We start from the raw sequence: 129,713 nt of genomic DNA, 5'->3' as shown, positions 1-129,713 counted from the left end.
TTCGGCGGCAGTCCAAAATTTATTGTTCACGTGGGAAAAAAAAAATTCACTTTGATTGAATTTTTTTTTTTGCCACATGAACAGTAATTTTTAATTCAAAAATTTTGTAATCTCATTCCTATTCCTATTCCACTCCGTCCGCCGAACATGCTCTAATAGGTCTGAAGTTCGTCGGCGAAACAGGTACTTCAATTTTAGGTACCAAGATAATGCTTGCTTGGTTGTAAGGTTTGAGACAAATTTTACCTTCATAGAAGTCACCCGTTATCGTCAGAATTTGCACCTTTAGGTCGTTCCAATACAATTTAATGAACTCATTTGAAAGACCATCGGATCCAAAGACTTTGTTGTTTGCTAGCTAATGAATTGCCACTTCTAATTCCTGTAAGGTGAAGGGCTGTTGCAGGTCATTGAGATTTGAATTGTCTGGATATAGCACCTCTGCCTCGAATTTGGTGACTGGAACCGTTGTGCCAAGCACATTATTCAAGCTAGCTGTTAGTATTTCCTTAATGGTATTAGGATCCGTTATCTCAGACCCGTTATCCACCAAGGACAACACAAGGGATCTCAGACCGTACGGGCACAAGGGATCATGTTATAATTCACCGACTTACGGGCCCATCGATCATCTAATTAAAAATCTATTTCTTATTTTCATTGAGTAATAGAGCCTAGAGGACAGTGGGGCCGTATTCTTGTGACTCGTTACATGGCTTATTACATGATTTTTTTTTGATAAAATATATCAGGACATTAATATGTAACATAAAATCTTATCCGGAGGCTTCCCAACATGGCGGCTCTGTTAATTTAAGAGCAAATTTCGAATGTATACTAATTTTAAGAGAATGATTCAAATATCAAATACATTTAATTTTAGTTTTTTTTGTCTTAATTATGTATTTATTTTTATATCTTAATAATTAAAATTTAAACAATTTAAATGTTAAAATAAAATGATTAAATATTATCTATATCATTTTCTCTATCCACATAAAATATTATTATGACATTTCAATTTTATTATGATTGATATCAAGAACTTGAAAAAATAAATATAAAATTCAACATACTAAATATAAAACATTATACATTAACGATGTGTGCATTGTGCAAATTATCTGTTGTGCATTATGCAAATGGCATATGTTAAAATGGATTTTGATAAAAATACATGACAAGTGTTTATTCGACAATAGGTCATTATATATACATCATAACATATACAACAGTAACTCAACTATTGTTCGAATACATAAGACCAAAAGTATACAGATCACATTATTTTTGTTGAAAGAATGACTTCCAACAAACATGGAGCAACTACACATTTCCACTGCAGACTTCCTGTAATTATAACTGGAGAAGAAATATTTCAGATAAATGTTTGCGGAATTTATTTTTGTTAAAAGAATTAAAATTACATTATACATCTGTAAAATAACAATAATATAATAAAAACGAAATGATTTAGTTTATCACTTTATCACGCGAGTTAACTCATATTTTTTAGTGTCTAGAATTCATATAACGTGAGTTAAAATATTTTTTATGTAGTCTAGATACTATTACAAAAAACACAATTACTATCGTTCCTGTACTATCGGATCTCCACACATATGGTGTATGTAACGAATGGCAGCGATGTAATTACTTTGAACTTTTTACCGACGGTTTGGTCTAACCAACCGATGGCGCTGATGACCCCCCCCCCCCCCCCCCCCCCTCCTTTGTCATCAGTTAAATTTTAAGAACAGTTAGTATTGATTGACTCTTCAACATTGGTTTGGCTAAACGGATGATGACATTGAGGGGGTGACTTTTACCATCTATTGTGTTACATAATTTGTTGGTGTTGGATGGATCAACATTGACTGATATCCTTACTAAACCGATGAAGATATTTTTGAGTGACATCGGTGGTAAATAATTTGAACCTAAGTCATGCATATACATCAATTTAATGCCAGTAAAAGCCACAAAAATATTTATAAAAAAAAAAGCAATTGTGCAGAAAATCCATAACAAGAATCATAAAATATATATATATATAGGGTCTGTCTAAATTGCTGCTGGCAGCATTTCAGCAGAGGTGCTGCCGGGGCTATATTTAGCCGTGTGATGTCCAAACAACAAATCCAAACCGTTAGATGTTTAATCTATATTATAATCTACCTGGAGACCAAATTTTACATTTTTTGAAATTTTTTTACTATATATTAAGCTGGTTTGAAAACCGCTAATTTCAGTAAATTTCTGCAGCATTGAAATCAGCGGTTTTCAAACCAGCTTAATATATAGTAAAAAAATTCCAAAAAATGTAAAATTTGGTCTCCAAGTAGATTATAATATAGATTAAACATCTAACGGTTTGGATTTGTTGTTTGGACATCAAAAAACAGAAAAATGGGCGGCAGCACCGTCGGCAGAAATGCTGCCGGCAGCAAATTAGCCACAGCCTATATATATATATATATATATAGAGTTAGGCTGGGGTGCTATGGATAGCATAGTGGCCTCTATGCTACGGCTCAATATTCGAGTTTTCAAAATCCAAACGGCCGATCTGAACCGTTCATCTTATTCTCCATATTAATATCTGCTTGGAGACCAAATTTTATAATTTTTTGAATTTTTTTACTATTTATTAAGCCACTTTGAAAATCGCTAATCCAATGGTTTTACTGTTTTGTACAGCCACCGTTGGATCAACAATTTTGTAAAATACTTAATAAATAGTCAAAAATTCAGAAAAATGTAAAATTTGGTCTCCAAGCAGATATTAATATGGAGAATAAGATGAACGGTTCGGATCGACCGTTTGGATTTTGAAAACTCGAATATTGAGCCGTAGCATAGAGGCCACTATGCTATCCATAGCACCCCAGCCTAACTCTATATATATATATATAGGGTCTGTTTAAATTGTTGCTGGCAGCATTTCGGCAGAGGTGCTGCCGGGGCTATATTTAGCCGTGTGATGTCCAAACAACAAATCCAAACCGTTAGATGTTTAATCTATATTATAATCTACTTGGAGACCAAATTTTACATTTTTTGGAATTTTTTTACTATATATTAAGCTGGTTTGAAAACCGCTGATTTTAGTAAATTTCTGCAGCATTGAAATCAGCGGTTTTCAAACCAGCTTAATATATAGTAAAAAAATTCAAAAAAATGTAAAATTTGGTCTCCAAGTAGATTATAATATAGATTAAACATCTAACGGTTTAGATTTATCGTTTGAACATTAAAAAATAGAAAAAACAGTGGCAGCACCGCCGGCAGAAATGCTGCCGGCAGCAAATTAGCCACAGCCTATATATATATATATATAGAGTAAGGCTTGGGTGCTATGGATAGCATAGAGGCCTCTATGCTACGGCTCAATATTCGAGTTTTCAAAATCCAAACGGTCGATCCGAACCGTTCATCTTATTCTCCATATTAATATCTGCTTGGAGACCAAATTTTACATTTTTCTGAATGTTTTTACTATTTATTAAGTATTTTACAAAATTGTTGATCCAACGGTGGCTGCACAAAACAGTAAAACCGTTGGATTAGCGATTTTCAAAGTGGCTTAATAAATAGTAAAAAAATTCAGAAAATTATAAAATTTGGTCTCCAAGCAGATATTAATATGGAGAATAAGATGAACGGTTCGGATCGACCGTTTGAATTTTGAAAACTTGAATATTGAGCCGTAGCATAGAGACCTCTATGCTATCCATAGCACCCAAGCCTTACTCTATATATATATATATATATATAATTAATATTAATTAGTACAAGACACATTCACATATAAAATACGCTGACAAACATAACAGGAATTATATATAACATTTCACTTGTACAAAAAATCCAGAAATAACTAACTTTTGTAAATAAAGTCTTGAATTATTGTATACCGGGTCCATCATTATTATAAATCTTTTGTCCTTTTGAACTAGCAGCCTCATGCCATTGCTTCCAGCCTGAAGAAAATTAGAAAAAAGAAATTAAAATGAGATGTTAAAGGAAGCATGAAGTCCTTTCATAATTCATTCCTAGAGAAAATGAAGAGCATGCCAAACACAAATGACTCTCCAGTGAGTCCAATCTGGACAATTTATACAAGAGTGTCAAAAAAAAAAAATAGAATTAACTACTTAGAGATGTATTTTGTACTGCTTTTCTTCTCCTTGTTTCACCATCTTTGTACACTGCACAATACAAATGTACCAGTAATAAGTGCATACGTACATATAGATTTTTAAAACACAGTTAATATCAATTTAAAACCATTTCAAGTCCATACATGAACTAGTAATCAGTTCATAAGTACATATGATAACATCATACAAAGCTGATACTATCACAAAAAATAATGCAAAAAGAAAACTTAACTCCACATCAAGCAACAAGAAGCAATGCAAAAAGGGCAAAGACCATAACCTTTGTTCTGTCAGATGGCTTAATATTCTTTGTCCCAATTTTTTTTCATATATGAAACTCAAATGCATGCTTCAATCGGCATGTAAGTAAGATCTCTCCGCAATCCCATCAAAATCATCTCCTCTAATTTAGCCCTAAATTCATCGCCATTTAGAATTTAGACTAATCAATCAGCATAGAAAACCACACTTACTGAACTAATGCCAGTTATCAAAGGTTGAAAAACAAGTACCTCTTAATCTTCATAGTCTTTATCGTCTTGATAGTTAGTCATCATCATCACTGGACGAAACTTAATATTTATTCATTGCCACATTTAAAAAAATGAGATGGTCAATATTACAAATAAGCCTAACATTTTAAAATAAAATTGTATTAAGTTTTTTATCTTTATGGCTTTAAATGTACCATCAGCATCAATTATAATTAAATGATGAGCCTAAAATTAATTTAATTTAGGCTCAATTGCAAGAATATCTATACTTGATTATCAAATTAGAGACATATCTGAAGAAATGTAATGGTATAAGCTACACATTATATCATCATATGTCAGACTAAATATGTACATTTTGTAGGCATTCTAAAGCTTTTGGAAACCTCTTGAGTCCAGTATATACCATTCCTGTGTAGACAACATTAATGCCACCTCCTAATTTCTGCATTGGCCCTCACTATTAGTGATTGTAACCAGCATCTCGGATAATTTTATATTTTTAATATTTTTGTTTCTATTATTGACACATATAAGAGGGTAGGCATATTGACACCACACACATTTATATTAACATAACATCTTTAATAAAATTTAATGTATGAACAATTTTAACCTTCTTTAAATGTTTTGCTGATTACCATATTTTTTCATAATATAATTAATGTAGTGATCATTAATCAAATTATTTATTTTTCATATTTGTTAGATATTTTTTTCTTTTTTAATTTATTTTATATTGAGGTAATCTTTTTCTGCTTCATGTTTTCTCATAAAAAATATATATAACTACAAATTTTACAATAAAACTATTAATTCAATTGAACTTTCTAAGCACCGAGTCGTCCATTAATTTCCACTCAAACCATATTAATTCAAGATATGTATTTATTTTTTTTGTAATTTTTTTATATTATGATAAACTTACTTTAATTTTGATACTTTTTATCGACGAAAAAGAAGACGGCTACTGGATTGTATTACATATTTCGCTTTAAATTTGCTTTAATTTTTAAACTTTATAATTTTTTTCTTAACTTTGATATTTATTATCTGTAGTCTACTTTGATTAAAATTGCTTATTGATGTGTTGTAATTAATTTATATTTGCACAAAGAATGGATAAAACGTTAAGTGACAAAACAATTTTTTTTTTAATAGTAGATCGTTAAAAAATTGTGAAGTTATAAAAAAAATTCGATATATACAATATGATAGATTTTAATAATATAATACAACCATTCACTGGAGTAGTTTTCTTAAAAAAATCTTAAAGATTCAATTAATGAACATGAATATAGAATATTTTGTTGTTCTTAGGGGCACCACTAATTAGCTCGAAAACTGAAATTAAATTGCAATTAAAAGTAAAAGAGATGAGTTTAGAGAAATTGACACGCGGAATGATAACGGAGTTCGGCAAAACAAAGGCCTACGTCTCCGGGGCGTCGCAACCTCTTTCTAGGTGCGCCTTTCTATTACCCAATATGAAAGGATTACAATTGTGAACCGTGAGCCCTTACAAAACGGGAAGTCACGGCCAACGAGAGATGAGCGCCGGCGAGCCCTTACAACCAAGGGAAGTCACACGAGCAACTCGAGGTTTGAGCCGGCGAGCCCTTACAAACAAGGGAAGTCACACAAGCTACTCAAGAACAAGAGAAATACTCAATAGATCACTCTAACCTAATCTAATTAGAGATTAGTGAAGTGGGTTTGAGGTTGTTTGAGATTGATTGAGAGATATTGAAGTTTTAAGCTCAATCAACAATGGTGGAACCAAGCTCTCAGAAAATCGCCTCTTTTGAAGTTTAGGGACGGCTAGGTTCTGTGGGGAAGAGACCCCACTGCTCTATTTATAGAGACAGCTCCAGAAAGAGCAAATTGAGCTAAAACGTTACAACGTTTTATCTTATAATGCGATTTTAGGTTTTCAATTTTCTGACAGCTCAACTAATCGATCCAAAACGTTACAACGGTTGTAAAACGTTACATAACGTTTTGTTCTGTAAAATCTTGATCAAAAACATGAATTGTTTGAAGGCTGAATTTAATTAAAACGTTACAACGTTTTATGAAAACGTTACAACATTTTATATTTGACTTTAATATTGATACAGACAATCCTAAAACGTTATAACGTTTTCTAAAAATGTTGTAACGTTTTAGGTCGTCCAGAAAGCCTGTGCTTTAGCATTTTTATTATTCCTAAAACGTTACAACGTTTTATGAAAACGTTATAACGTTTTAGGTTATTTCTGAGTTTGATCCACCTTTTACTTCAGCGTTTTTGACAGGTTTAAAACGTTGCAATGTTTTATAAACGTTACCAACGTTTTCCCTCTGTAAAAACAGCCTCAAACTTACTTTACCAAGCTTTTGATTTTACAATTTATATTCTTGATAAAGGTCTTCATGATTTCTTCTGTCCAAATATATTACATTGCAATTCCAACTCTTCTTGAACCTACATAATATTAAAATAGAAGAAATCGTAAAATTCAATAATTGTATGTTTTTGCAAATTAGTTAAATAGACGAAAATGATTATTGTACGAACAACACGAACAACATATTTATTATGTTAATCTGACTTCTAAGGAAATAAATTATATAATAACATATGACAGAGATATAGATTTTGAACAAAATAACTTACTTTATAAAATATAACTTTTAAGGAAAAAGTTATATGGTAATAGAGAGAGAATCAGTTTTTAATTAATGGAAATACTTAATGAAGGGTAAAAATGTCTATATCGTAATATATTTTGATTATGTTGTATTAATAAAAATTTTTGTTGTTTTAATATCATCACCCCATACAAGAGTATTTGGAAAGGATGTTGGTACAAGGCAAGTGTATGAAGAGAATTCCTGATTTTTGTATTCATATCTTTAGAAAAATAAAAAATTCTGGATCTCCCTCCATATTTTTTTTATTCATATCCTAAAATACGGGATGAATTTAAGAGGTTATAAGTCCATATGAACATAAGCTTATTAAGATGGTTGTTGAGCTTAACTAAAAACATAGTTAATCAATTACAAATGATGAATCTAATATGTTAAAACCGATCTATTTTACGAGTAATGTGTTTATATCTTAAATTTGCTAATATATAATTTTATCCAGAGTAAAGTTAATGGGGTAAAAAAAAATGCAAAAAGGAATATATTGAAATAACTTATAATTTTTATTTTTTTAATGCTTGACTTAGTATAAAATTTATTTCAAAATTTATAAATCTAAAATATAAATATATATTGAGATTGCAAGTTCGAAATCCAAACAAAAAAGTTCCCTGTGAATATTAAATAATTTAATAACCTGACTTCCAATCTTTACTAAAAAAAATATACAAATTTATATCACTCGGTTTTTCTTTTCTTTTTTTTGAAAAACCCTGACAGAGGTGGCAGGTTGTATATCACTTTCAGTAAGCTAGATAGACTGATTTAAAATTGCAGTTCAACGTTTGAAACTAATACAATAAAGGTTTCAAACAATAAATTTTTAAGTTAAACTCACCGACCAGTTCAATAATTTGTAATGTATTGGCTTAATTTTTTATTATGTCTATAAAATTAATGTAGATGATGTAACCCTAACCCACTCGTAGAACCAAAAGTCAACCATCTCTTCTAAGCGGAATTCACATCCACTAAGATATCTCAAACTTTTGAGTTGATATTTTTAAAATTCGGACTGATCAAATGCTTTTTGTACGAATCTCAAAGCACACTAATATTAACCCGTTCATTTTGAATAATAGACACCGAAAAAAGTTTGACCTAATTTTAAATTAACTAAAAATTCGAAACATCTCATCAAGGATGTATACTCCACAGCAGGTAAAAGTATTTTTTACTGTCAATATCGTTCATTCTAAATAGATATCGAAAAAAAATTGACTTGATTTTAAATCAACTGAAAATTTGAAATATCTCAAGATTATAGACTCCACAACATATTAAAGTATCTTTAACCGATATCAATACCTTCAAAAATAACAATTTCCGTCGGACTATCCATAATCACTTTTATTCTCACAGATAGTGGTGAATTCTTACAGCGGTTCTAGCGGTTCTAACAAGAACATTTTAATTTCTCTATAACCTAAAATATTCCCATCAAAAGATATTAATTAGTATATCTGAAAACATGGACCTAAAATTGAGGTCAAATGACACAAGTAATTAAACTAAATAACAAAGTCGTGCTCTTGTCACTCCACCTGTTTGTGCTGTTGGCGTGCATCATAAATTATACCAATTTTGTGCACGTTCGATTTTCTATTACATAAACAAATGGTCTTTGTTCTAGTTACATTTTTGTTTATTATTTTAGGATGACTTCTATCAATGACCTCTTTTTATTTTATTATATTGCTTTCTGGGAAGAGGTGAGGTACCAGCCAGACATAGATCTACTATCTCATCACTGATTAAAAATTTAACAGCTGTTCGTTTTTTTTTTTTTTTTTTTTTTTTTTAACAAATATACTCGTGCTGGAATAATTATAAGTCTATCCCATCCAATTGATCACCTTGGCGTACTTTATTTATTTATTTTTGAGGAAAACCTCCTTGGGGTACTGAACAAGGAAATAAATCTGCTGTTATTTCAAAGGGATCACAAACTCTGTTATTCCTATCCCAACCGTTCAAATTTTTTCATACGTGAATCTCAAAAAGAAAAGTTTTTCGGGTCCGAATCTTGACAAAGATCAACAGCTGAGATCAGAATAACAGAATCCTGTTATCCCTTTGAAATAACAGCAGATTTATTTCCTACTGAACAATATTTCAAGTCGGTCCATTGCTTCATCATGTGTTTCCTTCATCAAATTACAGTGCTCTTCCTAATTTGATGCATCAATTTCATTACTGTATGTAGATTAATTACAATCATATCAAGGGGGGAAAAAAAATCTGAAAATTGTAAACTCAACTTTAAACCATAATTAATAATTTATAAATTTAGAAATTAATTAGAAGAGAAACAGACCAAGCCAGGAGCATCAACTTAATACAATATTTTGAGACAAATAATTTATTATAATTAGTTGTATGGAATCGCTTGGGGTCCTTTGAATTAAATATCTTCAGGACTGATGACTGCATCAAACTAATATTAGAAAGGAAAAAAAAAAGAAGAAGAGGAAGACGCCCTCTTAACACATTCTCATTCTCAATGTGCACCTCTGAGAAATAAAATCAAAACTCTAGATGCTACCTCTCTCCAAAGGGAGATCAAATATAAAAAAATTATAACTGATTAATGTATCCTAAAATCCTAATTAAACTAATTAATATTGAATTATGCTCATAGTTAAGCCCGTTCATGGATGATCAATCTTGGCCTTTAAACGCCTCGATTGTAAAAATGGAACTACGACTCATTGCCCCGTCTTCAACCTGCCACAACCATTCGTCCAATGAACTCCTTGCCCGGAACATGAACCAGGCGCATCTTGTGCCCGGTGCACCATCTTCTCCATACAACCATCCTTGAAGGTTCCACATGATGTCTACCATCATCTTTTCAAAAAATATCGTCTGATTACCCCGGAAATTCCACTTCAAATTCGTCACCTGCACCGCTAGTTTATCATCGACATAAACCAATAAAACCTGCTTATCTGCTTCGAAGTTTATGCAAATCTTGTGATTGTTGTCGGCTGGATGAAACCGGGCCTTGGTGGTGTAGCATGTAAGGCCATGCACTGTCTCCTTTCGGCTAATCATACAAGTCTGCGCATGAGGTTTTGTGCCGTGTAGATCCACCGGGTTCAAATGATCTTTTCCGACTTCACCTAGTAGAAGCACAAATTCTGAGTTTACATGCATGACGACATGGAAGCAGCTGATTGGTTCGGGGGAGCCGGTGCTGTATACTGCAAGCGTCACATCCCAGTAAAGATTGACTGTACATGATCCCCAGGTAGATATCCAGCTGCCTTTCTTTTCCTGTGACAGTTGAATAGAAATGGCACGGCCAGAACTTGAACTCGTCTTTTTACCGGAATTATTGAAAAACTGATCATCCATTTGTACGGTCAGGATCGGCCTGTCGTTGTTCCTCGACCACGTAAACTGTATTAAGATCTCTTTCTGAGAAGTAAGCCGAGAGATGTAAGTGGAAGTGACGGCACGCCTGTTTGATTGGTTGTTTGGTGCAACAAATGAATATCTGTTGATAACGGATGAGCTGCTGCTCCGAGAGCACGCCACATCAGCGACCCGCACGGCGTGATTACTGAAGCAGGAAGTGAGGTCTTTCATGGGTTTCTTTGTTGAGGCGGCTTGTTTGTTTCTCTGACTATGATGATGATTTGGAAGGGAATGAAACTTTGTTTGAGAAATCATAAATAAGAAAAAGATAGAGAGAAGAGAATGAAAAAGGAAGGAGATCTCAGGGGTTAAAGAAACAACTAACAAGGTGAGAAAGAGGAATGTCTTTTAATGTTAGCGTAAAGGAGGAAGGCTGACAGACAGGGTTAAGGGAGAGGAATAATTTTATTTTTAGGTTTCCTATTGCCTTTGATGCAATCAATCAATCAATAAATAAATAAATTAATTGATTAACCTTTTAAAGTAAACACTAATAGCTGCCTTTTTGCTGTTGGGTACATTTTTTAACAGAGTAGTTTTGGCTTCATGCAGCGCATAAACTATATAATCAAAACAGCAATGCGAATGGTTTGTGCGCTGCATGAAGTTAAAGCTACTCTGTTAAACTCTTTACCCTTGTTGTTGGAAATGACACGTAATGTATATTAAATGATTCGGGTTGGAGAAGGGTCGAATTAAGACAGTACTAGCTCGTGACACGTTAGTGTTTATGCGCGTTATGGATTCTCAAAGCAAGGAATAATTACTTGAGTCTGTAAAGTAACAATGTGTGCGTTTCTAATTAGTCGTTTTTGATCCTCCATCTTTTTGCCAAAAGGTTTGCAAATCGTAATGCACACTTCGCCAAAAGATTACTCCTCTCGAGACACTTCATAGTTGTCCACTTCTTTAATTCCATCAAGGAAAAGATGAAAGAAACCGTCATTTAATTGGGTAATATTTTAACGGGGTGATTTTGCCTTCATGCAGCGCATAGACCATATATAGTGCTATTATGATTCTATAGTAAATGCGCTGCATGAAGATAAAACTGCTCGGTTAAAATATTTACCATTTTAATTGGCATTTGGGTAATAATGATAATAAATAAAGATGTGGGAATCAGTGTATGAGGGGGGTCACACCAGGCGTGATGGTAAGTTATTCAATATTATGCTGCTTTTCATGACTAGACATAAAGAACTATAGAAGACGTTATAAATTATGAAATTAATTTAAATCTAGATAGTCTAATTAATTAGGCCGATTGTCCAAATTGATTTTGATGAATGATCAAATACGCATTACTTGAAAATCTTCTGATCCAATATGTATAGAGGTGCGATTAGAAGCAGATTTCAACCACTTTTACTAACAAGATTTTAAAACAATTCATATATGATTCATTCACAACCCATTATTCAGGAACTTTATCAGAATAAACGTCTTTTCAAATTTTTTATGGATTTTACGAACTTTATAATTTATTCATGAATTTTTTCTGAACTCTTAATTAACAGAGCTATCTTCTTCTTCTTTTTTAACTAAAAGAACTTTAATATATTATATGCATCATAAAAATGAATAATCATTTTAGATCTCATCAAAATTATTTTCAAATCCCAAAGTTGGTCAATGACTTCCACATATATTTTGTAAAATTAATTTGATATTTTGTATTATTTTTTCTTCTGTAATTTGAGAAAAAAAATGCTATGTTTATATCCAATTTAATGTTCATATTTTTGTGTAAAAAATCTTCATTTTGACCTCCATACTTATAATATGATAAAATATATATATATATATATATATATATATATATATATATATATGTTTATTACTATACAATCCTCAACTAGTAAATAGTTGTCCTTATTAATTATTTAATGCAGGTCATATTTACACTGTACAAGTTTTAGGAGCGAAGATTATAGCTGTAACTAACTTTTGAGCTAGGAATCAAAAATCTAATCTTACATCTCAACTTAATATAATCTTACCTTCTGATTTGAAAGACCTGATAGGTTCCACTATGGTTCCCATGGAGGTTATCCAGGATTCAACCCATATGCATGGACCAGGGACAACTTTGGTAGCTGATGCGACCAACTTCAATTTATAGGCGTACAGGGTCTTTTGTGACTATTGGCATGTTCGTGGTTTTTTTTGGTGTTATAATATGTTCTGTTTTCTTGTTGATTACTTGTTTTGGTTATGCTATGTTGTAATAGGTTTTTATATATTGTCTTGTTTTATTGATATATTGGCACCAGCCGATTGATACTAGTTGGATATTGTATGATTTTCTGTTATATAAAAATTGGTGACTAAGCCACTTCTTCTTCAAAAAAAAAAAGTTGTCCTTATTAATTTTTTATTAATATATTTTTGCATCCGCTCTTGTACTATGGAATAGACTAGTGTAAGTGGATGGGCTACCAAAACTATAATTAACTGAAGTTCTGATTTGAATAAAGAAAAAAAAGAAAAGAAAAAATATGCTTGAATTTGCCAGCTCACACTTAACTAATCCCAAACCAAAATTAAAGAAAGAAAAGAAACACAAAACAAAAGAGAATAAAGGCAGTGGAGTGAACGCTGAAAGGAATATATATTGGAGTAAAATTAGTATGTGTCATGTTCATTCATTGGGATTGATGAGCATACTTATCGAATTAATTTCAAACGATGAATTCTAATTGTTAAAACCGATATATTAATTTAACGAGTGATACAGATACGTACAAATATTTGAATTTTTAAAATTTGTTTAGTATAAAGTTAAATGGTAAAAAATAAAAATAATAAATGCATTAAACTTAAATTTTTTTTGTACCGCTTAACAATATACTAAATAAATTCAAAATGCTAAAAATTTGAAAATTTGAAAATTTTGTATCTACTCACATGTGAGTTCTAACAGTTTAAATTCATTATCTTAAGTCAATCTAATAAATTTTTAAATTATATATGCTCACCAACTAAGGATAACCCACACTGACTTTACTGACTTTACATGCATGACACCTACGCGGCTACGCCAACAAAAGCATATTTGCGGTTGAACAGCATCAGCCGCACAAAACACACTTAGCTGGGTTCAATTTCGTAGGTTGACTCACGCAACTTTTGTTGCTTTCTAAAAGCAAGTTATTATCAAATGGCAGAAAATAGTAATGATGGATGCACAAAGTTGTGTTATTCGTCTGTGTCGTCGTTGAAAGTTCAACAGTGAATACGGAATAACATAAAATTTTGTCATATATTGATACCAGATCAAATAGTTCAAAGGTCCATATATACGACTTGCTCTTTCAACTATTTGATCTGGTACACATAATGTATGGTCCATATAATATGGACATATGGTACACAAATACTAAAGCAGCTCATGTTATGTGGCTTGTCCTTTTGTTGTTGTATTAAAATTTGTGTCGCTGTTGAATGAAAAGTTTACTTGTATCATCAGAAAATTAATAATATATTGCTTAATGGCTTAAAAAAAGAAATCCTACAAGAAAATTGAAATGAAGTTTGCGGATTAATTTTTATGCATGCTTATGTGCCTTGAAATGCATGAGTCATAAATAAAAAAAGTGATTAGAAATCAATGTTTACCTAGAGTTAGTTTCTGTAACAAAAGAAATCACTTCTAAGTACTGAAATGCAATTTTTAAGAGTTGAACAAGAAATAAAAAAATATTTATTATGTTAGCGTGCAATTCCAGAAAATTTTTAAGAGTTGAACAAGAAATAAAAAAATATTTATTATGTTAGCGTGCAATTCCAGAATATCCATATATAGTAATTCAACTTTAGTTATTAGAATTTTAGGAAATGTCTTATTTTCTTACATAATAATATATTTCATTAAGATTTGCCAAAAAATTAGTAGTAAAATAAAAATAAAGATGATCAAATATTTGCATGTTCATGTGTAAAATTTGAAAACACAATATATATCGGAACTATATAGTATATTTGAGGAGCCATTAACTAATTATTATAGTATATTTGCTAATTTTGAATTTTGGTATGATTATATGTATTATACATAAACGATTATTTTAAAATTATACATATATTATAACCAAAATCACTAATTTTAAACCTCGCTGAATTATTTTCAAGTTTATATTTCATCACTACGATGTTAATTAAGATTGAACTAGGTGATATCACTAGATAGTGTGGGAAAAATGACACGGCGGAGCCGGCTCTGTCACGGAACGGCACGGCACGTGTTATTGTTCAGTGCCGTGATCACCCCTTGACATTTTGGTCACGGCACGAGAGTCACGGGTCACTATTCACTTGGTCACGGCACAGCACAGCACGAGACCAAAGTTATGGCGAGTTAATCACGGCACGGCATGGCACATGGTGTTTTTTCCACTCTATCACTAGACAAACCAATGAACTTTCAACCTCGATGAACCCTCACTGTTGCTTGTTTGTCAGATAGTCATGAAGTTTATTTTTTTTTGTAATAAGAATACACCGAATATTTTGAGGGGCAGTTCTTAAATTCATTTTCATAAAAAAAATCAAGTATATTTTTTAAAATTTGAGAGCTAAAATAATACTACATTTTTGAGGTTTTATATTAACACAATAATATCGAAAAAATTATAGTTTGTAGATAATATTTACCTTATTAATTGTTAGGTGATGATATTAAAACAACTCAATTTTATATTAACACAACATCATCAAAATATTTTACTATATAGACAATTTTATCCTTCATTAAATGTTTCCTTTAAAAACTGATTCTCTCTCATATATTAATACATAATTGTTTTTCCTTAAAAGTTATGTTTTATAAAGTATGTTATTTTGTTTAAAATATATTTTTTCTGTCATATATTATTTAAAAATCTGTTCCTTAAAAGTTACTATAAAATATGTTTATAAACTTTATGTTATCGTATAATAAGTATTCATTATTTATTTTAATCAAATCTTTATGGGAATTACAAAAGTGAATTGATTTTATTATATTATTAAAATCTATCAACATTGTATATATCGATTTATTTTATAAAATTTCACAACTTTTTTTTTAACAATCTACTATAAAAAAAATATTTTGTCTATTAACATTTTACCATCCTTTTTTACACAATAACACTAACAAAATGACATGATTACTTATCTAAAAAAATATTGAATGCAAATTATCATGAATAATTTGACATTCAACTTATGATTAAAATAATAAATTAAAAGTACAACAAAACACTACAAAATAACAAATTTATTTGATTGCAAGCTGGAGTTGTTAGAATACATAGCCTTTAGCACCATATAAATCATGAACAGCAAGAAGCATATCATGACAATTTTCAAATTTCAAATTAAGAAGTTGATTGCTTTCATTTGCATAATTCAAAACTTGATTTTCAAGGTTTCCTTCTGACGGATTAGGGGATTGATCCATCTATTCAATTAACAAAAATAAATTAATTGCAAAACATCAATAAAAAAATTTCTAACAATTTTAATTAAATAGACTAATAGATTATAAGTATCAAAATTAAGAGAGAAAAATATAAAAATTAAAAAAAATATTTGAGTTGGAATATATCACATATTAAAGTGAGTGTATCTTAATATAAACAAAAATTACAAAAAAAATTAAATATGTATTTTGACTTGACTGCTTAAAACCTTAATTGAACTGAATGTTCTCTTGTGTAAATTATACAACTATATTTCCATAAGAAAAAGTTAAGATCAATGAAATTATGTAGCTTTTGATTTAACATAATGCAAAATATAAAAAAAAAGGAAAAAAAAAATCTAGCAATTATGGAAACCAAATAATTTAATGATCACTATATTAATTATATTATGAAAAAATATGATAGTTAGGAAGACATTCATTGAGGGTTAAAATTGTCCATACATTATTTTTTTGTAAAAATTTTGTGTTAATATAAATATGTGTGGTGTCAATATGTCTTTATGTTCTTCAAAAGTTGGTTTAAAATTAGGCAAATGATTCCTTTATTTATATCATCATCATATCTTTTGATAATTTTCCTAAATAGAACTTTTGATGGTCCACAGACCACAATTACCTCAGCTATTGATTTTTCAATTTTACAAAAACAATTTATAAATCATGGTATGCAAATCAGTTAATTGTATGTATTGAGGTACGCGACACCAATTAATTAAATCAAGAACAAGACTTGATTAAGACGGAAAGCATCGTAGATACCATAAAATCAGTGCCTTATTATTATTATTATTATTATTTTTTATTGAGTAAAGATTGGAGGTCAAGCCACCCAATTGTTTAATACCTTTGTAATACAACAAAGAATTTCCTCCATCTGAGTTTCGAACCAACGTGTTTTTTGTTCTTTCTTATTATCTCTACTTTTTAGAAATGAAGTTATTGATAGCAATGTTTTAATTATGAAAATTAAATATGAATAATAGACGATCATTAATAGAAAGAAAGTAAATAATCAAAAGGATGTGGCTAGAGAGATACTTAAGTTGGGAATATCGTTCTTACAATTAAAATATTTAAAGTTGTGTTAATGAATATATAATTAATTGTTAAAGGCCCATATATATGCAATATTCAAGAGTTTTCTAGAAGCAACCAGATAAAATTTATTGTAAATGGAGGTTGTAGAATTATTTAAAGATGACAAGAAATATCTCAAACTCTAAATGTTTCACTAATCTTACTAGATGTTTTCTTAGTCTTCCTAGAACAAGTATAAATAGGCTAGTGTGGTAGTCATTAGACATCAAGCAAATCAAGTAATTTTTCTTCTAACTAAAAGTGATAATAGATTAGAGGTGTAAGAAATATTTAGTGGAGGTGTAGTTGTAAGAATAGTTTGGAGTGAGTAATAAAATTAGTTCAAATATAGTGTTTTTACTCAACATTAATTATATTAAGAGTGAGGCTATGGTAATATGCATATTACACAACGAGGTGTGCTATAGATTTATATTTTTATTTTTAAAGTTCAAATAGTCAATTTGAACTGGTCAACGTGATTTTTATATAAAAATGTACTTCAAAACTAATTTTTTCATTTTTAAAATTTTATTATATTTTATATAGGTAAAAAATCACTTAATTTGAAAATTGTGAACTATCCAAAATTTTCTACTAATCTTTTTTTGAAATCCTTGACAGGTACTGTCAATTAAATTAGATTTTCTATCAATAGTCAAAATAGAAAATTTACTCTCTAAGTACATTTTCACATGAAAATCATTTTAGACATTAAGATTGATTAATTAAACTTTGAAAATAAAAATGTGGTTTCATAGTACGTGGCAGATCCATAATATGCATATTGCCATAGCCTTACTCTTATATATATCAATACCTTTTATTTTTAGAATTTAACGGAAATATAAAAAAAAAAAAAAAGTATATATCTTGGGTTCAGCAATTTAAGCAATAACAAGAATGGAAATTAAGGTAATGAAGGAGCAAAAGTGCAAAAGTGCAAAACTATTGTGCTAACATATATCCTCTATATCATTTTTCACTTAGTGTTAATTTACATGTTTTTTCATACTAAACACAGGATATATATTGATTAAGCTCATAAGTTTAAACTCAAGTTTCTGTACAATTTCGAAAAAAAAATATATAAATAAGAATGACTCCAATGTAGTTGTTATCATGTTGACATGTTCTAAAGGCCAGCAATTAACATGTCAATTCTGGGTACTTGGGACACTATAGCAATAAATTATTAGTTACTAATGGCAACAAGGAGCTTGAATCACATCAGGCGAAGTTGACATCACAATTAATTTACAAATCCTTGTCAACTAAAATATATGGCACACCAACATTAATTATGTATTAACCACTTTGATGTTTTGTTCTCCACAATATATGTAGCTTGACTAATAAATATATTTAAAATAGAATATTGATAGGTTTACCGTTTGAAAAATATACACCAAGGACATGACGATTTTGACAGAGAAAGGTACTTTCTACCAATATTATTATTCACAGGGGCGGATGCAGGATTTTTGTCAGGGCGGGGCAATAATCGGATGCAAATAGCTTATCGGGTTCAAACCCAATAGCTTATCGGGTACAATTCAACATAACAAAAAAAATACCAATCAATATAATAAAAATCCTAAATTACTTGAAAAAAATCAACAATTCAACATTTATAGAGAATTTGAAATTAACATTTTGGTTCAACTTGGCAGCCTCTGCCTTTGAATTCAAAAAAAAATAAAAAATAAAAACATTTTGGTTCAACTAATTTTCGCTATTTGGGATCAACGCCTATTTGGGCTCCACTAATTTGTTTCGCTCAGAGTTTATATGGGCTCCGTTCCGTCTATTAAAATTCCAAAATGGGCTACAGGGGGGCAATTTGAATTCCAGGGAGGGGCAGAGGTCCGAAAAGCAGATTTTTAGCACTATTTTTGAAAATCCAGCGGGGGGCAGCTGACCCCCCCTGTGCTACAGTAGATCCGCCCCTGATTATTCATGACATGGCAAGTAGATCGAAGGTAATTAATTGTTATTTAAATGTTAAACCCAAACAGTGCAATGCATGTCATTTGTTCAAAGGTACGTACGGATCAGATTTGGATCATCAGTTTGATTTTGGCGTTATTAATTTGTTTTGTTTTCTATGTCATATTTTCTGGAACAACTAATTAGTTGTAAAATAAATATTTGAGTTGTACTAATCTTGCTTTTTAGTATTAAAATGTAATAATTAGCTTGATTAGCATTTATACGATTGTCTATATTCCCTTTGTCTCACTCCTTTTGCATTAATAACAAATCAATTAGGGTTTGTTTAATAGCTAAATATACGCACCATAGTTTAAATCGTATATATTTCTCTTCTTTTTTTTTTCTATATTTTAACATTTTTTGTTTTTTTTTTCCGAAATTATTACTTATTCAGATATATAACACATAGCCGTCGAAGTTCCTTAACATGTTAGGTTTTATATGTTTTCGGTCCATTTAGCAAATCTAATATATATTGCATACTTTAGTTAAGTTTGCTTAATTATCCTTTTATTTCGATTATGTCATAAATTAAGACAATTTTGACCTTGCCTCTCAAATAAGAAATTAATGGGAAGAATACGAAGATACCACTTGATTAATTAAATAAATTTGTAATGAAGAAAGAAGCTCTAATGATTATGATAGTGATGACAAAATGAGAAATTATTAGATTACCTTTATAAAATATATAAACAGTACTGGCATATTAATTGATCGAAAATAATGTGTCCAACAAAAGGTGTATAGTTCATCAGGTCATCAATCTAACAGATATATCAGTTGAAGAAGATGACCTAATTATTTTGTACTACATAAGATCCTTTATAAATCAAAATTGTTGAAGGTATCGATCAGAGCAATTAAGTGGTTGTTAGATAGCAGTTACTCCTATCATTGTTGATGGCGAATTAAGATGTTCATATATATTTACATTCGTTTAATTAGTAACTCTAATTAATTAAACAAACTATTTTAGTATTAACTTGATGATAAAATAAGTTTATGGTAATATTGTTTTTATATAATTTATCACCTTCGACTCAACTTCTGACTTGAACTAATGATTTAATTGATTTTCTTATGTGCGTTATGATTTTCTTATATATTTTTTTAGATGTCTTTCTTTCTCAGCCACCTCTTACTCTTTTTTTTCAAAATATTATTAATATAAAAATGTTAAATTTTAAAAGACATAAAATAAGACTATATACCTAACAAATTAAGTCTTTGTACCTACTAAATAATCTATCAATTGAAAGTGTTCTCAGAGACGAAGGACTCTTCATAATAGCGATATACCTAAAACAAATGTTCAACACTGGAACTATATACCTAAAACAAAAGGTATATAGTCTTATTAAGACAGAAAATAAGACTATCTACCTAACAGAAAATAAGATTGCCAACACTGGGAGAATAAAACAAATGTTCTCAGATCCCCAAAGTTATCTATTCCCTCCCGCTTACGACCAACCCTGAGGCAACCACTACTACTACCCCAAAAAAGGAAGACATCACTATTACCTACACTCAGAAAGCCACAAAAGAACCCAACCAACCATATCACATCACGCAATTCACATCATAAGCAGTACCCTCTCTCCAATGGTACTCATGCCACATGTCCTATCCCAATTCATCCACCACACTATCCGAACCTTTCAAAACTTGTTCACTTTGAATAAAACCAAACTTCCAAAACAACAAATCACACCTGATAACACCCCAAAACTAAAAACCTGTTATTCTCCAGCTTACGACAAAAGGAAAATCCCTAGCCCTTCTATTTTAGGTCCCCACCCCCACTCATATAACTCCACCTTCCACACCACACACCCAAAAACACCCTCCCTTCTGAGCAAAGCACAAACTGCACTATCAACCCAACACCTTCTCCCACCTCATAAGCTTCTGACTATAAGCCAACCACCCATCATGGACCCATCGGATGAGGAACTAATTAAGAAGTTTTTAGGGCTGCAGGCAGTAGGTGCATCTTCCTCAACAGCCTTGATTATTCCCAATGGAGCGACGGTCTCGACGAACTGGGACCTATGTGTGATGGTCAAAGTCTGCGCTGACCGAATGGTCTTTGATGGGAAATTTGAAAACACTATGAGGAGGGCATGGAATGCTCGACCGGCCACGGTCTTCAGGAAGATTGGTAAAGGTTCTTACCGGGTTGAATTTAGTGCAAAGGAGGAAGTGGATAGAGTGCTCAATGAGGGGCTATGGACGTACCGGCAGGACCTGATAGCGGTGGCCCCATGTCATTCAGAGGAGCAAATAAGGGAACCAGTTCTAAGGTCAGAGCTATGGATGCAATTTCACAATGCCCATGAAGAATCCCTCAAAGACGAAGGGCTCTGCATAATAGCAGCCCAAGTGGGAATACCGGTCTCAGACCCGATAAGGGGCAATGTCAATGGTAAAAGCTTTTTAAAAATTAGGCTTTCAATTCTAATTACAGAGAGAATGAAGGACAAGATCCATATTACTCATCCGAGCCAGGGGGAAATTTGGGTCTATTTGGTCTATGAAAAACTGGGTTGCATATGTACATTATGTGCTATGCTAGGCCATGAATTAAATTCATGTGCAGACAGACTGCGTTTAACAAGGCTTAAGAACTCCCCAACAGGCTAAACAAGGCCCGATATGAAGAATATTCTCAACCCAAGTTTTGGGCCTTGGATGATGAGTTATGCGTTAATTCCATTGGAGGGGGAATCGATTGAGAGAGGCCCAGACAAGAATTCGGGCACTAAAAGAAATATTCACAACCTCTCTAATACAACCAGATCTGATATCCCCTTCTTCCCCAACCGCACCTCTGTTTCTGCCCCTTTCTCATATGAGAACTCAGTCCTTGATCTCTACTCAGAAAGCCATGATGACACAACCAACACTCCTAAACGAGACAAGGCGGCAAGGCCTCAATCGCCGCCGGGTTATCAATGAGTCTACTATCTTGGAACTGTTGCGGTAGTGGAGGTACCGCGACAGTGCCAACAATCCGGCGATACCTCCAATGTACAGGGGCAGAATTGGCCTTCATTTCAGAAACTAAGTGTTCTAAGGTGAGGTCAGAACAACGATTCGCCAAATTGCCTCTTAATAATGCTGAGATAGTCCCCTCCGTTTGCCGGGGAGGGGGTTTATAGCTCCTTTGGAGCGATAATATCTCAGTATCAATACTAGAAACATCCTTATATTTCATTGTAGCAGAAATAAAGTTGCAGCAGAACCAGGAACCTTGGATCTTATTTGCCACCTACGGGGATTGTGATGATCTGATGAATACACATATTTGGGATCGGGCTAAACACTACATCCAATCAGGGGGCATGCCTATATGTGCAATTGGAGATTTTAATTACATAATAGATCAATCCGAGAAGAATGGAGGCTCTGCAAGTTTTAAAGCAAAAAACAAAAAGTTCCGATCTTTTGTTCAACAGGCATGTCTAATTGACCTTGGTCACAACGGACTTGCCTACACCTGGGCTAACAATCAGCAAGGACGAAGGCTGATATTGGAGAGGCTCGATCGAGGGCTCACAACATCAGATTGGGTTGCCTTATTCCCCAATTCTAAAAATTTTCACCTTCCGAATTACAACAGTGATCATCTCCCTATTCTCCTCCGAATTGAGCGGCAACCGAGAATAGCTCCCAAGAAATTCAGAATTGAACAATGGTGGGTGCAGCACCCTGAGTTCAAAGGCATTTGCTCAAAGGCGACGCAGATAAGAATGGAGTCATGGGATGCTACCTGCGCAAATCTGAGGAAGGAGATAAAATGTTGGGATTATGGTAATAGGGACACAAATGCTGACCTAAAAAGAATTGAAAGGGAAATGGAAGGTTTACTGAACCAACAACAAACTAATGAAGCTAGAGATCGCATTCAGCAGCTGTAGAAGGAGCACCAAACATTCATAGTAGCATAGGAAACTTACTAGCTACAGCAATCTAGACTCAATTGGAATCTGTTGGGGGATCGAAATACATTCTTTTTCCACTCTACAACAATGGTGAGAAGAAGAAGAAACCGAATTGGAGCAATCCAAAGAGAAGATGGTGAATGGGCGGTTACAGAGAAGGAAATCAGAGGTGAATTTGTGCGACACTTTCGCCAAATCTACACTTAGGATCAAGCAATTCGACACCTACTAAGGTGAAGGATTTCATGATGCGACAAGGCAATAAATTCAAAAAATTTAACCTTCTTACAAGCATCTACCGATCTACTTTATTATGCTAATTCTATTAAAGCAATTCAAATGTATGCAAATGAATATCTACTCATTCATTAATCACAAATCTATTTACTAAATGTGATTTGGATATAACTCTATCAATTCTCTTCTAGATCTCTTGGATACCTTCGTTTGTCGAAACGGCCTCCTAGTGTTCACCTTGAACTAAACAATGATTAGAAAGACCTTGTTAGAGATCTTAATCTAATCTAAGCTTAGAACCTAGTTAATAACCCTTCTTGTTCTTCTAATAATTTCTCACTAGAGAAACCAATAATATGAGAGGAAGAGGGATAGCGGCTAGGAGGGAGAGGAAGAAAAAGAAATAAATTTTCAGAAAATTTCTTGCTTCTCACTTATTGAATACCTTCTCTACCTCTCCTTATATACAAATATACTAGGGTTTCCATTGTGTGACCTTCCTAGTATAATTCTCTTTATTAAAAGAGATAACCTTAGCCGCTGCTACAGTGCGCGCTACAGTAACTGCTACAGTGCGCGTTACAGTACCAGCCTCAACTCATATTCATTTTGGGTTTTAATAAACTTATGTTATAATAATGTTTTGCACATTATTAATTATGTGTCATGTATATTATACTATATAATATGTACCATATTATACCAAATAATATACATGCATAATTCTCATAAATTTATCTTCGTTCTAAGCAGTCATGATATTTATTTATCACATATATATTATTTCATGTCATATGAAACAATATACATCATATAAATAAAATATCCTTCTTGTTTCTCGTTTAGTTGGTGTGACCTATATGGAGGATCTGTGTTATGTTGGCAATGGCATAAAATATTTTATTACCATAAACTATAAGCGGTATTCTAGCTATACATTATAGTTACCCAAATAACATAGATGTAAAGTATACTTTTTACAATACATGATCATTTAAAGTAACGTTACAAATAACATTACTTGTGTCAATTCCTTGCCACATGATATTATGAATAATATACAAAGTCGGACTGTGTCATCTTTGTATTATATTCGTTTCTTGGTCTCTTAAGTAAATTATAAATATATAACTGCACTTCAGTTATATTGCATGCATTATAATTCTACTTTACCAAGGGGCCCATAAAATATTATCACTCATTATAAATGAGGGGCAATGATACTATTGACATATAACTTTCTCCCGCACAAGTTATATACAAGGAACTAATATTTTTATCACCACTTATGATAAGCAGCTTTTAATACTAATTACATTATATATTTCTCATGTGAAAAAGAAATACATCTCATATCTTAGAATTATGAGACACAATAAAAATATTAATGACACTAACATAACCCATATAATATTTTCATTCGTTAGGTCTGTTCAATATATGAAACCTTTCATATACTCATGTTATTAAACGATAAGCCTTTATCAACATTTATAGAACTACAATGTAATTTAATCAATATGACAAACTTATCATGGTATATTAGTGTTCCATGCTAATAACCAAGTTTGTGAACATTTTAGAGATTTATGTTTGTCATCATATAGAGTTCTATGGTTCAAGACCAAGAGCATCTTCTTGAACACTTCTATAGATAAACATAAATTTCATGGAACAAAATGCATGTAACATCCAATTCATAAACAGAACATGTAAAAGTGATCAACATAAGATAACTTTTAGAACACATATCTAACATAAGGTTGCCACCAGAAGTAGAAGGCTGCATACCCCAAATTCCACAGGCCGCAACTTCTAATTTGGACTCTTGCCCAACAGAGGGGGGAAATCAAATGGGCTGTTATGGCACTCGGGCCCACTAAAGCCCCTGAGCCGGATGGGTGAGTGCGGCGTTAATACAGCAAAACTGGGAATTGTTTGGGCCCATTGTAATGAAGGAGGTTAATCAATTCTTTGGTTCAGGGCAAATGAAAGACTCAGTAGGGAAGTCGAATTTGGTTTTGATTCCAAAAGTGCAGACACCAAAACTGGTTTCAGAATACCGCCCTATCAGCGTCTGCAACTTTCTGTATAAAGTCATATCGAAACTCATAGCCAAGAAGATGCAGCTTGGATGGATGTCATTATATCACAAGCTCAAACAGCATTTATACCAGGACGCAAAATTTCGGAGAACATTGTACTTCTCCGAGAAATTACCCATAGCTTCCAACATAAGAAAGGTGGACCTGAACAATTTGTGCTCAAGGCAGATCTAGCAAAAGCTTTCGATATGATTCGATGGGATTATATGTTCTATTTGCTTCCACTTTATGGGTTCCTCCCGAGGTTATGCAGTTGGATTGAGGCTTGTGTCCGTTCAGCAAAGTTCACAATTCAAATCAACGGTAATGGGGGTGGATTCCTTACCCCGATAAGGGGCTTGAGACAAGGTTGTTCAATGTCTCTGTATCTATTCATTATTGCGATGGACCCCTTTTCAAGGTGGCTGGATCACAAAATGAGAAGTAGAGACATAAGAGGTCTGAAAGTCACAAGATCTGCCCCTGCGATGGCATGCTCAATGTTTGCGGATGATTTAATTCTCATGGGAACCCTGACATCCAATGAAGTAGAAGCTGTGCACACCACACTAACAAATTTTTCTAAGTTGTCAGGTTTGAAGATTAATCAAAGCAAATCTAAAGTATGGTTCTCGGCAGGTGCAGCAACTTCGAGTAAGAGGCAATTTATGAGTTATTTTGGTGTACTATAGGCGAAAGGAGAGGAACGCTACCTAGGATGTCCTGTGGCAGTGACAAGCGATAGCTCCTTCGATTATATAATTGAGAAGTTTGAGACCAAATTGAACATCTGAAAGGCAAAATTGTTAACCCATGCAGGCCGTTTAATACTACTCAAGGCGATTCTCGAGAGTTTACTAGTCTATGCCATGGGCACGGTAATATTGCCACCAAAGGTAATAGCCAAATTAACATTTATCATGAGAAATTTCTTTTGGGGAGGGACTAATGAGAAAAAGAGAATGGCGTATGTTGCCTGGAAAGAAGTCACTACCCCGAAGGGGATGGGGGGGGGGGTTAGGGCTAAGGACTTTGAAGGAGCTGAATTTGGCTCTGGTAATGAAGATGGTGTGGAAAATTGCTCAAGGGAGCAATTCACCTAGGGCACAAGTTTTGAGAGCCAAATACTACCCGAGATCTGAATTTTGGCCCTCAACAAGAACTTATCACTGTACAAAGCTGTGGAGAAACATCATCCAAATTAAAGCTGCTCTAAGGAACCATATTATGTGGGAATTAGGCTCTGGGCAAGGGGTAACAGTATTCTCTGAACCATGGTTCCCTCAATGGCAGGAGTTTGAGGCCCTAAATGCACTGCAAAGGAGAACAACAGTTTCCTCTCTGATCTGTCAGGAATCTGGCACTTGGGATTTTCAGAAATTAGAGCAGCTTTTCGGGTTTACACAAGCCCTGAATATCGCCACCTCAATACCAGAATGTTGCCCCTCAAGTGAGGTACCTGATACCTTGTTTTTCATCTTTGCTAAGAATGGAAAATTCTTAGTCAAAAAAGCTTACCAATTGATAAAGGGAGATGTGGGGGTAGAGGCAGACAAATGGTTCTGGGAAGAAATCTGGAAGAACAATGATATCATCCCAAAGCTGAAACTTTTCCTATGGAGGTGTGTGCACAGAGCATTACCAGTAAGAGGGGTGATTGGAGTAAGAATCCAAGATGTACCAGTTACATGCCAGCTATGCAATTGTGAAGCAGAGACAGTGGAACATGCCATCTTCAGGTGTGGATTTGCCAAGTCAGTATGGTTGAGCTCACCACTCAACTTGAATACAGACACAGTCCATGGCAGCTATAAGGAGATCTTGGAACAAGCAATTCAAATGCCAAGTCACCTATTTGAAAGCTTTGTATGCATTGCATGGGCTATTTGAAGGGGGAGAAATGATGTAGTCATGGGAGGGAAAGTGCAGGACATGGCAGCATGTGCAAGGTACTATCAGGAAGCACTACTTGCTTGTCAGGTTACTGCAATTTCCAGTACAACTGGTAAGTCTTCCTTAGGAATGCCTCAATATCAGGATACATCGAGTCAAAACCAAATAGTCTGTGTATGCTATGTAGACGGTTCCTGGTCTAAGAATGGAGCAGCTGGAATAGGGGCTATACTGATCCAAATGGGAAGGATAATTCACTGGGCATCAAGAAGAGTGAATGCGATAAGCCCATCTCAGGTGGAAGCCATTGTTGTGCTGCATGGATACAAACTGATGCAAGACTACGGATGTAGAGAGGGGGTGATATTCTCTGACTCCTTGGAAGTGGTGGATTCAATTAATCATGGTCAGCCGGTTATCCATGACTAGAGATCCTATCACGAGGTGTGAAATGCTTGGCTACTGAAGGGACAACTAGGAGGGAAAATCATCACTAAGCACTGTAGTAGAGAAGAAGGAATGCTGAAAATTGCACATGATTTAGCAAATGGTGTCAGAAGACAACTCAGAGACAGAACTGGCAATGACTTAGAGGGATTAGGGAATGAGAATTGGAGTTTGTAGGCCTACAGGTCATGTAAGAAACCAAAAAACAAAAAAAAAACAAAAGGTAAAAAAAAAAAAGTTACGGAAGTAGTTAGCAACTTGACTTAGCTTGGAGAATTTGACAGAGAATTGAGGGTCTCTATCATCTCAGATACTACATAAGTGGAACACACAACTTACAGTCCATATTTACTCTAAGCCGGACCAAACACAATCGGTTGCCTATTGAGAAATAGGGGGTACGCTTTAAGATTCGTACCTGGTTAAAAAATAGTCTAGATTTAGTAATTGAATGTGTGGTACCGGGGAGGCGGGGGGAGGGGGGGGGGGGGGGGGGGGGGTTGGGGCGAATAATTTCTTTTTTAATATTATTAGGAGAATTAATTAAACAGAAAATAATTCTGTCCAAGAAGTACATGTAAATGAGTTGGAAGTCTGTCCCAAATAATTTTCTGTCCATTAGTCCTAACCAACAGGCCTAATTTAGTGTAGTTAGGCGGTTTAACCAACAGGCCTAGTCAACCCTGCATGAGAAATTGCACTTTGATATTAGTTATTAGGGGCCTTCTTCCAGGATTCCACCATATATTATTTTTTTCCAACGATTTATTTAATAAAATTGTGCTACTTTTAATATAAAAAAATCGTATTAAATGTGGCCGTTGATCTAGTTTACTAGTTAGCTAGGAATTTTACTGATTACACTTGGCCCAGGTTCAGATTACCAATAGACAGCCTATGAGTCATTCATTCTCTGTTAAAAGCGCCAGAAATCAAAGACACCTGAACAAACTTTTGTATGGTTATTGACTTATAATTAGTAGAATTGAAAGAATGTGTTGCAATTGGAAGCTAGGCAGGACGAAAATCTCAATGAAAATGAGATTATACTTTCTACAAGGTCAGATATTATTGACAGAATCATATGCAGACAGTAAACAGAAATAGGCCCATCAATTTACAAATGCGGCCTCTTTAAAGTTAGGCCTTCTCTGATAAAACCTAATAATTCCCATTTTTCCAGTAAGGCCTGCTCAAAATAATTTGTGAACACATGCGTTCAGATAGTAGACACAATGTTGTCAAACTTTATTGTCATATTTAAAAAAGAAAAATACTTCCCATTTTTCCAGTAAAGTACACAAAGTCTATATTTGATTCACTACAAACGACGAACACAAGTACAAAAAGAATAGCTATTCCTAGCCCAGGCCCAGAGACGCTAGGCCTAGAAATGGTCTTTCTATTTCCCTTCCTAATAGGCCCCATATTTTTGTCCCCTTCTAAAACGCTAAAATCCATCTCTTTCTCTTTTTAAAATTGTTCAGTTCCCAATTTATCACGGTTTCCTGAATGAATCGGAGAGTTCGATGGATTTAAAAGAAGCAGCCGCCAGATCTTTATAAGGACCTGGTGCAAGACCGTCCTCCATAGACCTACTCCTACCCCTCCTCTCCCAAATCCGGTACGCAACGAACCCACCTGCCGCCGCCAAAATACCACAACCAATCACCAACAGTGCCACTTTCACCTTATCATCTTTGCTCTCCTTCTTCTCATCTCCATCCTCTACTGATCTCAATTTGAAATATCCAAACTTGCTCTCATCTCCTTTTATTACCATCTCGATTGGGTAATCCATCATGTAACAGTTCCCTGTTATGTTGCTGTAAATCGCGCCCCAGCATGTGCAGTTCTTCTCACACGTGCTATGACACTCCTCCAACGAACCCATTTTTGTAAAATCCACAAAGTCTTTGTTCGCCAAGTCGACTCCTTGCCGGGTCAACACCCCGTACCCGGCTCCGTTTGCATTCACTTTGTCTCCACTGGCCATACAGAAATTTCCATTGCCCGTCGGGAGGCACCCGTTTGTACCATTGGCCAGACACGTGCACTGTGGCGGCTCTTGCAACATACAAATGCTGTATGAGCCACACGTGCTAGGGAGATTGCACGGCTCGCTGATAGCCGTATAATCTAAAATCCAGGCAGAGTTATTCCAATGGTAAGCTTTAAGGTTGCCATCATCTTCTAATGTCATTCGGTAGAAAACTTCGTAACGGCGGTTAAATGTGTTGAATGATAAAACATCAGCTGGTGGGCCCTCTTTCTGATACATACCAAGAAAGCCATCCGAGCTGATGCGCGCATATATCGGGCCTTTATTTTCGACAATCTGTGCCTTGGCTTGTAAAGCTGTATACTTGTAGTATATAGCAGAGTTACTGCCCTTTCCAAATTCTATGTATAACGCAAAATAGTTGGCACCGAGTGACATCGAAAATTGCTGATTGCTGGAGAGAAGCTTGGCATAGGAGGTGAAGTTTTGGTTTTCTACAATGGTGTTAGAAGGAAAATCGAAGCTTTGCCATAGAACAAAGTTAGGGTTTCCTGTCTTTTGAATTTGGAGATTAGAAGAGTTGAGTAACAGAACATGGTCACCGGTACCGTCTGATGGTGCAGACCAAAAGACTGTACCTTTTTTCTGGTCAGAGAGAACCAGGGTTCCATCAAAGGAGAGCGAGATGGAACCAGTCCACGGAGCTGGGTTTGCCGGTATGGCTCGCCAGAGAGGAAATGAAGAAGGGAGATGAAGAATGGCGAGATCAAGGAAATTAGAGTCAATACGAAGGAAGCCAAGAGAGAAGACACCGGTTGGATCGGCGAGAAGGGGTTGGAACTGAGAGTATGAATCGTCATGTTTGGCTGAGAAACCTCTTTGTATCTCTTTAGTTACTGGATCTGCCGCTAGAGTTATTGCTACATGAGTTAAGCAAATCCAAAATAAAAATAGAATTGCCTTCATCATACTTGAAATATCTCTCATTTTTGGCAAGCTTGGTACTAGTAAGGGAGAACTAGAGAAGGAATGTTCCTTTTAGTATAGCTCCGTACATTTGCTAATATTAAAGAAAAGATCTTCTTTAAGTGGAAACGGCCAACAGGAGTTGTATCTATGGATAGTTGCATGAAAGAAAAGAGAATAAAAGAACAAAAAAGAGAACAGGAAATAGGGAAAATGAAGGCAGGTGGGGAAGCCGCTGATCAGGCCTGGAAAAAGAGAGGTTATAGTAATTAGAATATTTTGAGTTCTGTGACATACATCGCAACTCAAACAGTCAAACACTTCAATAAAAATACAATGCTGATTACTTTATAGAGACGGTGGTCCCTCCATGGATTTGATGAATATCCTTGTTGTTCTTTGCGAAAATAGCCAAATTTCAACTCTCTTTAGTCAACATTTAGCTAGTAATTAATGAGCCAATATGACATATTTAAGTGCTACATGCTGTGTGTGGTTTTATCAGTGGCTGCTTTCTGTTTTTAGTGGTGGATATCAAGCTACAAAAGCTAAAGATAAGATGCGTGATTAGTTTGCTTGCTTCTATTGGCAATTTGACATGAATGGACAAGTCAAAAGGAAAAGAAAATTGGAAAAGGATTAGATAAAATCCATGGTTTTATCACAGTACATTTTTTTTTCATTAAAATGCAAATACATAATAAATTAATAATCTTTGACTCAACGAATGGTTTCTTCAATTATAATAAATGATGTTAGGTTTTGGGGTTGTGGTCAACGGTAGCTGCATATGCTATAATTGATCACCTACAATGAGATGTGGCCTTGCAGTGTGCATATATGTCAACTTGTCTAGTGGGTGCAACTGTTACCTATATATTATAAAAATGCAAAATCTGTCCGAATTCATTGAAGGGATTGGCTTCTAAATTATGTTTCAATTGACTCTATACATGAGATTTGCTCATCTACAACTAGAAGCGGGTTGAAGCAAAAAAAAAAAAAAACCAACTAGAAGCGGGTAGAAGAGTATGTATGGGTTTATTGACTGATTGACTTACCCATGTTTCTCAAAAAGTGAAATAGTCATGTATGGTACTTGTAATACTTTTTAATTTTCTATGCAAATTATGGACAAGAATTGTCTTCTTTCGACAGAAATTTATGTCGGGGACTTTGTTTTTCTGAAAATAATAAATTTCAAAAACAAGTACAACGTATAATGTATAATATATACACGTTAATTACTGACTTTATTTGATGGATATAAATCTGCTGCGATTCTAAAGAATCACAGCATCCTGCGATTCTACATCCATCTCTTCATTTGCTTTGAGATTCGTGCAGAAAAAATAATTGCTCTTAAGATTCGTACATTCCAAAAAATAAATTTCATGCCGAGAAATTATTGTTAAGAAATAAATAGAAACATGAAGAGTACTTTCAATTTTTGATGCTATAGATGAATCACAAAAATAAATTCGGATCTAAAATTTGGAACTGAATTTTTTTCGCGGATCTAAAGTATTTTGTTATGTTTAAAAAAATATTTAAATATTCCTTTTGTTTCAGATAAAAATTAACTATTATTTTTGTTTCAAAAAACAAAACTCAGCCACCATCTTAGGAAAAAAAAAATTGATTCCAAAGATTAAATTTGAAAAAAAAAATTGGTTTCAAAGTTTGAATCCGAAATATTTTTACCATTTATTGCATCTAAAAGTAAAGGTACTCATTCTATTTTCATTTATTATTTAATAATTAGTTCAATAAATAAAATTTTTATTTTCCTACCTCCTTTGTCTGTCGTAATTATAAAGTACATAATTAAGTCTTAACGGTCATATTTGATTGTGGAGTAAAATTAATGAGGATTAAATTACTTACTCCATGATGCTACTTATATTTTACATCTTGTTTGGTAATTGGAATTATGACTTAAATTAATTTACTTGGTGGAGTAAGATGTTGAAAAACATATATATTGTTTTTATGACAGTGAACTATACGAGTGAATTAAATGTGGAGTAAGTTAATCCACCTAAATAGGTGGAGTAAATTACTTCAAATTAATTTATCTTTTATTTCATCTTATTTCTATTTTTTTATTTAAATGTGAAGTAAAAAATCTACTCAACCTTCTGTTGCTCTACAACCGAACATGGCCAACGGATCGAATTAATTGTGAATAACATATATAATTGATTTGGTTTAATTATTTGCATTATGTTTATACGTTAATACAAAAGGTAAAGGCGCAATATCTGGTTTGGGCAATAATAAATCATCGATTTCTTTCACACGTGTTGAGAAACTGTCCTACGAAAAAGAAAACAAAGTCAAAATTAACACCTGACAATTGAAATTAAAATATATAGAGCAAAAGAGATCTAACTTTCAAAGTTCACCTTTCTCAAACTATATTTAAAAGATTTTTTTTTCTAAAACCGTGATTAAGAAAAAATTTATTGAACCAATGTAATTGATTGATTTTTTTTTTTATCAAAATTATAAGTACCGAGTAGCCTATTCGGTAAATAGGAGTATCCAATTTATCTATTCGGTACATTCCAATGTCGCCATTTTATTCCGAAGAATACTATAGAAAAATTGTGACATAGAGAGTGTACCAAATAGGCTATTACCGGTACCTCTTTTCATGTATCGAATAAGCTACTCGGTACTTATAGTTTTTTTTATAATAATAATAAAAAAAAAACTAAGTTCAGTAAATTTTATTTTTGTAATTATGGCAATTAAAAGATGAACTCATATCAAATTGGGTATTTTTCTTAAGGTTATATGATCAGGTATTCACTTTAAAAATTTATCTAAGACGTTCAAAATCTGACTTTTTTTTTCCAATTTCCAATTTATGTTTTTAATTCTCTTATACGAACTTTAAATTTATTTTATTTTTTCAAAACAAAAAATCCCCATGTGGTGGGTGAATGGTAATGAATATCCATCTTGTAACCGATAGAGATCTTTGCAGACTGATGCAGACTTTTTTAATGTCAAAGCGAATAATGTCAATTGATGCGAAGCGCAGAGGCTCCACCACTCCACTAGATTTATTTTATTGCTTAAACTTTTATCCTGATATGTCCAGGGGCGGACGCACGATTTTTGTTAGGGCGGAATAATAATCGGATGTAAATAGTTTATTGGATACAATTCAACATATCAAAAAAAATACCAATCAATATAATAAAAATCCTAAATTACTTGAAAAAAATCAATAATTCAACATTTATAGGGAATTTGAAATCAACATTTTTGGTTCAACTTGGAATCAGCGCCTTTGAATTAAAAATAAATAAAAAAAAATAAAAACATTTTGGTTCAACTAATTTTTGCTATTTGGGATCAGCGCCTATTTGGGCTCCGCTAATTTTTTTCGCTCAGAGTTTATATGGGCTCCGTTCCGTCTATTAGAATTCTAGAATGGGCTACAGGGGGACAATTTGAATTCCAGAGAGGAGCAAAGGTCCAAAAAGTAGATTTTTAGCACTATTTTTGGAAATCCAGCAGGGGGCAGCTGACCCCCCATGTGCTACAGTGGATCCGCCCTGGTCATGTCGACGATGTTGACTTCCATTATTTCTTTTTCTTCTTAAAGTGTTTTATAAATTATCAACGTAGTAATGTAAATCTCGGAGATCACATCATAAAACAGTGATTCTAACTTGGATAATTTCCCTTCAATTAAATTCGAATTAAACTTTTACTGGGATTTAGTTCCATATATAGGAGACAATCACAATATTTATCTTTTAGAAGATGTTTTTATTTATTGACATCTATCATAATAAAACATGCATTTTTTTTTTTAAAAAAGATAGAGATCTAGTCTACTAATATTTTTTTAATTATTTATAAAGAACCTTCTATTCAGATTCTAAACTTACTATTTCTCAAAGAATATTACTTTTTATCGCTGGATTAAATATTAGTTCTTAAAATTAAGTTATTATAAGAGAAAAGAGAAAAAAGAAATTAACATTTGTGAGGAAAAAAAAGTTATCCGAAGCATGAAGTAGCAGTCTGGAATCTTTGGATTGTTCAGGGGTGATTAAAATAAAATCTTAATTCAATCCTCGAAGAAACCACTTAGAAATTTTGAAGCACAGATCTTCCAAAAATTAACGAATCTACACTCTACAGAACCTACTCTACAGAACCTCCTCTCAGTAGACGTCACTGGTGACCTCAATTGCACAATAGCCACAAAATTCCAGCACGGGTTTCAAACAGATACAGAAGTAGGTATGCTTAAAAAAATGCAATAAAATGCTGATCATCATGTGATTGCGGCAAAGATTAATAGTGTGCTTAGCGTTAACCGCACGGCGGCAAACTTTTATATATATCGTCACACAATTATAGAGTTTCGCAAATAACCGTGGCTTGTTCGTTAAAAATTTACTAATAATTTACAGATTACTAACTTGAATTGAAACTGATTGGAAGGATTGACTCTGTAACTTTATAGACTGAACACAAGCAAACTTTAACTTACTCATTACCAACTTGAGTTACATAGAATTATATCACATCCAATTCTAACTGAACTCAAGTCATCTAACTCATAAATTTATTTCCAAATCGCAAATTGCAATTGGACCAAACCCATATATATCCAAATCACTGTAACATTGCAGTCTTAAAAGATTCAAATATATTTTGTTTATGATTTTGATTATATTTGTTAAATTTCTTTTCTATCATATCCTGTTTAGGTCTAAGAAATTTAAATTGCTTAAAATTATTTATTTAATTTAACGAGTTATGAATCAAGTTAAGTTGATAACGAGTTGACCACAAATTGAGTTTTCAATTTGATCCTGTCTTTCTAACTCTGAGTTGAGCATATCAATATGCAATCAAATCACTCGCTCACTTTGTATATGTTGAGTATTTTGTGTACGTATTTTAGAGGTTGATTTAATACTCTTTTGCTTTTAAATTTATATACTTAATACTCAATTTCGATTGGTTTACAAACATACAACCTCTTGTTGCGGTATCGGGGTTGAACACAAGGACAATGGGAAGCAATACTAATTACTAATTTAATTTTAATTCTAGGAGGTGTGAAATAGTGAATTAAAGTTTGGTTTGCAAGCCGAGACAGCATTGAGGGCTCAATGCCGAGATGAGTTGGTTGTAAGTAATAAACTTAAAATGGTTGTTTGAAACAATATTGGGAAGGTCTAGGGGCTGTGGTTCACTATCCGAATTGACCAATCTACTTATTAGTTTGCTAATTGCATTCATGTTTGTGTAATTGTGGTTTTACAAATGTCAAGTCAAGAGGTTTCATGTTTAGTTTGTCACCAATTGACAATTTGTCTTAACTGGATTGGACTTCATGTTTAGTTTATCGTCACAAGTTGGTCAAGATATTGGTTGACTAGTCAAGCTACTCTCGACTACTGACACTTCGTGTTTAGCTTATCGTGACCGGTACTGATTATAGCTTGATACACCTAATCAATCGTCTAGACTTCGCATCTAGCTTAACGCCATAGACGCTTGTGATCTGAGTTGGCATGGAACTAGGATGAAACTAATACTAATTCCTAAGATCAATTTCTTGCTACTATACTTGATATCAAGTACTAATAGAACCCCATTCAACTAAAATAAGATAATCTCATGTACACAAATTATGTATTCATAAGAATAATAAAAAGCTAAAACAATCATAACACAATTTATAACTAACCTAGTAAGGTAGATTTAAACCATTATGTTTCTGATCCATCACCCCTAGAAGGGACGACTAGCTTCTCATAGTAATGTTATCAACAACTATGAAAAATAGAGAATACATCTCAATAAAATAAATAGAGAGAAATAGAAAGATTAAACTAATTCTAGTTAATCTTCTTGCTGCTCTTGAGAGTTCTCCATGATCTGTCGGCAATCTGTGCCTTGTTTCCTTGAGAGGGAAGAGAAGAGATGGAGCAAGAATAATAGTAGAGAGAGGTGTAGAATGGTCTAGGGCCAAACTTAGATCGGTTGGATGCTCTCCTGGATGTTTTATGGGAGATTATGAGTATTTAGGAGGGAGCCAAGCAAATCGGGAAACAAATCTCCTCATTAATGTGCAGAGTTGGCAGTCATTTAAGCTGACGTCCGTCTTTCAAAGTCTGTGGTGACTCACAACTTCATAATTTGAATAAAGTTACAACATGAAAGTTGCACATCTCTGTTTTCTGGATTTTTCAAGATTTGGTTCACTCAAATCGGAGTTCGTATGACCAAACTGCTTCTGAAATACGAACAGTGTGTAAAGTTGGCATATGCAGTGGCGGGCCGTGAGAAGGGACTTCGCGGGGCGCGAATCTCTTAGCCATGAGCGTTTTTTCAACAGTTTTTGTCTTTAAAGGGGTGGTGAGCTACCATGATGAGGTGGCGGCCCGTCAGGTACCTAATTTATTGTCTTTTTATAAATTTGAATTTCTAGTAGCTGGCAAGTGGCGGACCGCCATGAGGAGGTAGTGACCTGCCAAGAAATGTAGTGACCCGTCAGGAAAGGTTGTCAATATCTCTGTCAGTTTTTTTTTTTTTCTATGATTAAGTCTTAGATGGTTGGCGACTTGTTATGTGTGTCTCGCGGTTCGTCAGCATACAATTTAACTTATTTTCTTAGTATTTTTGCATAAAAACATATTTCTAACAATAACTTGATCGTTAAAACATAATTAAGTGAATCTGAAATAAAATAGGAGTAAACCAAAATAAATACTTGATACTTGATATTGTTTCGTATTAAAATCTTAATCAAATATAGATATATTTGCGATCTATCAGTATCCTCAGTGAATAAAGCGAAAGAAGTCTCTGGAAAATTTTCCTTTTACACTTTGTATCGCTGAAGAAGTAATGATTGCTAAAAATTAAAGAAAAACAACTTCTTCTTCTTGTAATAGTTACTAGAGAAATTTTATATAATCGAAATTATGTACATATGATTCTTGCGTACTATCGATCCAAGTAAAATTTTAAGTTGCTGAGTTAATTAGTATTTACAAGAGAATTTTTTATTCGAGTTTCAATCTACGAATTTCCATACAATTTCTCACACAGAAAACATTATTTTTATCACTAAATAAAAAAACTAATACTCTCTAATTGTATTTTTAAAATATAAGTAAAATATAACCAAACTATAAGTAGTCAAATTATATACATATGACTGTTTTCTAAACCATCACTAATTACTAGATAAAATCCTTATATAAAAAGCCATTGCAATTCTTTAATTAATCATCGTTTCGAGCGTCCATTTATCAGTAGAAAAGACGGAATACTTTCCCAATTATATAAAAAATAAGAACTGATGTATGCACATATAGCGTTAATTGCTGACTTTCCTTATAAGATCACGAAACCCCACACAAAATTTGGTCAAACATCATCATCCCAATTTTAACAACTCGAATCCACGGTTGGCCTATTGTCGACTTTGTTTTTCTATTATTAATTTCTCCTCGCTCAACGTCCACTTCTTTTATTCCCAACTCGGATGGGAGTTGACCTGTTGATTAATTTCAAAGCACTGTCCCCATCTGGATTTATGTGTTTGATTCTCCAATTCACTTTAATTTTTTAAGCGTCCAGTCTAGGGGTGGAAAAAAAAAAAAGCTCATGGCTTGATCGACCTGACTTGTTCGCTAATAGTTCACTCGTTACTGGGCTGAACTTGTTAATTCTGAACCGAGCGAGCTGTTACTAGCTCGATTCAGAATTAACAAGTTCAAGTTGAGACCTAACTTAATTACTCGTCAACTCGACTACGTATCAATTTGTGAATTTGTATGAATTTGTGTACATTTAATCAGGACTCCTATAATAGCACGTTGAACTAAAGGGACTGAATGGTGTATCTGTCCAGAGACAATCTGAGCCTTCCATTCAGCAAATCCAACTGTTGTAAACTATGGTATTAAATATAAGATATTATATATGCATTTTATGCATTTTATGCATTTTATGCATCCGTTTGTATATAAGTCTGAAATTAATTATAAAGCAACTCGCCACATACTAAACTACATCAAAATTTTCTCTCTATTTTCTACCTTTTTCTTTTCCCGATGCACTGAAAACGCGTCTTTTCTTTTGCTTTCTTCTCTTCGGTTCCAATGATCCCCTCCCTCTTTTCTCTCTTCGGCATCTCCTCCAAGAAAAACACTAACCCTAACTCGATCGGCGCGCGGCCTGACAACAGCGATGCTGCCGCTGCTCCCTTACGAGTACGACGCGCTGGAGCTGGTGATCACTGGCGAGATCATGAGGCTCCACCACCAGAAGCACCATCAGACGTACGTGACCAACTATAACACGGCGTTTGAGCTTCTTGATCGGCCATGGAGAAGGGAGATGCATCAGTTGTCGTAGGTCTCAAATCGGCCATGAAATTCAACGGCAGAGGTTTACTATAGCTCACTCTTTTTTTTCCCTTGTTAAATTATTTTAATTAGATCATTCTGTTTTGAGCTTTAATGAGGAATAAATTTAATTCATGTGTTTTTTACTGTTAGTTAGTTTTAATGAGAAATATAATAGTTGCAATAATAAATTTAATTCTGTACCAATCACTTGCAAATTTGTCTTTACTTCATATTTCGTGTCTGCCTATATCAACTTAGATGGTAACGGCATCTCAAACCTATAACGCAGTTCATTTTATTGATTGAAATTGATTATTTTTGTATTGGGTTTTGATGTCTGAATTAGAGAGATGAGCAGAAATTTAGAATGTTATTGCTGGTTCAGTTTCCATTTTTTATGTTGAACTAGGTTGTACGATAAGTAGAGCCAGCTATAGTGTGTAGAAAATGAGATTCGACCTCTGATTATTTCATAGTTCGCTCTTACAAACTCATATTATATTATTTTTATTATTCAAAATAAGCAAGTTGTCTGTTAAAATGAACTTAGTGTCTTATACTAAGATAATAGTTGAATGCAAACATTAGGAATTTTTTGAAGCAAATTATATATTTTGGAATTTAGGTCATCAAACAATTTTTGCACCAAGATGCTCTCTTCATTGACATCCTAATTGCCCGTCTCTTCTCAAGTCTTCTAAGCTCTCTTTCCCTGGTTTCAATTTTAGCACAATCAAGTAAGTGCTAGCGCTTCTCCATTCTTACTTCGATTAATTGGAGGGGCTGATTTGGTAATCCGGTGATGGCTTGGCAGTATGCTTATGAAATTAGAACTAAATGAGTACACAAGCCTTGTGAACCCTTTGTATTTTGTAATCTCTTTTGTCTAGGCAAATCTCACAATAATGATACATTAGTGAACTTGTTCTTAAAAGCAGGTGGGCTGATATCAGCAAATATGTCAGAAATTAACTCGAGACCCCACTTCAACTATCTTTTTTTTTTCATAGTTGTATATAGCGATTGCATAGCTGTGAATTCACTACCTTGCTTTTCTTTTATTTTTTACCGAATATGTAGTATGGACCATGTAGTCGGACGAACTTGTGCAATTAGAGGCAAGAAGGGTAAGAACCGAGCAAACAATATATTTGACCAATTTGTATGGAAAATGATGTTTGCAATTGTGAATGCTTTCAAGGTCTAATTTGTAAAATTTGCTGCTATCAACATTTGAGCCTTAAATTTCTAAAAAATGAGGTGCATGTCATACCAGGAACAGTACCATAACAGATAACAATTTCATTCACATCTGATTTTCAACAATTTTTTCTTTTTTTGTAAAATTTTTAAAAAGGAAGATTATGAATTAGCTTTTAGGTGTGATGAATGTAAAATTTGGTACAGTACCAGTCATTGCCTGAACTTGCTTTTCATGTGATGAATGTGATTTTACTTGCTTTGTAATAAGATTTGAGTCTAAGGTGGGTTGTGTGTTTTAGTGGATACATATACTACCCTGACAAGAGAAGAAAGAGAAATAATTAGTGGGGTTGAATGGCAGGTTTAAGGGAAGGTGATTTTGTTTCTTAGTATAAGATGTTTTAGGTAATATGAAGTGCTACTGTTTTTTATCAATGTTCTGTTTAAATTTACTTTTTTGGAGGTTTAAATGACAACATCTGTCATTGGTATTTTGTTATTTTGTTTTATTAGTCTAAGCTATGTAACCATCCCTCTATTATGAAAGAATTTATGCTGGCAGTTTTGTCATAATATTAGATCATTTAATCATGTTTAATTTTTTTTACTTGCATCATCTTATCATTTTCAATTCTTTAACCCCATAGTAATGCCAATCAGTGAGGATTGGAGGGCATATTTGGAAGTTATGAATATATGGTGGTTGCTGGCACTAAACCCTGGTTTCAAATGTGTCTATGTATTACTCGTCTTGTTAACTGTGAAGCGGATGCATTGGCTAGGGCAACGTGAATAAATCATAACTCATGTAAAGGATGTACTTACTCACCAGTGTTAACAATTTACATTTTTAAATAGGTAAAATGAAACTTTCACTGGTAATTTTCATCTGATTTTAAATAGGTAAAAATGAAACTTTTAAATATGAGGAATCTAGCAGTAGTGATGCAGAAGAGAAGATATCCAAGAGAAGAAGGGGAAGAGATAAGAGGGATAAGAGGAGGAAAATGAAACATTCTTCTGATAATTCTGGTATGATTTTTGGAACTTGTAAATTTTTTTTTTAGATAGTACCCTGTGGATTTCATCTAAGAAATAGAATCTAATTGAGGAATCCGTAATTTCACTAACAATGTGTCTAATTCGTTGATTGGCCAAGATGAAGAAGAAGGGACAAAAGAAGGGAAGGATTTGTCGGAGAAGACTAGCAATGTAGTGAGAAAAGAGATGGGTTTGGAATGGATGCTCAAGGCAGCAAGCAAAAGAGAGAATAATCCACTTCAAGTGGAGAAGAAAGAAGAGATTCTAAGGGTGAAGAGGTAATTTTTCATGATAAATTTTGTAATTTTGATATGTAAGTTTAAATAGGTAATTTTCAAGAAATATAAATGAGGTGCTGGTATGTAGAAATACAAATCTAAGTATTATAAATAGGTAATTTACAGTTTTACACAGTTTGTGCATGGTTAGTTCAGTAATTGAAACTTTTATTCATTTTTCTGTTGAAGATTTTGAAAGGTGCTTTTATTTTATGTAGGTTGTCGGAGAGAGGTGGGTCTCTATAGGTGACCTAGCGGCATCTGTTGCCACCTCCCAGGCTGCTCCTCATGCACACTTACGCGTAATCAGATGGTGGAGAACGGGTCAATCTGAAAATCCTGATGAAGTGTCCAAGAAGCACGAAAGGCAAGACTACTTGCAAGATGTTTCCTCTAGGCAGTCTCAAATAAGATGACCCCCGACAGGAGAGCAACTTGAGCTGGAGGAAGGGATAAGGGGCATAACAGTAAACAAATAGTTGCATATAACACCTAACGTTTCTTATGCAAGGATAACCATATCTTAGTTGCTAAATGATCCATAAAAATGTTGTCCTTTTGTTTTAAGTGTGAGAAATGTTGGTGTTATCTCCAGATGCAGTTTTTGTAAAAACAACAAAGAGAAAATTAAAAATAAATAAATAAGATGATGTATAAATTTGTTTCAGCTAATTAATTATTGGCCCTGTCTATTGATTCTTTTGCAGAGTATATTCTTCTTTGATTAATTATTGTACCAGTATGGTATGATTCTTGCCTTTTTTCATTTTAAATTTGATAGGAACTGAGAAATTTGTAGAACTAAATAAGTTAGTCTCCTTTTTTCCATCTTCAGATTTTAATTGTAAAATTACAACTCAATTTAACTCAATTTGTTTACCTGTTTTCACAACTTTTAAGCAGTATGGTATGGTGTTCGTCCTAATGTACCAGATCACATTCTTTATTTTTAATATAATCCTCATTCAAACTTTGAAATATTACTTGGGTTTGCAAATTTCTGGATGAGAAATGGAAGTCCAAGTTCACTCTTATTGTTGTGCAGAAGAAATATGTTGGAGTTCAAGGGATTATTTCTCTTTGATACTAAAGTGGAAAAACATGTGCGCTTCCAGAAAACATTGAAGCTCATATTACACCCTTTGAAAAAAAAAAAAAAATATATATATATATATATATATGGGTCTGTCTAAATTGCTGCTGGCAGCATTTCGGCAGAGGTGCTGCCGGGGCTATATTTAGCCGTGTGATATCCAAACAACAAATCCAAACCGTTAGATGTTTAATCTATATTATAATCTACTTGGAGACCAAATTTTACATTTTTTGGAATTTTTTTACTATATATTAAGCTGGTTTGAAAACCGCTGATTTCAGTAAATTTCTGCAGCATTGAAATCAGCGGTTTTCAAACCAGCTTAATATATAGTAAAAAAATTCCAAAAAATGTAAAATTTGGTCTCCAAGTAGATTATAATATAGATTAAACATCTAACGGTTTAGATTTGTCGTTTGAACATCAAAAAATAGAAAAAACAGTGGCAGCACCGCTGGCAGAAATGCTGCCGGCAGCAAATTAGCCACAGCCTATATATATATATATAGTTATACTATGAAACAAGTAAATTTATGAAATTTTGAATTATCCCGGTCTACTCTAATGCCTAGATTGTACACAATATTTCAATCTCCGTTGCAACGCACGGGCACTTGACTAGTACTATCTAGATTGGTCCAGCTCCGTTCAGCTTGATCCAAAAAATTTATAAAATTTGTTTTGTTCTTCAAACAAGATCCAGCCAGATGCAAGGAACGAGGTTGTCAGCTTGAGAGCTAGCTTAGGCTGACTTGTCATGATTTCAAGCAGAGCTTTAGTTCGGATGCCCTAAGTTCAACTCTCTCAGCTGTAACTCGGTTCATAATTAACAAGCCGAGCTAGAATCTAACTCGGAACTTGTTGCGACCCCTAATCCAGTCACGGACAGAGCCAAAATTACGATATAGGAGGGACCTAAAAAAGTAAGTATCGCACAAAGGAAGTTACCTCATCCATTCTAAATCTATTATATAAAAAAATATATATCACGAGTATATCAATAAAATAATGGTTCTAGTTCTCTTTGATAATTTTGTTTATATTGATTATAAGATTAAAATATAAATATGTATTTATTATTAATTCACTTCGAAGAAGCAGCTAGTTCAATGAAATCAACAAAAGTAAGGCTCTCGCTCTCGACCCTTTTTTTTTCCATTAAATGAATCAAGAGAAATTACAAAACAAGGTGATTCAAAGGCAGCAAAAAATAAAGGAAACAATTAAAGGCTCAAATGTGCATCAAGTTATCAATAGTCAGAATTTTGGTGTGTATTACAAGCCATGCGAAGAAGTGCATCCGTGCCGGTACCTTTAAGTTTCCGAATACATCTGTATTATATATTTTTGAAGTTCTCGTTGAAAAAGTTTGGTGAACATAAACACCGTTCCCTCTAACCATATAAATATGATGAGGAGTGTTCAAATGTATCATGATTTTGTGTTATAATGTGCTCCACATTATTTATTTCTGTTTTTAAAATTCGAACATTTAATTCGAACTGCTCAACGTGATCTTTATAATAAAATATACTTGGGAACCAAATTTTATATTTTTTAGAATTCTTTTACTATTTTTTTTTATAGATACAAAATCACTGATTTAAGGAGATTATGAACCATTCGAAAAAATGACATTGTACTTGTGTAGAAAAGTAGTAAAACAATTCTAAAAAAATATAAAATTTGATTTCTAAAAATATTTTATTATAAAAATCACGTTGAACAGTTCAAATTGACTGTTCAGATTTTAAAAAACAGAAATAAAAACTGTAAATTACATTGAAACACAAAATTATGATGCACTTAAACCAATCCTCCATTATGGCATAACATGAATTTTGAAAAACCCAAAGTAGCAATTCACTATAGGGAGCTGAAATAGCCCATTTAGCAATTCAGAAATATATATTGGCCCAATGGAACCTTCACAAGTTGGAATTCATATCCTCCGCATTAACTCAAAGAGGAATATTTTAAGTTAATGTATCTGGACCATCCGATTAGCTTTAAGATTCGTGTGATTTAAATATACACTAATATTAAAGACTCTTATGTTTTAGTCGGAAGTCGGATGGACTCCGTTTATAATCGGACGGTCGATATGTATTAACTCAAAAGATGCTCTTTTGAGTTAATGCAGACGATGTGTACTCCACAAGTTGCACCAGAGAAACAACACGCACGTGGTGAAATATTGTTCGTTCTCCTCGTTCTCCTCATCAAGTCATCATATCCCCGACCCCACCACCCCATCTCACTTTTTGGCGCCCGTACTAAATGGCAAGATCCCACCAGGTTCGCATTGTTATTCACCCAAAACCTGATATACATGCACCTGCATAGGCAAATAATATTGTTGTTTCTTATGGTGTTCAAGGAATCCATATAGACCGAGAGTTGTCGAATGTTAGTCTCTATCTTTTTTGTGACTTGAAGCCACTTGGAGAGTAACCGAGTAAGACCTTTTTCTCCCCTTGTGCCTGTCCTGCCAATTGCCAAGAGACAACAAGCGCGCATTCCCGCTACACCTCCACCACCTGCGGCCCCGTAACCGATTCGTTTTTCAGTCAAAGATCTCTTACAACGAATTGGATAAAACGAAAAAGATTTGACTTACTTCTTAGTTCTTACCCCAAATTCGAAGAAACAATTTTATTAAGTAGTTAACAATCTTCTTTCCGATCAATCAATCAGGGCACCAGTTACTAACGGCGTAAAGGAAGAAATATGAAATCTTTTTTTTTTTGAAAAGTAGTGGTAAAATAAAGGAAGAAATATGAAATCGATTTAGAAAAACTTGTAATTGTAGCGCGGATGGAGATGGTCGGGAGGAGATTGGGGGGTTACAACCGATTGAGTGGAAGCAGCTACGAGGAGAGCTCTACTCTCTCCGGCGATTGCTATCCACACGCCACTGTATCCACAGTCGCGCTCGATCCTCTTACTGATGTAAAGCCCAATGAAGGGGACGGTGGCTGTGCTGCTTCAATTTCTGGGTCTGGATCCGCATCCAGGAGCTGGGCCCAGCAGGCAGAGGAAGCGTATCAGCTGCAACTTGCTTTTGCACTCCGCCTCTGCTCTCAGGCTGCTTGCATTACTGAATCCAATTTCCTAGATACTGCCGATCAGTTGCTACACTTGCAACCCCTCACCTCTGCTGAGTCTGTTTCTCACCAATTTTGGGTATATATTTGATATAATTGTTACTAGTCTTTGCAGTAATAAATTGATTCAGAGTGTTTGCAATTTTCTCCTTTTGTTTTTGTTTCAATTGCAGGTGAATGGGTGTTTGTCTTACCATGACAAGATTCCGGACGGATTCTACCTGATACAAGGAATGGACCCATTTGTTTGGGCATTATGCAATGATATGCAGGACTCGAATAGGATTCCTTCTATTGATTCCCTCAAACTGGTTGAGCCTAGTGACTCTTCGTTTGAGGTGGTTGTGATAGATAAAATGGTGGATTATGATCTTAGACGCCTTCACAGCATGGTAATGGATGTCTCATCTAATTCTGCTTATTCGCCCAAAGATTTAGTAGAACAGCTTGCTAAAATTGTGTGCACTCATATGGGGTAAAGTGAATTTTTTTTATCTCTCTGTCTCTCTATAAATTGATAACTGGTAAATGTTAAATTCCACTGGGAATCTGGATTTTAACTTTGAAATTGTTAAGTTTGAATGAAATGAGTGCTAATCCTTGTTGATCAACAGTCTAATAGTGGAATCTGGCTGTTTAAAAGGGGTGTAGATTCAAGTGAAGAACATGAGTTGGTCCCTTGCTGGAAGGAGGCAAGTGATTTTGTCAAGATTACTACAGGGTCTGTGGTGTTCCCCATTGGCAAATTATCTATTGGCCTCTGCAGGCATCGTTCCTTGCTCTTTAAGGCAAGCCCTATTGTTGTTTTGTCGATATGTTAGTTAGGTACTGAGTATTGTCCATCTGATCAGGATTTTTTTTTTTTTTTTTGCAAATTTTACTTGAAATATTTTTGTGTTTGGAAAAATTACACAAAAAAATTCTTTCATATTTGCATCTGCCAACCATTGTTTGTTGGGTATTATACAAATAGCAAATGGCCTTTAGGTAACTGTGATGAAAGTTGTATTCAACTAATAAGGAGAATAATTTGCCCTAGTTTAGTGAGTCATTTTTTACTCAGTCAAAACATTGGAATGATGATGATTTACATGATAGATTTACAGTTTATATCTGTTGTTTCGAAAGTGATATAGTTCATGATGACGAAAAGTTAGGGGCAATATATACATTATATTTGATTCAATTAATTTTAATAGATGGGTTCTGTTTCTGAAACTCTGAAGTGTTGTTTGATATTGTTGCACAAGTGAGAATAGCTAGGAGGTTTCTTTTGTGATTTTGTTACACATCAGTTGTAATTTACCTAAAGCCTGCAATACAACAAATAAGAAAATCTTTTTTATTTAAAGTTCTGCAGTTCTATTCCTTTTGATTTTCTTTGTTTAATTTTTTAATTGTTGTGACTAAAAGACTCTGGCAGATTTGATCAATGTGCCATGTCGGGTTGCAAGAGGCTGTATGTATTGCAAAAATGATGCTGGTGCATCTTGCCTTGTGCGCCTTGGACCTGAAAGGTTTTTTTTTTTTTTCCCATTTCAATATACCTCAATCATCACTTATTTAATATAACAAATAAGGAAATTTCCCTTGGTGCATAGTTTTTTTCATTAACAAGCTTTTGGCAGGGAGTACATGGTAGATTTGATTGAGAATCCAGGTTGGCTGCATGAACCCAACTCTTTATTGAATGGTCTCTCCATATCCATTTCTTCGCCTATGCAATTGCCAAACTACAAATCTATTTGCTTTGCCAAGAATTTTAAGTCTCTGGCCAAACATTTTTTTCTCGACTGTCAATCCCTTAATCTTATGTTCAATGATGCCTCTCCTGGTAAATCGAAGCTCTTTTCTCTCAATTTCCTACATTTAATGTTTATTTAGCTTCACTTGAGAGAGTTGTTTGTACTGGCAGGAGTGCCTGGCGAAGTTCAAGATGCCATTGGTTCAATTGTCGAACCAAAGTCATCAAATGTAACAGACAATGATACTCAAGCTACACTTAAAAAATATGATGATAATAATCTCCCAAATCATGTCAACCAATCATGTAATGCTGATATCAAGCTTGATAAGCATATAGTCGATTTCAATAACCCTCATGAAATCCAATTTGGGCAAGGGTCAAATCCTTTCAATGATATATCCATTGCTGTCCATGATTTGACCATCCCTTGGTGTGAGCTTGTTTTAAAGGAGAAAATCGGGGCAGGTATATCTATCCCTCTGTTTATATTTCCGTATATATGTGAAAGGGATATTGACAACCTTGTTCTTCAAAAACCATGAAAACCAACATCAAAGTTCATTGAATTAAAAAACTAAAATTGTAGAGGAGAGGTGTTCATTCTATAAAATATGGGGCAATTTCGAAGTGTTTGGCCATTGATCGAATATCGATAAAATTAAGATGTTGACCTTTGAAATCACTCACTGGATGATCAATTGGCTTTCAAATTGCACCATGTTTGGTAAACGGCCTATCTAAATCATAGAGAGCATATCTACAAGGTCAGTTTTCTTATTTTGATAACCATTGAGTCAGTTGTGACAGTTGTCAAACAATTTATTGTCAGTATGACCTCAATCCTTATATTTCATAAAATTATCACAATTAACTTATTTGCATACTTTAAGATATCTCTTTTAATATATGTTTCAAGTAATTGGTCATTTACCTTGCTGTTTCTAAAGAAAAACAATTATTAAATCATATGCAGGGTCATTTGGCATTGTGCATCATGCCGATTGGAATGGCTCTGTAAGTATTCAAACTTCTTTTAACTTTTTTAGGTACATTTTCGAGATGTTGTTTCTCTAACTGCTTATGTTGTGATTTAGGATGTTGCTGTGAAGATTTTAATGGAGCAAGATTTTCACTCAGAGCAACTTAAGGAGTTCTTGAGAGAGGTATTGCTGCCACTTGTCAATTTTCTAGATTTTTAAAATATTTTTTTTGGTCTGTTTATCCCATATGATTTTTTTAGGTGGCAATAATGAAAAGTCTGAGGCATCCAAACATAGTTCTTCTGATGGGTGCTGTTACACAGCCACCTCACCTCTCCATTGTCACTGAGTATCTTTCCAGGTCATCTCTTCTTTTTTATTTTATTTTATTTGACCTTATGATTATTGTTTGTAATACAGATGAAATTGATTTTTTGGTTATAACTAAATATTTTTACTGTTTTGGTATATAGAGGGAGCTTGTATAGGCTTTTATATAAACCTAATGCTAGAGAAACTCTAGATGTAAAACGCCGCTTGAGTATGGCTTTTGATGTGGTATTTCTCTTCCCTTTTTAAAGCCTTTTCTCCAATGACGGTGCATGCTTAAGTCAAGTTGAAAATCACATTTGATTTTTGACATTTCATATAGGCACAGGGAATGAATTATCTTCACAAACGCAACCCTCCTATAGTTCATCGGGATCTCAAATCACCAAATCTATTAGTCGACAAGAAATACACAGTTAAAGTAATGTTTGAACTGATACTTTTTCTATCCTGGTGTATACATATCTATTCCTCTCAATTAAGCCATCCTTTGATTGTTCATATGTCAGGTTTGTGACTTTGGCCTATCCCGAATGAAGGCGAAGACATTTTTGTCTTGTAAGACTGCAGCAGGGACTGTAAGTTTGTTCGAGCTTTTATTAAGAGTGAGGCTATGGTACTTTGCAAAGCGCAGAACAATCCGTGCTATGGATCAATATCTCTGTTCGCAAAGTTCAAACAATCGATCCGAACCGTTCAACATGATCTTCATTATAAAAATGTACTTGAAGAGCAAATTTTATATTTTTTATATTTTTTATTATTTTTTTAGATAGGCAGAAAAGTAGTGATTTTCTACCTATCTAAATAATAGTAAAAAATTCTAGAAAATGTAAAATTTGCTCTGCAAGTACATTTATTTTCATATGATCTAAAAAATAATAGTAAAAAATTCTAGAAAATGTAAAATTTGCTCTGCAAGTACATTTATTTTCATACGGAGATCATATTGAGCAGTTCGGATTGTTTGGACTTTGAAAATGGAGATATGTATCTATAGAATGGACCAATCCGCGCTTTGCAAAGTACCATAGCCTCACTCTTTTATCAAACTACTATTTTTAATTTAGTAAAGCTTTATTTTGTGCTTCGTCCTTTCTCTTTGTTTAAATAAAATGTCAGTAATAAATTTCCCTAACAACTTTTTTCTGATAGCCTGAGTGGATGGCACCAGAAGTTTTAAGAGATGAACCATCAAATGAAAAATCAGATGTATATAGCTTTGGTGTTATTTTGTGGGAACTCATGACCTTGCAACAGCCATGGAGTAATTTAAACCCTGCACAGGTTCTGAGTATTTTCTTATTAATTGACAACATTTCAATGTTGATTTGCATAATTTAATTTTTTTGACCTGTAAATTGATATGGTCAGGTGGTGGCTGCGGTTGGATTTAAGGGGAGAAGACTTGACATTCCAAGTGATGTAAATGCAAGTGTGGCCTCTATCATTCAATCTTGTTGGGCTGAGTATGCTATTCTAATTATATATTGTATTTATTGCAAATTTTCTTGCTTGCCATTTTCTTTGGTTTGGTTTGGCGATGATTAATATGCGGATTATTATTTCTTTCAGTGAGCCGTGGAAACGACCATCTTTTTCTAGTATCATGGAGTCGCTCAAGCCACTAGTCAAAACACTAACTCCTTGCGCTTCTCTCGACTAGACCTAGGTTAGCTACAGGCCTTTTTTTTATTTGGCTCGTGTGCATGATCTTACATTTGCAGGCTTGTGGCCATAGTTGTGAACGTAAGCCGTCCGATTAAAATTCGACACTACCTTATGACGCTGTAAACTTTTAGCAGGTTTCTTTGAGATTTGATCTAAACTGTCTCATTTTATATTTTAATCATACGAGTGCTATAGTTACCATGGCACAGAGACGATGAGTGCAAATGCGAATTCTGTTAACATCAGTATTTGAGCTTAGGACCTCGGAATAGTTATCAGCCTTGGTGCAGCAACTTGATCCAACTGCTGGGTACTTGCTTTGGGATGGCTTAATGGCTAGTTATTTTCTGAAGTTTTGTACTCAAATTGTATCTATTTAATTATTGCTTGAAACTATGTGCAATGTGCCTCATTGAATATACACAGATGCAATAGATCATTCTCGAAGGCCCTATATAAGATTAACTTTTCAAGATACAGTTACTCTTGTAGCAATTATCAAAAGTTGATATTATCTTACTATAGTATTGATGTGACTTTTTTTTTCTCTGGCTAGTTGCCCATTGCCATGGGCTGATGGACCCATGGCAATTGTATTGGACCCAGTGCCCTTTGCTTCTGCTCAGTTATTTGTTGGAAAAAAAAATGTTTATCTATATAGCACAACAGTAAATGGCACTTTGAGGTGTTTCTTTGTGCTCATCGGGCACTTCCTTCGGAAAGATATTGCTCTCATTGTCATGAATCCGTATCACTCTAGATATTCTCGTGAATTGAGTTGAGCGGCTTAATATTTCATAATGAATCAGATTCAAAATTGAAAAAAGTCTGAGCTCGACTTAGCTCGCTTTTGAAAGAAAAAAGTTCAGCTCGTGAGCCGGCTCATATTTTGAAACTCAGTATCTCATACACGGTCATGTTTTCTTAAAACGATCAGAAACTACATAGTTGTTTCATCTTTTATGTGTTACAAATTAAAGGAACAAATCTCTCAAATAATCTCTCAAAGGCAGATTTCACCCTTTTGCACCACCTCTGCACGCAAGCTCTATGCACATACTGTACAATTTTTTTTTTAAAAAAAAAAAAAACTCAATCAAGAAGTTTTAATTACAGACTTAATTTATTGTTATTATTGTAGACGTTATTGACCAACGTATAATTTAAAATTATATTCCAGTTAATTAACTCAAATGTTTAAATCAGTTTTTTATCAAATTTAAATGAAAGAACGTAACTTTGGTCCGGAAAAAAAAATGAACTTTCAAAGAAAATATAAATGCATAAATTCTGTCCGAGAGTAGCGCGCGCGCATATATATATATATAGAGTAAGGCTTGGGTGCTATGGATAGCATAGAGAGCTACGGTGCTACGGTTCAATATTCGAGTTTTCAAAATCCTAACGGTCAATCCGAACCGTTCATCTTGTTCTCCATATTAATATGTATTTGGAGACTAAATTTTACATTTTTTGGAATTTGTTTACTATTTTTTTAGCTAGGTAGAAAATCACTTGATCTAAAAAATTCTGCACCATTCAGATATTTGATTTTCTACCTATCTAAAAAAATAGTAAAAGTTTTCCAAAAAAATGTAAAATTTGGTCTCCAAACACATATTAATATGGAGAACAAGATGAACGGTTCAGATCGACCGTTAGGATTTTGAAAACTCGAATATTGAGCCGTAGCACCGTAGCCCTCTATGCTATCCATAGCACCCAAGCCTTACTCTATATATATATATATATATATATATATTGATTTTCTGAAAATCAATGATTATAAGAAAAAAAATCCAAAAAAATAGTAAAAAAATTCTAAAATCTGTAAAATTTGATCTCCAAATATAATTTAATATGAAGATCAACTTGAATGGTTCGGATCGATGTTTTAAACTTTGAAATTGAAGATATAAACATAAAGTAAATTAAAACACTCACTTTATTTCGCGAAGTACCATAGCCCAACTTTCTCTCTATATATATAGAATATTAAATCCATAAAAAGTTACTCACGTACAATGTGTTTTTGGAAATAAACAGTATTGAAATTAACAAAAAAAAATACTCAAATACCTTATCAATTAAATGAATTGTTGGGATAATTAAATGGATAATTGTTGGAATCATTGTTGTAAAAAAAAAGGTTGTTTAGGCTGATTAGTCATTGGCGGCGACTAAACCGTTACGGATTTTCTTGATTAATCAACTGATTATTTTCAAATTTCAATTTTTTTTTCAAATTTCAAACTTTTTGAAATTTCAAATTTTTTTCAGATTTCAAAGTTTGTTCAAAATTTAAATTTCAGTTCGAGCATGGGGGCTGCCACGAAAAAATATTAATTTGAAATTTGGAAAAAAAATTGAAATTTGAAAAAAAAATAAAACTTTTTGATTGAGTTTTTTTTAAAAAAAAAAATTGTACAATAAGTGTATAGAGCTTGCGTGCAGAGGTGGTGCAATGAAAAGGGTTCAAATCTGCCTTTGAGAGATTATTTGAGAATGGAATTTGATTATTTGAGATATTTGTTCCTTTAATTTACAACACAGAAAAAAACGAAACAACTATGTAGTTTCCGACCGTTTTAAGAAAACGTGACCGTGTAGAATGAGATATGAGTTTCAAAATATGAGCCGGCTCGACTAGCTCGTGAGCCGAGTCGAGTCAAACTCTTTTTTTTCAAAAGCGAGCTGAGTTAGAGCCGAATCATTTTTTTTTTCTCATTGAGTCGACTCTTAATTATTAGCAGCCCTACCTGAGATGCAAATTATAAATCTGAACCGTTCATTTAATGTTGCATGAATCTCAAAGCATACCCCTACAGTCTTAGTAGGCTCTGGATTGAGTTTGGGCTGGCTAGATAATATGGGCCGTACGTTTTTTTTTTTCATTTGTACCACAGGTGCCTGGGGTAGAGTGGGAAAAATGGCATGGCAAAGCCGGCTTCGTCATGGAACAGCACAACACGTGTGACTGTTCTGTGCCGTGACTCGCGTGTCCCGTGCCCTGATCATTTGTGTGCCGTGATCAGCTTTTGAAAATTTTGCACGGCATGGCACCTCACGTGAAAGATCTGATCACGGCACGGCAAGACACGTAATCACGTGAGTCACATGTAATTAGGATCATTATGTTTTAATTAAATGGTGAATCTTAAATAAACTAACTTAAATTATAAAAAAAAATAGTTAAACATGAAAAACGTAACCAGTTACGTTTGAACACAGCATGTGAGTCACAGCTATGACCACCTCTCAATATTTTAATCACGGTAGGACACAGCACGTGTCACTGTTGACTTACGTTTTTTCCACTCTACCTGGGGAACACGGACTCTGATCTCATCTCATGTATGACGTGATGATTCGCTCTTCATTCGATCTTTCTACAATAGCACCTTTTTCCCTTATTTCATTTCTTTATGCTTAGAGCATCTATATTGATAATTTCATTTCAATTTTAAATTCTCGATGACAAGTTTACAAGTTTATTTGTAATTTCAGAAATATATCATAATTTTATAAATAAATAAAAATTATAATGAAATTGTTTTCAAAACATAATATCGACACAGATACTTAATTCCTAATTGTTCATCTATCTTAATAATTAAGTCTTAGAATGTATGGATTTTTGCTTCCAATTTTTTATCGCTAAAAAATCAAAATTAATTGCATAGGTGAAATATTTTCAATTTTAATTTTAGCGTATAGCGTATGGTTTAGTTGAACGTTACATTTCGTCGCTAATTTCTCTGATTTCATATGTGACTTCGCAATGTTTCTTTTTTATGGGCTGTAAATCAGGGACTGTCCAGATCATTCTAGATAAGCCGAATGAATTATTTTCGTCTATGCAATCTGATTTGAATCGTTCGGTTAATATCAGACGGCTAAAACTGAGTTGAATAAACCAGGTCCGCAGCTGATTAGGCATTTGCTAAACCCGGAACGGGTAGAACCCGTTTTGCCCGGCCCGTACCCGTTACCCGTGGTACCCGTACCCGTTGCCCGGGTACAAACGGGTAGACGGGTAGACGGGTACGGGTAATAAACGGACCGGACAACCTAATTTGAAAAAAAACCCGTTATACCCGTACCCGTCTACCCGTCTACCCGTACCCGCCTACCCGTACCCATCTACCCGCATACCCGTACCCGTTACCCGTACCCATCTACCCGCATACCCGTACCCGTTACCCGTACCCGACCCGTTTCACTTCAAAAAAATTTGAATTTTTTTGAAAAAAACAGAAAAAAAAAGGGAAAAACAGAAAAAAAAAAAAAAAAAAAAAAACGGGCGGACCGGACCCGTACCCGGATACCCGGATCCGTACCCGGGATACCCGTACCCGTCAACCCGCAACGGGTACGGGTAATAAACGGGTAGGGTAGTGGTTTTGGGAAAACTACCCGTCTACCCGTTGCGGGTTGTACCCGTACCCGTCCTACCCGTCTACCCGCCCTACCCGTTACCCCTAACGGGTTACCCGGAACGGGTCACGGGTAACCCGTTAGCAAACCACTACAGCTGATATCAAATTTTGTCGTTTCTGGTCTCAGATTGGACAGTATCTGATCTGACCTGTACGATAGCGATGTAAATTTTTGTACGACAGCGATGTATTATATAGCAGCTCTACACGGTCCAGGTGAAATCGAGCCAGGAAAGATTCAGCCCAGATTAGTCCAAGTCGGACCGCACCGCCATGCGTAAAAATATCTCAGATTTTCTTCGCGTAGAAGGAAAAGGGGTCCACTCGACGGACTGACCGTTTCCCGTCGCCCAATACAAAATTTCAATATCCGACGTGGGACGAGGCGATTGGTTCATCCAACGACACAAACCGAGTCGGTTGCAACTGGATAGTTACTGTTACCGACCAGTGACTGTTATGATTTAGGCGCCCGAACCCTATAAATAATCGGGCACTTGTGGGTTATTTCATTTCGCCGACCTTTTCTCTCCCATTACACCTTCCCCAATCGGCCATGGAAAGAGATTCAAGTCATTCAACCAATCCTATCCCACCTCCTCGTCCTTCCTCCTCTTCGTTTCCACTTCCGATCAAGATTGAATTCCCCTCTACAACTTTTCTCGAAACAGAGGAAGAGGAATCAGAATCAGAGTGTGCAAAACAGGGAGCAATGGAGAGCCCCCGGCCACTGGAGTATCTCCATGAAACACCAATCCCTCCTTTCTTATCAAAGACGTACGACATTGTCGACGACCATTCGGTGGATACGGTAATCGCGTGGGGTCCTGCAGGGAACAGCTTTGTTGTCTGGGATCCGCATCTCTTCGAGAGAGCCGTTCTACCGAGGAATTTCAAGCACAGAAATTTCTCCAGTTTTGTTCGCCAGCTCAATACCTATGTCAGTATCTCCATTCCTCCTTTCCTCTTTTTTTTTTTTAAATTTCTTGTAAACTGTTAATTGTAAATATATTTTCCCTCTTTTTTGTAATCTGTAAATTATTACTAGTTTAAAAAAGATCTGTAAATCAGTACATATGTAAATTTGTACCCTTTTTTTTTTTTTTTTTAATTTCGGTCTGGACTGAGAAATGTTGTATAAAAGTCATTGGGAGCGCCTTGATATAAACTGAGTTTGTTGAATGAGAATCATGAGATCACCTGATAGTCATAATCTATGTGGAGAGTGAACCTCTCTTAGTTCTAATCTTGCCCCCCTTGAGATCGCATCGGCTTGGAGCAAACGCTTGTCAGCTTAAGGTAAGCATACACTACCAGTACTCTGCTTGTCTTATGAATTATGATAGATAGACTATATTTTAGGTTAATTTTTTGTGTACACCAATCAAATCTCAACAGTAACTTCACAGGGTAATCTTTTAGAGGTAGTGTATTAGGGGATATTAAGTAGGCTGTCTATTTTGAGTATTGCTTTTTTCACTTAAAAGTGCAAAAGAACAAAATTTTGTCAAAGATAGAATCAAATAACTATATTCAGCACACTTAGATTTGGTGGTTAAAGTAGAAGCACTAATTTGAAAGACAGATCCTTGAGATGGACCCCAGGATAGCACTAATTGCAGGAAACAAATCTGCTGTGATTCTTGAGAATCACAGGAGCCTGCTTTTCCAAATCTATCCATTCATTTGTTTTGAGATTTGTGCATATAAAACAACATATTTTGAGATTTGTGCATTGAAAAAAAATAGAGGGGTGGATTTGGAAAAGCAGGTCCTGTGATTCTTTTGAGAATCACAGCAGATTTATTTCCCTATGGACGGTTCTGATTTCCCATGCAATCCCAACCCCAAATTCAAGTGTCTTTGTGGTCTATATCTCTATTTCAAGTCCTTTCTTCTCCTATCTTTTCCAATTAGTCCTTGTCATCATCAGCTCAGCACATATCTGCAAGCACTGGAGATCGGTTTATTCGTAATAGAGGGGGATTTGATGGATGCACGGCACATCTAGGGAATTGTCAAATTAGGGAGAAATAATAAAAGGGAGGTCTTGTTAGTTGATACTCATGATTTCAGTGTTTCAGTGCTTATATTCAAGTCGTTCCTGATTGCCTTTTATACCTGACTGATTTAAAAAATTTATCCTCTCTGTGAGTAATAAATTTGAATGATGTATGCAATTCTTGAATAACATATTTTTTGAAAATTTACCTCTCTTTCTGGTTAAAAATAATTGTAGTGTTTAACAAATATCTGTTGTACTTATTTTTCCAACAGGGCTTTCGTAAGATCAGTGCGGATAGATGGGAGTTTGCAAATGAATGTTTCCTACGAGGAAATAAGCAGTTGCTAAAGAGTATAAATAGACGGCGATCTCATTCTGGTGCTCAGACTAGTTCTTCCCTTGCAATCGTAAAGCCCGGTCTGGAATCTGAATTAGAGAATCTGAGAAGAGATAAGAACACTTTATTACAAGAAGTGTTCAAATTGCAACAAGACCATATGACAACTATCCAACAGATGAGCTCGCTAAATCAGAAATTACAAACGGCCGAAGAACGGCAAAAACAGATGGTTTCTTTCATGGCAAAGATCCTTCGAAATCCTAATATGTTGGCGCAATTTAGGATTCACCAAGAACAGAGGCATAGAAGAAAATTTCTGAAGCATCCGAAGCAAGGCCAATCCAGCTCACTTCTCTCGCCACCTGATGGTGTTTGGAATGATGCAATTATGCAATCGGAGCAAGGTAACGGGCTGGTGAGAAACCTGCCATATCTGGAAGCTGCCCCTTTACCAGAAGATGACTTTCCGGAAATGGAACTTATGCAAGTGGATTTGCATGGCGGTTCAAGTGCCGACGGACCTGGCAGAAAAGGAAAAGGTATCATGGGAGAACAGCAGCATAGTGAACCTGACAAGGAGCAGAACATCAATCTGTTTCCTGATATTGATCCAATTTGTGATCCAAATTTGATGGAGTTACCTGATGCCTTTTATGATCTGGATTTGGATTTCGATTTGGATTTGGGACCAGTGGACAAAATTGTCGATGACCATGTTCCACCTCCGGCGAATCCATACTAAATAGGGTATTGCTAGATCCATACTAAATAGGGTATTGCTAGATAATACATGATGATAGTAGAAACTAGAAACTCACTTTATTTTTTCTTACTGTGGGGATCCTATGACTGATTAAATTTTGATGGTGGTGATTGAATTTTATTAATTTTTGTATACAATTACTATTAATTTAATGGTCGATTTTTGTACTGAAGCAGGTAAAGATCTTGCTGAGTTATTTTTGTTTTCAATTTGGCCCTGTGTATACACATACAGTGAAGAAAAATATTTTGTAATGAGAACAAACTTGTAAATATGAAGAACCAACCATTGGATTGTTTAGTTAAAATATTATGAGCATCTTTGGATAATTCGACTCTGTGCTGTGGTGCAAGTTAATATATTGAGTTGCTTGTTCATGTTTTGAAGGCACTCCTTCCTCAGATACTTTATTTTTTACTCCAATTTATCATGGGCAGTTTTGGGGGTTGAGTGTTATTTTTGTTGCTTGATGTTGCCAATAAGAAAGTTTATTATCCTTTCAGGCTCACATCAATTTCCCATATATCAGAGAAAATAACTTAAGGGGACTAGTTAAATTTTCATATTGTATAATATGATAAATCGAAATTTTATTAAGGAGGTTAAATTAGAAACTTTGGCTACTTGGCGGTCACTGGTTTAAAAAAAAAAAAAAAAAAAAAAGAAAGAAAGAAAGAAAGAAAAAATTAGAAACTTTGGCACTCGATAGTAAATTTAAATAATTTGCAGCATCTAGTTATATATTAATCGGAAGTAAGACTTGTATCCCCGCTTTGAGATGCATCCGTTGTTCTTCGTAGACGTACCTTAATTTGAAAAATATGATAAAAATATAAAGATACTGGTTACACTCATACACAACTAATCTTCTATTTTACAAAAGAAATAAAAAAGAAACTAATTTACAAACGAACACTGAGAAGATAGACAACAATGAAAATTTTGTTGAGTCTCCGCCAAGTTTTTTTAAAAAAAGAAAAGAAAAATGTGTTGAATCTTTAATTTTAAAATTTAAAAAAAAAATCATTTTAGTTTTTGCTTAAAACTCCATTTGTAGTATTTACAAACTTGGAGATAAAATTGAAAATATCCAATTTGTTAAACATTAAATTCAATTATCTTTCTATATACTTATCTATTATAATTTAATTAAAAAAGTTAATTAGCCCAAAGGACGCTTGTTTGAATATCGTTTAATCCTTCATTATTTATTAATATATTTTAATTACTGTATTCCCATGCGTTTTCTTTTTTTATATATTTTTGTAAATATTGACCGCAACTATCAATTATAATTCTCATTAAATAAAATAAAATTACATCTGTCATTCTATATTTAAGTAACACTTAACCACGATTAGACTGTCAGTAAACTTTTAACTCTTAAGGGTGCGTTTGGATGGAGCAAGAATAACACTATTCTTTTGAGCTATTTGATGTTTGGTTGAAACAAAAATAGCAGTAACTCACTATTTTTTGTTTGTCTTATATTAATTAGCTCACTATTCTACTAATTCAATTAAAAATTAAATTAAAAATTAAATTAGCTACTTTTCTCAAACTTTTAAGTGTTTGAGAATTTTTTCCTTTCACGTACAATCATCATCGAAATACAAGCAGCATAATTTTCTTAATTTTCCGAAGTCGATTTAGTATAAAACAAGAAAGTCACAGTTCTTTTCTTCTTCTTTTCATATCAAAGATTTCATATTGTTTATTTTCGAATTGACGAAACATACAGACATGAAAATTGTGTATAAATTGCACTTTTTAGGCAATAAAGCCAACAATAAATGAGTCGTGCCACATAGATCTACTTTATTGATTCGAGGTCGGAAATAAGAGGAGGGTTTTAATATTTTATATTTTCATAGCTTATCATATTTTATATTTTTATTTCTAAAGTCTAAATTATTGATCTGAATTATTTAATATAATATCAGTATTAAAATATACTTGAATATAAAATTTTATAATTTTTAGATATTGTTTGCTATTTTTTAAGATAGATACAAAATTATTGTTTTTGAAATGTAAAAAAAAAAGTGATTTTCTATCCATCTGAAAAAAATAGTAAAAAAAATTAAAAAATATATAAAATTTCATCCTCAAACATATTTTAGTATGAATATCATGTTGAGCGGTTTTAATCGACGATTTAGATTTTAAAAATAAAGATATAAAATATGAGATATAATGAAATATAAAATGAATGATATATTAGAACCTCTTCCGGAAATAAATATTATTAAAAGGGGGAATTACATATATACTACTCAAAAATATTGAAATTACATATTTACTGTTCTAAATTCTATAATTACGTATTTATCATTCTAAATTCAAAGAACTCACATATTTATCCAATATAATTTTAGCATATATGAAATATACCCAAAACTCAAATTAATTATGTTTAATATCCTAAAAACTATAATTAATCAAGAATTAACTTAGCTCCCTCTTCTTAGACTTGTTCTCCTGTACATGAAATCTGACTCAGGCTTTCAATAACTTGCGCAATTGCTTGAATCAAATAATATATTAATAAAAACTTTTTTTATTATCATCAAAGTTCGTAGGTCATACCTTTCATTAAAAAAAATAAAATATACATTTAAAAGCCCATCACTCGTTGTTATCTCCTCTATTTTCCTTACCAACTAACCAATACTAGTAAATACCAGTATAGCTTTTAGATTCTCTTTTCATCTGATACTCCTCTAAGCACATGCATGCAAGAATAAGATGTATTATCCTTGATCAGCCTCCATATTTGAAAATTTTCTTCATAAGCTCTCCAATCAACGGTTACCGGTGGATCAAACATTGAACAATGACTTGCCATGATTGAATTGTCAATCCCTTTTGTATCACAGCTTGAATGGCTTGCCATGCTTCTGCACTTAGGTGGCAACATACTTGTTTATTTGTTGATTTAGAGGACACCGTACCGGTACAGATCATGTACCAATCTCATGTACATTCAAATTATTCATATGATTATATTATACAAATCTCCTGTGCATAATCTTGTATCGATTTTTATTGAATAATTATTCAATTACTATGACTCACACTATACTGGTACATATCTCAGTTCTCTCTCTTTCTTTTTCTTTTTTTTTTAGAAACAACCCTTAGCTAGGCATATATTACAAACCAAAGAAGCAATACACTACACATCTCCAGAGATGAAAGAACAACACACATTTAACTATAGAGAAATAATCAAATTAAACACTATTTGTAGGTCTCTATTTTGTAAATCTTTTTAACCAACATATATAATATCAAATAATTAGATAAAAGAATAATAAATTATACTATAAATTGAGACCACTAAAATTTGATATAGGTAATTAATTTTTCTAGATAAATTTGATTAAGACAACAATCAAATGTAAAGTTCTAATTTGATCAGTTTGATGGATTCGTTCAATTCAAATGATTATTATACGAGATGGATTGATTGAAAATTCTCCCTTTTATTTGTCGTAGAAGACCACAAGGAGACACCGCATGGTAACTTTGATATCAAATATCTGAATTTAATTAGTACCTAGAAATCCTCCTTTTTCCATGGACAACGTCGCTACTTGGGATTGAAAAAGTGAGAAATTTATTGGATTGACAGAGAACAAAAACTGTACTATATTGATGAAGCGAGATTCGTGAGTAATAGTGATATCAAGATTAAGGAGCTTACTCGATTGCGGTTGATTCTAATCTGATCTCCCATCTTGGTCTCTCTTCCTCTTCCTCGTATATCATCTCTATAAACTGACAGATTATTATAATGTTGGAAATGCAGGAAAGATGAGGAGGTTTTAGCCCACGGGAAGACAAAGAGTCACAATTTTGACTCCAAAGAAAGGCGGAGAAATCACGGGCTAAAGAGGAAGGGGGGAAGGAAAGTCATTAAGTTGTTAATTATATTTTTATATAATATTAATTACAGTTAATCTCAGTTTTTGATTAATTGGATAAATATGTGATTTCTTTGAATTTAAAGTGGTAAATACGTAATTATTGAATTTAGAGTGGTAAATATGTAATTTCTATGTTTTTTAGTGGTATATATGTAATTTGTTGGATTTATTGCCCACCTCGTTGGATAATGCCAACATTGAGCATATATGTAATCTAATTATGCATTGTTTACTGTCATATATGATTGTCAATTAAAGTGATCAAATAAGGAAATAAACAATCAATATATTCATTAGGATGTGGTCCACAAATGTGTAGAACAATTTAGGCAAAAATCAAATCATTGATGGACTGATTCTGAAATTTGCAATTAAGGAAACCAAATTTTCAGCTGCTGCATGGATTTTGATGCAGTTGCACGTTTTTTTAAGTTGGCATGTGGCAGAAAATTGGTTCAGGGTTAGGGTTAGGGTTTGGCAATATGCCGACTCTACATCTCTATAAATAGGTTGGTCCCCAAAGCACAAGAATATACGAAAAGTTGCAGAATTTTCTAGCCGTCATCTAGTCAATTCTGTAGCCTTCTCTACTTCTTCCTATTAAAGAATAGAGAGATGCGATCATTAAGAAATTGTGAACACGATCTCACAAGGACAGTCTTGTAGCTTTGGAAGGCTTTATCCTATCACTAAGGAGGTCGCCGACGCTTCAACCTCTACATCGGCACAAAGTTTTTCTCGCCGCTGTCTTACAAGTTCATCAACCGCTTTTGATAGAAGCTTTGCATAAATACGCTAATGGAGTCAGGTATTGCGTCTGCTCCCTAAGAATTGATGAATTTTGCATGATGACCATTTTGGCATAAATAGATCAATAGTGGCATATAGAATTGAATTGTTTATGTGTAACAATAAGGTTCCAACATAATTCCCCCTTATTAAAATGACAATTGCTTGATTATAGATTGACAATTTGCAAGGTTAAACACAACAATCACGGTCGATTTTAATTTTTCTCGTCTAGTGGTAGTAATCGAACGACTGTAATAATCTGTCACATCCAATGGGGTGTCCCAATCCGTATCTTCTCATACACCTTAATCAAATTACAAACGAACAGTTCAGAACTTCAGATTAATTCCAATCATATTAAAGTCAATCCAAAACTTAAAACTATGGGTCCGATTTGTCGTTTGAGATTCGTGCCAAGTTACCGTCCGTTTATAGTTTGCTTGAGTCAGGTACCTAAGGTGATCCGATATTCGTGCCCCACTGCTCAAAATTGCGGATCCAAATCTACTCCTTTTATTTAGAAAATGAGATTGTTGAAGTTATTTGATATTGATGATGTTGTAGATGTGAAACGCTAAATGATGGATGTAATTTTATAATTTATTTAATGAAAATTATACTTGGCAGCCGCTGTTAAAATTTCAAAAAAAAAAGAGTTTCTTCATTTTCTTTCATTTGAAGCCGTGTGATGGAGAATAAATCAAAATAAATCCCTATAATGAATTTTGAACGATTCAGATGAAATAAAGAAAAAAAAAAGTGCTTCATCTTTAGATTGATTTTCAACTAATCGATTTATTCTCCATTTTTGGATTTGAATTTATTTTCAGAAAGTTATGTGATGAATTTTGAAGATGAAAGAAAATAATAGTGCTCATTTTCTTAAGAAAATGAAAAGATTTGAATTCGAAAATCGCTGCCTCATTGCTTGTGAGACGATTCTGACCCGACCACATATGCGAAAGACTATTTATATGTTGATCTGTTGCATTGCAAAATTGCCGAATTATTTCAAAATAAATATTTTGTTGCTAATAGAACCCGCTTCAGGAAATATTGCAATGTTGCGACCGTTGACAATTTTGATAAAAAAAAAATGCAAAATCAAAGCAGAATTTTTCCTTTATAGAAATTAATATAATTTATATAGAATATTATAATTCCTGTCGTAGGTTTTAGGTCTCAGACGAAACAGAACTAAAAAAAATAAAAAAATCAGTTCCATTTTTTGAAGTGGAATTTTTTGTTCCGATCTATTAAATTTATCACACTAAGAACATTGGTTGACTTGGCCACATAGAATCCGAACATTTCAAACATTGGAACCCTTCATGTTCAGATCCATTGTTTTGAGCCGAATGTTTTTTTACGATCCTGTTTATGTATCAAAATTTTAGGACAATCATTCTAATACCATATATTGTTTTATATTTATTTCTATTAATAAAAGCTCTGAAATATAAGTCTCTCTTCTCTCTTTTTCTTTCTTTCTTTTTTTTTGTGTTGTTGATGAAAAGCCCTCAGGGGACCGACATTTTTAATTTTACTCATTTTTTTAAATATTTTATTAAAAATAATCAGGATTCAATCAGAATTTTAAAAATGCTCAACCTGTGGAAAAAATTCACGTTCCGGAATTTTAATTCATAACTGTGAATTTTTTTCACTGTTTGTTTTTTTTTAAAATACCCATTTACTATAATATAATATAATATAGTAAGTACATATATGTATATATAATATAATATATGTATATGCATATGTAATATGTATCTCCATTCTTATATTAAGCACGTTGATATTCTGATCCGCCAACAGCTACGATTAAAATATAAAATTTTGCATTTAATATCAGTCCTCCAATCACATAATCTATTATCTTTTGATTAAATGCCTATTTTTTTGTATAGAAATTTAAATTTAGTTGAAAGAAGACTCGCCATACGTACAACCACTCTATATATTACAATTAAATTTGAGGCGATTCAGTTTTTAATTATATTTATCTACGGAAAATATATTTCCTTATTTCCCTACATCCAATTGTGCAGACAACAAAAATATGATTTCTTATTCTCCTACTTCAATTGAGTATAATGAAAATCAATATCTTTTTCCTTAAATGGAGATATCTCCTTGTTTGTTTCTATACAAATTTCCACAACAGAATAAAAAAAATCAATAATGAAAAAATTCTCACGTTCTTATTTGTTTCTAACTTTCTATATACACATTCCCAATTTTGTTTTTAAATTGCTATATTCGCCAGCCAGTATATGTCCTTCATTTTTCTAATCTGTTGGTATGTGCAAAAAACGCAAAATTGTAAAAAGGGCAAAAATTCCAATCAAGCCCAAAGTGAGTTAAAAAGGAACCAAATTTTCCTGAAACTCAAAGTCAAAACCAAATTGAGTTTAATGGGAGCCAAATTCCCTGAACAAATCACTCCATGGCCTAGAGATTGATATTTTCGTCATCTGTGTTCCTAGAGAGTGATATTTTCATAAATATTTATTTCCTTATAGAGGCATGACCAAGCACCTTGAGCAAGTCTCTGCTGCCCAATGGAGCTGTCAGACAAAGAGGATTGGTTTTTTTGCAAACAACCCCCTCAATTGCATTTGAGTTTCAAAGGGCGACAACTTCTGGGGGCATTTTAGTAATCTGTTTGTTACTTTCTGTTATTTTCTGGTCTGAGGCAACAGCAAGAAGGAAGAGGCGAATGGTTTTGGCACGAAATTGAAATCGAATTCGTATCCTCTGCAATTCTGCATCAACTTAAAAGGGAATCTTTTGAGTTAATGAATTCTGACCATCTGATCTGTTTTAAGATTCGTGCAGTCTAGATCCGCACTAATATTAAAGAGCCTCCTATATTCTAGACGTCGAACTGGCTCTGTTTAAAATTTGACAATTGAAATTTATTAACTCAAAAGATTCATTTTTGAGTTAATGTAGAGAATACGCATTCATTGCAATCAGGGAGGTGAGAAGATGGAGCTGCAGCAATTCACGGATAGTTCCTCTAAATTCTCTGATATTCACAAGAAGGAACGGAGTCTTTTAATTATCTCCAATAGTCTTTATGTTTAGCTTTTTTTTGTCTTTTTTTTGTCTTTTTAATTATCTTCAATAGTTTTTTTTTGTCTTTTACTATTCAATTTCGGATAATGTAATCGTTTTAAATTTTGTTAATAAAATATGTCTAAGGGCTTCAAACTCAAAAAAAAAAAAAGAGTCTCTGCTGCCCTTGCGGTGAGTATTTTCACTTTTTTTTATCAATGTTTCACATGGATCAATACCATGTCATTAATAAATCTTTATTTTCATGTCTTAGTTCTTAATTATATTACCTTGGTTATTTTTTTATCTCATTGGTCTTTTTTGGTACTTTGTAGGTTACTCATGCTCACCTAAAAATTTGAACATTAGGGCTGAAATAAAACATCATCAAGTAGGAGGTCTTTTATAACTACTTTTAAATTGTGAATTTGGTTTAAATTGGCAATTGACGTCTTTTGTAACTACTTTTAAATTGGGGACTTCAACTATGCATCCCTAAATAGACACATTACCATGACGTATAACTTTAGAAAGGGCGTGAATTTAAGTGATTGGCTGTATTATGTTATGTTTATTAAATATTATAAATTGAATAGCTTATGACAAGTTCCATTATTTTGAAAACAATTTACTTGCAGGATTTCTAAGTCCAGATGTAAAACATCAAGAAAGTACTTGCAGCACTATATTAATACTGGTGCAGATATATGCAGAAATCGCCACCTTGGAAGTGGAGAAGAATGGGGAGCTTTTTGCTCTAACTCGGGTAGGTAAAGTGATGCCAGCATTTGATTTAGCATTTTTATGCTATTTTAAATGTCGGTTTGAATCTCATCTTTTAAAAATATCATGTTGTATGTCGAAATTAAATTGTTGTATGATATTTAATATTAGATTCGATTCGAGCTATTATGTATATTATGAGAAAAGTAGTTATTTGATATTATATTTGAATTGAGTTATTATTTGAAATAATTGATACTTAAAATACAGAATCATCACATCATCAAATTATTACAAGAGATCACGATTCAAAGTTATTAAAAATACAAAATTATATAATTCTATTTAAAGATCATGTCCCTTAATTTTTGAATAATTATTAATTTTATTGATTTTTTTTCACAATTTTTATTCTCTTATAGTATGTTATGTTGCAACACATGGGCACGATACTAGTATGCATATATGCATATATAATATATAATATATGTATTTATAATATATGTATATGTTTTCTAGCTGACCATTCGGGACAGGGCGGTCCACTAGGGACCTGACCGCCAATAGGCTGATCTGTAAATAGTAAATGCATTTTAAAATAATAAATGGATAATTCTTGAATAATCTCTCAAGCTTTTGACTAAACAAAATACCGATCGTTGTATGCCTACCGTTGAACGAAAACTTAAACTGAATTTTTGAGGTACTAAACCACGTTTTTTTATAATTCTGATACTTTCGATGCCCGGGGTTTTCTCTCGGGAAAAATTCGGATCCGTCTCCTCCTATTCTTTCCAAAAAGTGGTTATACCCGCAAATCTGACTTTCCTAGCCAAAGTTATGGATGTTTAAAATTTTTTTGAAAGCGAAACTTTGAAAATTCATAACTAACTGTAGAAAAATCCAAATAAATTGAAATTTGTATCAATTCTGTGTATTTTTGAATGCTCTAGATGCTGGTGTAATCACTTTTACAGTTTTATCCCTATATCAGTCCAAACTTGCTGATTTACCAGTAGAGGTCAAATTTAATATACATATACATATATTGGAATATGCTAGCATGCTATGCGTAGCATAGAGAGCCTCCGTGCAACGGCTCAATATTGGACTTTTCAAATTTCTAATAGTCAATCCGAACCATTCATCTTGTTCTCCATATTAATATGTGTTTGGAGACCAAATTTTATATTTTTTGGAATTTTTTTTACTATTTTTTAAGATTTATTGAAAATCGATGTTTTCACCAAATCTGGACCATAAAAAAACAACAATTTTCAATAAATCTAAAAAAATAGTAAACAAATTCAAAAAAATGTAAAATTTTGTCTCCAAACACATATTAATATGGAGAACAAGATGAACGGTTCGGATCGATCATTAGAAATTTGAAAAGTCGAATATTGAGCCGTTGCATGGAGGCCCTCTATGCTACGCGTAGCATGCTAGCATATTCCTACATATATTATACATATATTATATATACATATTCATATATGAGTTGGGCTAAAATGTGCCATGGCTCATAGCGCGTTGGTGAGCCATGACTCATTTTAATCATTTTGAAAATTCAAACAATCGATCCGAACCGTTCATCTTGTTCTCCGTATTGAAATGTGCTTGGAGACCAAATTTTATATTTTTTTGAATTTTTTTACTATTTATTAAGCATTTTTGAAAATTGCTGATTCGATGGTCCAGAAAATTTTACTGTTTTTTTTACTGTTCGCAATAAAACAACAATTTTCAAAAATGCTTAATAAATAGTAAAAAAATTCAAAAAAATGTAAAAATTGGTCTCCAATCACATTTCAATATGGAGATCACATCTAATGATTCGGATCGGTCGTTTGGACTTTCAAAATGAAAATACAGCGTGGAGTACAAACGCTTGGTGAGCCATAGCTCATCCAAGTCAACCTCTGCAGTAAAATCATTGGATCAATGATTTTCAAAGTGGCTAATAGTAAAAAAATTCAGAAAAATGTAAAATTTGGTCTCCAAGCACATATTAATATGGAGAACAAGATGAACGATTCAGATCGACTTTTTAGATTTTAAAATTTCAAATTTTGACCATGTGTATTTCAGCCCATATGCTACCGAAAGCATATTAGCCTATCTCTTATATATAATATATATATATTATACATATATATATACATATATTATATTATATATACTATATGTAGCTGAAATTAAATCACAAATCCTATTTATAGTGGAAAAGAAAATCTCGAACCGTGGAAAAAATTTACAATTCCGAATTAAAATTTCGGACCTTGAATTTTTTTCACAGGTTGGATTTTTTAAAATTCCGGCTGAACCATAATTATTTTTAATAAAATATTTTAAAAAATAGATAAAAATAAAAATGTCGGGTCAGGGGAACACTGTTTTGTTTTCCTGAATGGAATCCATATTCAAGGTAGATGGATCAAGCGCTTGTAAAAAAAGAATTAATACATCTGTATGCAATGGGCCCGATGGCCCAAAAATAATATCCTTTATTTTTTTCTCGTCCCCTTTTTTTTCTCTCTTTATTATTTTCTTATTTTTATGTTGATAGGAAAGGTTCATTGACTAAACAGGTCGGCAGTCAAAATACACGTTGCTCTTTTTGATCGAGCTAGAGCTAGTAGCACACCACTGAAGAACAGATGCAGCAATTCAAATTAGCACCTAACCATATTATTTAATATTAAAGTGATTATATTTTTCGTTTATTATCACGTGCTTCTGTCAATTATTTTCTTTAGTATTTGCTCTGGCACTGAATCTACAATTTGTTTATAAAATATATTGTGCATGTGCACTGCGGCCAATATCTCGAACGGATCGGTCATGCGGATCTTGCCTATGGATTTCAACTCAAAAAATATATATGTATATATCTATAGGTTCATGTGCAATTGGGCATGCTCCCACTGACCGAAGGGTCCACCTATAAAGTTCAGAACGAAATCTGTTGTTATTCAAATTTGGTGATCTCCGTGCTATTTTTTCTATCTCTCTCTACTTTTTTTCTTTCCCTCTCTCTCCTCCTCTTTTAGGGCCTGTTCGGATGTAATTCCGAAAATACTGTTCACGTGGGAAAAAAAAAATTCACTCAGACTGAATTTTTTTTTTCCCACGTGAACAGTAAATTTTAGTTCAAACTTTTTCTATTTCCGTTCTTATTCCCATTCCCACTGTGCAGCCGAACAGCGCCTTAAAGAGAGAGATAGGCAGATTCATATCCGTAAAGTTCAGACTTTAGACAAAGTGACAGCAAACTTTTTGTTTTTGTTTTTAATTTCAAACCCGTTGATATACAAAGATATTTTTTCAGACAAAGTGACAGCCGATTTTTTTTAATGCCCTCAATTAAAAAAAATAACAAATATGCTCTCGATTTTCTGAAAATTCGAAAATTCTATAAATTGGAGCTCTATAAAGAGACAAATTTGGAATTTGACACATTTGTTAGTTGTAATACGCAGCCAGGAACTCATTGTTGTGTGATGTACTGGTGTTCATTAAATGCAAATCTCCTGTTACAAAATTCTTGTTGTGGTCTGTGTTATGACTCATTAATCTGGTGCCTCGACCCACATATAAGTCGACCTCATAAAGTACAAAAAATTATTGTCAGTGATCCATCACAAAAACTGTTTTAAGGCAATTTGAAAATGGAATTTCTGATTGTCTATTTCGTTGTCATTTCGTGATGGAACATTTTGTGTGTTTGTGGTGCTGTATGTTTAGTAAGGAACACGAGGCTAACACTTTCACATCATATATTGCTTTTCACAGCGTTCCTCTCCCCTTGCATTTTGATTTTGATGCCAAGAAAATTACAATTTATCTGCAATAAACGTGTATTGTTGACTAATCGTTTCTTCATCACTTTTTTTTAATAGTTCTTACCATTTGATTACATACTATTGTGTCAATTACACTAATTCTTAAAATATAATTTATATTAGTAATGTGTCTGAAGATGCTTCACCAATTTTGTCGTCTAGTTATACTTAGTCTTAGCCCAAATATTTTGTGGCTTAGTTTTTAGCAAATTTAGCATATTTTTGTTGCCTTGCTAATAGCAAGTTTTGGTGGTTTTATTGCATGTTACTCATTTTGTTTTGTAAAGAGTGATAATGAACTCATTAGGCTAAATAGATAAAAACTGGTCTTTGTAATTATTATATTTCAGCAATGAAATGGGCAATTTTTGCCTTTTTAAAAAAAAAAAAAAAATATTAGTAATGTGTCATTAGCACTAATTATCACACTTAAGTAAGATTCTAAATAACAACTATCGTGTTTTTCGCAGAGCTATAGCTAGCTATGACAATAAAAGTAGTTGTTGAAAAGGCTATTGCACAAAAATAGCAAGAAACCCTACATTTAAGCAATATACAATATTTGTCTTTGGCAATTGGTGGGACGCAGCTGCACTTAGTACTAATATATATATATATATTTTTCTTTATTCTTAGTGCTAATCTTCCGATCGATCGTCACATGCTATATGAGTAGGCAAACTACACATCCACCATCTACCCTATTAATTAATTAAATAATTAATTAATCAGAATTTAATGATCTAACTATAGTCCGTTTAGGTAGGAATGTGATTCACTGGCGCAGGCGGCTTATCACAAAACTGGAACGTTGATACTTGCTTTTTTTTCTCGTACTAAAATAAATGAGAGAGAGCATCATTCTCGTTTCTCAATTCCGTGTTTATTAGGGAAAAGACTTTAACAGAGAAGTTTTGGCTTCATGCAGCACACGGACTATAGAACCAAAACAAATTGAACCATCAGACGTAAATTGCTGATGCTTGATTATTTGTTTTCGCTTGTAATCAAATAAAGGGCGTCATCAAACCAAACCCATTGTTGGAAAATATATTTTAATCAGTCTTGATCGGGTGATTCATGAATCATAATTGAATAGTAACAAAACAAAAATAAACAAATTTACACTCATTCACACAAAAAATATTACATTGAAAATTATTTTTTTCCTTTGAAAGAAAAAAAAAACATTTGCGAGGTCCAATCGGATCCGGGTCATCATACAATGGATGAATTATGTAAGTTCAGATATTTTTTTTTTCTTTCCTTCTCTTTGTCTGCTACTTTTTATGAACTGCCTGAAGAAGAGGCAATGGTAGAGGAAGAAGAAGAAGACCAAGGAGTCATGTCCATTGGATAGCTGCCTAATACGCGCAAAAACGACGTGTACTCCTGCACCTCGGCCAGAGCATTTTGCGCTCTCGCCTCGGCCAGAGAAGCCTGAAAATCAATATAGAACATGTACTCAAAGTGCTTGGCTGTACCCACATCGGCATCGTCCACTACTCGTATCGGCTGGTTGCGGTGGGGCCGGCTCTCAATTTTTGTGAGGCTTATATCCCGGAAGGCGAAAGCGGCGAGTACCTTAAACAGAACAGAAGTCCCTTCGCCGTTATGAGCGAACACTATACTTGTCTTGAACGGCCGATCGGTGCGTGGCACCACTGGCTCCCTTGCCAACATGACGAACCGGGTCACATTTCCTGAGTCATCTTGGATCCCATCCTCCAACACCTCTAGTCCGTATAGCTCGGCTGCCCGGGAGGAAGCGATAGCTGCAGTGTCACGTAGGCTATTAATTGCTATGTACTCGGCTGCTCCCGCTGTGTCGTCAAAGGCCTCACGAGCAACATTCAGACCGAGAGAGGTAAGTGTGTGCTCACACTGCGCAAGTGCTTGCGGGTGGCTCATGACACGTGTCAGACACTCCTTGCGCACTCCAGGGAGAGCAAGGAGGCAGTGGTGAACCGGGAGCTGTACCTCTCCGACTATGTGAAGCCGGTGGCGGAGAAGCAGGTCATAATTCCTATGGATGCTGCCTCCCAGAGAATTCTCCACGGGAAGTACCGCACGGTCGGCAATCCATAATTCGACCGCCTGAAAGGCCACCTCAAATTGGTCGCACGGGATGGCGTCGCACTTTGGATACGCCTTGCCGGCTGCCGCTTCACTGTAGGCACCCGGCACGCCCTGGTACGCAACACGCAGCTCCGAGCCATGCATCGGGGCCGGGGACAGATCAGAGATGCTAAGCGGCCGGGCTAATTTAGAGACAGGCACAATGTCGAGGGTTGCCGAAGGATCATGGTGGCCGTTGATCACTGGCACCTTGGTGTCGTCACTGCTGCTGCTGCTGGTGGAATGATTATAAGGTACGAGACCGGCAGAGTTGCTGTTGATAATTGCACACATGCTCTGCCAATCTGCTCGGCTGGATCCCAGCGAGTTGGGGAAGGAAACCGAAGCTGCTTTGCCGGTGACGGCCGAGCACCGAACGGCTGGGGTTCTATACAACTTTTGGCTGGTGAAACTGGATTGCATGGCGGCTTCCATATCTTCTCTGATCTTCTCCTGCTCAATTTCTTTTCACCTCTGTGTAATTCCTTCTTCAAAAATTTATGCAAGAACAGTAGCTAATCAAACTCAGTTTTCCTCTTTTAATCCTTTGGATTGTTTACTTGGTATGGATTTCTTTTTTTACTTGTTTCTAATTTTAAGCTTTGGGTAAATTGGAAAAATGTAGATCCCAAAAGCTGAGGGCATCAATGGAAGAGGAGGGATTTATATACGATGGTCGATGTGGGTTTGGTTGGTAGGTGTGAGGGTGCGAGGTGAAACGAAGGAAAGAGATTGGAAAGGGGAAAGAAATTTGCACATTTTTTGTAATTTCTATTTTACAGTTTCGTAGAGGTAGAGATAATAGAGGGTTAGGTCGGGTCAAAACAATACAATGTCAGAATTCAGCAACCACCTACCACCACCTTGGACCCGCCATTTCAGTGTTTCCGTCATATCACCTCTACAATTTTTTATTTTAGAAATTAACTTTGAATAATAAAATAAAATAGAATGAGTCTCTTCATTTCCAATGTGCTAGATTAATCTTAAAAAATATTTAGATACAAAGTTTGAACCGGAAATTTTTTACACATCCAAACTATTTCACATAAAAAAAAAGAGCTACTCATTTCACAGTTCAAAGTTTGAATTCAAAAAAATTTCGGATCCATCTACCACATCGAAAAAACAAAGGCATTCATTCTATTTTTTTGGTTATTTAAAGTTTGAATTCAAAAAAATTTCGAACCCATCTACCACATCGAAAAACAGAGGCATTCATTCTATTTTTTTGGTTATTTAATATGATTTTCTAAAAATAAAAAATCTCTATGACTTCCTCTTCTCCAACTTTTTTTTTTTTTTTATAAACCTGCGTTTTCCAAAAATTTACCTACCCCTCATTTTCTTTCTTTTAAAAAACAAAACAAAAAGTGACTCTTTGTTTTGTCAGTTTTTTTTTTTTTTTTGAAAAAGAAATCTAGAAGTCTAGTCTCTATATTTCATTAATCAAGATGTAAGTAATGTCAGTTTTACATAATAAAATGAATTAGAAATGAAAGAAGAAAACATAAGGAAACTAAGGGCGTGTTCGGCCAGATCACTATTCACGTGGGAAAAAAAAATTCAGTTCAACTGAATTTTTTTTTTCCCACGGAAACAGTGTTTTTCAGTTCAAATCCCGCGCCCGCGCCCATTCTCATTTGTCGGCCGAACACGCCCTAAAAGAGAGAGAAAAAACATGAAGTTTTATTTTTGTACAATTTGAACTGCCTCCCCTACTTCCTGTGCTACTTCCATTGGATGTCAGCTTATCTTTGACTGTGGCCCGAGAACTGTTCTTCTTCAGGCCATATTGGCATATATTATTCTCTCCAGCGTTGCAACCTGTGAAATTGTTTTGGCCATCCGATTAAATTGAGGTAGCAGAAGATCATGAGAAAATCAGACGGCTTCTATTCATCGGGTGCCCTGGAAGCCTGGATAGAAGATCTGGCATTCGAGCATTCCTGTACCAACCACACAATGCACAAAGCATTTTAAATTGGTGGGACCGGCGGCCCCAATTAAAATTGATATTAATAATTTAAAAAAGAAGTATCTTTCGGTAAATATATAAAAGTAATTAATGCAATAGATTATTATGTTTTTAATATTCTCTCTCTGACAATAACTTTTAATTCTGCTACTGACAGGCTTGCATCAGAACTGCTCGTACCTTTTCTCAAAAAAAAAAAAAAGAACTGCTCGTACCTACAGGATGGGAATCTGTTATATAAATATGTTTTATTCGGATCTGTACGTACATTCATCAGTTTTTTTATATATCTTTGTTACATTACTTCCGTAAATTGCATGGAAATAAATCTGCTGTTATTCCAATGGAATAATAGGACCCTGTTTTTCCTATCCCAACCATTAAATTTTGTTGAGATTCCAGATTCGTGCATGAAAAAGTTTCAACATTGACATTCGCATATAGAGAATTTTGAATGGTTGAGATGGGAATAACAGAGTCCTGTAGCAGATTTGTTTCCAAATTGCATAGGGGGCATTTACATCCGAATTTTTTAGCTACAATTTAGAAAAAAAATAAAATAATAGACGGAATTTGCAGTTTGAAAGAAAATTACTATTGGACTGAAAAATCAGCATTTACGTAATCGTTTTCATATTATTTATGTGTTCATCAGCAGAAAAGTAAATTCTTTTAGTATTCTATTTATAAAATATTCTCTTTAACTGGAATAAAGGAAGATTCAAACATACCTTTTAGTACATTTTTTGACCTAATTTTTTTTTCACAATTTTATTTAATAATTTCCTTGTTCGGTAATTATTAAGTCACAATTATCTACCCTTTTCAAAATTTCATTCTTGCCGAATAGATCTTAAATTTGAATGCATCCTAAAGCTGTTAATGAACCGACCTTGAACAAGTTAGGACCATAGTGACAAATGAATTATTCGGATTTGGTTCGGCGAAATCAAAAATTTGTGATTCAGGAATAATTCGGGTATAATTCGGATCAAAAATCTCAGTCCTGCAAGGGAGAAAAAAAAAACCAAAAAAAGTAATTGTTCTTGAAAAAATTCGGAAAAAAATTCGTAAATAATTCGGAAAATTCAGAAAAAGTTCGATCAATCGAATAATTCGGCGCTCAGTTCGGCATCACCCCAAAAAAGAAATAAACATATATAATTCGAGTATAATTCGGATATCTTGTCACTATGGTTAGGACTGTTAAGATCCTACAAAAGATTGTCATTTTTCGCGAGGATAAAAAAGTGACTTTTTGCGACGGAGTACTGTTATAAACGTGTTTTTTCTATTTGCGACGGTACTTTTTGCGACGAAGTACCGCCATAAATATATTTTTTCTCTCGCGAAAAGTGCCTACCTTATTGTTGTTAAAAGAGTTTTATGCAAGGTAATATATATATGTACAAAATACACAATTTTCACTTCCAATCTAATGGGAACAGCTATAGTGAATAGAATCTCAATAAGCTGCTGACCAGTTCCGCTTGAGTCGACCCCCACTCTTACCTGATGCATGTTATGCGGGCAAAAGCCAGCCTTGGAATTGATCATATGTTTCATCAATTAGCAGTCTCGCTTGATTTGCCTCCGCTTAGAACAATCGTTTATTTGTCTTGTGCCACAGAAGGTGGAACTACAAATTCATAGTAGATCGAGGTGTTAAAATTAAAATAAAAAATATATTATTGATGGAAATTGAATTTAAGCTCTCCACAGTCACAAATTAAGCTCTAACCACTAAACTACAAGTAAGTATATGATATTTTATGAAGGGACTAGACTATATAAAATATTCTAAAAAAGTAAAATTCAATTAAATTTCAATATACATAACTAAAATTTTAAAATTATAGGGTGGCTTAACACCCGTACGTAGGGGTGTAAACGGATCGGATATTTTCTGATTTCGTCCGAATCCGAAATCGGAAAATTACTTAAATTATCCGATCTGTATATGTATCCGAGACTATCCATATCTGTACCCGTATCTGAAAAATTATAGCGGATAAGGATACGGTTAGATTTTTAACTGTCCGTATCTGACCGTTTACATGTCTTAAACTACAACAAATGTACTTTATGTTCTTAAATTGATTTATTAAATTACATATTCATACTAATGATTTATTAAACTGCATATACACACACACACACACATATATATATATATATATTGATAATATGATATATATTCTGTAATCAACAAATTTATTATGAAAATATTATATTTAATATCCGTATCTGTCCAATATCCGATACATATCTGTAGCGTTTAATATCCAATTCGTATCCGTATCCGAGACTATTCATATCCATATGGCGTATCTATATCTAAAAAATTATAACAAATAATTAAGGATACAGTTTAATCACTATCCGATATGTATTTAACCGTTTACACCCCTATCTGTACGAATGAATGTAGATCCGCCCCCTGAGCCCAGCACCCTGCCACCCAAACTGACTCTCAGATTGGCTTGCCAGTCACCCTGCCACCCAAACTGAATGTAGATCCCTATCTTATTCGCATATTGTCCACCCGGCCCGTCCAAACAGTTTGTGCATATGGGCAAGTCCAAAGAATATGGTCTCTGGTTTAAAAAAAAATTGTTCGCATAGCTCGCAATGTGGTTCAATATGACATCCTGTCCTTGTCAGAATTTCCTGTGTCAAAATTTTGTTTAGTAGTGCAACCCAGATGCCTATTTCTAATAGCATCATTGCGGTTTAGGTATATGTTTCTGTGAAACTATAGGCTTTTACTTTTTAGACGTTCAATCAAAAACAATAAAAAATCTTAAATGCTACGTACAGATCTACAACTTATTTATTAATTCTCTAGTTCAGACTATTGGACCCGCCAAATTATAAAAGAACCAAATTTCGCTCCGGATTTATAGTGCAACTTCAAATTTCCCTTCTTTGCAATCATATAGTTTTGTCATTTTCTATCCAAGTCAACAAATTCAGCTGAAAATGCAAACAAAAACACAGGTACTGACCAATGACAATTGACAATACAGCGTTAAGTAATAGAATACATTTAGAAATGTCGTTTTTTACCTGCTATTGGCTATTGCTCTCTTATTCTTTTAGGCCATGTTTGGTTGTGGAGTAAGAGGTGGAGTAAATTTCTTACTCCACGCTTAAGGAGTCAAATAAGGAGTAACATAGACGATTTAAGATGGAGTAAGATTTGAGTTAAACCGGAGTAACTTACACTACCTAGAGAGGTGAATTAGCTTACTCCACCAAACATAATTAACTTGCTCCGATTTAGCTTGGAGTAAGAAATTTAATCCAGTTTAACTTTACTCCACAACCAAACATGACCTTCGGCTCCAACACAATTAAAATGCGGAAAAATAACAATAGAAGTTAGAATTATAACCGACTCGAAGGTTATTAATTATTCCAATATTCATTGTATCCTTTTAATTATCCGTAATGCTAAATGAGTTGTGTCTTATATTTTCCAAATTCTCAACAATGATTCATAATTTTTTTTTCATATCATTTAAAATTTCAATATGTTATATATTTTTCTATAATCGAACTTTGACTTAACAATAATCCATATTATAGATTATATATTGCTTAAAAACTCTAATAAATACTCCTAATTTTCTCTAGTTGTGTTATTCATCTCTTGTGTGTGTGTGTGTGTGTGTGTTTTCTTGAATCTTGATTATTTCTGTGATTGCCGCATTTATTCTAGAAGTATAATTTCCAAGCAACAAAAAACAAATATGCATTTGGGAACATGTTAATCAATATTTCCTGATACTTAACCCAATTAGCTATAAGTTAACATAGGTCCACCATATATCAAAAGTCTATCTCAGTTTTTTCAATGTGAATTTTATGTGTTATGTATTACAATACCATACCAATTTAAATTTTTTATCATATAACTATGACAAACTTTTCGGACTTCATCCAAAAATAAAAGTATGTATTGTTGAAAAAAATTAATTTTTAAATTAAAATAAACACTATCAAATAAAATGCACAATAAAAAATTTATATAAATTTTATAGATGATCACAATATAACAATTAATTTTGTACATTGAATTAGATATACCACACATGGATGAATATTTATTATTAAAAAAGGTAAATAATTTTCAACCATATGATTAAATTTGATAATAATTAACGGTTGAACCAATGTTTAAAAATATCTTGATGACATGACATGCCTTAGAAAACTTGAATCTCAACCACTTTTATTGAGTATTGATTTATAATTTAGATCATATTAAGGAGTAAAGTTAGTGTGTTATGTTTATTAAGAGAATTTGATGAATATAACCTTTAAAATTTATCGGATTTGTTTCAAATGACGAATTCAAATTGTTAAAACTGATATACTTTACGAGTGATGTGTGTACATACAAAATTTTGTAATTTTCGAATTTATTTAGTATAAAATCAAACAATAAAAATAATGAAAAATGAATGCATTAAAGTAACTTATAAAGCTCCACTTTTCATCATTTTTTTGACCACTTGATTTTGTACTAAATAAGTTCAAAATTTCAAAAATTTGTATCTACACACATCACCATTGAAGTATATCGATTTCAACGATTTGAATTAGTCATTTGAAGCCAAATCAATAGATTTTGAAACTATGCTCACCTAGTCTTTTGATGAGCATAGCAAACGCTAGCTTTACTCTATATTAAGCATATATTGTAAATTTTAATTAAAACCGCTATTTATGTATGTTAGCTTTTACAACAATCATGTCTATCCCTTATATTTTCTTAAGGAGTAAAGCTGGTGTGCATTATGCTCATCAAGAAGATTTGAGCGGTTCAAAAAATTTAAAGATTTATGTGTTATTTTAATTTATTCGTTGTTTATCATTTTTTACCGCTTGTTATTGGATTAAACGAAATCAAAATTTTGAAAAAAATTTCATGTACACGCATTGCTCGTGTAGTAGATCGATTTCAACGATTTGAATTCGTCATTTGAATTCAATCCAATAGATTTTAGAGTTACAATCATCAAGTCTTCTTGGTGGACATGGTGGATGCTAGCTTTAGTACTCTTTCTTAAGACTTCGCTACGACAATTTGCAAATTACTATCAAAATATTTTGCTAAATATTAAAATCATAATTATGAAAGAAATAAAAGCACATTGCATTAACTTCTTCCATGTAGATATTTTGCTTGGACTCAAACAATTATTTTATCTTTTAATTGTGAGTTTTAGAAACCCCTGGGTTTGTTTGCTTACCCAAATACAGAGCTTTTAGATGCCTATTTGGTATTCTTAATCAGTATAGAAGGTTTTAGAGAACTCTAGATATTTTAAAGATATTTTAGAGATAATTAAGATACGTTTCTTAATTTTATCTACTTTCCCCTAATTATCATTACATCAAGTAGGGCAATTCTAGCATATTGGATTTTATGGTATATTTAGAGAGATTTTAGTGATAGAGACATGTTTCTTTCCTTGACTTACTATTACATGTGTCATACATCAGTTAAATATAATGTATATTTATTTTGATACGGTTTAGAATTTATTTGCTCATTAATGAAAGAATCATTAAACCGAATCAAGTTAATTAAAGATACGCATTAACAATTATCCTAGATATTTAGGGAGAACATGCAGGAACTATACCTGTCTATCTAGTTAACTGGTCAGTTCTGTAATTTACGTTTCAATGCAAGGAAACAGGATTTCTAGCCTTAACTTTAAAAAAAAAATTAAAAGCTACACATACACATGCACATATTGTCTAAATAATAGAGAAAAAAAAATTCAAGACTTTGATTTTATTTATATAGCTTTTTGATAAAAAAAAAAAACATTGAAGTTTATAAATAAGGGGTCAATTTGGGTCCGATGCTGCGATGCACATCCGACTCAAATTTAAGTTTCATGGATTTTGCGTTCGTCTAATCTGCTTTAAAAGCCGTGTACACTAGATCTAATATTAAAGTGAACACACAAATATTAAAACAATACACATAAATTTTAAAGTGGATTAAACAGACGCAAAACCCATCGAACTCAAATTTAAGTCTGATGAACGTTGGATCCAAATAAATATATAAATATATTTATAAATCACCTTAGCTCATCCCCTAATATAAATATATCAAAACATTCAATTTTTTAAACTTTTAAAGAAAAGAAATTTTAATCTTCCTACAAGCAACAGAGGAAGAATTTTGCACCTGAAGTGCATTCCATTTTTGCTTATTGAGTACCACACGCCTTAAAAGAAGCATTAAATTTCTTTTTAACTTTAAATGCAGCAATATGTAATATACAAGATGGAATTCGCATCCTATGAGATATTTCATATTTTGCGTGACTGTTCGGAAAATCTCAACCCTTCAAGTACGTTCTACACGAATCTCAAAGTTCAAATAATACTGCCCCTATGCTATCCTCGAATAGGCACCGGACACGTCGTTCACGTAAAATATGAGATATCTCATAGGATATGCATTCTACAAGATGAGGATTCAAATACTTCGGGTTTTTACCATGTTTTTATTTTTTAAGTTATATGCTAAAATAAAACTGTTAAATGATCTATGTTATTTTTTTAGATACACATAAAAAATTATCTCTTTCGGTGTATATTTTATATAAATCAATGAATTGAAAATCAACATCAAGATATTATCTACATCAATGAATTTTTACAAGTTTTTGATAGCAATCACAACAAAGTAAAAATATTATATTTTTTTATTTGAGGAGGGTTCAAATACCTCTATGTTTTTGTGCCTCCATCTCTCTCCATTATTTTCAAATTTCAAACAGTCGATCCGAACTGTTCAACCTAACCTCCATACTAAAATATGTTTGGAGACCAAATTTTATATTTTTAGAAATTTTTTTACTATTTTCTTAGATAGGTACAAAATCAGTAAATCTGAACCATCTAAAAACAGTATTTTTTTTACCTATCTAAAAAAATAGTAAAAAAATTCCTAAAAATATAAAATTTGGTCTCAAAACATATTTTAGCATAGAGGTTAGGTTGAGCGGTTCGGATCGACTGTTTGAACTTTGAAAATGATGGAGAGAGATGGAGCCATTTGAACCCTCCTCTTTTTATATATACATAGAAAAAAATATTGTAGATCATATTTAAATATGTTATTTTGATATTTAAATTTTAAAATTTTGAGTTATAAAAAATTTAAAAATAGAGATATGATGAAGAGAAAAAAAAAATCTTTTTTTTTTGTTAACTCTTCGTATAGAAATGTAGGTTTCGAAATCACAGTAAAATTAATCACATCCTTGTGGAGGAAGGTGACTTAAAAGTGAAATTTAATCTTTTAAAAGATTTGTTTAGATCTTATGTCCCGGCGACCCGGCCTCATGGGCCCGCACGCTATACCAAGTGTCTCGCATTCGAAATCTGGATTATGCGAATATGGGCCATGTGGCGGTGAAATTGCGACACGCCGATACACCGGAAAGGCAGTGGTTAGAAGGGCAAATCGTTGAACACTAGAGATGCCGACACGTGTCGCAACGGACGGAAAGAAAAGATGGTGGCGACACCGCTGAGTGCTATCTGTGCCGCAATTTGTTTTAACTTTTAATGGAACGGCGAATGCTTCGTGTTTGGTTTTTAAATACAAAATTAATCATGATTGCAAGTGTTGGTCGGTTTGTCATTTGTGTATCGTGGAAGTATTAGCACGCTGCCAATTTAAAAAAAAAAAAAATTATATATATATATATATATATGACCCTACCAATTTCCTGAATTTATGTTACCAGTATTTTGTGGTTGTGAATTATATAGCTGGGTCCCTGTTCTGTTTTTTGATTACAACGCACTTGGGCACCAGGGACCCTCACTTGGTCGTTACAATACGGTTGAAATTGGGCCATGTATTTGTTTTCATCACAAATTAATGATATGATGAAGGGCCATTGTCAGTATAATTAATTACTCTTTTTTTCTTTTCTTTTTGGTAATGTTTTTAGAGTGATGCTTCTATGGACATAAGGACCTATTTGTAAAATGAACACTTTTTTTATTTTCAAAGTTCAAACAGTCGATCCGAACCGTTCATCTTGTTCTCCATATTAATATGTGCTTGGAGACCAAATTTTACATTTTTCTGAATTTTTTTACTATTTATTAAGATGGGTACAAAAAATATCAAATTCAGACCATTGAATTTTGTACCCATCTTAATAAATAGTAAACAAATTCAGAAAATTGTAAAATTTGGTCTCCAAGCACATATTAATATGGAGAATAAGATGAACGGTTCGGATCGACTGTTTAAACTTTGAAAATAAAAATATATTCATTTTACAAATAGATCCTTATGTCCATATAAGCCTTTGCCATGTTTTTATATCCAGAATTGTCTTCTAAAAATTTGTATTTATACAAATATATAATTCTTTAAACTTTGATTTATTAACAATCTTCCCTTTCTTCTTGTATTTGGTTCAGTATCTCATGCAACCGTTATCCAGAAATCATTTTCACATTGGAGACCCAAATTTTTAGAAGGAGATAATCTTGGACGGTGAATTGCATATCAAACAATTAAAGTTGGGTATTTTTTTTAGTTAAATATAATCTTACCTTATGTTCTATTCAATAAATAAGATTAAGTTGGGGCAGATTTCGGTTCATTGTTAGAGAGGCTAAGTTATCTCTATAATTTTAAATTTTAAATTATGTATATTAAAATTTATTTATTTATTTATTTTTTAGAATTTTTATATAGTATAGTTCATTTTATAAAATATCGAATATTTATTTGTAGTATAGTGGTTGTAGAGAATTGAGTTTAAATCTCACTCACCATATTGTGTATTTTAAATTTCAATCTCTTATCAAGATTTTCTAGTTCTGCTACTGGTATTGACATCAGTGTTGTAAAAAACGTTCGTTTAGGCCAATTAGTCGTTGGTAGTGACCAAACCTGATCGATTATTTTCCATTATGGCCGATTATTTTCGATTATTCCCGATTAATCATTTGACGATACCCTATCCATTCGACGACCGCATACCGTTATTTACAACTGATTGACATAAGCACATTTACTAAAACAACGAGATTTTCAAGCTTGTAAACATCATATTTTTAATAATATTGTTGATATTTAACAACCTCACAATTATAATTCAAGGCGGAGGCATGGTTTCTAGTTAATGCGAGTCAACTTACAGGTAAATATCTATAATACTTCGATTTTTGTGTGTGTGTGTGTGTCTTTAGAAGTATGGGTCAATCATATAAAACAAAATTGGGGCCCAAATTTCTAGATGAATGGATCTAATTTAGGTCAGGACGACTACATTACTCATTTTTTGACCGGAAAGAACGTGGAAATTCAATTTTTTTTTGTTTGATTTTATAAAAGTAGAATTAGACTTATTGTCAAAATATTTCTAGAATTATTTTTGTGATCAAGACTCAAGAGTGAAGTCGCACATTAGTTTCCAACCTTTTTACAATTGTAAAAAAAGATTTAAAAAAAAAACAATTGCAAAAAAAAAATGATTCAATTATTTACAATTATATCACCTAAGGTAATTCAAATTTTGAATTTAGATCCGGACCATCATATGTGTTTCGGTACAAATATTAAAGAGATTTAGTACATTATTCTTCCAACTGAATTGTTTCGAATTCTGATCAGACAATCTACATTCAAATTCAAAATTGAGTAACCTCATAGGATCCGCATTCGGAGTTTCGAACGATTCACTGTCATATTTAAAGATAATAAATAAACTCAAAGGCCAAAAGTAACGGAAAACGATGATTAGGTCGAATTGAAATAATAATTTATTTGTCTTAATTGTGTTCAAATTAATTCATGAGGAATCAACCCACTAATGAGCAAATAGTTTTGACCTCATCAAACAAGAAAAAAGAAAGAAAGAAAGAAATGAACATAATATAAATTTCTTTCTGCTCATTGAAATCATGTATTCCACTAATGTAATTATCTTTATCTGAAGCAAAATTGCCAATAATTTTAAATTTTCTAACCTTCATGAGATTTTTGACAAAACTGCGTCTTCCCTTGCGATTACTAAACTTTTCACGTGATAATTAATTGTTGTCTTGTACATGTATGGTTATTTTTTGCGGTAAAAATTTCCTCACAACTAATTTGTGAGTTAGATTTCTGGCTTTTCTCCAACTTTTTTTTTTTTTTTTTTTTTTTTTGAGATGGTATTTTTATTTTCTGAAGGGACGCAAAATGTGTATCATGCTTTACAAGGACCGCATGTGGTGACCAAAGACCTGTGGTCACGTACGTACTCACGTGGCAATGCAATTTAATTGGTCATATAGTCATATTCCAGCCCTGGCCCCAATTTAGAAGGACCGTCTTAAATTGATCAGACTTTTTTAAAACGAGGGGGAGATGAACAACTGCATTGTATGTTACATGTAAATATAAGACTGCCAGTCAAGTCAACCGAAAAGAAAAATAAAACAAGGACCTACGACTACGAGTCAAGCAACCATTTCCATTATGGGTTTGCTTTTAGCTCGTGTCAATCGTGTGTTTTGTTTTCTTCTTGGAAGGTGATGAATTTCTACTGGCATCCAATCAAAAATTCTATATATAATTTCAATTGTTTGATTTGCATGAAGATTCATATGAACAGTTTAAATTTACATAACAGTTAAAATTAATACAAATTTAATTATAATTTTTTTATGCCTGGACAACGCGCTTTAATCTTTTATTTCCCAAATTGAAACGCATTGTTTATCACTCTTTAACCAGTTTGATGATCGATGAGTTGGAAGAAGGTTGAGTTTTTGATTAATTATTCTTAGGTCGGGTCGGATCCAATGGCCACTTGAATTTGTTTAAACAGTCTTGGTTTGGGCTGCCACCATTAATTGTCATTATCACAATGTCACTTGTAACTAAATCCAGTATGTTTAGCCCACTTAGCTTCTTCGACCTACAACAGAGGGTCCAATTGGACTAATTTATCTTTCTTTATTGACCACTACATCCATGCCATAAAAGAATTTCTTGTAATCTGATCAATCGATTTAAAAACACAAAATAAAGGTTTAAAGACGGACATGTAGTGGATGGATAGTGCATAGAGAATCGAAATGATTAGCACTAATTTGCTGGGATGTAACTATTGGTAGTGGTTTGCTCTCGGGTAGGGGCAGGGCGGGCTGGGCATACCCAGGTACGGGCACGGGTAGAGATTGGGCATGGGTAGACGGGTATCTCAGGCCAGGTATCCCGGGTTTTTTTTTTCAAAAACTGTGTCCTGCCCGTCCTATACCCGTGCCCGTTGTACCCTTGAGGGGCAGGATGATCTGGTCCGGTTTTTTTTTTTCTATTTTTTTCTGTTTTTTTTAACAGTGTCATATAAATATTATTACGTGTTTATAATTCGACTTTTAAAATTTGAATAGTTTAATATCAAATAGTATATATATATGTATATATATACATAAAATTATCAAGTCACATATTTATAATTCCTAAATAAATAAAATTTGTAACTTATATATAAAAATTATTCTTGCGAAAATTTGTATGTTTATTCGGCTAAGTACAAATGTATTTATTTATTTCTTTACACGAGTCATTTTATTTTATTTTCAAATTCTCATTCTAATTATATAGTTTCATAATTTATTTATATCTCAAAATTTTTAGTTTACATTTTAAATTGATAATATATTTTGTAAACATTCATTTTAAATTGATAATATATTTTGTAAACGTTCATTTATTTTCAATAGGTTAAATAAAATATAAATAAAAAATATCTTAAATCAATTACTTTAAAACAATAAAATATAAATAAAAAATTTCTTAAATCAATTACTTTAAAAATAATTATGAATTATTTTAAAGCAATAGATTAAAAAATAAAAGTTACCCTCCTCCTCATTTAGATTTTTTTTATTTTAAACTTATCAATTTTGACTCATTTCAAGTGATTAAATCATCAAAGTTGATAGTTAATACTCCAAATATAGTCTAATACTTGTACCGAATTCAATTAGCTCAATTGAATATTATAAATAACTTTTACTGTATAAAACCTTAGTAATAAATATTTATCATGTCGCATGCATATTAGAAGATTTGAGTTAGGCTGGGGTGCTATGGATAGCATAGTGGCCTCTATGCTACGGCTCAATATTCGAGTTTTCAAAATCCAAACGGTTGATCTGAACCGTTCATCTTATTCTCCATATTAATATCTGCTTGGATACCAAATTTTATAATTTTCTGAATTTTTTTACTATTTATTAAGCCACTTTGAAAATCGCTAATCCAACGGTTTTACTGTTTTGTGCAGCCACCGTTGGATCAACAATTTTGTAAAATACTTAATAAATAGTAAAAAAATTCAGAAAAATGTAAAATTTGGTCTCCAAGCAGATATTAATATGGAGAATAAGATGAACGGTTCGGATCGACCGTTTGGATTTTGAAAACTCGAATATTGAGCCGTAGTATAGAGGCCACTATGCTATCCATAGCACCCCAGCCTAACTCAGAAGATTTTTCTTATTCTTGATTCATTTCAAGTGATTAAATCATCAAATTGGATAAATATTTATTAGATCAATTTTTAAAGTATAAATATATTTTTATGAAACATGTTAGAATATGTTGTATGTATTGTAGATATATTTGATTAATTTTGAACTCATTTCAAGTGATTAAATAAACAAAACTGACAGTACGAGTACGGGTATAATTCGGTCCGGGTATGGTCGGATTTTTGCCCAAAAAACGGTAACTGACCCGTTTTTTATCCGAACCCGTGTACCCGTTTACCCGACCTATACCCGGGCTCGGGCAAGAGTACCTCGGGCATAGGGCACGGGAGGACCGGGCACAGACACGGACTGCCCCAGACGGGTTTAATCAATCCACTAACTATTGGTAGCCTCTACCAATCATTTAAAAAAAAAAATTCCCCGCAATTGTCAACAGTTTCGCGCTCCAACTTTACAATCAAAATTGAAAATTTGGTTACCAAACGCGAAATCCCTACCAAACCTAATCCATGTGTAACCTTATGACCGATATTGTCAAGGTATGTTTGGTGTCACCATTCTTTTCTTGTCTTTATTAATTCTTACTTTCGTTTAGTACCTAATAGCGACACTACATCCTTAATTTTTGGTTCATGAACCGATTCTCGACGGTGTGTATCAGAAAATAGAACAAATATATAAAATTTGCAGTATTAACAAAAATGAGCTGGTTTGCCCGAGTGGTTAAGGGGGAAGACTTAAGATCTTCTGCACATAAGTGCGCATGGGTTCGAACCCCATAGCCAGCATTTTTCTGGAAATGAATTATTTGCATTTTGTAAACTTTTAGTTTCAGAGGGTCAAATTTTGGGAGGGCCGTTATAATTATTGATCTTTTCTCTTTCAAAATATCATTTTTATATAGCTTCTCCCGTAAAACTCTTCAAGCTCAAATGAATTTTACCCTCTGGAAATGACTTATTTGCATTTTGTAGACTTTTAGTTTCAGAGGGTCAGATTTTGGGAGGCCCATTACATTTTTATAGCGAGGCCCATTAAAATTGTTGATCTTTTCTCTTTCAAAACATCATTTTTATATAGCTTCTCCCGTAAAACTCGGCGATTTTTATTAATATCCCTAAAACAAATCAAAATTTTAAAAATGCCCCTGCTCCCAATTTTTTTTTAAAAATGCCCTGACCGCCTGGGCCCAGGGCGGCCCAAAATACCCTGTGAGGCGCCACCCCCTGGGGCGCCCCATAAGGCAAGTGAGGCGCCATCCCTAAGGGCGCCCCATGATTTTTTTTTTTTTATATAGATCTTATAATTTTGATTTGAAGAATTTTGTGAAGAAAAACGGATTAAAATTCATAATAAATCCAGGAATTTAAAATTGAAATACATTACTAAATAATACAGTACCGTCGAGTCCATAGAAAAAGGTAACATAAAATTCATACAGCAACAACCAGTTCAAATATCAATTATACAAACCGTTACAGTTAAAACATAAAATACTACAACAACATACAATTGGGGTCTAAGCCTTACGAGACGAGGAGCTTGCTCCCTTTTTTTCCTCAGCCCGACGGACGCACGCAGGACACTCCCACGTAGTGAGACGAGCGTCGTTCAGCAGATCTGCATGCGGGTCCATGCAATTGGGATGAACAGCTTTGCCACATTTATAACAGAAGAACATATCCACCATATCTCCGTTCAGCTCACATATGCAGCACTGTCCCCATCCAGGTGGAGGGACCCTGTCCACCCAGCCTTCCATCAGCATTTTTCTAATTGATGGATCAAGAGTGCTCAGAAATGCTTCTTTATTTTTGGGTGAAAACAATCTTTCCAAATTCCTCATCGCGTAGGCTTCAGCCGTCCAAAAATTATTAATGAGTGCTCTTTTTGCTTCGCGTTCGGTTTCAGTTCTTCCTCTATTTTTTCCAACTTTGGGTGCCATTATAACTAGGGTTTCAAGTGACAGCAATTGATTAGGAAGGCTAATTATGTGCGTAATTAAATACTAACTGTACAGTAATCAACGGCTAATTAGAAAATAATTAGAAAATATATAACAAATAATTGAAATAAATATTTTAAAAATAATTAAAATAAATATTTAAAAAATAATTACCAAAAATATTTAAAGAATAATTTAAAAAATATTTAAATTACCTGTAGCTGTAGTCGCCCAGAAAATCGCCCGAAATCGCCTTGAGCGCTTTCTCCCTTCTTTCTGCCTTTGAGGTGGAAGGTAGACTGATGTTGGAGTGAGAAGAGAGAGAGAAAAAACGAATAAATAGGCATCCCTAGTGGACCGCCCGTGGCCCAGGCGGTCAGGACCCTAGCAAACCGCCCCTGTCACAGGCGGTCTGCTGGGAGTGTGGGTCGCAAATAGTGAAGAAATTGTAATTACTTGAATATAATTTCTTAGTTTGAATGTAATTACTTGAAGTATACTGTTAAGCTTTTAATTATATTGTTGAACTTTAATTGTATTGTTGAACTTTAATTGTATTGTTGAACTGTGTTATAATAATGAAATGCAAAGTGCAAACAACATAATACCAACATGAACATAAAATAAAAAAACGTAATGTCAACATAATACAACAGTCCCATAGTCAAAATACTACAGTCAGAAATATATCACAATAAACAAAAACTCTACAATCATCATCTTCGTCTCCTTCCGGATAGAGACAACCTAGGAGCCGCTACGCCCTTGCCATGCCTGTGCGGCTGCATGCGCCTTTGCGGACTCACATCTCGTAATGCATCCTCTCCCAAATCCTCCTCATCGTCCCCCATATCCTCATCCTCGTCCCCCGTATACATGTGCTGCGTACCTGTCCTGGCTGCCCATGGATCAAATCCAGCAGCTGACTCTGCATTGGCGGGCTGTGTACGCAGCTCCCATGGATCTTGCTCCCAGCTTGCAGAATACGTGGAAGGAGGCGGTGCGCCAAATAATGCAGAGACAAAGCCATCTGCAGTCTGAGATGAACTCCCACCAGCCTCAAAGTCATGCTCCATCTCCACTCCATATCGTGGTCTGTGGGAGCCATACGCCTCTGCATCTGTATCTGCCGGGTCCAGCTCATTTATGCTAAATATGGGATCGGCATTCCAACGAGGTGCTCCATTCTAGATTAAAATAATGTTAGTTTTGCTACATACAAAGAACTCTGCAACAAATAATGATATAATTGGCGACTGACCGTGCCAAGCTCTACTGCAACTCCGTGTTTATTTTTATAAGCATCCCATCCTTGGGTATTCAGCACCCAGTCGTGGAACGCCCAACCTGAGTCATCAGCTGCATAATTGGAAGTTAACTGAGTTAGAACGAACAATTCAACGAAAATACGAATATTGTGTGTGTCGTACTTTTAATATTAACTTGTAATTACCTGCAGGAGCTTGCGGCATCTCATCGCCGTAGACAGGGACTCGTTGATAATCTGGATTTCGCGGTGCAGACTGTATCTCCCGCCAATTGATGTTCTCCCCAGCATCGCGCAGCATGCCAACGAGGCGGCCTTCAAAACCGCCTGTCTCCACGATTGGTGCAGTGTGCTCGAGCATCTGGCATCCTATATATCGCCAAGCATCCTTCGCCATGCACGCCAAACTGTGTCCAACTCCTCTCATAGCGGTCAACAGCTGCACACAACATGATTATGCCTACAGTAAGTAATCTGGATTTGCAATTTAAAATTAAAGTATGTTTTGGTTTTACTTACCGCGCGAGCATTGATCGGACCCCAGGGCATATAATTGCTGGATGAATCCATCAGCCTTCTTCTTTTTTCTCTTTTTTTCTGTTTTTTTCGGCAGAGAGGAGGGGGAGAAGAGGCAGAGAGGAGGGGGAGGGGCTCACGGGTTTAGGGTTTATTAGATGGGCAGTGGGGCGCCAGATGGGGGGGCGCCTCACGGGCTTTTTTGGGCCGCCCGAAGCCCAGGCGGTCAGGGCAGATTTGATAAAAATTTGGAGACAGGGACATTTTTAAAATTTTGATTTGTTTTAGGGATATTAATAAAAATCGCCGCGTAAAACTCTTCAAGTTCAAATGAATTTTACCCTTATTATTCAAATCAATCAACTTTATTTTTTTTTCATTATTTTAATTTGCACATAATTTTTTCAAGTGATAATAGCAACAAAAATTTCTATACGTTCTAGCTTTAGAGATGTTTTGTTAAATAGTTTTCAAATAATGGAAATATTGCATTAACTAACATATCAATAAAATGTAATCATTATCATTAAAATGAAAATAATATCAATTTCTGAAAAAAAAAATCTTAAAGAATAAACAAATAGACTGCGTAAAATGCTGTATTATTTCCTATTAAAGTTTCAAGAGAAATCGAATTGTGCAGGTTCCATGAGGCCATGACTATTGGATTGTGATAGACAGAGGATACAAGGTGGCTTTCTTGTATCGTGTACAAGCATTTGGTGTATATCATATTTTACAAGCCTTTGCTGTATATGGGGTAGGAAAAAATCTATTAACAATTGTTTGTGATTGACAAGTGAAATAACAATAGGATATCAATTTTTAAAAATAGCATCTAAAAGATGATGAGATGTACTGGAATCCTTTAATAAAAAAATATAATAGCTAGGATAAAATTAGGAGAAAAGAGTGTCAGTCAAATTCAAAGCAACAATTTGTTTTGTGCTATGGCGGAAAAGATGCAGCAGTATATTTACCTGAGAGAACAAACTGTATAGATTGTTGGTGTTAGAAATTACGTAGAAGATTGAGAGGAATTTAAATCTGCTGCAATCCCTGGCTCGTGAAATATTTCTCAAATCTCTGAAATTTTGAATTCAGCCGTTCAATTTTTCCTCGGCACACATCTCCAAACAGCTGGATTTTCTGTGCACGCATCTCGAAACAGTTTAAGGGCTGGATTCGGAAAAGTAGAGATTTCAGGAACACTGTTCACAGGCGAGAATTTCAGCGGATTCGTTTCCGATTGAGAGTTGGCTTGAGATGACATAGTGAGAGACATAAGTTGTAATTTCACAATTTTTTTCCCTTTTTTTATTTTCCTTCTTTTAGGGCCTGTTCGGCCGACAAATAGGAATGGGCGCGGGCACGGGATTTGAACTGAAAAACACTGTTTCCGTGGGAAAAAAAAAATTTAGTTGAACTGAATTTTTTATTTCCCACGTGAATAGTGATTCGGCCGAACAGACCCTTAGTGTATTTTTCTTTAAAAAAATGACCAGTATATTTTACATTACCAGGAGTACTTTAAGATACTTATTGAGTTAATTCAAACATTCATATAGATAAAGTTAAAGCACGAAATCCTTAACCTTTGATATTTTTTTCGTCTCAGCAGTTTTTACTTCTCACATATTAAATAAGAACTTATTCAATACTGTTTTATCTACTTAACTATAACTACAATCAAATATCAATATATTAAAATGATTTAATATCTGTTTTTCTTTAACTTGTGCCAGATGAGAGATATATCTTTTGGATAATGCAAACATGCAAAACGATGAACAGAATCCCAAATAACTTTCTTTGAACTGTTTGTAAGACAAATAAAAAAGATAATACCAGATCATCCTCGAAGTAGCTAACTTTTTTAGGCAAAAAAAGAAGGATTCAAATTTTGTTTGTCAGAGTTAGTAATGTTCATATCAACCAAAAAAATCAAATGGCTATAAACGGTATGTATTTTTTTACTATAATATTAGTACTGATGTTAGTATGGTACTATACATATTATGATTTGGCCTGTAATACGGCTCTATATTTAACTTTCCAAAATCCTAATGGTCGATCCGAACCGTTCATCTTGTTCTCCATATTAATATGTGTTTGGAGATCAAATTTGACATTTTTTGAAATTGTTTTACTATTGTTTTAGATTTATTGAAAATCACTGTTTTTGGATGGTCCAGAATTTTCAGATCAAGTGATTTTCTAAATATTTAAAAAAATAGTAAAAATATTTCAAAAAATATAAAATTTGGTCTCCAAATACATATTAATATGAAGAATAAGATAAACGGCTTGGATCGACCGTTAGAATTTTGAAAAGTCAAATATTAAGCCGTATTATAGACCAACCTGTGATATGCATAGTACCATAGACTCACTCTCAAAACATTATCTTTAGTTGTATCTATATATTATTATGAGAGAATTTCTTGTGTACCCATATGAACTTCTAAAACAGCCAATTTCTCCATAAAAACACGATAATATATAAAATTTTCATAGGAATTTGATATTCTGTTTTCTATCCCTATTATTATTTATGCGCGATCGGCTCCCTGCAATAGCAGGCCGACAGCAACGGTTATCCAGCAAGCACACAAATTGAAGATATGGGTTGGGAATTTATAGGCCCATCACACAGTTAACGATGATTACAATCTATGGAAGTCTGGCAAATGTTGTGATGACTTCAAAATTTTAAGATGTTTTAAGTGCATTAAACGATTTTTTTTTTAAGGTACTTTAAACTGAAAGAAAAATTAAAGTACCTGCGTAGATAGAGTAAAAATAAATCAACAATATTTCTTAATTTTGTTGACAAGTGATCTGATTATTTCAATTTGCTAGCTGCTAATATAATATATGAAAATAATTTAGTTTTTCATTAAAAGAAAAATCATCTAATTATATGAGTTCGGTTACCATAATATTGATAAAGATTTGTCACCAACTCTAAATTTTGTGTTTACATGAAAATTTTAATTTTTGTAAAATTATTTTAGGATCCAATTAAGTGGAAAATTACTGAATAATGAATATATTAAAATTAACTTAATGTATTAAAAAAATGTAACTTAATTTTTAATGATTGGTGTTTACATGAAAATGTATTTTTTTTTAATTATTTTAGTATCAAATCAAGTCAAAAAATAATAAATAATTAATATATTAAAATTAACTTAAAATTATCATATTTAATCCGTTTGACTTGATATTAAATACATTTAAATACACTATTTGTAAAATAGATTAGTAAATTTGTTATTTGAAGTAGATTTAATAGGTTTAAACTTTTGTAGAATTCACGGTGAAATGCCACCGATATCACTTTCTAGTTGTATCATGATTATGATACTATCAAATTACCGACAAGATAGAGTCTCCCTGCTCTTTTCTTGATTATGATACTATCAAATGAACGACAAGATAGAGCTTCCCTGCTCTATCTCGTGATGCACGCCCCCGGCCTCTCGTTTCATAGGCCGAATATTCACCACCACCGATCTTAAAACCCCATCAAACCCCCTCATCTGATCATCTCTCCAAATTTAATCCCAATCACAACCATGGCAACCACCACTTCATCCCTCGTTTCCACTTACTCCTGCCACCGCCAAATCCGCACACCTTGTCTCCCCTCTCTCGCTCTCACCTCCTCCTTCTCCACTTCCCTTCGTCTCAACAACCACCACCGCCACCGTACACTCAGGCCACGGTCATCCTCCTTATCTCTATCCGTCACTGCCTCAATCTCAGTGGGAGACAAACTCCCTGAAGCCACACTCTCTTACTTCCCACCAGAGGGAGACCTTAAGACAGTGACAGTCTCTGAACTTACCAAAGGAAAGAAAGCGGTGCTCTTCGCAGTGCCAGGTGCATTCACTCCGACATGCTCTCAGAAACACCTCCCAGGTTTTGTGGAGAAGGCGGGGGAGCTACGTGCCAAGGGCGTCGACACGATTGCCTGTGTGTCTGTAAACGATGCGTTCGTGCTGAAGGCATGGAAGGAGAAGCTGGGGTTTGGTGACGAGGTGCTGGTGCTGTCGGACGGGAACGGTGAATTCACAAAGGCTCTAGGGGTGGAGCTTGACTTGACGGACAACCCGGTGGGGCTTGGAGTGAGGTCGAGGCGGTACGCTCTGCTAGCTGAGGATGGTGTGGTTAAGGTTCTTAATTTGGAGGAAGGTGGAGCGTTTACTACCAGCAGTGCTGAGGATATGCTCAAAGCCCTCTAATTTTGTTATTTAATTATAATTATGGTGATAGTTCATATATGTTTTGTATTTTTTTTTTTTTTAAGTTGAGGTGGAAGAAAACTGAGCAACTTTCGGAAATTGAAGGAAATATAGAAAGTTCTGTTGTAATTTGTTTTTTCATTAATGTTTTATCAATATATTGAAATTTTAAGTTTAGGAATAATTTCAGTATTGGATTTTTTTTCCAAAGAAAAGAAGGAAAATATTATGATGTAAAATTGGTGCACTACATTTAAGTGTTGAAAATTATTAGTTTTCTATCATAAATCAAATATTATATCATTTCTTCACGATCTATTTTTTTAATGAAATTTATTGATGTATATTTGGCATTATGCAATATTGCAAGGGTTAAAAATTATTACTTTTTCTAATATAATGAAGTTGAATTATTTATTGATGATCTAAGTTTATATAAGAGTACTGTAAGTCATGTTTATTTTCACAAAAAAAAATAATAACTTTTTTGAAGCTTTGGTAATTTCTTTACGTCGTCAATATCAGCTAATTGCTATAATCAGGATCTTAAAATAAGCAAATTATTGACATGGCATTATCATAAAAACGAAGAAAGAAATACTAGATACCGGGCATCAGCACTCAGCAGCAGATTAATTTGGGCATGGGCAGCACCAATGTTTTTAAATACGATTTTTATGCAGTATGTGAAAGAGCACTACATATTGTATATGCGGTATACAGCTGCATATATAGATTTTTATGCAGAATTATATATACGGAGCAAATGAATAATATTGTGAGTCATTAAACTAAAGAATCTGAAAAATAAAATATTATGAGTTAAATAATTATTAATCTATACTTCTATAGTTAAATATTCCTGTAGGGGCTGTTCGGCAACACCCTTTAATTCTAGGGGGGATTAAGTCCTAAGGAAGCTTAAGGAACCGGTGTTCGGTAAGCTAAAGAAAGGGGCAACGGATTAAGGAAGTTAAAAGGAGGGGGGGGATGGTGCCTTAAGGAATGGGCAGCGGATTAAGATCCGGGCAAAAGGAGGCTAAAAGAGGTAAGCTTAATCCGTGCTAAGGAACCGGTGTTCGGCAAGATTAAGCGGCTAAGGAAGCTAAAGGAGACTCCTTTAGCCTTAAGGAGGCTTAATCCCGTCTAGCCGAACAGCCCCGTAGTTATTAGTCCAAAATCATTTGGTCCAAATCTTTCAAAATCATTCGGCCCAAATCCTTCTATTTGTTACTTTAAAAGATCAAATGGCATAATTGAAGTCACGTGCACAATAGAAACTAGGGGTGTCAATGGCATCCTTTTACCCGTTTATTCGATTCGTATTGTATTCGAAAACATGGATAAGGATAAGATTTTTTTATCATTAGCTAATCGATTACGGGTAAAGGTAATGATTTTTTTCCGTTATCTTACCCGTTTTGATATAATATAATTTTTAAAAATAAAATTATAGATATATATTTGTATAAAGATGATACATGATCAAGCTTCTAAATAGCGTTTATAGCGGTGTAGCGGGGAGACAAAAAAAAAAGCTTTAGCGAATAGCGGAGCTATAGCGAAAGCTATTATAAATAGCGCTTTTTTATTTCAAAAATTATATTTTATATTTCTACTAATAGTAAAAAGAGTGATGCTTCTATGGATATAAGGGCCTATCTGTAAAATGAATATATTTTTATTTTCAAAGTTCAAACCGCCGATCCGAACCATTCATCTTGTTCTCCATATTAATATATCTTTGGAGACCAAATTTTACATTTTTCTGAATTTATTTACTATTTATTAAGATGGGTATAAAAAATATCAAATTCAGACCATTGAATTTTGTACCCATCTTAATAAATAGTAAACAAAATCAGAAAAATATAAAATTTGGTCTCCAAGCACATATTAATATGGAGAACAAGATGAACGGTTCGGATCGACTGTTTGAACTTTAAAAATAAAATATGTTCATTTTACAAATAGGTCCTTATGTCCATAGAAGGCTTTGCCTAGTAAAAATGTCTCATCAAGAAAAAAAATATCAAATTAATTAAGAAGTTCTAATATTATTCATATTAAACCAATACAAAGTTCAAATTGTCATTCAAAATATCCCTAATTCAAAAACTATCGATATATTTTATATTCAAAATATACCACTACCATATATTAATGCATGATACAAAATTTAATTGATATAGCGGTATTGCCCGCACATGTTCCATTGTATTGATATAACTTAATAAAGTAAAAAAAAAAACCAATCTAGATATTAAGGCCCATTAAAATTGCAAAATCATGTTTTCAGAAAAAAAAAATTGCAAAATCATAACCCATGTAGCATAGCGGACCGCTATTGCCGCTATTGCCGCTACGCGCTATAGCGGACCGCTATTACCGCTATAGCGGTCGTAGCTTGATTAGCGCAGTTTTAGCCCGTAGCTTAGCTTTCTGGGTCCAAAACCGCTATAGCGGCGCTATAGCTAGCTATTTAGAAGCTTGTACATGATACAATAAAATTTGTTGTTTTATTAAATTTTTATAATACAAATTAGTTCTATTAATTATTTTTTTCTTATTTAAAAAAATATTTTATCAAAAGCACAAATTGAAATGTTAATGACACTTTTTTATCCGTTTACCCGACCCGTACCGTATTCGAAAAGATGGATAAGAGAAAAAAAAATTTCGTTATCATAACAAATACAGGTATGAAAATATCTCCACCCGACCCATATTTTATCCGTTGACACCTCTAATAGAAACTGCGTGAAGGACAAAAAAATAAAATATTAACTCTTGAAAAAAAGATGCGCCGCACATTTTTTCATCATTTTCTTTAGTCCCAATCCTTCAAAACAAAAATAGAGAAGTGCTCTCGAGCCTGGAAGATGGGAATAGTCTCCAAAACAACTCAATTGGTACAAATCGGATGAGGGTTTAGAATTGGATTTTGGTTTACTCAGATATCCGATCCAACATATTTGAATCTTTCTGGATCCGTTTCTTATTTAATTAATTAATAAATATTTTTGAATGGATTATGCGGACATGCGGTCCGTATAAACTGAATAGCTGTTTTCTCTGAGGTTGTTCACCCTATAAGTATATACGGCTGAATATTCGGTCATATAAACTGAATTTCATTACACTGCCCGACGGCCGCAGCACAGACCACAAAAAATAAAGGAAAAAAAAAGAGAAGTTTTTATTAAATATTTGATGACATCTTAAACTAGAAACTACATAAATAAAAAGCACTCGCATCAAAGAATTTCTTCTCGTAAGATACCAAGCCATGCACGGCTCCCTCTACTTGAGCAGCCCCAGTCCGAATCTGAAAGAAAAAAAATCAAGTTAAATTAAGTCGATCCACGGCCTTCACTTTATATCTGTTAAATCAACCTGATTAAAATTTAAAAGGCAGACCTAGAACATATTATAATAACAAAAAAGACAGCAAAGCAGACAAACTAGAAACAATATACATACCAATATAAAATAAAAAAAATATAGTTACTAAATAATTAGATATTATCCCAGTAAAACAATATAAATCTTGTTTATATTTCACTCATTTTCATTCTTCTTGGGAGAAGGAACATTAAGGTTTAAGGATGTGCTCTAGAAATTTCATGAGGGAAGGGGAGCAGGCAGCGCAAAGGGATTGCCACCTCTACATCTCGATTTGGGGATTACAAAATTTGGATAATTTGTATATAGATTTGGAGGTTACATAATTTGGAATATACCGTTCAGAGTCATGGATCAAATTAATATCGCAACCCACTCCCTTAATATGCCCTTAATACCTATTTTGCAGCAAAGATTCTATCTCAGTTATCCTTAATATGCCATGTAGCCCTTTCATTAACACCAAGCTTCTAAATAGCGTTTATAGCGGTGTAGCGGAGAGACAAAAAAAAGCTTTAGCGAATAGCGGAGCTATAGCGAAAGCTATTATAAATAGCGCTTTTTTATTTCAAAAATTATATTTTATATTTCTACTAATAGTAAAAAGAGTGATGCTTCTATGGATATAAGGGCCTATCTGTAAAATGAATATATTTTTATTTTCAAAGTTCAAACCGCCGATCCGAACCGTTCATCTTGTTCTCCATATTAATATATCTTTGGAGACCAAATTTTATATTTTTCTGAATTTATTTACTATTTATTAAGATGGGTATAAAAAATATCAAATTCAGACCATTGAATTTTGTACCCATCTTAATAAATAGTAAACAAAATCAGAAAAATATAAAATTTGGTCTCCAAGCACATATTAATATGGAGAACAAGATGAACGGTTCGGATCGACTGTTTGAACTTTAAAAATAAAATATGTTCATTTTACAAATAGGTCCTTATGTCCATAGAAGGCTTTGCCTAGTAAAAATGTCTCATCAAGAAAAAAAATATCAAATTAATTAAGAAGTTCTAATATTATTCATATTAAACCAATACAAAATTCAAATTGTCATTCAAAATATCCCTAATTCAAAAACTATCGATATATTTTATATTCAAAATATACCACTACCATATATTAATGCATGATACAAAATTTAATTGATATAGCGGTATAGCCCGCACATGTTCCATTGTATTGATATAACTTAATAAAGTAAAAAAAAAAACCAATCTAGATATTAAGGCCCATTAAAATTGCAAAATCATGTTTTCAGAAAAAAAAAATTGCAAAATCATAACCCATGTAGCATAGCGGACCGCTATTGCCGCTATTGCCGCTACGCGCTATAGCGGACCGCTATTACCGCTATAGCGGTCGTAGCTTGATTAGCGCAGTTTTAGCCCGTAGCTTAGCTTTCTGGGTCCAAAACCGCTATAGCGGCGCTATAGCTAACTATTTAGAAGCTTGATTAACACTGTATAACATGAGAAGAAATAAGAAAGAATTTTTGGGCATTTTCAAAATAAATAGGGACCCAAGTGACAGAAATGATAATACAGATATATAAGAGTCTATGAGATGATTGTAACTTTGCAAGAGTATGCATGCTTATTAAAAATTCAACAAGTTATGTAATTGGTTTGCTGCAAGCACATGCACATCCTCGCCCCTACATCCCAAACCATTCATGATGGATTTGCCCGAGAGACGAAGAGAAGGATTTGGTTACACTATGATCTCAAAACCAAAACAAATAAGAATTTAATAGAATAGAAAAGAAAGGAATATAATAGACATGATTTTGAATTGAAATTTTCTGATCAGTTAGGCATTTTTCTTAAAATGAATTCATTCTTAAACACTTCATAACTATACTGCCATCACATTTTTGTTTTGTATCTAAGGTTTTCGCTTACAAAAAGATAAACAACAAGAAGAATTATTTTACAGTACAGAGGAAGAAGAACGAAGAAGGAGAAGTAGATACCTTTTCGAAACAGACCAGAGTGTCGTCACTGTTCCATACGTTTCTTGGTCGGAACTACAGGTGAAGAAACGTACCATTTTGAATTAATTAAACTCTAGATATATATTATAGGGGGAATTTCATGTATACCCCTCAAAAACTTCAATATTACATATTTTCCCCTCTAAATTTTGAAATTACGTATTTCCCCCTCTAAATTTCAAAAACTCACATATTTACCCATTTTTATTGTCTTTTATATTAAAACTAATTCTAAATTTATAAAATACCTACTTTACCCTTCATTAAAAGTATGAAATGCCCCATTAAACTCAAATTTGAATCTGAAGGGTTCCTATATTGTCCGATTCGAGCGCATCGCAATAAGATTATTGCGTGTTCACTTCAAGATTCGTGCTAATATAGTCTGCACGGATCTCAAAGCAATTTTGATCCGCATGAAACACATTAAAATCTGTGCACATTGCTTCAATATCCGTGTGTGTTTGCTTCAAGATTCGTGTTGATGTAGCACGCACGGATCTTAAAGCAATTCGGACAGTAGAGGAACCTTCAGATTCAAATTGGAGTGAGATGGGCGTATTATGTTTTTTTAATAAAAAGGTAAAATAGGTATTTTATAAATTTAGAATGTGTTTTAATATAAAATACAATAAAATGAGTAAATATGTGAGTTTTTTTAGTTTAGAGGGGGAAATACGTAATATTGAAGTTTTTGAGGGGTATACGTGAAATTCCCCCTATATTATAAGTTGATGAAATGAGAAATGTAGAAATTAACTAAACATAAGTATTTTTTCAGCGAAACAGTAATCAACGAAGGAGGGAGAGGGACAAAGAGTTTACCAGAGATTGAGAGGTCCAAGGCATCTGGAGGCTGTCACAACCTAAGAATAGCTTGTGACTGAGATTGATGAATTTGGAATTTTTGTATGTTTTTGGGTATAAAATCTATTGTAAATGTATTGAATATGAAAAGAGAATAAACTAGAAAGTTCTATTTCATTCATTCCTTGGACAGAGTTAGTCACTTGCAAAGGGTAATCAACAATGTGAGTTCTCAACCTTTTGCAACGCTGATAATAGCAAGGTCCTCATCTAGGTCATCATCCACTGCATTTGCATCAGCTTCATTTGCCACCAACACTTGAGTCATTTCCAAGTAATCAGTTTCAGTAAGATCAGCAGCTACAACAGCCTTGTATAGCAAGGGCTTGATAGTCACTTGTGCCTCGTGAACAAGAATCACAACTAGGTAAAGAACCAAAGGCAACAGCAACTAAGGGGTTATATAAGTCATTGATTACGCGATTTATATCAGCTCCACATTGTAAGTAAGCTTCGATGGCTTCGGCTCTAGTTGCAGCAGCCCGCAAGGCTCCGTCGAAGCTTGCTTACAATGTGGAGCTGATATAAATCACGTAATCAATGACTTCTGTAACCCCTTAGTTGCTGCTATCTTTGATTCTGCACCTAGTTGTGCAGAGATTCTTGTTCAAGAGGCACAAGTGACTATCTTACTGAAATTGATTGCTTGAAAATAATTCAAGTGTTGGTGGCAAATGGAGCTGATGCAAATGCAGTGGATGATGACTTAGATAAGGACCTTGCTATTATCTGCGCTGCAAAAAGGGAAAGAACTCACATTGTTGTTTACCTTTTGCAAGTGACTGATTCCATCCAAGGAATGAATGAAATAGAACTTTCCAGTTTATTCTCTTTTCATATTCAATACTCAATACATTTACAATAGATTTTATAGCCAAAAACATACAAAAATCACTACAAGATAATATACATGTCCCGACGCTTAAAAACGCCACTAAATACATTTCCCGATGCTTGGACAAGTGTCAGCAATACCAGCGTCGGCAAAAGCCTTTCTCGACACTTACAACCTTTTTTCCTGGCGCTTAATAAACGCCGCCCAAAGTTTGGCTTTCCCGGCGCTTTTGAAACGCCGCCAAAAGTCCTGGATAATTAAAAAAAAATGAAAATTTCAAAAATTCGCTATAAATCATAGACAATTCCAAAAATGAAAATTCTTGTTTTGGGATGTTCATGGAAGTGTTTTCTATATGGCTATGCAATGGCTTGGCTTAATTCAACATAGAATCAGAATTTCTATCTAATTTGGTCTTAAGGGTTGTTTTAGGCATATGTTGTACCAGTATATGTTTATTTTGGTTTTGTTTGTGTGGAACACTGGTACAGGTATGTTGATATGATGGCCTACGAGTTATCCATGGAGCCTACAAGTTTTTCTCAGGATTTTGCACAAAAAAGAGAGGATACTTATACAATCAAAGTCTGATAATGTTCTTTTGAAATGCATAATAAACCCTATTAGTGAGCAATCGAAACTTCTCCAAAAATGAACAAGGTAAGGACAGTAACTTTAAATTTTATCGATTCTCCCACATTTAACAGACTACACAATTTTATAATCGAGTTCAGATTTTTCATGAGGTTCTTGATTCAACAATTCAACCATTCATACCATAAGAATGAAGAATGAAAAAGAAGTGGGGCTCAGACCAAGCCGATCAATTGTACAATTGATCCTCAGTCAACCCTCAATATTTCTTCTAAATTTAAACAATCCTCACTTTACCCCAACTTACAAATTTTACACCAAATTAAGTCAAACAATGGTAAACTAACAACAGAAAATAGTTTACAAACCTCACGAGGATTAGAATCTCTCATTGTGTCATTTAGTCAGTCCACCTCGACAGTTTTTATAAACGCCTTCTCAACATCTTTATTTACTGTGCATAAAGCAGTTCTCCTGTTAAATTAATTCTGATCATTTTCCAACACCTCAATGTTCTTAAATCCATGCTTTGACATTCAAAGAGGTATAAAGAAACAACAAATCCAACCTCATTTTTCTCTGATTGGAACAAACGGAGGCTGCCAGCAATTCCCAATTTTTCCTTTTGAGTGAATCGAACTCCCCCAGTTCCAGGCACCAAAACCCTGATGTACCATAAATTCATAGAGTACCAGTTGAATACAGTGCTTGGTGGGTAAAGCATTTTGACAATAAGTTTAGAAATAACGGTGCAAGCCTAAATTTGTATTTCAAAAAAGTATATAATAAACTTTTTTTAAATGATGCTTAGCTAATCAAACTTATTGTTTCTAGCTGTTGTTCAAGTTTTCTACAGTTTAAAACAAGTAATTTTCTGAAATTCCCATTAGAAATAGTGTTTCCTAACTATCCTTACATGCTGTCACAATTAAGGATAGGGGTATTTTTGGCACAATTGTACACTCACTGCTAAATAGGGGTATTTTTGTCAAGTTAACCTATACAATGTTTTATCTGTACTATCCCTTAAAATAGTATGAATGTACTAAAGCAAAAAAAGAGAATACATACCTTTGTAACATAGACATCAAATCCAAGCTTTGACATTATAGCAGCATCTATAATTTTAGCTTCCATACCTCCAGTACTGTCATGAACAGCAATCGTTATCTTAACTTCTCAAGCAAAGAAGAATCTTTTTTATTGCCAAAAGGCTATTCAATAGTTGAATCACTAAAAGATGGATATATGAAAAAAGTAAAAAAATGCCTATTTCTTTAAGAAGCACTACATCTAGATCAAAAGGTGGTCGATTATATACACCAAGCACATTTGTCTATATTACATCAAGGATCACATCAATCTCTTCTTCTGGAACTGAATTCAACATTCACGAGTAAATTAAATATCGAGTTTACCTCACGCAACACTCTTCAAATATCCACTCAAACTTCCATTCAAATTCATAATTATATTTTCTCACCATAAAGACCCATTGTGGACAAACACTGGTGCATCAATCTCTGACTGGAAACCATTTTCAAAAAATGCTGAATGGGCCTTCACACATTGTTTTGCTTCGCTATCATTGACCATGAAGGAGATGTTCACCTGCAAGTGCATAAGCTGAAATTATTAGTAAACAGCTACTAAATTTTATGTAACATCAATATTATTTTTTGCTATCATTTTTTCATGGTTAAATGTTGCCTACTCATGAAAAAAGAATAATAAGAATAACACCACCTTGTAAAAAATAACTCTTGTAGAATGCACACATCATATATAAATTATAGGGCTTATGGTAAATAACTAAAAAAATTAAGGGCATCTAAGCAAAGGGATAAGTACCTTTGATGCCCCTTGCAATATCATATGTACGTTTACTCCATTTCTTCTCAACAAAGCGAATGCCTGAAAACCCAAAATTTTAGAAGTGAGGAAGTTAAAGTGAAAGACCAAAAAAGGGATTTCAAAATTATATTATAGTGACAAGTAAAATAAGAGTGAGTCTATGGTACTATGCATATCACGGGTTGTTACCGTGCTACGGCTCTATATTCGAGTTTTCAAATCCTAACGGTCGATCCGAACTGTTCATCTTGTTCTCCATATTAATATGTGTTTGGAGACCAAATTTTACATTTTTTGAAAAATTTTTACTATTTTTTTAGATATTTAGAAAATCACTTGATCTGAAAATTCTGGACCATCCAAAAACAGTGATTTTCTATAAATCTAAAAAAATAGTAAAAAAATTTCAAAAAATGTAAAATTTGGTCTCGAAACACATATTAATATGGAGAACAAGATGAACGGTTCGGATCGACCGTTAGGATTTGAGAACTCGAATATAGAGCCGTAGCACGGTAACAAATCGTAATATGCATAGTACCATAGACTCACTCGTAAAATAATTACCTTCGCAAGAATTAAAGAAAACCTCTGCACATTACCAATAAGTGAGATTATAGATCTGTGCTGAAGAAAACAAACTACTGCTATCTTCTCCAGTTCCTCCACTACATTATCTAGCTCCTGCAATTGAGAAAATCAGAATATAATTTTATGTTGAGTGAGGCTATGGTACTATGCATAGCATAGATTGATCCGTAGTATGGATCAATATCTTTGTTTTCAAACTCCAAACAGTCAATCTGAACCGTTCAACACGATCTCCACATTTATATGTACTTGTAGACTAAGTTTTATATTTTTTAGATAGGTAGAACACTACCTTTGAATGATTTTCTACCTATCTAAAAAATTAGTGAAAAAATTCTAAAAATTGTAAAATTTGATCTACAAGTACATATACATGTGGTGATCATGTTGAGCGGTTCAGATCGACTATTTAGACTTTAAAATGGAATATTGATCCATAGTACGGACCAATATGCGCTATGCATAGTACCATAGACTCACTATTAAACAAACTAAACTACACTCGACGGTATTAAAAGCTGACCTGTTGAATTAGTTCTCTACTCCAAAGCTTAGATGGGTCAAGTGTGAGAGAGACACTAACTTCACTTGTAGCCACACAGTCAACTGATATACCCAAGTCTTCAAATATAGAAAATACCTACTCCAGAAAAAATCGATGGAAAGAAATGAAATTAAACTAGAAAAAATATTTAGTTAGATTATTGAAGTCAATTACCAGCTTGCACGTACCTTAGCTAGGAAGCCAAATTGACCAAGCATTCTTGTGCTAACTATATCCTGCATTGTCACATTTGATTTCAGGACTATGCTTGTAAGTATGCTCTGCGAATATAGGAAATAAGGTCAACTTTGGAATAATTAATGACCATGTATAATAACATTAGAAGAAAAATGAGACTGAAAATCAGGAATCGATTCAGAACTAAAAAACAAAATTTGAAGGTATTATGGCACAAAAATTACAGAATTAAGAGGTATCTTGAACAAAAATATGCAGCAATGCAAAAAACTTGTAAAAAACTCAAAAAAAGTATAATGTACACCTAATAAGTTAGAATTACCATGCAAATTCTCAAACAAATATGAAATACTAAACAAACCCAACAATCATGAATGAATTGCTCATTGACATGTTCCTCGGAAAAACCAAACTAGCGTGAGTTCTCGGCATAATGAACTTAATTTGGGGTTTTTCATTTTAAAAAATTAGGAGAGTAGAAATGTGACAGGGTATGGATGTGTTATATTGAGTAGGACTTGTGGGGATAGAGGATTTGACTTGTCAAATCCATTCCATTCCAGCACGATTTCTTTTTTTATTATGTTCCAACAAACAAAATGGAACCCACAAGTACTGATTCTGTTTGGGTCAAATTTCGGTTAATTCCAGTTAAAAATGGGAGGATTTCCATCAATTCTGTCTCAAATAGTTCAGAGATTGGCAATTTTAAGTTCCACTCCTGATTGTGTTCCATATCTATCAAAATTCTGAAGAAAAATGTGGTGGGTATCAAACTCTTGATGGTCACATGCAAATCCAACAACCTTACCACCAAGTTTTACATGCTTTTCTTATAATATTATATTACTATAGTAGTCTTTTTATATCATATACTGTAACAAATCTTAGTGTATGGGACTACTAAAATGAAATACACGATCTCAGATTCCAAATGCTGTTCCAATGAGCAAAAAGGGCTAGCAGCCAGAATAAATTTCAAAATTCATAAATTTAAAAATGAATATTACACATCTTACTCAAGTCTCTTGATTTAGTGATAAGTGTACCGGGAGACGACGCGACGCGACAGAGAGAGGCAGCGAAGAGGGAGAGAGACATGACCGACGAAGTAAAGATGACTGAGGTGAGCGGGAGAGGAGAGGCGGAAGGGCGGAGAGGCGGGGGGATAGGGTTTTGGTCGAGAGGCAAAGAGGAGGGAGGGTTTGGGGTTTGGCTCTGGCGCGATTAATTTGGAGCGAATATTTGGTCTGGCGCACGGAAAGGAAAGGCCGGCGTTTTGTTTAATTCGATCGAACGCAGAGAGGAAAGGCTGGCGTTTTTACTCGGCGCCGGTTGGCTAGCGCCGGTATAACCCCATTTTGTTGTAGTGAATTCCAAATTCATCAATCTCAGTCACAAGCTAATCTTAGGCTGTGACAGAGGCGATCCCGGCTCTTACACGCGCGGTCTGAGAGAGAGAGAGAGAGTCTGGTGGCGGTGAGGTGCCGAGAGAGAGGAGAGTAGCGGGAGGAGAAGAGGGCGGTTTAGGGTTTTAGTCGGACTGGTGAGGGATAGAGGAATTCGGATCCCCAGGTACCTGAGGTGCAATTAGTAAATATAGACCGTTATCTGAACCTGACACGAATCTCAAACGGACCTCTAGTTTTCACAGACATCGAATTGAGTTTGGCTCGGCTGAAATTAATCTGGACAGTCCGTTTGTATATATTGTACCTCAGGTACCTGGGGGTACGGACACCGGGGGATTTGGTTTTTGGTTCGTCATCAGTTAATCTGCACATTTTTTAAAAGCAGATTCAAACGAGAAATAGGTGCTTCTCAAAGTATAGTTCTGTCAATAAGAGATTAATGGAGTAATAGTTAGCTTTAATTATTGCAGCTATTAGCTCAACTTAACAATTAATCCTCAATTAATCAATTGGGCAATTAAAATTTAAGCCCAACCAACGAAGCGCTATTGGCTCAAACTTTGTTGCCTCTACTGGACTTCACAAGTCAAAAGTTTGTGCAAAGTATTAGTTATAAAATCTAAGAGTTCAGTATTCTAGACTTGCTTGTTGTGCAACGCAAATGAAGAATTAATACAATTTTGTTTCATTCAAAGAAGAAATAATATGTTTCTATTTGCAGTATACTGTACAGAGAAATTATTCACTCTTTACTAGGAAACAGTCACAACTTTATACTCATTGTATTTGTACATGAAAAATGTACAATATACAATCCACAGCCCCAATACAACCACTTATCATTCGTCAAGAAAAGAATAATGAAGCATATACACAAATGCTTACAATATTAGCCATCATCTATCTCAAACGCTTACAAATGCTTACATATCAGCCATCATAATGAGCACATACACAAATGCTTCCAATATCAGCCGTCATATATGAATTACCAATGGCACAAATATCAACCATCATCTAATATCAAACCAATATTATTATTCGGTCGTGTTTAAAATATTTTTTTTTGTACCGAAATTAGATTTACATTTACATCGTATTTATATATGATTGGTCATGTATACATGTCGTTCATGATAACTTAATTTTGTGATAAAAATTAATTATATACGCGATGGAGTTAAAATAGACTTTCAAACCCGAAATTTTTATTAATACTAAAAAATTCTATCAAATTACTCAATCTACTCAAATTTGCGCATAATCTCAAAAATTGCCCCTTCCGGTTAATAACCGGACTCTATCCTTCTTTCCAGTGATTTAATCACCGGATCTAGAAAAAATTTCCAGTTATTACATAACCGGAAAGTGGCTATAAGGTTGCGTCCAGTTTGAGAGTAGAGAAATACTGGAGAATTAGTTTGACTAGTTACTTAGTAACTTTTGTTTGTTTGGGTTTTTTTTTTTTACAAAACATAATTTTTTTTTATTTTTTGTATTGAAATATTAGAAATGTTCAATATATTTCTTTGAAAATAGATGGAATACAATATAATTTGATTTATTAGAAAAACTGCAACAAATAATCCGGATCAATATTTTTCAGGCCAGATTTTTCGTGGCTGTAAGAAAAATTAATATTTTCTTTATGTGTTATTGGAAAAAAAAATACTTAGATTCTGAGTTATTGATCCCGGTTCAAAAGACACTTATAGATAAATACATAAAATATTATCATCCTTATAGTACATTTAATTTCTAAAAGTTGTATCTATTTAAAAAAAAAACTTTAAGTTATTTAATGATTGGATATTAAAAAAAATTCTCAAAATAGATACAAATTTTTAGAAATTAAATGTACTAGAAGGATCACAGTATTTTTTGTATTACCTAGAAGCAGTGTTTCAATAATCGGTTCTTATTCGGTATTCGGAAAGCCACCACATATGATATACGGCCGCATATTTGAATTTTTATTCGAATTTATATATTCGGATTTTCAAATGAAAAATCATAGACATTAACTCTAATAAACATAGATAAACATTACAAATAAACATAAATAAAACATAACATAAGTTAGAACAAGTTAACAACTCATAGTACAAATTACAAAACTACAAATAAGTATAAATAAAACATAAGTTCAAACTTAATAGTACTAGACCACCCTTCTACTGAAATGAAACATAAATTACTTTTCTTAAAAAGTAATAGATAAAATTAAGTTCTTCATCACCACCACCACCATCTAAAATATCATCATCATCATCACCATCAGTTATGTCAGTAATGACCATCTCGTCTGTATTTATGCAATCGGTGTAAGGAAGAAGTTGAACTTGAAGCTAAATTAATTTCTTTGGGAAACTCTAAGGCTGGACCCCCTATCCAATCTCTCACATGCTCATCTTGCTCTTCTTCTATTGCACACATTGGATCAGATTTTCTCAAGATCTTTCGATTATTTATGCGTGCATTGAATTGAACAAAAACAATATCATTAAGACATTGCACTTCCAACTTGTCCCTTTTCTTCAAATGGGTCTGTACAAGTTAAGGAAAACTAATTAATTGCAAAATAGCATCGTATTTTCTGTAAAATAATTTATTGCAAAACATTGGATTAAGTATGAAAACAACACCATATTTACTTGAAAACAGCTGTAACACCCCGGTATATATTTTTAATTATTTTGGACTTATTTATAATATTAAAAAATATTGAAGGTTTTAATTGTAAAATAGACAAATTTAAATTAGTGAAAACATGAGGTGGCTTTATTGTGCCACGCGGCTTCCATGTATTAACCCCTCTAAGATATTTGACCCGTTATTTGAAGTCTCTATCTTCCTCTCCATATTCGATCAGTTCTTGAGAGAAAAAAAATGGAAATCCGAGAATGACAAGAAAAGTGAATTGAGAGGAAAATTAGAAAAATGATAACAAAGGAAATATTTGATAATTATTTTGATACCGATTGTTATTGGATTTGATATCCGATTGAAATTCTGACTACGTCGCGTTGATTCTGAAGAACCATTGCAACTCGAATTTGATTTCTGAATTGACCGCTATCAGGTAACTAGACTTCTCTATAATCTGTGCTTCGATTTGTATGGTTGATTTGGTACTGAATTGGGTAATCGGATTATGATAGTATCAAGCTTCTAAATAGCTAGCTATAGCGCCGCTATAGCGGTTTTGGACCCAGAAAGCTAAGCTACGGGCTAAAACTGCGCTAATCAAGCTACGACCGCTATAGCGGTAATAGCGGTCCGCTATAGCGCGTAGCGGCAATAGCGGTCCGCTATGCTACATGGGTTATGATTTTGCAATTTTTTTTTCTGAAAACATGATTTTGCAATTTTAATGGGCCTTAATATCTAGATTGGTTTTTTTTTTTTACTTTATTAAGTTATATCAATACAATGGAACATGTGCGGGCTATACCGCTATATCAATTAAATTTTGTATCATGCATTAATATATGGTAGTGATATATTTTGAATATAAAATATATCGATAGTTTTTGAATTAGGGATATTTTGAATGACAATTTGAACTTTGTATTGGTTTAATATGAATAATATTAGAACTTCTTAATTAATTTGATATTTTTTTTCTTGATGAGACATTTTTACTAGGCAAAGCCTTCTATGGACATAAGGACCTATTTGTAAAATGAACATATTTTATTTTTAAAGTTCAAACAGTCGATCCGAACCGTTCATCTTGTTCTCCATATTAATATGTGCTTGGAAACCAAATTTTATATTTTTCTGATTTTGTTTACTATTTATTAAGATGGGTACAAAATTCAATGGTCTGAATTTGATATTTTTTATACCCATCTTAATAAATAGTAAATAAATTCAGAAAAATATAAAATTTGGTCTCCAAAGATATATTAATATGGAGAACAAGATGAACGGTTCGGATCGGCGGTTTGAACTTTGAAAATAAAAATATATTCATTTTACAGATAGGCCCTTATATCCATAGAAGCATCACTCTTTTTACTATTAGTAGAAATATAAAATATAATTTTTGAAATAAAAAAGCGCTATTTATAATAGCTTTCGCTATAGCTCCGCTATTCGCTAAAGCTTTTTTTTTTGTCTCCCCGCTACACCGCTATAAACGCTATTTAGAAGCTTGGATAGTATATTTAACTGGAATATGGGGTCTAGATACTGAAATTGTTTTTAATGGATTGGAATACTGGGAATCACCTATTTTAGGGATTCCAACTGGATTGGAACTGATTTTACTGAAAACTAGACCCAACTTATATTACCGGTTAAATATGCATACGTATTCTGATTTTTAATTGTGTGGATTAATCCAATCCTATTGAAATGGTTGTTTACTGTTATTAAGCCAATTATAGAGAAGCTGCGTCGTTAAATAACTGGTTACTCGGCTTTGTAGCTGATTCCATATTGTTTCTGTTTCTTTCTGTTGCGACGTAGGTTGACAGGACGGCGGATGGATGCAAGGGTGCCGTTCTGTCGCGTCGCGTGCCCGGCCCGGCCGCTGGGGCGTGATAACAGCACCATATTTTATGTAAAAAAAAACAACACCATATACTCATAAATTTCTTTTTGCATTTTTGTATATTACCTTTGATCCTCGCAAGATGGAACTTAAACCTCGATATTTCTCCCGAACAAAGTTTAGTGCACAACAAACACTTGATTGTATTTGGGTCACTCTTTTCCACCAACCTCCCATACTTCCAGCCAGAATTAATTGAGTTTAACAGCCTATGCAAAGAAGCAATAGAATCTGAAGCTGACATTGCATGAGAACTAGAACTAGACATAATCCTATTAAAAAAGAATAATATACATATCAGATTTACATATCACTACTATATATAAAGATGTAATATCTAGTTTAACGACTTCAGATTTTAATCTTTTGCATTAAAACTAAAGAGTGTATCCTCCTTTAATTAAGACTAAAGAGTGTATCCTAAACCAAGGTGTTTGACAGTACACTAGTACATCATTTATTCAAGAGAAAGAAAATATTCCAGTAATTTTAGTAACACCAAAAATTTGATACATATCAGTAACATCAAAAATTTCGTACATATTCAGTAACACCAAAAATTTCAGTAACAATATACATATCAGTAACCGTTTGATACATTTTATTTAGATATAAATTTGCTAAAATACAAATCAAATGACTTGGATATACAATTTTGACTTGTATACAAGGTTGCCGATGCATATCAGATAACTTCAGTAACTCCAAAAATTACATCTAACCCCTTAAATAATCAACAAATGAAGGTAATACTTAAAAGAAGAAAATAAAAAAGATAATTATTTGACTTGCCTTTTGAATTTGAGAGAAGTCAGACAACCGAGAAAAGAGGGGTTGGGCCTGATGGAGGAGAGGCGATCGCTGACCGAGGAGAGGTACCCGACGATGAGTTAATGACTGAGAGTGGAGAGGAGGCTGGTGGAGGAGATTCGATTGAAAGGAGAGATTGATTATTGATTAGAAGGAGGGATCGCACAGCCGCACGGGAGAGGAGAAAGGGGTTAGGTTTAGCCGATTGATTTTCAAGAAAGGGAGGTTTAGGTAGCCGCACAAGAGAGGAGAAATTAATTGAAATATTAAATAATTTAAACTTGGACCATATTCGGGCCATATTCGGATTCTTATTCTCTATGCAGAAAAAGTCGGCTGAATAAATCATATGTGGAAAAATATATTCGGTTGAATATGGGGCCGAATATTCGAAACCGAATATTATACCGAATACTTATTTTCTATTCGAATTCCAATCGAATACGAATATTCGGCCGAATAGACCGATTTTTAAAACACTGCCTAGAAGTGACCTTTGAACCGTGATCAATAACTCACATTCAAAACATTTTTTTTTCCAATAACACATAAAGAAATATATTAATTTTTCTTATAGCCGTGAAAAATCCGGCCTAAAAAATATTGATCCGGATTATTTGTTGCAGTCTTTTTAATAAATTAAATTATATTTATTCCATCTATTTTCAAAGAAATAAATTGAACATTTCTAATATTTCAATACAAAAAATAAGTAACTGATTAAACTAATTCTTTTGTATTTCTCTACTCTCAGACTTGACGCAAACTGGAATTTTTTTCTAAATTCGGTGACTAAATTACCGGAAAAAATGATAGAGTCTGGTTATTTAGTAACCAGAAGGGGCAATTTCGAGATTCTGCGCAACTTTGGCTAGATTGAGTAATTTGATAGAATTTTTTAGTATTAATAAAAATTTCGGCTTTCGAACTATAGAGATCAAACATATATAAAAATCAATCATATAATTTCTTTTTATAGAAAATGAAGGTCAATTTATAATACCATATCATTTTACTATAAATTATATAGAAAATCATACATAAATACAAAAAAAAATAATGGATGTCAATTGATCCATTCTCTCATCTTCTCTCTGCCCATGCATACAGCATACATGTGTGATTTTCTATTTTCTATGCGACAATAAAGAATTATGTTTGATTTATCTATTAACTATGGTTTGATATGTTTAGTTGTGTAATTAGTAATTACATCAATTTTTCCATTCTTATAAAAACAAAAATAAGAATTAAGAATTTAGAAACGTGATGGATTGAAAATTCGGGAAAGATGGCGAATTAAATAAATATGTGAATTGTTATGATTTAGAAGATAATATATATGTTATTACAAAATATAAAGAATTACGTAATTTTGTAATTTTTGAAAAGTTTATGTGAAATTATTATTTTTTTCCTTTCCAATTTTCATAAAGAAGCAGTAGTTAAATTCAGAAAAAAAAAAAAAAAAACAAATATCTAGATGCTCCAGCTGTCCGTGCGCCTCCGTGGCAGGAAATAACTTAACGCTGCCTTTTTTCCACTCAAGCCGCGTTGTACGACGTACGCGTTAGAACTTCCTCTCTGCTGTGCTACCCCACAAACTATATATGCTTCCTTCCATTCACTTCCGAACTTAGGGAAATTAAAATTAAAACATCAAGAGCTCACCCTCTAAACTCCAGAACCCCACTCATATATACTCTCGTACACAACAGCAAGTACTTGGATTCTCAAATGAATTCTTCCTCTAGCAGCGACCCAGACACAGACTACATGACCATATGGTCAGCGCCTCCGAAGAAGCCGTCAGGACGCACCAAGTATGTAGAAACAAGGCATCCGGTCTACAGAGGAGTTCGGCGCAGAGGTGCCTCAAACCGGTGGGTCTGTGAGGTCAGAAACCCCAACAATAAATCAAGAATCTGGCTCGGTACTTTCCCAATTGCTGAGATGGCAGCTCGGGCGCATGACGTTGCAGCGATGGCGTTGCGAGGCCGTTCTGCTTGCCTAAATTTTGCTGACTCAGCATGGCTGATCAACAACCCTCCTTCCTTCTCAAGTGTGAAAGAGCTGAAACAAGCTGCCATTGAGACCGCCGAGGCGCTTCACTCAAAGAATTCATTAGACTTAGCCGAGAATGTCTCTGCTTCTACATCATTGGTTGAGATGGTAGAGAAGAAGGAAGTGCCTTTGTCGCAGATGCCTGAATCTACCATCAATTCGGTTGCCTATGATCAAATGGAATCAATTAACTGGCATGCAAATGAAGATGTGAATTTGGAACTGTACTACGCGAGCTTAGCCGAGGGGCTGATGATGGAGCCTCCGGTTGGGTGGTTAAGTGATTTGGATGATTGTAATGAATGGTGTGGGCCTGTGTCACTGTGGAATTGATGAAGGTTTACTGGTTTAGGAACATTTTTGAATAGTTTTAAACTTTTCTCAGTACCCCTCAGCTTTCGCAAGGCATCAGTCGCCATCTGTGCTTGTACTCTTCCATTGGGCGTTTGCCTTGGACGGCTCTCAGAAGAAGCCACCGGAGAGAGAACAAGGCAGGAGCAGCATCCCTATCACCGATATCACAACTTCTACATGTAGCCCCACCCCCCTACTGTATTTATCTCAAGGCTTCCCACTAGGTAGCCTAGCCGTACGATTCAAGTACAATAACAGTTGAACAATTTACAAGTATATATAAACGAAGATCAACGGTTGGGATCGGAATAACCTGTTATTCCTTTGGAACAACAGAAGATTTATTTCCTTACATTTTACCAAAATTATTGAGCGAGCGTCCGAGCCTGCTGGTGTGAAAAAAAGGGAAACAAATTTCTGTTCTAAAGAGAAGTGTGGCATTTGTCTTGTACCATTGAGTCCGACTGGTATATAACGCTCAAACAAAATTATTGAGCTTTAAGAGAGACAGCTGGTTGATTTTCACAAAAAAGAAGCCCCAGAGAGAGACCAAGTGGTTAGAAAAAAAGAAAAGAAAGGATACATACTCTGTTGTAAAGAGGAGAAAATCATACCAGAATTCCAAGGACAATAAAGAGCTCCTTAAGATATATCAGGGTTCCACAAATTTCGGATGGTGACGTCTCCGCAATGTACAGAGGAGCACCATGCTTCATCGCCTATCACATGGTTGTTTTAATACAATTCAGTTCAATATAGATATCTCAATTAATGTTCTTAATACTTCCAGGTAATATAGCTTGATAAAAGCATAATATTAACAACACAAACAAGTATATGTCAGCTTTTTTTGCTGAGGCGAACTGGTAAAGCAGGAAGTTTGGTACATAATTTCTATAAGATAACAAAACACGTTTTTTGCCCTTATCGTCATTTTGTCATTGAAGGGATGAACAGCTGAGACCATAGCACTGTACCCGATCGGGCAATTAGGTTGGATCAGAATTATACCTCAACTTAGCAGACTGGAGTGTTAGTATCAAGTATCAACCCATATTAGTGAATACCAAACTGATGCCAACTATTATTTGATCTGCACAACTTTATATTTTGTTTCCCATTTTTTGCCATTATGTATTATTCAGTTCTACAAAATGAATTGGTGTTTTATTTGGGATACCTAGCATCAGCAGAAGCCATAAACCCATTGAAACAGTGTATACTTTGCTCAAGATACTGAAACAACCAGGAAGGTACATGTAGCCTGGTTAAATTTAAAACATACACGAACAACTCTTTCATATTGATGGTTTTTATTTTAACCGTGATGGTTGTGACTAGAAATTATTGGGCTGCTCCTTTCCATGCCGATGCACGCCGATGCCATATATAAGACGACCAATAATGAGAATAACTAGATCAGGGGCATGTCCAGTAAAGAGAGCACCGGCAAAAAATAGCAAAGTAGCTGTGATCAGTTGAACTCTTCTCCCTATACCATTGTAACTCACTGTCAGTTAACATTGAGTAAGGAGAGCATAATAATAACAAATCAGCAACTCAAACCAAGGATCACATTACAAAAACAACACAAGGCTACTGCAATCTGTCAAGATGTCTTGCATTTGGAGCGCAGCATAAATAATTCTCAGATTACTTGTAGTTAACAGAGTCAACTGCAATTTGTCAAGATTGCCCTCGCACTTCATATATTTAATTCCACAAGGCAGAACAATAATTCAATAATTAACAATACGTGGTGTGACTAAAAAATAAATAGAATAAACAGAATGAAATGCATGGAGTTTGTTATCTAGAAAAAAACTTTCAATTTTGAAAGAAAAGAAAAGGACAGAAAAGTCGAGGAATTACCACTAAATCCAACTACACTTTTTGATTAAAAAGGCCTAGGCCCGTTTCATTGCGGAAACAAAGTTAATTTACAAGAATAGTTGTATCAGCTGAATCATATAACATGACCCCCTGATGCCCCTGTAACTACTGGCCATATATCGGCACATGCAACAAGATAAAACAAGTTCACAAAAACAATCCTACATCTAAGCTACTCGCAAGGGCTGAACATAATCCTCCAACATAATCTAAGGTAATAAGTCTCAAAATTAACCCTACTGCTGCTGCTTTATTAGTGGAAGTTGCTGGCCCATCATAGTCCAACAGCAGGGAGTCGTCATCCGGATGCCAGCTGTTGAGTGGTATCTCATCTGTGTCCATCGGCAGCCATAATGCAGTCTCCTCTTTAATCTGCTGCTTCACATTACCTGTCCAATAGTGAACCAAAGAAATAATAAGAAAAATGATCTGACGAGGGGACTTAAGTGTACCCGAATTGAAGCATAGGTCGTTGCAATGTTTCCATATTGTCCAGCACACTGCACTAACTACTAGACCCAACTACATTGCTGAGAGGCTGAACCAAGTAGACCCGGCAGACTGAAATTTGTAAGTTAATTAGCTAGATTGCCATTGACATTGTTTACATGCATTGTCAATTTCTTCTTTTCTTTTTTGTAGTAATGGTGGGAAAATATGTTTTCTTTTGTTGAAATATAAAAATGGTATAGTTAAAGTGATATATGTGGTGACAGACCAGCAAAGAGACAGTAGCTCCAGAAGTGGCTCCAATGTTCTTTTGCCGTTGTGCCCTTAGGCTTCCATTCAACACAGAGTTAAGCAGTTACATTTAGATTACATACCATAGAATAAAGGGAAAGTAAAAACTTGCATAAGAGAACCTAAATGACCAACCCAGATGAACTAAGTGGGCTAAACTATTCCTTTCCTTTGGTACAAACAAACAATTAAACTCTTGAATTTGAGTTCTAGTAACTGCAATTTGCATGACTCCAGCAGGGGCCTGCCAATTCATGCTCATCAGGCGTGTGACGTTGCAAAGATGGCACTGTGAGGCTGCTCTGCTTGCCTAAATTTTGCTGACTCAGCACGGCTGATCAGCAATCCTCCTTCCTTCTCAAGTGTGAAGGAACAGAAACAAGCTGCCATTGAGGCCGCCGAGGGCCGAGGTGCTCCACTCAAGGAATCCGTTAGACTCAACTGAGAATGTTTCTGCTTCTACATCATCGATTGAGATGGTAGAGGAGAAAGAAGTTCCATTGTCGCGGATGCCTGAATCTACCATCAATTCGGTTGCCTATGATCAAATGGAATTTAATTGAGATGGAATGAAGATATGAATTTGGGACTGTATTTTTAATCAATACCTGAATCTCCTCATTTAAGCATTGCTTCTAAGTAAAAACACAAAGAATATGTTCATGCAAATATAATTCGCTATTTGTTAGGGCATGTTTGTAAATGTTTGTCTGACGGCCATCTCTTTCAGTTTAAACAGTTGATTTGAACTCTACAACGTGATTTCCATATGAGTTTACGAAGTAACCTGGTGAACTTAAAAAGAACACCTTGATCATCTCCAATCCATAAATTAATTGCTAAATAGCAGTTATGGTAATTTTAGAAATTAAACAATCCACCCCTACATTAGTACAATTAACCAACACTTAAGGATTAAATACTTGACCAATAAAAATTAAACACTTAGCCAACTCATCTTTGAAAAATAATTTCTTATTAAGCAATTTTTCTCAATAATTGTTAAATAAGCAACGACCATACAATCCAGCAATTATCAGTGTTATAAATAACGGTATACGGTCGTTGGACGGATAGGGTACCGCCAAGCAATTAATCGGAAATAATCGGCCGATTAGTCAGAAATATCTATGACGGTTTGATCACTGCCAGCGACTAATCAGCCGATTAATCGGCCTAAACAAACGTTTTTTTACAACACTGATAATTATATTAGCAATTGATACATTAGATTAGCAATCCAAAAACAATTGCCATTGTAGATGCTCTTAGATGTGGAAGAGTATCCCCTCAAGTATTCTCTCTGTCTACAAAAATCACGGCCGAGTGATTTCTTTTCAAGTGTACTTTAGATGCACGGAATGTCTTTAAGATTCGTGTTAGGTACCAGGTCAAGTGTATGACGAACTGAATTTGATACATGTCGTTTCTGTTGGGTTGGGCTTTGTCGCCCCAGCGAATTGATTTTTGTATTCTTTTTGAAGGAAACCTTTTGACATGTCCATGGGCTATGTATTTACCAAAGTTTAGTTAGCGACCTTCGTTATGGTTCACTTGATAGGCTCATCCATATAGACACCGAACACATTTTGAACTTTAAAAATAAAGATATGAGTCCATAGCACAAAACATTGTGCAATATGCATATTACCATAGCCTCATATTTATTATTCCTCTTTAGTCGTTGCAATGGAGCCGTTGTTCAATTCATGATGTTGTTTATCACCTCTGACATTGTTGAACAAGGTGTCTAGCATCAATATTGTTAATAATATTGCTCAAATTTTATACCGTAAAACATGAAGTTTCCTTCATTCTCTTTGATTTCTTTTCTTTTCAGATTTTTAGAAATATTCTAAATTTTTGTGGGGTGATATTCGTACTTTCCTTAAATTTACAAAAATGACTGCCAATACGGATTAAATGTATTCCATACAAAAATTAATTACTATTCTCATCAAATTGATGTTCTTCTTAACGTTGACAGGTATCACTAATTGTGATTTTTGGCCAGATGAGAGAAATTTGAGATTTTGGAAGGCTGATATTGCAAAATTTACCTTTTTTGCTGGAGCTCATTGGTACTTGTGGTTGTGGGTTTTGATATTTAGTTTGGAGCTTTCACCACTAATTGGATAAGTTGGTTCCAATTGTTTTTGCCGAATGTGTTGGTGACTAGTATTGATCCATAGTTCCGGTAATGAGAGTAAATGTTTGTCTGACAGCCATCTCTTTCAGATTTTGGCATCCTTATGCATTTGCAAGCTTTTCTTTCCTCTTTATTCATGTATGAATTAAGCATAGATACTTCATTTTTTTATGATTAATATATGGGAAAATTTAGCATACATATAATAAAAACAGAAATAAGAAATTAAACAAGGATCTGTTTATAAGTTTGCATGATTCAGCTTGTCAGAATTGTCTTGCATAAATATCAAAAAGTAGAAGCTCTTCCTCTTGCTCTGTGGTGAGGATAGCAAAGGAAAATAGAAGAAAAATGATCATATATTCATATCGTGACTGTACAAAAACTTTGACATATTTTATTAGTTGTAGATATTATTTTGTGTTGGTATGCCCACAACTTATTTTGTCAAGTAAAAAAAATTGTGTTTTCATGATTTGTCACAAATGGGATAACACACTTTCATAAAGCGGTTATCCCTCTTCTAAACTGTACAATCTTAAATGCTCATAGGCCAATCTTAAATGCTCTAAACTGTACAATTTTTTGTTATGTCCAGGTAGAATAGAACTATACCAACCGTACGTCTACGCAACTTTTGTAATAACTTATTTATATATAAATTTTTTAGGAAAAATTGGTTATTTGCCCCTTTAAAACCTTCAAATTGTAAAAAGAGAAAAAGTATCATCCCCGTTAACCTTTTTCACGCGGTTTTAACTATCTTTTCAACCGCTTTTAACGGTCCAAGATAAAACTTTCCCGATCTACTCTTTCCTGTTCTGGTTTCTCATATCCTCCCAATCGATCTTTCCCGTTCTCTTCTCTTCTCTCCTCCCAATCTCTTTTCAGATCTCTTTGCTCCTGGTGTCACCTCTGGACGTCCACTCAGCCACAGCCAAGCGGATCGATTTCATCTGTTGCTACCACCGCCGCCGCCGCATCGTTGCCGTCGGTAAAGACGAACCTGTAGGAAAATCGCCGAAAAGTTGTACAGAAGGAAGATCGCCGTTGGTAAAAACGAATCTGATCTCCACGAATCCGATCCGAGATCAGATTTCACCGCCAAGGAACCGTTAACTCTGATCGAGGAAGTCAAAGGAATTCAAAGCAGTGGTTTGGTTCTTTTTCTCGCCTTGATTTGATTTTGTCATCTAGTTACAGAGATATATTCAATTTTAGCAAAAATAAAAGGTTCTGTAACAAAAGCATGTATCAGATGGCCCAACCCCAATTTCTACTGGGTACTATCCACAGTGGATCAGGATGTTCAGTGATTGATTAATATTTAATTATGGTAAATAATTTTGTTACTAACAGTACTTTAGTCAGGCTTCAATAGTAATTTAATTAACTAGCTGCTACCTTGTAAACATGATTAAAAATTCTAGTAAGGCTTGAGGTCAAATTACCTAGAGATTGGTACCAAACTGATCAGGTACGGTACCATTTGCTTATCCTTTTAACTCTTGTGAATAAAAGTTATAATTATCAAACCCAAGAAACACTAATAATCTAACTATTTTTTTCTTTATTCTCCTCATATTATCATGGTGGTTAATATTTGGTTTCATTGTCTTTAAGGAGTGTAATGGGGGTTGTATCTATTTTTAATCTTCTGAACTTGTCTCGATTTCGGTGGCCTAATAGTAAATTAAGAGAAGAGATACAATTTGCAGCATTTGAGCTTGTCTTATGGTTTTGAGATTTTGATCAAGGTGCTCATTCTCTTGCTTAGTATTAGCTCTTCACAAACTTATTTGAAAATAAATTCACAACTTCTGGCAATGGGTCATTAAATCATCAAGCTGGTCGAAAGTAGGTGTCGTTTTATCAAACATATAGGGATGGTATTGAAAGTTGGCTTTTGGATAATATTGAACTTTGCTTTTGTTAATGCATGTCTTGATGAAAAAATGATCTAAGAGAGATTTTAGGCATTTAATGTTAATCAACAAAAAACTAGGACTAAGAAGAAAAAATCACTCTTGTACCTACTTTGCGATCCTAATTATGTCACGAACTTTGCGATCCTAATTATTTTGAATTTCATCTTAAGTGGCATGTTATTTCCAGGTCTGTTTATACTGGTTCATTACAGGATTCTTGCATTAGATTTAGGGGATTCATCGCTAGTGTATATAACATGGTTTTGGATTCAATTCACCACTGGGTAGTCTACTAGTGACAGGTCCTCTATGACAGAGGTCGGTTTGCATAGCTCCAGCAGGCTTAGTGCCTCTTCCTTGGCTATTGGAGAAACCTGACCAAATAATTATTGGAATATATAGAATCTGTTCTTGTGGAATATTCCTATGCAGATTCCAATTGATATTCAAATTGTTCTCTACATTCTAATGCTTTGGGATGAGATAAGTAGAAGAGCATACATGTACTTGATTGAACTAATCAATGTATTCAGACAGTTGAGTGGATATTTGATGAAACATAAAAGTTGTCAATTTAAAGTTAAGTATCCAATTTCTGTTTAGCTTTGCTTCTCTAACCAATGTTATTTCTCGTTAGTTATCCGATACCAGTACCAGATGGTTAATGCCTATTTGGTCAGTATTTGACTGGTACAGATCTGCTATCAGGCTTGACTTGCACAGTGCTGAGATTGATAAGTCCATGAAACTGTACTTTTCATGCCCAATATATTGCTACATAACTGCTCATTTTTTTCTTGATTGTCTGCTCTAAAATTCTAACATTTACCATTTTTTATTTTCTACTCAAGCTAAATGCAAATCGGGTTGTAGTTGAAACTCTACGTGGATTTGACCAATTTATGAATTTGGTGGTTGATAATTATGTTGAGCTTAATGGCAATGAAAATAATGACATTGGCATAGTGGTACGTCTTATTAATTTAATTTTTTCTTTGAGCTCATTTACTTTTTCTGTTTACCCCAGTGAAATACTCACCTTCTTGTACACCAAAACAAGGTCAAATCCGAACTAAAGTGAAGGGGATTGATTGGTCATTTATCTTTTTAATCTTCACTTAAGGGTCAGCTTAAAAACTTAATCTCTTGATTCTGGCAAAGTTTGATGTCTAAAGTTTTCATGAAAATAACAAGTTTGAAAGTTCGGACTACTTTCTAAGCAAAGGTTAAATGGTGATTGTTGGAGTAGTTGTTAACAAAGTAACTGTGTTAGTCTAAGGTGACTAGTAATAATTAATGCATAATATTGATAGTTATGGTGATTAAAATGGTTCACTATTATTATCAATTTAGCGAAACTAGGGAATTTTATTTTAACTGAAGTGATACAGGTGTGTTGTGTTTTGCTTGTAATTAATATGACAATATTATGGTTTCAATCATTATCGCAAGTTACTGCACTGATTTGATATAAATCTATATAACTTAATTCTTCACCAGGTGATCAGAGGAAACAGGTGTGGTCATGATTGAAGCACTGGAACCAGTGAAGACGGCCTGAAGTCCAATTGTGCCTTTCATCTTTAATTGACTTTCCACAGTGTTGTATTTCATATGCCTTTTCTAGTTTCAGTGAATGTACTTGTTTCTGTTTGAGTATTTAGATCTATGAAACTGTCTACAGATTAGTCATGTGATAAGGTTTACATTATTCAAAACAATTGAAAGTAGCATCTAGATGCAAATTTAAAAAAAATAAAATTTGAAACTTATTTTTACAGTATTCAACGAAATTATCTATAGAGTAATGTGATCAAGTTTACAAAATTCAAAACAATTGAAAGTAGCATTTAGATGTAAATTTAAAAAAATAAAATTTGAATTTTTTTTATAGGTTTACAAGATTCAACGAAACTATTTATAGAGTTATGTGATAAGGTTTACAGAATTCAAAATAATTGGAAGTAGCACTTAGAAAGAGATTTGAAAAAAAAAAATGCAAAAAAAGTTAAAAAAAAAATTGAATTTTTTTTTACATATATCTGTTTACAAAATTTGAAAATTTTAAAAAATAAAATTTTGAAAAAAAAATTAAAATTTGAATTTGTTTACTGATTTACAGTATTCAGCGAAACTGTCTACAGAGTTATGTGATTAAGTTTATAAAATTCAAAACAATTGAAAATATCATTTAGATGTAAATTTTAAAAAAAATTAAAATTTGAATTTTATTTTTACCGATTTACAGGATTAAACGAAACTATTTACAGAGTTATGTGATAAGGTTTACAGAATTTTAAAAAATTAGCAGTAGTATCTAGAAGGAGATTTCAAAAAAAAAAATCGAATTCTTTTTTACATTTAAAAAAATAAAATAAAATATTGAAAAAATTTAAAAATAAATTTTTTTTTACCGGTTTATAGGATTAAACGAAACTATTTACAGAGTTATGTAGTAAGGTTTACAGAATTTAAAATAATTAAAAGTCGTATCTAGAAGGAGATTTGACAAAAAATAAATTTTTAAAAAAATTCGAAAAAAAATTTTGGGAAAAAATTTTGTTTACAGGATTCGTTGAATTAGTTTACAGGATTTAGTATTGAAGTTTACCGAATTTGCTCCATTAGTTTACATGATCTTTGAAAATATCTGGAGGATTTTTGAAGGACTGGAGTTGGGAGATCTTTGAAAGGTAACGTCCCCCGGGCTACAGTCCTCCGAAAATCCCTGTGTATAAAAGCCTTCACTTTTTAGCTTAATTCTGACGCACTTTCAACTGTCATAATTTCAAGTACAATATGTATGTTCACAAAATAATATGTGTATGTTTACAAGATAATATGTGTATGTTTACAGTATAATATGTGTATGTTGACATGATACTATGTGTATGTTCACAGGATACTATGTGTATGTTCACAGGATAATATGTATATGTTTACATGATACTATGCTTATGTTCATAGGATAATATGTGTATGTTTACAGGATAATATGTGTATGTTCACAGGATAATATGTGCATGTTCACAAGATAATATGTGCATGTTCAAAAATTTAAAAATTGAAATTTTTTTTACCGATTTATAGGATTAAACGAAACTATTTACAGAGTTATGTAGTAAGGTTAACATAATTCAAAATAATTAAAAGTAGTATCAAGAAGGAGACAAAAAAATTTGAAAAAAAATTTTGAAAAAGAATTTTGAAAAAGAATTTTGAAAAAGATTTTTGAAAAAAAATTCCGAATAAAAATTTCGAAAATAAATTTTGGAAAATAAAAATTCCGAATAAAAAGTTCGAAAATAAAGTTTTGAAAAAAAAAATTTGAAAAAAAATTTGAAAAAAGAATTTGAAAAAAAAAATCGAATATTTTTTACATATTTTTGTTTACAAAGTTTTAATGTAGTCATGGTTAGTTTTTAGTTTTGAAAAGATGTCAGAGATCTTCTAGATGTGGTTCTGGTCAAAGGTTTAAAAGTGGTCCCAGTCAAAGTAGTTAAAGTGGTTAAAGTGGTGGTTTAAGTGGTGATTAAAGTGGAAGTTATTGGGGACCACACATAATTGAAAGTTTTATGTTGACAGGATTTGTTGAATTAGTTTACAGAATTTAATATTGATGTTTACAGGATTTAGTATTGATGTTTACAGAATTAGTGCGGGGATTTTTGGGGGACTGGAGTTGGAGAACTGTTAGCTGCTTCCTTGTAAAAATGCTATCCTGAACTTTGAAATTGTAAAAATACTATTCTAAACTTTATTAATTCCTAAATTTGTCACTTCAAATAATTAATGACTGAAATGCCATCTCTTCTCCTCTTCTTCTTCTCCACCTTTTCCATTGATCCGACAGCCCTCTTCTTCTCCACCTTTTCCCCTGATCCGACAGCCCCCTTACCCCCTTCATAAATTGATATGATTTCAAACATGGTTACTCGTGATCGAATGAGGGTTCTTCAAATATAACATATCTTCTGAGATACAGATACTCTTTGATATTCATTTATGAGTTACTCATTTAGAACAATTAAACAATAATTACAAGTGTAAAACAAATCACTTACCAGTATATACCGTTTTAGGCCTGGAAATAACCAGCGACACATGACCATTCAGGTATGATGCAACCTTTATCATATTAGTGACAGCTCTATGTATAATTTGAAAAATCGTGAAAAAGCAACAATGAATCATCAAGCTTTATGAGTCAATATATAGTCTTTTTTTTAATCAATATAGTCTTTTTTTGAATCGGCTTCTTCATATCATCCTCTAAGATCTAAGAGATGAAAAAAGAAACAAGCTTATCATCAAAGTACAAGTTAGCTGTCGGATCAGGGGAAAAGGTGGAGAAGAAGAGGGCTGTCGGATAAGGGAAAAGGTGGAGAAGAAAAAGAGGAGAAGGGAGGGCATTTCAGTCATTAATTATTTGGAGTGACAAATTTAGAAATTAATGAAGTTTAGAGTGACATTTTTACAATTTCAAAGTTCGGAGTGACATTTTTACAATTTAAAAGTTTTGGAGTGGCAAATAACCAATTTTCCCAACTTTTTATATACATTTCTCTATGCCTTGAAAGCACTTGCCGAAGCAATGCAAGACCTCCGCCTAATATCTAATGAATTTATGTCATGTGATATATCTAATGATAAGAAGTGCTAAAAGACCTATTGTAATTAATTTATGAGGAGGGATCCAATTACACTCTTTTTTGGTGACATCGGATTACACCTTATATTTTCAAAATCTAAACAGTCGATCCAAACCGTTCAACATGATGGATATATTAAAATATGCTTGCAGATCAAATTTTACATTTTTCTGAATTTTTTTACTATTTATTAAGATGGGTACAAAAATTCAACAGTCTTGATATAGCGATTTTGTTAAATACTTAATAAATAGTAAAAAAATTTCAAAAAAATGTAAAATTTGATCTGCAAGCACATTTTAACATATCCATCACGTTGAACGGTTTGGATCGACTGTTTAGAATTTGAAAACTTTGAAAATGAAGAGTGTAATTCGGTGTCACCAAAAAAGGGTGTAATTGGATTCCTCTTAATTTATAATGTGAATATCAATTAATTGATATTTTATATCATGGAAAATTATATCGTTATATAATTTGTTCAACTAAGTAGGCACAAGTTATGATGCTAAAAGATGACGGTCCACAGATGCAAAAAAAAAAAAAAAAATCACAAGGAATGACTAATTTGATACAAATTTGAACTTCAAATTAAAGGACGTGTCCCTCTTATTCTAAAAAATGTAAAAAAAATATGCTTATTGTTAGCATGTTTCTTTTGAAAATAAATCCTAAAATAAATATGAGTCAAAATAATTATAAATTTGTACTTTATCTTAGAATTTTGTTCCACTCAATATAATTTTTTTGCTCTCATCCCTACAGCACAGCATTCTTATATGATCAACCCAGGCCTCTATAAATCTATATGACCAACATATAGGTCCTTCATTATATCACTCATTAGGCCCTGATTGATGATCAGGGAATACATACACACGTCTCTATCTGTGCATCTGTAGCCCTATGTATAATATCATATGATATCATATCAATCTTGGCCCAAATCCAATAACCAAGGTTCATTCTCCCAAATGATTCATGCATTCAAAGTTTCAAACCAAAGTTTGAACGACAAACAATCAAATCAAGTAGGAGACAAACCGCCACAAATTGATTGAAGACTTAATGAATAATCATTTCAAAGAAAAGCAAGCATAATGCTCTTGACCCCTTGTTCCTCCATCATTAATGCCTCTAATTCACATGAATTTCATTTTAGTTTATACTCTCTCTTTTCTTCTTTGGTATTATATTCGTTTATTTGTTCTCCACTAGATAATGAATAGAAACAAAGGGACGACCGCTCTTCAAAGCTGACTTAAACTATACAATTTTAGCGGGAAGTCCGGTGCCGTTTTCTCTGAACGCGGGTCTTGGATTTTAGAATTTAGGATAAAGTGAAGATAAAGTTGTTACATTGAAGAATTATTTATAAGCTCTGTTCGAAAATTATTTGGTCATTCAATAAAATGAAATGAAACGGTGAGAAAGAAAATTTAAAGTATTGGTTACAAACTGTGTTTCTTTAATACTTTTTTCTGGTAGTACACATACTCCAAATCTTGTTGACACAATATTGTAATTTGCAAGTTGAGTGAGGTTACGGTGATGTGTATAACGCATATTGGTCCGTAGTTTCTGTTTTCAAAGTTCAAAAAGTCAATTTAAACTATTCAACATGATTTGTATATAAAAATATACTTGTAGATCAAATTTTATATTTTTTTTATATTTAAAAATGTAATTGTAGATAGAAAATCATTTGATTTAAAGCTATCTAAAAAAATATATATAAAAAACAGTTCTAAAAAAATAAAATTTAGTATACAAGTACATTTTCCTATGAGATTGCGGACTTAAGATGAAGATGTTGATTTATAGTACGGACCAATCTAAGCTGTGCACAGTGTTTTAATATTTGGTATTCGGAAAGTCATCGAATACAGCATATACAGTATGCAGCCGAATATTCGGATTTATATATTCAGATTTTCAAATGAAAAATCATAGGCATTAACTCTAATAAACATAGATAAACATTACAAATAAACATAAATAAAACATAACACAAGTTATAGCAAGTTAACAATCCACAGTACAAATTACAAAACTACAAATAAGCATAAATAAAACATAAGTTCAAACTTAAATAAATGAAATTATAACTTATTCGGTTCTTATTCAGATTCTTATTCTCTATTCGGAAATATTAGGTTCTTATTCTGATTCTTATTCTCTATTCGAAAATATTCAGCCGAATAGATAATATGTGGAAGAATATATTCGGCCGAATATTCGAAACCGAATATTAGACCGAATACTCATTTCCTATTCAGTTTCCAACCGAATACGTATATTCGGCCGAATAGACCGAATATTAAAACACTGGCTATGCATAGTACCATAGTCTTACTGTTATAATTAAGTTTAGAATTTATGAGTATTCTATTCTAAATAAAAAGCATAGAGAAGGAGAAAAAAAAAAAAAAAAAACTATTGAGTACTAAGGTCTCAAAAACCACCGTGATTCTGAATTTGCAATATTTTTTTGGTAGTAGGCGAGAAATTGGATGCATTATCATCTCATTTTCTAACTAAAAATTGAAGAGAAGCAATGCAGTGCATGATGTAATTAAATAGCAAAGAGCGCACATAAAGTGTGTGATGGATCCCACTGTCACTGGAGCAGTGCTGCAGTAACCCTCACCAACCCGGCTTGATTTACATTAATTATGATCTACATAAAACAAAACCCCACGGATCTGTACTAGAAAAATGATAGTTGCCCAGCTAATCAGGCTTTCACAAGTCACAACCTGGTAACTGAGACATGCAACCTAAAACCTGTCTGTTGTTAGTTAATTAAGAGAGTATTACTTCCTAAAAAGGTTCAAATTAAGAGACGTCTTACTCAATATGGCAAGATGTTAAATCTATTTCTTGCTTCAATGTTCCCTTCTTAATTATATTTTAATCATACTTTGCTTTTCTTATACAGTCTTCATTAGTCCAATATGCCAAA

At 33.6% G+C, this 129,713-nt stretch overlaps 10 protein-coding genes, 1 long non-coding RNA gene and 1 other non-coding gene across 17 annotated transcripts; 8 read left to right on the top strand and 4 right to left on the bottom strand.

Moving 5' to 3' along the window:
- Positions 1-9,593: 9,593 nt before the first annotated feature.
- Positions 9,594-11,178, bottom strand: LOC144553389 (uncharacterized). Its single transcript, XM_078301527.1, has one exon. The coding sequence runs from the start codon at positions 11,027-11,029 to the stop codon at positions 10,013-10,015; it is 1,017 nt and encodes a 338-aa protein (XP_078157653.1). The 5' UTR covers positions 11,030-11,178; the 3' UTR covers positions 9,594-10,012.
- A 14,462-nt stretch (positions 11,179-25,640) lies between these two features.
- Positions 25,641-27,480, top strand: LOC144553231 (uncharacterized). Its single transcript, XM_078301330.1, has 3 exons — positions 25,641-26,244; positions 26,410-26,486; positions 26,656-27,480. Exons 1-3 carry the CDS (start codon positions 25,641-25,643, stop codon positions 27,478-27,480), a joined length of 1,506 nt encoding a protein of 501 aa, XP_078157456.1.
- Positions 27,481-29,154: 1,674 nt separating this feature from the next.
- Positions 29,155-31,396, bottom strand: LOC144553037 (PAN domain-containing protein At5g03700-like). The gene is made up of 2 exons (XM_078301108.1): positions 31,246-31,396; positions 29,155-31,143 (listed from the first exon to the last, which is right to left on the bottom strand). The coding sequence occupies exon 2, from the start codon at positions 30,917-30,919 to the stop codon at positions 29,429-29,431; it is 1,491 nt and encodes a 496-aa protein (XP_078157234.1). The 5' UTR covers positions 30,920-31,143; positions 31,246-31,396; the 3' UTR covers positions 29,155-29,428.
- Positions 31,397-41,155: 9,759 nt separating this feature from the next.
- Positions 41,156-42,322, top strand: LOC144553230 (uncharacterized). Its single transcript, XM_078301328.1, has 4 exons — positions 41,156-41,294; positions 41,410-41,538; positions 41,666-41,825; positions 42,136-42,322. The coding sequence occupies exons 1-4, from the start codon at positions 41,156-41,158 to the stop codon at positions 42,239-42,241; spliced, it is 534 nt and encodes a 177-aa protein (XP_078157454.1). The 3' UTR covers positions 42,242-42,322.
- Positions 42,323-45,483: 3,161 nt separating this feature from the next.
- CTR1 (Protein kinase superfamily protein) lies at positions 45,484-51,149 on the top strand. Of its 3 annotated transcripts, XM_078301106.1 has the most exons (16): positions 45,484-46,107; positions 46,202-46,503; positions 46,672-46,816; positions 47,442-47,545; positions 47,657-47,862; positions 47,944-48,240; positions 48,749-48,789; positions 48,870-48,938; positions 49,016-49,116; positions 49,229-49,313; positions 49,408-49,506; positions 49,595-49,663; positions 50,241-50,372; positions 50,460-50,554; positions 50,661-50,757; positions 50,952-51,149. In XM_078301106.1, exons 1-15 carry the CDS (start codon positions 45,739-45,741, stop codon positions 50,749-50,751), a joined length of 2,205 nt encoding a protein of 734 aa, XP_078157232.1. In that variant the 5' UTR covers positions 45,484-45,738; the 3' UTR covers positions 50,752-50,757; positions 50,952-51,149. The 3 variants fall into 3 exon arrangements, with proteins under 3 accessions (XP_078157232.1, XP_078157230.1, XP_078157233.1); XM_078301104.1 differs by having other exon boundaries at positions 50,661-51,149; XM_078301107.1 differs by having other exon boundaries at positions 45,680-46,085; positions 50,661-51,149.
- A 4,542-nt stretch (positions 51,150-55,691) lies between these two features.
- On the top strand, positions 55,692-58,475 carry LOC144553035 (heat stress transcription factor A-7a-like). The gene is made up of 2 exons (XM_078301103.1): positions 55,692-56,135; positions 57,473-58,475. Exons 1-2 carry the CDS (start codon positions 55,752-55,754, stop codon positions 58,280-58,282), a joined length of 1,194 nt encoding a protein of 397 aa, XP_078157229.1. The 5' UTR covers positions 55,692-55,751; the 3' UTR covers positions 58,283-58,475.
- A 13,277-nt stretch (positions 58,476-71,752) lies between these two features.
- Positions 71,753-73,447, bottom strand: LOC144553045 (arogenate dehydratase 3-like). Its single transcript, XM_078301117.1, has one exon. It carries the CDS (start codon positions 73,209-73,211, stop codon positions 71,946-71,948), a length of 1,266 nt encoding a protein of 421 aa, XP_078157243.1. The 5' UTR covers positions 73,212-73,447; the 3' UTR covers positions 71,753-71,945.
- A 14,567-nt stretch (positions 73,448-88,014) lies between these two features.
- TRNAL-UAA (transfer RNA leucine (anticodon UAA)) lies at positions 88,015-88,097 on the top strand. The gene has a single exon. It is a non-coding gene; the product is annotated as a tRNA-Leu (tRNA).
- A 6,405-nt stretch (positions 88,098-94,502) lies between these two features.
- On the top strand, positions 94,503-95,471 carry LOC144553034 (Thioredoxin superfamily protein). Its single transcript, XM_078301102.1, has one exon. It carries the CDS (start codon positions 94,619-94,621, stop codon positions 95,285-95,287), a length of 669 nt encoding a protein of 222 aa, XP_078157228.1. The 5' UTR covers positions 94,503-94,618; the 3' UTR covers positions 95,288-95,471.
- Positions 95,472-98,266: 2,795 nt separating this feature from the next.
- Positions 98,267-107,716, bottom strand: LOC144553645 (aspartokinase 1, chloroplastic-like). Of its 4 annotated transcripts, none has more exons than XR_013511412.1 (12): positions 107,195-107,716; positions 106,175-106,267; positions 105,966-106,082; positions 105,419-105,535; positions 104,849-104,911; positions 104,481-104,608; positions 104,069-104,144; positions 103,566-103,662; positions 103,366-103,471; positions 101,527-102,652; positions 100,681-100,734; positions 98,267-98,615 (listed from the first exon to the last, which is right to left on the bottom strand). XR_013511412.1 is itself a non-coding variant. In XM_078301889.1 (9 exons), the coding sequence occupies exons 1-8, from the start codon at positions 107,283-107,285 to the stop codon at positions 103,567-103,569; spliced, it is 777 nt and encodes a 258-aa protein (XP_078158015.1). In that variant the 5' UTR covers positions 107,286-107,715; the 3' UTR covers positions 103,276-103,471; position 103,566. The 4 variants fall into 4 exon arrangements, 1 of the variants encoding a protein (XP_078158015.1); XR_013511411.1 differs by having other exon boundaries at positions 107,204-107,716; XR_013511410.1 differs by having other exon boundaries at positions 106,175-107,715.
- Positions 107,717-114,611: 6,895 nt separating this feature from the next.
- On the top strand, positions 114,612-116,971 carry LOC144553480 (dehydration-responsive element-binding protein 1C-like). Its single transcript, XM_078301657.1, has 2 exons — positions 114,612-116,638; positions 116,727-116,971. Exon 1 carries the CDS (start codon positions 114,705-114,707, stop codon positions 115,362-115,364), a length of 660 nt encoding a protein of 219 aa, XP_078157783.1. The 5' UTR covers positions 114,612-114,704; the 3' UTR covers positions 115,365-116,638; positions 116,727-116,971.
- A 4,845-nt stretch (positions 116,972-121,816) lies between these two features.
- On the top strand, positions 121,817-123,764 carry LOC144553043 (uncharacterized). Its single transcript, XR_013511307.1, has 3 exons — positions 121,817-121,925; positions 122,734-123,064; positions 123,597-123,764. It is a non-coding gene; the product is annotated as an uncharacterized LOC144553043 (long non-coding RNA).
- The last annotated feature ends 5,949 nt before the right edge of the window (positions 123,765-129,713 follow it).

This window comes from Carex rostrata, chromosome 4 (assembly GCF_964058835.1).
Source record: "Carex rostrata chromosome 4, lpCarRost1.2, whole genome shotgun sequence".
NCBI lineage: Eukaryota > Viridiplantae > Streptophyta > Magnoliopsida > Poales > Cyperaceae > Carex > Carex rostrata.
This window is presented reverse-complemented; position numbering and strand designations above follow the sequence as displayed.

What these genes read in the sequence shown, in the direction of transcription:
- LOC144553045 (XM_078301117.1), bottom strand. Translation starts at nt 73,211, where the DNA reads ATGGAAGCCGCCATGCAATCCAGTTTCACCAGCCAAAAGTTGTATAGA.
- LOC144553034 (XM_078301102.1), top strand. Translation starts at nt 94,619, where the DNA reads ATGGCAACCACCACTTCATCCCTCGTTTCCACTTACTCCTGCCACCGC.
- LOC144553035 (XM_078301103.1), top strand. Translation starts at nt 55,752, where the DNA reads ATGGAAAGAGATTCAAGTCATTCAACCAATCCTATCCCACCTCCTCGT. An exon ending in TTCGCCAGCTCAATACCTAT is followed by an intron (nt 56,136 to 57,472) that starts GTCAGTATCTCC and finishes TTTTTCCAACAG; the next exon opens with GGCTTTCGTAAGATCAGTGC.
- LOC144553645 (XM_078301889.1), bottom strand. Translation starts at nt 107,285, where the DNA reads ATGTCTCTCTCCCTCTTCGCTGCCTCTCTCTGTCGCGTCGCGTCGTCT. An exon ending in GTAGAGAACTAATTCAACAG is followed by an intron (nt 105,536 to 105,965) that starts GTCAGCTTTTAA and finishes TCTCAATTGCAG; the next exon opens with GAGCTAGATAATGTAGTGGA. An exon ending in TTTCTTTAATTCTTGCGAAG is followed by an intron (nt 104,912 to 105,418) that starts GTAATTATTTTA and finishes TTGGGTTTTCAG; the next exon opens with GCATTCGCTTTGTTGAGAAG.
- LOC144553231 (XM_078301330.1), top strand. Translation starts at nt 25,641, where the DNA reads ATGGATGTCATTATATCACAAGCTCAAACAGCATTTATACCAGGACGC. An exon ending in GGCAGGTGCAGCAACTTCGA is followed by an intron (nt 26,245 to 26,409) that starts GTAAGAGGCAAT and finishes TAACCCATGCAG; the next exon opens with GCCGTTTAATACTACTCAAG. An exon ending in CGGTAATATTGCCACCAAAG is followed by an intron (nt 26,487 to 26,655) that starts GTAATAGCCAAA and finishes CTGGTAATGAAG; the next exon opens with ATGGTGTGGAAAATTGCTCA.
- LOC144553480 (XM_078301657.1), top strand. Translation starts at nt 114,705, where the DNA reads ATGAATTCTTCCTCTAGCAGCGACCCAGACACAGACTACATGACCATA.
- LOC144553230 (XM_078301328.1), top strand. Translation starts at nt 41,156, where the DNA reads ATGCCAATCAGTGAGGATTGGAGGGCATATTTGGAAGTTATGAATATA. An exon ending in ACATTCTTCTGATAATTCTG is followed by an intron (nt 41,539 to 41,665) that starts GTATGATTTTTG and finishes TGATTGGCCAAG; the next exon opens with ATGAAGAAGAAGGGACAAAA. An exon ending in GAGATTCTAAGGGTGAAGAG is followed by an intron (nt 41,826 to 42,135) that starts GTAATTTTTCAT and finishes ACGCGTAATCAG; the next exon opens with ATGGTGGAGAACGGGTCAAT.
- LOC144553037 (XM_078301108.1), bottom strand. Translation starts at nt 30,919, where the DNA reads ATGAGAGATATTTCAAGTATGATGAAGGCAATTCTATTTTTATTTTGG.
- CTR1 (XM_078301106.1), top strand. Translation starts at nt 45,739, where the DNA reads ATGGAGATGGTCGGGAGGAGATTGGGGGGTTACAACCGATTGAGTGGA. An exon ending in CTGTTTCTCACCAATTTTGG is followed by an intron (nt 46,108 to 46,201) that starts GTATATATTTGA and finishes TTTCAATTGCAG; the next exon opens with GTGAATGGGTGTTTGTCTTA. An exon ending in ATCGTTCCTTGCTCTTTAAG is followed by an intron (nt 46,817 to 47,441) that starts GCAAGCCCTATT and finishes TGTGACTAAAAG; the next exon opens with ACTCTGGCAGATTTGATCAA.
- LOC144553389 (XM_078301527.1), bottom strand. Translation starts at nt 11,029, where the DNA reads ATGATTTCTCAAACAAAGTTTCATTCCCTTCCAAATCATCATCATAGT.